The sequence below is a fragment of the Nansenia antarctica genome (genome assembly GCF_963989245.1).
Source record: "Nansenia antarctica genome assembly, chromosome: 2".
NCBI lineage: Eukaryota > Metazoa > Chordata > Actinopteri > Argentiniformes > Microstomatidae > Nansenia > Nansenia antarctica.
This window is the reverse complement of record NC_137675.1, coordinates 44402701-44546879: the sequence shown is the minus strand read 5'-3', so window position 1 is coordinate 44546879 and position 144179 is coordinate 44402701. Positions and strand designations below refer to the sequence as shown.

At 45.0% G+C, this 144179-nt stretch overlaps 3 protein-coding genes across 3 annotated transcripts in view; 1 reads left to right on the top strand and 2 right to left on the bottom strand.

Moving 5' to 3' along the window:
* Positions 1-15598, bottom strand: part of LOC308152047 (uncharacterized protein) — a 17635-nt gene extending 2037 nt beyond the window's left edge. The window contains exons 1-11 of the mRNA XM_080524953.1: positions 15321-15598; positions 14340-14451; positions 13883-13976; positions 12924-12978; positions 12440-12580; positions 9787-9947; positions 9294-9392; positions 7989-8134; positions 3361-3532; positions 1504-1616; positions 1143-1227 (exon numbers count right to left, since the gene is read on the bottom strand). Coding sequence (XP_080381079.1) covers positions 1143-1227; positions 1504-1616; positions 3361-3532; positions 7989-8134; positions 9294-9392; positions 9787-9947; positions 12440-12580; positions 12924-12978; positions 13883-13976; positions 14340-14451; positions 15321-15438 — 1296 coding nt within the window. The 5' untranslated portion in view covers positions 15439-15598. The remainder of the gene's footprint in view (positions 1-1142; positions 1228-1503; positions 1617-3360; positions 3533-7988; positions 8135-9293; positions 9393-9786; positions 9948-12439; positions 12581-12923; positions 12979-13882; positions 13977-14339; positions 14452-15320) is intronic.
* A 64025-nt stretch (positions 15599-79623) lies between these two features.
* nudt9 (nudix (nucleoside diphosphate linked moiety X)-type motif 9) lies at positions 79624-95951 on the bottom strand (the record flags this gene model as incomplete). The annotated part of the gene is made up of 8 exons (XM_080523029.1): positions 79624-80771; positions 81927-82011; positions 90141-90287; positions 90856-90967; positions 92496-92582; positions 93794-93883; positions 94867-95105; positions 95910-95951. The coding sequence occupies 8 exons, from the start codon at positions 95949-95951 to the stop codon at positions 80626-80628; spliced, it is 948 nt and encodes a 315-aa protein (XP_080379155.1). The 3' UTR covers positions 79624-80625.
* Positions 95952-95998: 47 nt separating this feature from the next.
* On the top strand, positions 95999-140834 carry mapk3 (mitogen-activated protein kinase 3). The gene is made up of 9 exons (XM_080524572.1): positions 95999-96341; positions 118187-118369; positions 121748-121937; positions 123134-123250; positions 123662-123776; positions 124997-125128; positions 129670-129779; positions 139131-139257; positions 140714-140834. Exons 1-8 carry the CDS (start codon positions 96139-96141, stop codon positions 139248-139250), a joined length of 1170 nt encoding a protein of 389 aa, XP_080380698.1. The 5' UTR covers positions 95999-96138; the 3' UTR covers positions 139251-139257; positions 140714-140834.
* The last annotated feature ends 3345 nt before the right edge of the window (positions 140835-144179 follow it).

Sequence of the window (144179 nt, the reverse complement as noted above, 5' to 3'; positions counted from 1 at the left end):
GACAGGGACACACAGTGAGGGACAGAGACACACAGAGAGGGACACACAGAGAGGGACAGGGACACACAGAGAGGGACAGGGACAGACAGAGAGGGACAGAGACACACAGAGAGGGACAGGGACAGACAGAGAGGGACAGAGACACAGAGAGAGGGACAGAGACAGACAGAGAGGGACAGAGACACACAGAGAGGGACAGGGACACACAGAGAGGGACAGAGACACACAGAGAGGGACAGAGACAGACAGAGAGGGACAGGGACACACAGAGAGGGACAGAGACAGACAGAGAGGGACAGAGACACACAGAGAGGGACAGGGACACACAGAGAGGGACAGAGACACAGAGAGAGGGACAGAGACAGACAGAGAGGGACAGGGACACACAGAGAGGGACAGAGACACAGAGAGAGGGACAGAGACACATGGTGAGGGACACACAGAGAGGGACAGAGACACAGAGAGAGGGACACACAGTGAGGGACAGAGACACACAGAGAGGGACACACAGAGAGGGACAGGGACACACAGAGAGGGACAGAGACACAGAGAGAGGGACAGAGACAGACAGAGAGGGACAGGGACAGACAGAGAGGGACAGAGGGACAGAGAGGGACAGAGGGACAGAGACAGAGGGACAGGGACACACAGAGAGGGACAGAGACAGACAGAGAGGGACAGGGACACACAGAGAGGGACAGAGACACAGAGAGGGACAGAGACACACAGAGGGACAGAGACACACAGAGGGACAGAGACAGAGGGACAGAGACACAGAGAGGGACAGGGACACACAGAGAGGGACAGAGACACACAGAGAGGGACAGGGACACACAGAGAGGGACAGAGACACAGAGAAAGGGACAGAGACACACAGAGAGGGACAGGGACACATGGTGAGGGACAGGGACACACAGAGAGGGACAGGGACACACAGAGAGGAACAGAGACACACAGAGAGGGACAGAGACACGTGGTGAGGGACACACAGAGAGGGACAGGGACACACAGAGAGGGACAGAGACACACAGAGAGGGACAGAGACAGAGAGAGAGGGACAGACACAGAGAGAGGGACAGAGACACAGAGAGAGGGACAGAGACACACTAAAACATGCACGCACGCACACACACACACAGTACCTTCTTGGTCTTGACCACTTCCTGCACGTACTCCAGCTTCTCCTGCAGCTGTCTCTTCTGTCTGCCAGAGAGAGTGGGCTGAGTCCTGCAGAGAGAGAGACAGAGAGAGAGAGAGGGGAGGGGAGAGGGAGAGAGAGAGAGAGAATCAGAGAGAGAGAGGAGGGGAGAGGGAGGTAGAGAGAGAGAGAGGGGGGGGGAGAGGGAGAGAGAGAGAGAGACAGAGAGAGAGAGAGGGGTGGGGAGAGGGAGAGAGAGAGAGGGAGAGAGGGTGAAGAGAGCATTACACTTTTGTAAGAGAACAAGAGGGGAAAAAGGGGTTTTTAAAAGGCGTGGCGCGGCAGCGGTGAGAAGGTGTCCTGACCTGAAGGAGAAGCGTGCGAGGATGAGGAGGATGAAGGACAGGAACACCAGCCCTCCGCAGCTGTACAGCTGCTGCTCCACAGTCAGGGAGTCAAACACCCTCAGGACAGGAGTCTGGAAGGGAGGGGAGAGAGGGTCACACACACACACACACACACACACACACACACACACACACTGACACACACACACTGACCAGGTAGAGAGAGTCTCTCACACACACACACACACACACACACACACACACACACACACACACACACACACAGAGACTGACCAGGTAGAGGGCCAGGGCGTCGGTGCTAGGGATGGGACGATTATCGTTTTTATCGTTAATCGCGATAAAAACACCCGCGATAACTTAATCGTGGAGAATTTTAATTATTTGAATAATCGTCATAATCGTATGTTATGAATAAACTGTGTTTAACAAATGTCTGGCGCTATTTTTCAGCCTAGTCTACATTACTTTTGCAGTCAAGTTAGCGACTGTTACTGTAATATAATTGCAATTCCTCACATGAGCCGCGCGCACAACGGTACGCTCCCCGCGGCTGCTATCAGACTGGCCGCGGGAGTGAGTGTTGAGGGAGAGAGGAGACGGCAACCCTCGCTCGCCATAGACTGTATCCCTACTCGTCTCTCCTGAGCTCGGTTGTAACGTGAACCGTGGAATACGGGATATGTTAGATGCTTTACAGTAATTCCCCAAATGACCAGAAAAGGAAGTTAGATTTGTCGCTGGTCGCTTTTGACTAATTAAGTCGCCAAGGGGCTCTGGAAGTTGGCAACACTGGGAGTGCGTTCTTTAAACTTCCGTGGGTACGTTAATGAAAGGTGCTGATTGGCCGAAAAGGAATTGCTCTTTCTTAACCCTTAGAGGGCTGGGGCTATTTGAGCCATTTTTGTCATACTTAGGATTTTGACCTCATATACAGGGGTGCACATAACTTTTTGGGGCCAGTGCTCAGAGGAGCACCTAGGGATGCTGCTTGGTGCTCCCCGAGCTCGCGAGTCACGACCCGTCCCACAGGATGGATGAAAAAGGGATACATGGATAACTTATATTAGCAAAACGACATTTATTCATAAATAAAGATGAACGAACAAATGATTGTGTGCAAAACTAAATAAACAAATGCAAAATCAAATGACTGCTCTTTAAGCATGAAAGTCTGTCAGACTCCTTTAAACACAATGAAATCAACTGACATCTCTTTAAGCACTAACTGAATGTCTGTTCTTTAAACACACTGAAATAAACGGACATCTCTTTAAGCACTGCTCTGTTCTGTAAACACTGAAATCAACTTTTCAACAAAAAGTTACAGCCTAAGCATTTATTTATGCTACAAGCTTAATCGTCATCATCACTGCTCTCTTGACTGCTGTAAATTATCACTGTCCTCAATTTCAACCATGGTAGAGGATGTATTTTTTGTGATCAACCTTTTCTTTTTTTTTTTTTTTTTGGGTGCGCAAAAGCGCCTTCATGCGGCTGATCTGCCGCGCAGCATGCATTTTGGCGACGCATGCGCACTGGCGCACCAGTTATGTGCACCCCTGCTCATATACCACATTAAGGACCCGGATTATGGCCAGAGATATGTGCCACTAGAATCTGAATTTGAATTACTGACTTAAAATGTCCTAAAAATACAACAAAATCTAAGTTAAAGTGATTACAGTGTGTTTTATTGGCATTAAAAAAAATAAAAAATCTCGCGATAATATCGTGGATCGGGACTATTTTGCCCACAATAATCGTGACATGACATTTTCTAATCGTCCCACCCCTAGTCGGTGCCCTCCCAGCCCAGGGTGTGGTCCAGACACACAGACAGACAGACAGACTGACCAGGTAGAGGGCCAGCGCCTCGGTGCCCTCCCCCCCCAGGGCCTGGTCCAGCAGCTCTCTGGACAGACTGCCCAGCACCAGCGCCACCATCAGGACCAGCGGCACACTGAAGCCCAGCAGAGCCAGCAGACAGCCCTTACAGCGGGCCCGCCCGTTGGTCACACTCGTCTGCCTGGAGGGGGGGGTGGGGGGGAGAGGTGGAGAGAGGAGAGGGAGGGAGCGTCAGTGGCCCTGTCCAGAAACAACCCCCCAGTCCCCTTCATCTAAGGCCTAGGCTATGCGATCCCCTTCAATCTCTGGCCACAGCGTTTTCTTATTGTCGGAATTTGTCACGTAAAATAATCTCTGGCCACACGGAACCGTATTCAGGTACACTGGGCATGCGCGTACTGGTAGACCCAGAAAATGATTAAAATATAATTGAGACAGTACCGTAAAATAATAGAAATTCATTCATTCATTCGGTAGTATTGTCAATAGTAGAGTATTGTCACTTACATTACGTCTGCATCCAAGATATGGCATGTACACGTTATTCATCTGTGTAAATGTAGGTTGTATAAAAAGAGCTGATGCAAAATAAACCTTATGATAATTGTTATAAGTGCCTCTTGCTAAGATGTTTCTAAGACGATACATAATCAGGGGTGCAAACTGGCGATGGTCCAAAAAGGTGACACGCCCGTAGATGGTTAGCTCTAGCATTAACAGTGGTCTAACAATGATGCGTGTGTAAGTAGCGATGGCCCTGACCTTAACACCCTCATAATTAATGTAAGCAATCTGTTCTCAAAATAATTATGCGGGTTCCTGCAGGTTTCAACAAGTTAAGACCTTTATAAGACAATTTTTAATAGATTTTAAGACCTATTGAGCAAGTAGTGGTATTACACCTCGTTCCAAATTATTATGCAAATTATATTTTTCTCAGATTTTCCTAAATAGTCGATGCAAATGACAATCAGTATAATTTTCAAGTCATCAACCGTTAGAGTATAATTCAAATTTTATTGAACAAACCTCCCAATGATAACAGTATTTTTTTTTTAAATAAAAAACTCAAAATGCACTGTTCCAAATTATTATGCACAACAGAGTTTCAAAACATTTTATAGGTTGTAAAGAACTCAAAATGGTAATTTGATGAATTTAGGGTTAGGAGGTCTTATTAGGAGGTCATATTTACTGAAATCAAAAGCTATTTCAAACAAAAACATCTTAACAGGTCAAGTTACATGTTAACATAGGACCCCTTCTTTGATATCACCTTCACAATTCTTGCATCCATTGAACTTGTGAGTTTTTGGACAGTTTCTGCTTGAATTTCTTTGCAGGATGCCAGAATAGCCTCCCAGAGCTGCTGTTTTGATGTGAACTGCCTCCCACCCTCATATATATTTTGCTTGAGGATGCTCCAAAGGTTCTCAATAGGGTTGAGGTCAGGGGAAATGGGGGCCACACCATGAGTTTCTCTCCTTTTATGCCTATAGCAGCCAATGACACAGAGGTATTCTTTGCAGCATGACAGTGGGCTCAGAAATACATGAAGACTAATTTCCAAACAGTCTTGTTTACTGATGAGTGCCGTGCAACCCTGGATGGTCCAGATGGATGGAGTAGTGGATGGTTGGTGGATGGCCACCATGTCCCAACAAGGCTGCGACGTCAGCAAGGAGGTGGCGGAGTCATGTTTTGGGCCGGAATCATGGGGAGAGAGCTGGTAGGCCCTTTTAAGGTCCCTGAAGGTGTGAAAATGACCTCGGCAAAGTATGTAGAGTTTCTGACTGACCACTTTCTTCCGTGGTACAAAAAGAAGAACCGTGCCTTCCGTAGCAAAATCATCTTCATGCATGACAATGCACCATGTCATGCTGCAAAGAATACCTCTGTGTCATTGGCTGCTATAGGCATAAAAGGAGAGAAACTCATGGTGTGGCCCCCATTTCCCCTGACCTCAACCCTATTGAGAACCTTTGGAGCATCCTCAAGCAAAATATATATGAGGGTGGGAGGCAGTTCACATCAAAACAGCAGCTCTGGGAGGCTATTCTGGCATCCTGCAAAGAAATTCAAGCAGAAACTGTCCAAAAACTCACAAGTTCAATGGATGCAAGAATTGTGAAGGTGATATCAAAGAAGGGGTCCTATGTTAACATGTAACTTGACCTGTTAAGATGTTTTTGTTTGAAATAGCTTTTGATTTCAGTAAATATGACCTCCTAATATGACCTCCTAACCCTAAATTCATCAAATTACCATTTTAAGTTCTTTACAACCTATAAAATGTTTTGAAACTCTGTTGTGCATAATAATTTGGAACAGTGCATTTTGAGTTTTTTATTTTTAAAAAAAATACTATTATCATTGGGAGGTTTGTTCAATAAAATTTGAATTATACTCTAACGGTATATGACTTGAAAATTATACTGATTGTCATTTGCATCGACTATTTAGGAAAATCTGAGAAAAATATAATTTGCATAATAATTTGGAACGAGGTGTAGACTCACATTGGTTGATTCTTTTCATTAGCAATGCTGGGTGATCTGTTCTGTTGCATATAGAACAATGATAATGTAAGTTAGCCTACTCTATCAATTTCTTGATACATTTCCATTGCATCTCAACACATCACTAGATATAATAGCATAAATAACAGAATAAACTCACACACTTACTTACACTCACTTACACTGCATAGCCTACATACTACATATGGCACACACACACACACACACGCTATATTTACTAAAACACACAGACCATTGCTACCACTGCAAGTTTGAAGAAATTCTAACTTCACATGCCTACAGTCGATTCGCCTCCTACGGCAATTATCGTATCGTGGCCTCTTGTCTTATCATTTTACGCAAAATATCGGGGTTTTGGGCGCAGCTTAACCAATGTCACACGAGCAATAAGTGTGCAAGTTTTGTTTTATATGTTGTCTCTCATCCGCACGTGTCGTATTCCCACGCAGTGGGTCTGGCGACAATAATACATTTTCCGGTCTGACTTTTTAAATAAAAATAAAATCGATTCTACGCAAGTCTAAGCACACAGAAGCCATTAAAAAGGTAATTTTTGAAAGTCTCGCCCTGTGTCTGATCCTGATGTTATAGAAGCAGCGTAGCAGCAGGGTAGAAGCGAGGTAAAGGGGGACGCGAGACAGTCTCGGGCAGCGTTCGTAAATTCTCGCTGATAGCGCCGGAGGGCACACTGGGCTCAACGTCATAAAGGGACCAAGTAATTTGATTGGACAAGAGGCATTCCATGACTGCTGATCAGATTTCCAGAGCGAATTTACGAACGCAGCTTAGGGCAAACCACTCGCCGACTCGTTTTTTTCATAACACGAAACTTGAAGTTGTAAAGTACCCACTCGATATAATAAACAACAGTTTAACGATCACTAAATACTTATAAAGATCATCTAATTATGTGTAGTTATGCGTTTCTAGCATGTCGATGTTCTATCAGGTAAATTCGCTAGAACTAACCTCCATACCCTGGTTCAGAAGAAGAAATCAGTCCTTCGTCACTTACATCGTCGTCCTCGATGAAACTTTTAGGTGGATTGGTTACCCTAGCCTAGATGGTCTTCGTGACATTTCACAATCATATATGTACAGAAACTCACTAAAGTATAAAACACCGCTAAAATACCGCTTCTCTTCAAATCACTCCATGACACTCAGGTCAATGCATTAGTTTTTTGGGTGAACTACCGTAATAACCCTAAATGGCTAGAGAGTGCAACTTCTCTGCTTTCAGAAACTGTTGGATTTTTTTCGATTGCACATATAGTTCAAGAATTACGATAGTTTGAACGAACCCTGTAAAATCCTGTTGAGAAGATGTTATTTTATTTTATTACTTCCTATGTTTCTACTTCCATCTTAAGACCTTTTTAAGACGTTTTATTTCAACTGCAGCAGAGTTTAGCAGACAGGAAGATCTTAGCTTGGGCATCATGTGACTTGGATGAGATGAGATGTAGAATTTCGCCGAAAGGTGACAAGTTTGCACCACTGATAATATCACAGCACTGGTTTATCAAGTGTAGGCTATTTATAGTACAAGACTTGCGCTGAATGGTTGGGTCGCACGCAATGCGCACATACATCAATCAAACTTTATTTATACAGCATATGGATGTTACATGCCTAATGCCTAAACCTTTGGTGCGCACACTTGTTACTTGCCGCTTTCATAATCTTATTTAGCCTATATAGAACAAGTCATTGAATGTAACCTCAAGTGCTGAACAGTATTAAGTAAACCACAATACATGTGTGCATCTCCGCGTTACGGAAACACCCTCCCAGAGAAACACCCTCCCAGAGAAACACCCTCCCAGCGTTATCGTCTCAGGTCACAAATTCGGCCGAGTCGTGTAGCTGTGAGGTGCAAACGATACCAAATCTTCACCATTTCAGACAAATCCGGCGCCGTGTAGCCCAGGCCTGAGACACCCACGTCAACCTGGGAGGGGTCTAAGAAGTACGACGACTACGCGCACCCACGTCTTTTTCGAGTCAGTTGAGAGTACAGCTTTTGGTGCAAAATACATGTTGAGTGTGTGTGTGTGTGTGTGTGTGTGTGTGTGTGTGTGTGTGTGTGTATACCGGTCGAGGCTGAGCGTGTCTGCGATGGCCTCGGTGATGAGCTCACAGTCCTTCTCCAGGGAGTTGAGGGTGTTCTGCACCGTCTGGTTGATGGTCTTCTCTATGGTACGACACACCTCCTCTATCTGGTTCACACAGCGACTGGGCTGGGGGGGGAGGGAGGGAGGGAGAGGGGGAGGGAGGGGGGGGGGGGGAGAGAGAGAGAGAGAGAGAGAGAGAGAGAGAGAGAGAGAGCAAGAGAGAGTGGACACACAGAGAGAGAGGACAGAGAGAGAGAGAGACAAAGAGGACACAGAGATAGAGAGAGAGAGAGGGGGGGGGGTAGGGGAGAGAGAGAGAGGGGGGGAGGGTACAGAGAGAGAGAGAGAGAGAGAGAGAGAGAGAGAGAGAGGAGGATTTGGTTCATTATATCAAGAGACCAAAAGAGTTCAAACAGATCACAAGTATCAATTGATACGAACAAATAAACCTTCAGAACATCTGAAGAGTCACTGCTAGGCCCTTTTCATTTGGCGGTTTAACACGGCAGCATTTTCCATCCTGTGACTATGACAGAAGGTCATTTCTCTACTGTCGTCTACTACCGTCTGTGGCGACGTAGCGAGCTGGAATTGAACGACGGCCGAGAGGAAAGTGGATTTCTGTTGGCCATTTGGAACACAAAAGGGACCTCTTCCACACAGAGAGACGGCACAGACTCAGCTGGGCCTGGGGAGGACTCATTAAGAAGTATGTGATGTCTGACAGACTTGGGATTGCTCTACTTTTAAAGACTGTCCGTACTGTTAGCCAACCGCAGAAAGTAGCTTGCCCTGAGTGGGGATCCAATTTCAAAATGGCTGCTGTTAGCTACTGCCTCGAGAGAGAGTTCCACCCTTGTTAGAGAGACCAACAGGCCTTATACAGGGGGGTGACAGTACCTTGGTAGAGAGACCAACAGGCCTCATACAGGGAGGTGACACTTTGGTAGAGAGACCAACAGGCCTTATACAGGGAGGTGACACCTTTGTAGAGAGACCAACAGGCCTTATACAGGGAGGTGACACCTTGTTAGAGAGACCAACAGGCCTCATACAGGGAGGTGACACCTTGTTAGAGACCAAAAGGCCTTATACAGGGAGGTGACAGTACCTTGGTAGAGAGACCAACAGGCCTTATACAGGGAGGTGACACCTTGTTAGAGAGACCAACAGGCCTTATACAGGGAGGTGACACCTTGGTAGAGAGACCAACAGGCCTTATACAGGGAGGTGACAGTACCTTGTTAGAGAAACCAACAGGCCTTATACAGGGAGGTGACAGTACCTTGTTGGGGTTGGGCACGTAGATGGTGGGCATATCGAAGCCACACTTGTTGAGCCCCGGCCTCTTGCACAGCTCCTGGACGATCTGCATCATCACCCTCTGGAAGAGCCGCCAGAGAAGATGGAGAGAAGAAAAACAGACTTTTTTTTTTTTTTCTTTTAAAGCCACCAGCCACCCGTATTTGAGTCAACAGCAGTAGGGCTGTCCCAGGGAGCCATGCTCTCAGAAGCCTGAGGTACTGTGTGTGTCTGTGTGTGGACGTGTCTCATACTTGTTTTTGATCACTATTCTTGGACTCTCTGATCTGGGCGATATGACCTCTGGAATAGTTGCTGTGTGTGTGCTGTGTGTGTGTGCTGTGTGTGTGTGTGCGTGCGTGTACACCTGTCTGCCTTCAGACTCGCCTCCTGTGTTGTACATGTAGTCTGTCCCCCTGCCTGGTATGTGAATGCATGGTGTGCGTGCGTGCGGACGTGTGTGCGTGCGTGTGTACCTGTCTGTCAGACTCGCCCCCCGCCTCGTCAGCCTTGCTGAGGTAGAAGCGTAGGCGGTCCCCGTGCTTCTCGTTCAGCCTCTCCACAATGTTGAGCGTCCGCTTGCACAGTGCCTGGCCCATGGGGTCGAAGAACACCAGGATCAGGTCACACAGCTCCCCTACGGAGGAGAGAGGGAGAGAGGGTTAGGTACCACAGCTCCCCTACAGAGGAGAGAGGGAGAGAGGGTTAGGTACCACAGCTCCCCTACAGAGGAGAGAGGGAGGAGAGGGAGGGTTAGGTACCACAGCTCCCCTACGGAGGAGAGAGGGAGGGTTAGGTACCACAGCTCCCCTATGGAGGAGAGAGGAGAGGGAGGGTTAGGTACCACAGCTCCCCTACGGAGGAGAGAGGGAGGAGAGGGAGGGTTAGGTACCACAGCTCCCCTACGGAGGAGAGAGAGAAGAGAGGGAGGGTTAGGTACCACAGCTCCCCTACGGTGGAGAGAGGGAGGAGAGGGAGTGTTAAGTACCACAGCTCCCCTACGGAGGAGAGAGGGAGGAGAGGGAGGGTTAGGTACCACAGCTCCCCGACGGAGGAGAGAGGGAGGAGAGGGAGGGTTAAGTACCACAGCTCCCCTACGGAGGAGAGAGGGAGGAGAGGGAGGGTTAGGTACCACAGCTCCCCTACGGTGGAGAGAGGGAGGAGAGGGAGGGTTAAGTACCACAGCTCCCCTACGGAGGAGAGAGGGAGGAGAGGGAGGGTTAGGTACCACAGCTCCCCTACGGTGGAGAGAGGGAGGAGAGGGAGGGTTAAGTACCACAGCTCCCCTACGGAGGAGAGAGGGAGGAGAGGGAGGGTTAGGTACCACAGCTCCCCTACGGAGGAGAGGGAGGAGAGAGAGGGTTAGGTACCACAGCTCCCTTACGGAGGAGAGAGAGAGGGAGGGTTAGGTACCACAGCTCCCCTACGGAGGAGAGAGAGAGGAGAGGGAGGAGAGGGAGGGTTAGGTACCACAGCTCCCTTACGGAGGAGAGAGAGAGGGAGGGTTAGGTACCACAGCTCCCCTACGGAGGAGAGAGAGAGGAGAGGGAGGAGAGGGAGGGTTAGGTACCACAGCTCCCTTACGGAGGAGAGAGAGAGGGAGGGTTAGGTACCACAGCTCCCCTACGGAGGAGAGAGGAGAGGGAGGGTTAGGTACCACAGCTCCCCTACGGAGGAGAGAGAGGAGAGGGAGGGTTAGGTACCACAGCTCCCCTACGGAGGAGAGAGGGAGGAGAGGGAGGGTTAGGTACCACATAGGGCTGCAACTAACGATTATTTTGATAATCGATTAATCTGCCGATTATTTTTTCTATTAATCGATTAATCGGATACAAAAAAAACGGGATTTTTATTTATTTTTATTAAAAATGAATTATTTTGCAAATTGTATTTTATGTTTTCTAAATCAGCCAGGCCTATACATATACATGTGCAAAATGAATAAGTATTAATAAAAAATAAAAAATTATATAAATAAAAAAGGCTTTGCTACATCAAATAGGTTTAACAACAGGCCATGGACTATGGCGGTAGATTGTTTCAATAAAGTAGTTGAACTCTAGCTCAATACATGCATTGTTTTAGGTAATAACTTTGCTTAATGTAAAGGTCAGTAACCCAAAGTGCAATATAGGCTACAGACAAGACACTAATGTTTTTATATAACAGATATGCTCCAAAACAATGCAATGTGTCCTCTCACTCCATACAATAGGCTAGGCGACAGTCAGTGCCTCACTCTAACTCACGGGTAGCTTGGTAGGCTACCACTAGCTAGCCTTTAGCTTATCACCTCTGCTCTACCACTGACGTTAGCCAGCTAGCTAAATACACTTGTCATGCAATATTGAATTCATGAATGCGAGCAAACACTCACTGGCTATCGCATTACATTACAGTCATTTAGCTGACGCTTCGCCAGAACTCACACTAACGCATTTGCATGGAGAGCAGGAGACCATGGAAGGGCTGAGCCCAGCAGGACTTATATAATAAAACAATAGGAAGTTAGCTGTAACCCTCCTCTATAGAAACATAGTTAGTGTAACCCTCCTCTATAGAAACATAGTTAGTGTAACCCTCCTCTATAGAAACATAATTAGTGCTCTGGTTCTCAGCACAGCTACGCAGACTACAGCTGTACGAGCAGCGTAGTGACAGTCAGCTAGCGGCAGCAGCGAGCTAACCCTGCTAGCTAACTCACTAGCATGTCCAGACAGCAGACAGCTTCACTCTCAAGGCTTTTGAGTAGCATGATTTAAATGTAGACGCCGCGCCGGTGTAGGTACCGGATTTTCCCACTTTTCCGGTTCCGGTCATAGGTTCTGCCCTTTCGCTATGATTCGCGATGCCTACACCGGCTGCAAGACAGCGTGGCGTGCGTCAACAGGAAGTAGGTTTGTTATGGAAACAAAACCCGGAAAAAAAATAAAAAATAAAAAAATACGACGAATCGATAATGGCATTCGTCGCCAACGAATTTCATTATCGATTTTTATCGATTTAATCGATTCGTTGTTGCAGCCCTAGTACCACAGCTCCCCTACGGTGGAGAGAGGGAGGAGAGGGAGGGGGTTGGAGTGGTCCACATCAAACACACACACACACACACACACACACACCACCCACCCAGCCACATGATGGCCTGGTCCACATCAAAGGGGTACTTCATGTCTCCGTCCACCAGGCCAGGGGAGTCCACGAATGTCACCAGGCTGAAGCGCTTCTGCCTGGACGTGCACACCTCCGTACCCAGGTACTCTGACACCCCTGGGAGGGGGGGGGGGGAGTGGTGGAGGGTTGGAATAATTAAAGAATTAAAGAGGATGGGGGGGAGATGGGGAGGGAAAGATTTAAAAGGAGAGACAGAGAAAGGATTATGGAACAGTCATTTGTATGATTTGTATCCTCTTCCTCCATCCCCAGGGGAGAAGCACAGGTTAGTTATCCCCCTGGTAGCCCCCTGGTATCCCCCTGGTAACCCCCTGGTAACCCCCTGGTTCATCTAGCCACAGGTTAGTTGATAACCCCCTGGTCCATCTAGCCATGTGCTTCCACCATTATTATCATTATTATTATTATCATCATCCCATCATAGATTGACCAATCTCACCTTTGAACTCTTGCAGAGGTTTGAAGTGTGGGTAGAGGTGCAGAGTGGCATTGCCCTAGGCGACAGCAGAACACAAAGGTAAGGATGTCTGACATCCTGGATGGGTGACTCACCGCTAACTGGGCGAGTCATGACATCAACTTTAAACAGGTCTGTGCTGAAACCAATTATACAATCGTTGGTATTTGGAAAGAGCTGGCTCCGTTCTCTATGAAATAGTATTTCGTTTCATTTTCACGCAAACTGGTCTTTCAAAGTACTTCTAATTGCATATAAATCACAAAACGGTCCAAAGATTCATATCAGACCTCCTCTCACCCTATATACAGCAAGGCCCCTTATACAGCTTTCAGTCACTCTGCCACTCTAAACATATTTAAAACTAGGCAAAAAATCTTCATGTTCTGCAGCAGTTATGACTGAACACTAGCACTTTTATCCATGCTTATTAAATCTTACTTATTTATTTTTTTATCACTTTCGTTTCTTACTTATTCTCCTCTTGTTGTACTTTTGTTTATGCTCTATAAAGCACTTTGAGACAGAACTTTCACTGTTGTATGACATGTGCTATACAAATAAACTTGCCTTGCCTTAGTGAAATGAGGCGTGATTACAATGGCTGGTCGTATCTGGTGCTGTATGTCAAGTTACAGTTTTGTGAAAACTGAAAAAAATCAATTTTAATTTAATTTTGCCATTTAGCAGACTCTTTTAATCCAAAGCGACTTACAATTACAGGGACATTCCCCCTGGAGTAACTGAGGGCTAAGTGCTTTACTCAAGGGCACACTAGTAGTGGTGTAGTTTCAGACGGGATTTGAACTCACAACCTTCCGATCACAAGTCCAACTCACTATCCACTAGACCACCACTACCACACATCATGAATATTATCAATTCAGGCCATTGCATTGTCACCACTCTAGAAATCCTAGAGGTTCTCTGGCAATACTCACTGTGAGGGACTCTCTCTTGCGCCCACTAGTGACGAAACTGAAGCCTTGCGTCTCAATGGCCACTCCAGTCCGCTGTATGTGCTCTTCCACATACCTGGGGGAAGGTGAGGTGACAGCAGACATTAAAGAAGGCATCTTTGATTACACTCTGTGGGTTTTTCCCACAGAGCCAACTGGCACAAGGAAGCCCCAAGACAAAGATGCACTTTGAAGAGGAACGTTATGGGGGAAAGTTATCAACAGGGTCAGTGAGCATCTTAGGCTCTGTTCTAGAGTCAGTGGAAAGTTAGAGAAGCCATCACTCATCTCCTAGAGGGGAAGCATGCATGTCCCTCTAGTCTAAGGTTTATGTACCAGAGAGCATAATGTCGACACAGACCCAGTCTGGCTCTGCAAGATCAGGCAGTGCATAGCAGCATACTACTACACACACACATTCCCAACTAGAGTGCTTTACCAGTTGATGAAGGAGCTCTTCCCAGCAGAGTGGTTGCCCATTAACATCACTGTGATCTTCTTCCTGGGAGCAAGGAGCGTCACACCAACAGACTGGGCCACGGAGATCAGGCCTAGAGGACAGACAAGACTCAGCAAGTCAGAATGGCTTTTATTACATCCTACTGTCCACTGGCTCTGGTTCCTCAACATTGACATCGCAGCATTCAGATACAAAAAACACAACAATAATGATAAGTAACATAAGTAGGTAAAAAGGTAACCTGACATTGATAAAGTAATAAAGTGATGACTAGTACAGCAGTGGTTTGCTGGATGACATTCATATAATAATAATAATAATAATAATAATATTATATATATATATATAATATCCATATATATATATATATAAGTTCATGAACTTGTGCATCCAATGAAATATTATGGCTTCTGCACTTGAACCATGACGACCTCGACTACTAAAGCCTGGCTAACAACATAATCTATTCCATTTAAATGTTTATAATCCTCAATTATTGCTAGATGAGACTACACATCACTAGACGATTATTAGTTGTGTATTAGTTGCGAGTTAGGTCAATAAACGGGCACGGTTAGCTTTAAGAGAAACTGACAGTGATAAGAGGTTCACATAAGGACTGACATAGTTCTTAATCTTGGAGGAATGTGAAGTACTTTGGCTGCGTTCGTAAAGACGCTCTGGAAATCTCACCAGCACTCATGGAATGCCTCTCGTCCAATCAAATTACTCGCTCGCTCTATGACGTTGAACCCAGTGTGCGCTCCGGCGCTCTCAGAGTGAGTTTACGAACGCAGCCCCGGTTAGCCAGGATTGCTACAGCTAACGTTAGCTTGAGAGGTCGCTAGCTAGCTAGCTAGCTGAGTTGGCAGCCAGAGACTATAATACTGCCAACAACGTGGTCGATCATCCATTAGCAGTAGCTCACCCAAAGCCTTATCTAGGAGGCGGATAACTCACCACTGTCAGCATCGATGTACAATTGATGACAATCCCGTAAAATGCGCTCGTCGCAGGACACACTGCCAGATATAGAGTCGGCGTTTGCGGCACTTCGGTTCTTGATCTTCCCAGACATTGCGAATCGTTCCAAGCTGACTTGATCAAAATAAATAATGTGGGGTTTTTTCACTTTAAGTTTACGCTATTCATTAGATTCCAGAAAGTCTCGTAGAATAAGAACTGTCGGATAAAATGTTCCCCTGCCAAAGTTTAAATCAACCCGGTCCGTTGTTGAAGCGTCCACGTCCACGTCAACCGATCTCCGCAGGGGCAGATGGGGCATAGAAATAGCGTTTCTAGACCGGCCCGGTTATAGAAAGGTAGACAGGTTGTCTGGTCTTTTACCAGGCTAGACCAGACAGAGTGCGTTAGACTGCATGGACCAGAGTAGAATTTGGCGTTTCAACTATTTAAATGGCCACTCAAACGTTTCTGGATACAAATGAATATGATATATACTCACCGAACATTTTATTAGGAACACTACTAATATTGGGTGGGGCCTCCCTTTGCTCTGATTCTACAAGATGTTGAATCACGCAATACATGCAATCCTGATTTTTCAGGTGCACTTTCAAGCTGTGAATCCCCAGTTCCACCACATCCCAAAGGTGTTCTTTGGGTTTGGGTCCGGTAACTGGGAAGGCCACTGAAGAACACTGAACTCATTGTCATGTTCATGAATATGGGTACATTGTGGCCATGAAGGGATGCACATGGTCAGCAATAATACTCAAATAGGCATTAATGTCAAATGTGGCATTCAAGCGATGATTGACTAGTATAAACAGGCCCAAAGAAAACATTCCCCACACCATTACAGCCGAATGAATGAGAAGGTAGAAGGTGTAAAGGTGCTCCTAATAAAGTGTCCACTAAGTGTGTGTACGTACAGTGCATTCAGAAAGTATTCAGACCCTTTACTCAGTACTTTGAGGCACCTTTGGCAGCGATTACAACCTCAAGTCTTCTTGGGTATGACACTACGGGCCCTATTATGCACTTCATAAGTCTTAAGCAATAAGACGAGGCGGTAGATCTAAACTTAAGACGTGGAGGCGTGGTCAAGGCCACTTTGCTATTATGCGTGCGGTAGTGGGCGCCTAAAACCCGGCGCTAAGCAAAGAAATTAGTCATGGGTGTGTTTTGGGCGTCTTCTCAATCAACCCAATCAGCGTGCCAGGTGCCATTCCCTTTAAGAACCGGCTGCGTTGAGTCTTTAGCGCTATGCTATTATGGAAGTCCTAAGAAGGAGGTCAGCGCGCTTCTCTGCAGAAGAAAGTAACAAGTTCGTGCATGAGCCCTCTGAGCAATAGACGTCTTTTCAACCTCGCGTCTACGCTTGGCCATCATATAAACCAGCTATATTACGGCTATATTTTCTACTTATCTTAAATGCATGAAAACCGTTATTAAACTGAACTGACTAAACTGTCAGAATACGTCCCAGACGTCATGTAGTATGAGATTCATATAGTCTAGCATAGTTATCCTAGCAGAAGTGGTGGTTTAAATTGCGTCTATACGTCGCTGTCCTTTAACCCAGATAAATGCGGTCTGTGTCTAAACCTGTTTTAGTCTAGCAGCACGTTGAGTTTAAATTAATACCCTAAACGCCTGTAGATTGTCCAAATATGTACCAGACCGTCATTTAGTCTGAGATTCCATGTAGTCTATAGTATAGTTATTCATGCAGAAGAGGTGGTTTAAATTGCGTCTATACATCGCTGTCCTTTAACCCAGATAAATGCGGTCTGTGTCTAAACATATTTTCTACTTATCTTAAATGCATTAAAAATGCTTCTGTAAAACAACGATGAGAAAAATAAAGAATGGCATATGGGTGAGATGAACAATGTGTCCATTATGTGGCCTGTGTTTTTTTGCAGTTCAATTAAAATTAGCATTATTACAAAACATTTAAAACACAGTGGACGTGAAAATGGCGGATCATCCACATAACAAAATTATACATTCCACACGATTTATTTGATAGCACATCAGTGATGCAGTGACGTTGAACTACAACAAAGAGGCTGAGAACTACAACGACCGTCTACCTACCCGCGGGCACTCATGGAACTACTACACTGCGCCTGCGCACAGCCAGCAAACGGTCGCGCGCAAGATTTGAATGTTGTTGGCCAGAGATTTTACCGTAATAATATTAATACCTATTTTAATGGATTTTAATGGAACTATGTAGAAAACTATGTCTAACCTGTCGAGGTCAGAATTGGTTTCATCGTCTGAGAGCAATGTGTCAGTTTCTAGTCGAACTAGTAACAGAAGTTTGCGAGTGGAAGAAAGAAGAAAGAACGAGGCCAGGGCCATCATTCACTCTCCACCAGCACAGGGACTCCTTTGATCTGCTCCAAACTGATTTAGCAAACTTGTTCGTATGCTCTCTATCTCAACAGGACCTAAAGACAAATACCCACTCTCAGAAAAAAGTAAGAATTCCAATTGAAGCTATAACATTTCATGTTATTTGACTTCAGTCCTGTTAAGTATGTGAAAATACAAAAGAAGAAGCTCCTTCCATTGCCTCAGTCAGAAATGGTTATAGTTGTGAGATCTTTGCGGTTTGCTTAAGCACGGAATGTTTTCACTTTATTTAACTTCTCCCTAACTGTTAATAAATACTATTATGTTGTATGTAATGTTCCTATTTCATTGTTAATATTTAATATTTAATATTCTTATTTCCTTATTTATATTTCGTATTTACTATTTCCCTAAATAAATACATGTTCCTATTCTTATTTCCTTATTTATATTTACTAATAATTCCCTAACCCTAAATAAATACATGTTCCTATTCATATTTCCTTGTCATAATTTACTTATTACTCATGAAAATTGTATTTGTCTACTTATACTAAGTGTTTAAACGTCTAGGCTATAACAAAGCTAAATTGATGTGAAATTGGAAATTGAAACGTCTGTTTAAACTGCATTTCAACAGCTATATATAGTCTGCCGTTGAAATGCCTATAGAAACAGTCGTTTCAATTTCACCTCCATTAGGCTTTGTTTTAGCCTAGACGTTTAAACACCGGTGTTTCAATGTCTAGGTTATAAATATAATTAAGCTAAATATAGGCTAAATTGGAAATTGAAACAACGTCTATGTTAAGACGTTGAAATACCGTTGAAATATAGACGTTGTTTCCCTTTCTATGTTTCTACTGCATTTCAACGTCTAAATATAGACGTTTTTTAAATTTCCAATTTGGCCTATATTTAGCCTCGATTTGGCCTAGACGTCTACGGGCCATTTAGACGTTGTTTAGACGTCTAATCAACGTAAAATTGCTCACTGGGAGGTCAAGGCTCGTCAGTTCGCAATCTTTGGAACGGCGCAAAATCCTCCCTGAGCCGAGGTGGTGAAACAGGCATTGGTGGCTATGTCATTGCTAACCAAACGACATATGTCAGTTACTGCCTGACGGGTGAAGCGCAGCTCATACAAGCATTGCTGCTCTGTAAACAGAATAAAAGAATATATATAGGCTATATTATACATATTTTAATAATAGGCTATAATATAATTGTAATTGCAATATATTATAGCATTATTAACAGTTGGATCACCAATTGAAAGCGCTAAAATGCTTAGATCACGAATCCAGGATTGATTTGAGATTTGGCCTACCTGTCAGCCCGAGGTAACAAAGTCGTTGCCGGTATATGCGCTCGGCGCGCCGTCTTCGTCTATCATAATTCCTTCCTAGGATATATTCCATTGTTCTCTCTCTCTGGCTTAACATTTGCCAGTAGTGGCATTTATACTGTGACCGTAATTGACGTCTTGCCGTGGAGCCACGTGCGTGTTCATGTGTGCCCACATGCATGCGCAAACCGCGGAGGCGCGCTCGTGTTTCAAAACGTGCATGAAGTCTAAACTTAAGAACTTTTCAAATCACTTCTTAGCGCTAGGAGCAAAGTCAGATCGCATAATAGCAGGGGCGCCTAGTGCACTTCATTAACATATGAACACTCCCACAATGAGTAATATGCACGGGAGTCTTACTTCTTATGTGTGGGCGCCTATCGACACCTGCATAATAGCAGTAGCGCGTATGAAGCGTATAATAAGGGTGGGGGTAGGTCTTAACCTGGCGGTGCGTCTTAATTAACACTTAAGACGGCAAGTTAAGAAGTGCATAATAGGGCCCGTAGTGTACCTCTGTGTCATTGGCTGCTATAGGCATAAAAGGAGAGAAACTCATGGTGTGGCCCCCATTTTCCCCTGACCTCAACCCTATTGAGAACCTTTGGAGCATCCTCAAGCAAAATATATAGAGGGTGGGAGGCAGTTCACATCAAAACAGCAGCTCTGGGAGGCTATTCTGGCATCCTGCAAAGAAATTCAAGCAGAAACTGTCCAAAAACTCACAAGTTCAATGGATGCAAGAATTGTGAAGGTGATATCAAAGAAGGGGTCCTATGTTAACATGTAACTTGACCTGTTAAGATGTTTTTGTTTGAAATAGCTTTTGATTTCAGTAAATATGACCTCCTAACCCTAAATTCATAAAATTACCATTTTTAGTTCTTTACAACCTATACAATGTTTTGAAACTCTGTTGTGCATAATAATTTGGAACAGTGCATTTTGAGTTTTTTATTTAAAAAAAAAATACTGTCATCATTGGGAGGTTTGTTCAATACAATTTGAATTATACTCTAACGGTTGATGACTTGAAAATTATACTGATTGTCATTTGCATCGACTATTTAGGAAAATCTGAGAAAAATATCATTTGCATAATAATTTGGAACGCAGTGTATATATTTCGGGCTAAACTGTGCAGTGTAGCCGGCGTCCTGGTTCCTCCAGCAACCGGACACTTCCATAAATAACAACAAATATGTAATATGTAAATATGTATAATACCACGTTCATTGATACAATGATGCCAGGGATGGAAAGGGGTGAAGGGGGATGATGAAGCGCTGGACTACTGAACGGCAGCACAACGGGGAAATGCGATAAGAATTATGTCCAAATGCAGCACCAACCATCATGCACAGATCAGCCTTAAAACATGTAACGTTAGATATATATCGTTATACAGGGAGCGATGTATTTCTACGGAAAGGCTGATAGATTGTAGAATCTTCTTGTCGGTAAAACGATGGAATCAATCTATTGAGGATTGTGATCTTAAATGCGTTGTCATCTCATGGTGCACAGCAATGACAGCATACACGATTTGACAAGGAAATAGAATGTTCAACACGGGTTGGAATCTCTGTACTTGATTTATTAAGACAGTCAGCGAATGGTTCATCAGCACAGTACCACAGCATCGGCATTCAACGACATCATTATACAGACAGGCTGATAGATACGAGTGCAGCGCTGTCTTGCTGGTGCGGGGCTCTAATCTCCTCGTTTATAGATCGATATAAATAGATCAACATAATGCAGCACTATCATGCACAGATCAGCCTTAAAACATGTAACGTTAGATATATAACGGAGAGATGTATTTCTACGGAAAAGGCTGACTGACGCATTTGAATGGAATTCCGGGGTAGAAATATTCTCTGCCCCCGCTGTCAACTGGACAAGCGGTGCTGCGAGCAGCAGCGGCCGGGTGAACTCCCGGTTCATCGAGTTTACGGTTAAAAGCATAACTTCTCGGGGTGTCAGCGCGGTGGTTAAGGGCTCAAAATGACCGTAGACAGATGGTGAAGTTAGCAAAGGAGTATTGTGTTTGTACCACCTCCACAGCCGGTGTTATTCGCGGACAAAGACGGTGCATAATAGCGATTTTTGTGTTGTGCTTGTTGTAAATAAAAGTTATATGATTCATTGAAATTACATTAAACTAAGATAATACGATGGTCAGCATAATTTTTCGAATCTTTATTAATAAGCTATTACAGAAACGGTAGTGACATTTTCCAAGAGTGAATGTGGGCTTTAAAGATGGGTCTTCGTCGTCATCGCGAATCCTATGGCCGGAAAGGGCAGAACCTATGGGCGGATACTAATTTGCATTGTATTCCATTCCGATGTAGGTGCCATAATACCTACATCGGAATGGAATACAATGCAAATTACATCGGATTTACATGGGATATCAAAAAGCAATGCAAATGAGTACACTGACACTCGAATGGAATACACTCATGACCGAATGGAATACGCTGCGCTCAAATGTAATACACATGCACAATGGAATACACTCGTGACCAAATGGAATACACATGCTGAATGGAATACACTCATGACCGAATGGAATACGCTGCGCTCAAATGTAATACACATTGCTTTTATTTTGGCACAAACATTCCGTATTTTTGCATTGTATTTGGTGTTACACGTGTATTGCATTCCGATGTGTGTATTGCATTCCGATGTGTGTATTGTATTTAAATACGGCATGATACACCCTCCATACAAACAGGTACTATACCCAACAATGCACAATAGGTACTGTGTACACATTCAAAAGTGCATATCTTTTGTTCTGGTGGATCTAGGGGGCTGCCCTTTGGAGAGGCTGGAGCAGATGATGCTTAATAACAACCCACAAAGTATCAGACCCCTGGGAATAGGTGGGGCCGAACGACAGCATGATGAGTAGAAGCGTTTTTATGCACATGATGCCCCTAACTTTGAAAATGCAAAATCCACTATAATAAAGACCTGGGTTTCATAAATCATACTTATCTAGGAAAAATATTAATGAAAGAATGTTTTCATTGCTGTTTATTATTTTGAATTTATATTGTCAATTGACTTTCACATTTATCTAATTATAATCAAAGCTGTAAAGAAAATATAGGTGATGAACAAGAATAGAAATGAAAGAACCAAACTAGCTATGAAATACATCTCTAGCTATGAAATACATCTCTCAAAAATGTCTGCAAATGCTGAATCACAAAACACAAACGGAATGTACACTGTTTTCACTACACAAGATCCGATTTGCTGCGGTTTGATAGATATATAGACTATATCACAATAGTCAATTAGTGGGAATATGAGTTGCATGACAAGTTTTTTTACGAACATTGGGTGAAAAACAGTTACGTGATCGATATAGGGTATTGATTCCAAAATGTACTTTACGCAGGGTATAGTCAATGTGTGATTTGAATGAGAGATTGGAATCAAGCCATACACCAAAATATTTAATTTTGTCAACTTTATGCAGAGTAGTGCCATCATTACAAGATATTACACATGAACCGGGTGTAGATTTGAGTTTCTGTCTAGTTCCAAAGATCATAGTGTAAGATTTTTATTTATTGAGCAGTAATTTGTTCTGTAAGAGCCAATCTTGTAAGATGTTGAAGTCAGACTGAAGAGAAGTTTGAATTTGTAGTATGTCCGGTTTAGATGTGTATATGACAGTGTCGTCAGCATAAAGTTGAGCACAGCAGTTATTGAAGATTTATGGTAAATTATTTACATATATAGAGAAAAGAAGTGGTCCCAATGTAGAGCCCTGAGGCACACCTCTTTGTTGAATTGCGAAATCAGAGACATTTCCAATCAATAACACACAACACACTTTCTGTTATGAAAGTATGAATTATGAATGAATGAATGAATGGTCTTTATTGTCATTGCTATAGTACAGGTACCAAACAACGAAATTTAGGAGGGGTGGCTCCCCCGGTGCTAGGAAAGAAAAAAAACTAAAAAAAACACAAGAAGGGAAGGAGCTGGTTTACATAAATAAATAAAGGCTATGTACACTATCCACTATACTATACTGTACAGATAGACGACTAGGGTTGTCATATTGCACATAGTGTTATTGCACATTCATTTGAAGTGTCGCAGTTTGCAGGCTAGAAATGTACATATTTGTGCCTCAGCACTACACCTGATTTTTTTCAGTCCAGCAGCTGCCATCAATCCGTCCAGACTGTCCAGGGCCCAGAACCTAGGTCTTTGCTGTGTTCAGGGCCTGGATGGCCCTGGGGTAGAAGCTGTTCTTCAGTCTGTTTGTCCTTGCGGCCATGGTCCTGTACCGCCTTTTCGAGGGCAGCCGGGTAAAGTGTTCGTACCCAGGGTGGGTTGGGTCTCTGGAGATCTTGGAGGCCTTCCTGAGACAGCGTGTGTTGTACAGCTCTTCCAGAGAGGGGAGGGGGGCGCCGGTGATCTTCTGGGCTGTTCTCACGACTCTCTGTAGCGCATTTCTCTCCGCAGTTGTGCAGCTGGAGAACCAGTTGCAGATGCCGTAGGTGAGGATGCTCTCCACTGCGCCGCGGTAGAAGGCCACCAGTATCTCCTGCTTGTTGTGTTCCTTCCTGAGGACTCTCAGGATGTAGAGCCGCTGTTGTGCCTTCTTGATGGTGGCTGTTGTGTTGTTCTTCCAGGACAGGTCATCCTGTATGTGCACCCCCAGGAATCGGAGGGTTGAGACTCTCTCCACGCTCTCTCCGTCGATGAGCAGGGGCTGGATCTCGGACTTTTTCCTCCTGAAGTCCACGATGATTTCCTGGGTCTTTGACTTGTTTAGCAGCAGGTTGTTTACCTTGCACAGCTTGCTCAGTTGCTCTACCTCATCCCTGTACGCCGCCTCGTCCCCCCCCGAGATGCAGCCCACCACGGTGGTGTCGTCTGCAAACTTTACGATGGAGTTGCTGGGGTGGACGGGGGTGAAGTCGTAGGTGTAGAGGTTGTAGAGGATGGGGCTTAGCACGCAGCCCTGGGGGGACCCAGTGCTGAGTCTGAGGGCTGTGGAGGTGTGGGAGCCCACCCGCACCCTCTGGGGGCGGTCGGTCAGGAAGTCCTTGATCCATGCACATATAGAGTGTGATAGTCCCAGGTCTAGTAGTTTGGTCACTAGCCTGTCTGGAAGGATGGTGTTGAAGGCGGAGCTGAAGTCCACAAAGAGCAGTCTCGCGTAGCTGTTTCCCCTCTCCAGGTGGGATAGAGTGGCGTGGAGAGTCGTCGCGATGGCGTCCTCTGTGGACCTGTGGGCTCTGTAGGCGAACTGGTATGGATCCAGGTTGGGCGGGAGGCGTGTGAGTATGTGGGCCCGGACTAGTTTCTCGAAGCACTTCATGATGATTGGTGTGAGTGCCACCGGGCGGTAGTCGTTTAGGCAGCTCACCGTGCTTTTCTTCGGGACTGGGATGATAGTTGAGGTTTTCAGGCAGGGTGGGATGGTGGCCTGGGACAGGGACTGGTTGAAGATGTTGGTGAAAACCCCGGCCAGCTGGTCGGCGCAGTCCCTCAGCACCCGTCCCAGGACGCCATCCGGCCCCGAGGCTTTCCTGGGGTCCACCGCCTTCAGCACGCGTCTCACTTCATGCTCTGTGAGGGTGAGGCTGCTGAGAGCTGGAGAGAGTGGTGTTTGTGTTGTGGTTATCTCCGTTCGCCCCTCGTCGAACCGGGCGTAGAAGGAGTTCAGCTTTTCCGCCAGCAGGGGGTCGTCCTCTGCGGCTGTGAGCCTGTTGGCTCTGAAGTTTGTCATGTGCTGAACCCCCTGCCACATCCGCCTGGAGTCGTTGCTCAGGAAGCATTCCTCAATCTTCTCTCTGTGGTCTGCCTTGGCCTCTTTGATGCCGCGCTTTAGGTTAGCCCTGGTGGTGCTGTACAGCAGTGTGCCCTTCCCTGCGAAGAAGGCGTTGTCCCTCTCGTTGATCAGTTTTTGGACCTTCCCAGTCATCCATGGCTTCGTGTTGGGGTAGACCCGGACCCGTTTGTCCACGGTGACTGAGTTGGTGCAGTTCACTATGTGGTTCAGAACCGACGACGTGAACTGTTCCAGGTCCTCATGCTCATATTCCTGCCATGAGGTGTCATTTAGGCAGATCTGCAGTGGAGCGGACCCTTCTGGCCAGGTTCTGACAGTCTTAGTGGTGATGGGAGCACTTTTCCTCATGGTAGTGTATGCTGGGATCAGGAGGATTGACACATGGTCAGACATGCCTAGATGAGCTAGCGGTCTAGCCTTGTAAGCACGTTTGATGTTGGTGTATACCTTATCCAGTGTTTTTTCTCCTCTTGTTGCACATTTAACATGCTGATAGAACTTGGGTAGTACTGCCTTCAGGTCGACATGATTGAAGTCTCCGGCTATAATGTGAACTGCCTGTGGGTCTGCGCTTTGTTGACCACTGATGACGTCATATAGCCGCACCAATGCTAAGCTACCATCTGCATTCGGTGCAATGTAAACGCTTGTAATATACACTGCATTGAATTCCCTCGGTAGGTAAGTGGGTCGGCATTTAACAGTCAAGTATTCCAGGTTTGGGGAACAGTGGCTACTTACAGTTTTCGTGTTTAAGCACCAGCTATCCTTCGTAGATATAATGATCCCACCTCCGCGAGTCTTTCCGCTAAGCAAAGTCCGGTCCGCGCGGTGTAGAGTGCGGCCTTCCAGGCTAATCGCGGAGTCCAGGATAGTGTCATTTAGCCAGGTCTCCGTTAGGATAATCACACAGCTATCTCCCACGATGTTATTTTTGGCAACCTGTAGTCTCAATTCGTCCATCTTATTAGTCAGGGACCTGACGTTGGATAGGAATATACTCGGCAAAGCTGGCTTGTCCGGGCACTTCCTCAGCCTAGCTACCACATTTTTCTTTTAGTACTTATAGGGAACGGTTGTGTAAATAGTACCTACAGCAGGCACGACTTACAAAAATTAAACCACAGGAGTACATTTTCAGAGAGGCCAATAGCATGAAGTTTGTCTAAGAGCAGATAGCGGTCAACAAGATCGAAAGCTTTTGTTAGATCAATGAAGATAGCCCATGTGAGTTCACCGTTATTTGCAGCAGAGAAGACATCATTAGTGAATTTAAGTAGGGCTGTAGTTGTGGAATGATTAGGCCTGAAGCCAGATTGAAATGGTGATGAAATATTATTATTACTAAGATAGTATGCAAGCTGATTATAAATTATTTTTTTGAAAACTTTGGCAGTAGAGCAGATCATGGATATAGGTCTGTAATTGTTGCAATCAAGTACATCTCCACCCTTGTGGAGTGGTGTAATACGAGCACTTTTCCAGATAACGGGTAACTCACAGGTAGCTAGTGAGAGGTTGAATAAATCAGCAAGTGGGTACATAAGAATATTGGAGGCTAGCTTAATAAACATATTTTCGATGCCATCAAGTCCAGGACAACTGTTCACACTTAATTAATTAATGGTGTTCAGAACTTCTGTTGGCAAAACATTTCTAAAAGAAAAGGAACTGCAGCGGGGTAAGATATTATTAAGAGAGCCAGTAGATAGGTAAGACTCAGACAATAAAGTAGAACAGACAGAGGAAAAATGCTGATTGAAAGCTTGGGCGATAGATACAGAGTCATGTAGTATAGTATTGGCAACTCGTATTTGATTGATGGAGCGCTTTTCAGAGGTATTAGTAATGGATTTAATTTTGTTCCAGAATTGCTTGGGGTTCCTGAAATCAGAAGTAAGAGAATCGTTGTAGTAATTGGATTTTGCATTACTGGTTTTAGTCTTGCTCAAATTTCTCAGCTGCCTGTATACTTCCCAGTCAGCATTATCCCTTGTTTTACGGAAAGTTGACCATGCTTTGTCCCTTTGTCTGAAGAGACTGATAAGTTCAGGGCTGACCCAAGGGAGATGTTTACCTTTGACTCTGACAGTTTTCCAAGGTGCATGTTTGTCCACCACATCAGTGAACTCAGTGTAAAGAAAATCCCAGGCATCTTGTACATTTGGTATTAATTGGAATCTGTCCCACTTAATATTGATCAAATCATTAATAAATAATTCTGAATTCAGTTTCTTATATTGTCTGATTTTGATTCGTTTTGGTGGCAGTTTAGGCAATTAGATTTTCCAGACACAGTAGATAACTGAGTGATCACTGAAGCAGTCGGACATAACACCAGCCTTTAGGAATCTATCGGGTGTGAAACAAGTATCCAGTTGGGCAGGGATTGTGTTCGAGATGTGATACGAGTAGGCTCTTTGATTAATTGGGTAAGATTTGGGCTACTAAGTGATTTTTTTTCTTTGGCAGATGACTTATCTAGCCAGTTTTTGTTAAAGTCACCCAATACAATAATTTCGTTTCTGCAGGAAATGGAATTGATAGTGGAGATTAAGCACTTTAATGACTCAGCAGGTGAAGAGGGAGGTCTATATAAGCTACCAATAGTTATACATTTATTTGCATGAAAGATTATCTTCACAAAAACACATTCAAAATGTTGGGGCTCAACTGTGGGTATGATTAATTCAGATGTAAGGTCAGCGGAAACATATATAGCCACACCTCCTCCCCTAGAGCCCCTATCAGATCTACTGTATATGTTGTGAATCCCTCATCGGCTCCGCCCCCTCCTGCCTCGTTGGCGCTCGTTGAGCCTCATCAGGCTCAAGTGGAGACAGCTGGGTCCAGCTATCAACTCAGGAGGAGGCAGCCCTATAAGAAGCCCCAGAGACCTTCCTCCGACGCTTGATTATTTTGACCCATGTGGTTAGTAGTTTGGCTCTCCCTGTGTTCTCTTCTCGTTCAAGTAGTTTCTCTTCAGAGTTTTGTTTGTTTTGTTATTTTTGCTAACCGTAGTTGTTTTCTTTGTTGATCCTCGCTCCCCAAAGGAACCTGCCTCCCCCTGCCTAGACCTCCTGCCTGCCTATCGACTACGTCTCCTGCCTATGTCCCTGCCTGCCTAACGACCACCCCTCCTGCCTATGCCCCTGCCTGCCTACCGCCTACTCCTCCTGCCTAAACCCCTGCCTGCCTGCCGCCTACTCCTCCTGCCTAACCCCCCCCGTCTGCCTGCCTGCCGACTATTCCCCCTCTCTGCTCTGGACTGGTTAGTACACGCACATATTTCAACACTTCACTCATCTACATATCTACACCACACTAGTTTTGCACGCTAGACACACACACCCAGACACATAGAGTACAGTTCCACTCACACCTCATTTACATTATCCAGTTCTCTGGCATCCACACATTCCCCCCACTTAGGCCCCGTTAGAGTAGGGTTATTCTTTTGTCCATCATTTTAATAAATCCTTTTATTATTAATTTGCCTCTTGTGTCCGTCTGTTCTGGGGTTCTGCCACACTTGACTCTTTTGCTAGTGCTACCATAACAGAATAATCAAGCCAAAATGAGTCAAGGCAGCACCTCGGGGCAGACGCCCGCAGTTAAGCCCAACCCAGTGTCCCATTCAGTTGACGAGCTTGTTTCCGCCCACGCGGCCGAGCTCGCGTCCCTCCAGGCGGAGTTGTGTAAGGCTTTCCCCTCCGTTCAGGGTAACATCGCGGAGCTCCAGAAGTCGTCCACCTCCGCCTCAGCTGCTCTCGCCTCCCTTGCTGTCCAGATGGGCACTCTTGTCTCTGCGGTGGCTTCCATCCAGCTGAGGCTGAACACGCTCCCTGGAGGAGCTGCAGTCCCTGCTCCCCCTGCTGATTCACCGGGGGTTCCAGCCCCCCCAGGGCGAGCTCCCGCCCAACCCGAGCCCAACCTGGTTACCCCTCGACCCTTTGGAGGGAACTTTGATCTGGGCAGAGGGTTCCTGACCCAGTGTGAACTTTTTTTTGCTTTCCAACCGTCCAAGTATGGGTCAGAAGAGGCTAAAGTAGCCTTCATTATGTCCCTCCTGGTGGACAAGGCTCTAGACTGGGCCATAGCCGTGGTGGGCAGAGACCCACATCTTGCCCAGGACTACGAGGCGTTCCGCCGGGAGTTTTCCTTTTTGTTTGACCACCCCTCTGACGGCGCGGACGCCGCCTCCAGGATGCTGGAACTCCGGCAAGGCTCCAGGACCGTCGCGGACTACACCTTAGAGTTCCGGATCCTCGCCGCCGACAGCGGGTGGGGAGACATAGCGCTCCTTTGCGCCTACCGGCGGGGTCTGAGTGAGGCGGTGAAGGACCTTATCGTCCGGGACCGCCCAGGCTCCCTTCAAGAACTGGTCACCTTGTCCCTACAAATGGATGAGCGCCTGCGGGAGCGCCGCCAGGAGCGCAGCCAACGCGCCGTGGGGCCCCCTCACTCGGTCCCCAGCCGCACGTCCTCTCTCCCCCGTTTTGCGGCCGCCCACTCGGCCCTGCCCCCTCGGGTTCCCATGCTCTCCCCAGCCCCATCCACCTCTGAGTCAGCGGAGGAGCCCATGCAGGTCGGCCGGTCCCGCCTCTCTCAGGAAGAGAGAGAGCAGAGAATGCGGGGCGGGCTGTGCCTGTATTGCGGAAGACCCGGACACGTCCTCCGAACCTGCCCGGCGCGGCCAAAAGACCCGGCTCGCTAAAAGAGGGGTTTTTGGTGAGCCGTGCCTCGATCCCCCAACCCATCAAGAACCACAACCGGCTGTTCCCAGCCACCCTCTCCTGGGGTGAGGAGTCCATTTCTGCCGGCGCCCTCATTGACTCCGGGGCCGACGAGTGCTTGATGGACATCACCCTCGCTCGTCAGGCCGGCATCCCGCTCGTTCCCCTCGACCATGCCTTGTTCCCCCAAGCCATCGATGGGAGGCCCTTAGGTAGGATCACGCATAGCACTGAATCCCTCACCCTCACCATGTCCGGTAATCACGTCGAGACGGCACGTTTTCTTGTCCTCCACGCCCCCACTGCACCCCTAGTATTAGGTAGGCCGTGGTTGGAGAGACACGATCCCCACATCTCCTGGACCACTGGACGGATTTTGGGCTGGAGCATCCCCTGTCATGCCAACTGCCTACGCTCCGCCCTCTCTCCGTCCAGCGGTCCCAGGCCCGTAGTCTCTCCCCCGGACCTCACTGGTGTCCCCTCTACGTATCTTGACCTGGCCATGGTGTTTAGTAAGGACCGCGCCCTTTCACTTCCTCCTCACCGGCCGTATGATTGTCCCATCAACCTCCTTCCCGGGGCAGCCCTTCCCAAGGGTCGTCTCTACAACCTCTCGGTCCCGGAGAAGGAGGCAATGCGCAATTATATAGCCGAGTCCCTAGCCTCGGGTGTAATTCGACCATCGTCTTCCCCCCTCGCGGCGGGCTTCTTCTTTGTGGCGAAGAAGGATGGTGGCCTGAGGCCCTGTATAGATTTTCGTAGTTTAAACACCATCACTGTTAAGAATAAATACCCACTCCCCCTTATGAGTTCCACTTTCGAGCCACTCACTCACGCCCGGGTGTTCACTAAACTTGACCTCCGCAACGCCTACCATCTGGTTAGGGTCAAGGAGGGGGACGAGTGGAAGACCGGGTTCAACACCCACCTCGGTCACTTCGAGTACCTGGTCATGCCCTTTGGCCTGTCCAATGCCCCCGGAGTCTTCCAGGAGCTGGTCAATGACGTGCTGAGGGACATGATAAATGTTTTCGTGGTTGTTTACCTGGATGATATCCTGATCTTTTCCCCGACCATGGAGGAACACCACCAACACGTGCGCCTGGTCCTACAACGGCTCCTGGAGAATCGTCTCTTCGTCAAGGCGGAGAAATGCGTCTTCCACTCCTCCTCTGTGACGTACCTGGGTAACGTCGTGGAGGAAGGGCAAATGCGCGCCGACCCGGCTAAGATTAAGGCGGTGGCAGAGTGGCCACGACCCACCGACCGAACACAACTCCGGCGCTTCCTCGGGTTCGCCGGGTTTACCCGGCGGTTCATCAAGGGGTTTAGCCAGGTGGCGGCCCCTCTCACTGCTTGTACCTCCACTGTTCGCCCGTTCTCTTGGACCCCTGAGGCTGAGGCGGCCTTCTCCACCCTGAAGGGCCTCTTTACGACCGCGCCGGTGTTGGCCCACCCGGATCCAGCCAGGCAGTTCATCGTGGAGGTAGACGCTTCAGACACGGGCGTCGGGGCCGTTCTCACCCAGCGGTCGGAGGAGGACCAGAAGGTCCACCCTTGTGCCTACTACTCTCGCCGGTTTGACCCTGCCGAGAGGAACTACGATGTGGGCAACAAGGAGTTGCTGGCCATCCACGCTGCCCTCGGAGAGTGGAGGCACTGGCTGGAGGGGGCTAAGCTGCCGTTCCTAGTGTGGTCTGACCACAAGAACTTGACCTATATGAGGACGGCAAAAAGGCTTAACCCTAGACAGGCACGCTGGGCCCTGTTCTTCAGCCGATTCGACTTCACCCTCACCTACCGCCCGGGGTCAAAGAACGTCAGGGCGGACGCCCTCTCCCGGCTGTTCCCGGGGGAGGCCCCGGATATGCCGGTGACCCAAGACACCATCCTCCCCCCTACCCGGGTGGTAGGTGTCGTCACCTGGGCCATCGAGTCGGTGGTCAGACAGGCCCAGCGTGCCGAGCCGGACCCAGGTACCGGACCCCGGCACAGACTTTTTGTTCCCTCCACTGTCCGGCCGCAAGTGCTAGAGTGGGGGCACTCTAGTCACTTTGCCTGCCACCCTGGCTCCCACCGGACAGCGGAGTTTATCAGCCGACGTTTTTGGTGGCCCACACTCCGGGGGGACGTTAAGGAGTTTGTGGGTGCCTGCACCATCTGCTCCCGAAGTAAGGCCTCCCATCGTCCTCCTTCGGGCCTCCTATGTCCCCTCCCTATCCCCGGTCGTCCTTGGTCCCACATCGCGTTAGACTTCGTTACGGGGCTCCCCTTATCCAAGGGTAAGGACACCATCCTAACCATTGTGGACAGGTTTTCCAAGGCTGTCCACTTTGTCGCCCTTCCCAAGCTCCCCTCCGCGGCCGAGACTGCTGACCTCCTCAAGCTCCATGTGGTGAGGCTTCACGGCATTCCCCACAACATTGTGTCCGACCGGGGCCCCCAGTTCATCTCCAAGGTGTGGCAGGCCTTCTGTAAGGGAATTGGGGCCTCGGTCAGCCTCACCTCTGGATACCATCCGCAGTCCAACGGACAGGCCGAGCGGACCAACCAGGCCCTGGAGGCAGCCCTGCGTTGTGTCACCACCAGCAACCCCGCCTCCTGGGCCAAGTACCTACCATGGGTGGAGTATGCCATCAACACCATGGAGAGCTCCGCCACGGGTATGTCCCCGTTTGAATGCTCCTTGGGCTATCAACCTCCTCTCTTTCCCCAACAGGAGCTGGAGGTGGCAGTCCCGTCCACCAGGGTCCACCTCCGCCGGTGTCGGCGCATCTGGAGGACCACCCGGACCGCTCTGCTGCGGGCCACTGAGCGGTCCCGTCGCTGTGCCGACCGGCGGAGGGTGCCAGCCCCGGCCTATCGTCCCGGCCAGAAGGTCTGGCTGTTGGCCCGGGACCTGCCCCTCCAGACCGCCCAGACCTCCTCCCGTAAGCTAAATCCCCGCTATGTTGGGCCCTACACTATTGACCGGATTATTAACCCTGCAGCGGTTCGATTAAACCTTCCCCCTGCTCTCAAGGTCCACCCAGTATTTCACGTGTCCCTCCTCAAGCCTGTTTCCACTAGCCCCCTGTCCCCCCCCGTTCCAGCCCCCCCACCTCCCCGGGTCCTGAAGGATGGCGACCAGGTGGGGACGGTTGACCGCCTACTGGCTGTCCGCCGTAGGGGACGGGGGTTCCAGTATCTGGTGGACTGGGTGGGTTACGGCCCCGAAGACCGGAGCTGGGTGCCCCCGTCCTACCTCGCCGACCCCACACTCCTGGAGGATTTCTATCTGGCCCACCCGGACGCTCCAGGACGGTCGTCAGGTGCCTCCCCTAAGGGGGGGGGTACTGTTGTGAATCCCTCATCGGCTCCGCCCCCTCCTGCCTCGTTGGCGCTCGTTGAGCCTCATCAGGCTCAAGTGGAGACAGCTGGGTCCAGCTATCAACTCAGGAGGAGGCAGCCCTATAAGAAGCCCCAGAGACCTTCCTCCGACGCTTGATTATTTTGACCCATGTGGTTAGTAGTTTGGCTCTCCCTGTGTTCTCTTCTCGTTCAAGTAGTTTCTCTTCAGAGTTTTGTTTGTTTTGTTATTTTGCTAACCGTAGTTGTTTTCTTTGTTGATCCTCGCTCCCCAAAGGAACCTGCCTCCCCCTGCCTAGACCTCCTGCCTGCCTATCGACTACGTCTCCTGCCTATGTCCCTGCCTGCCTAACGACCACCCCTCCTGCCTATGCCCCTGCCTGCCTACCGCCTACTCCTCCTGCCTAAACCCCTGCCTGCCTGCCGCCTACTCCTCCTGCCTAACCCCCCCCGTCTGCCTGCCTGCCGACTATTCCCCCTCTCTGCTCTGGACTGGTTAGTACACGCACATATTTCAACACTTCACTCATCTACATATCTACACCACACTAGTTTTGCACGCTAGACACACACACCCAGACACATAGAGTACAGTTCCACTCACACCTCATTTACATTATCCAGTTCTCTGGCATCCACACATTCCCCCCACTTAGGCCCCGTTAGAGTAGGGTTATTCTTTTGTCCATCATTTTAATAAATCCTTTTATTATTAATTTGCCTCTTGTGTCCGTCTGTTCTGGGGTTCTGCCACACTTGACTCTTTTGCTAGTGCTACCATAACAGTATATAGAACATCATTTATTAGGTTTATTTTGTTATCTGCGATGCTACTGATGAGCCATGTTTCAGATAGGGTGATGATGTTAGGCTTATGTATGGATACCCAAGCACGAAGTAAGTCAATTTTGGGCACCAGACTCCTAATATTCAAATGAGTTATTTTTAATCCTTTAACACAGTGGTCTTCAACCGGGGGTCCGCGACCCCTAGGGGGTCCGCAGAGGTACTGCAGGGGGTCCGCCAAATGTTTTCAGAATAATTTACAATTTTCACCAAAATAATTTGTGACAATTAAAAAATATAACAAAAGTTATATTGAGTAAACTACAAGCATTACTAGGCAATAATAAGCTACTTTTGACAAAAAACTATTTACAATAAAAATGTACTATTTACTATTTGCATTATGGGTAATGACCCGAGGCACTGTTGAAGCTGAGTGTTGATTAAACTGGTTGAGTTAAACGTGCGCAAGTTGTCCGAGTCCAATCATTATATTATAACTTCACATTATTAGTTACTACTATTAATTAGTGAAGCAGGATGGATACATTTGTAACAGTAACGAGACCTCGAGCTCGAGATCCAACGGCTAGGCCTACTCCTTCCACCTCGGCCCCAGCAGCGCCTGCCCCAGGGGCAGATAAACGCAAAAGAGAAAAGTCCCGAAAATATTCAGAAGTGTACCTAAAGTTTGGATTTACTTTCAAAGAAACCGAAGGAGTGGAATTGCCGGTGTGTGTTGTTTGTGCGGCGACGCTCTCAAACGAAAGCATGAAGCCATCAAAGCTGCAACGACACTTGGAGACGAATCATGGCCACTTACAAGATAGAGCACTGGACTACTTTCAGGCTCGTCTGCACTCTCTCCAAGGCCAACAGACAATGATAAGAACATCTGCGAAAGTCGGTGAGCTTGCTTTGAAAGCCTCATATCAAGTTGCTCTTCGCGTTGCCCAGTGTAAAAAGCCATTGCAGAAGATTTGATATTGCCTGCGGCCACTGATATGTGCAAGACCATGTTTGGGAATGATGGATATGCAGAAAAGTTGAAGACTATCCCATTGTCAGACACAACAATTGCTCGGCGAATTGGTGAAATGGCATCGGATGTGAGGGTGCAGTTAATTGAGAAATTACAAACGGCGGAGGCATTTGCACTCCAATTGGATGAATCAGTGGACATCTCCAAAGACGCACAGCTCTTGGCATTTGTGCGTGTAGTATATTTCTACTTAAACACACACAGATGTATGGATTGTATAATAATGGGCCTGTATGTATGCTGTGGGAGAGTGTTGTGGAATGGCTCTTGTGGTCTGTGACCTGCCCCTTGACTTAGGGCCAGGTGACATCATATTGGGCTCTCCCCTTTCACATCTTGACCATCTCTACAGTGAAGGTGATAGGCCATTGCCTGTGACTGTATTTGCATACTGTGTATAAATAAGGGTGTGGGGCCCAAGGGGGGCGCTCTCTGATTCCTGCACCCCTCTCAGCTTGACCAAGCAGCTGCTCTCTGTCTCTCTCTGTCCCCCTCCCCCTCTCTCTTCTCTCTCACCTCTGGAACACGCAGCTCTCTCTGTCTCTCTCTCTCTCTCTCTCTCTCTCTCTCTCAGATTGACCAGGCAGCTTCTTTCTGTCTCTCTCTCTCTCTCTCGCTCTCTCCCTCTCTCTCTCTCTCTCTCTCTCTCTCTCTCTCTCTCTCTCTCTCTCTCTCTCTCTCTCTCTCTCTCTCTCTCTCTCTTTACCAGGCCAGACCAGAATCCAGCTTTGATATCTGTATACTTTTGTATTTTGAATAAATGGTCTTAACCTGCTCAATAACTATTCTTCATTTTAGTAGCCAACAGGTAGGGAAATATACAGCAAGATGGCGAGCCAGCCAGGAGGCCTATAAGAGGAAATCTGAGTTTGAAGAATCCAGCTGGAAACAGGTAAAGGAATAAAAAATTAAAAAGCGCTATTTTCTCTTTAAACCGTGCGCAATAGCTGTGATTTTCAAACATTTCTTTGAGGCTAAAGAATCTTTTAATAAGTAATCTTGTTGGAATAGAAACAAATCTTTCATAATCTTTAATAAAATGGGGTTGGTGAGAGCCGGATTACGAAGTCCGTTTTTGTAAATATAGTCATTTGATGGTAAGGAAATGTGATTTGAGTAGAGTATTATGGAATATCGTGTGTGTGTGTAAAATTGTGTTTATGGAATAAGTATTCCTAATTTGATAAAGTGTAATTGGACTGTGAAGTCTATTTTGTAAGAAAGAGCATTATTGTAGTAGATTAAGAAATCAAATCTTTAAAAACTGTGACCTACAAGTATTTTGAGAATCCATTGTCCATTGTCCTTGAGAAAGGGCACGCGCGGACACACACAGAGGCCTAGACTTCTCTTGGAAGAGAAACAGTGAAAAGCATATGCATTGTAGAGTATTTGAATGAGATTTGGTTTGGTAACTAATAGTTTAACTGCATTGAAAGATAATCGTGAAATTGTTGTGTTGTGGAAAATAACATTATTGTGGAAAGCAAAGTATGGTGTAAAGTTTAAATCTCACAGGCGCGGTTTTCCCCAGAGGACAAAGGCAAAGGAGCCCCCCTCCTTTTTTTTTCTTCTCTCCTCTCCATTTTCAAATAGAGGCGCGTTCACACACACGCACGAGCGTCCGCTCACACACATACTCATTCATTCAAGCTCCGAGAAAAAGGGGAGCTGAATTTGATGGATTTCATTACTCATCTCTTACAGATAAAGATAAATTCATTCACATAGAATACCCATACTTTTAATTTCAACCCCGCCCTGTGATAAGGTTGTGATCGCTGAATCACGAAAGTTTAAGCATTGTTTGTTAGAAGTAAAAGATAGATTGTGAGCTTTTGATAGATTCAAAGGAAAAGAGGCCATTCATGCGTGAGACAGGGCTGCTCTCCCTGAGCAGAGTCACAGCAGTGTCACAGCAGGAGATTTATGACCCCCAATAAAACGGCTCTGTGCCTGCTTGAAGAATGTTGACGAAATAATCCTTTACATTCATAGATTGATGTTTGTAAATGACTGTTGAATATTACATTACTTGTTTAATTACTAATTGGTTAAAATAACAATTCAGATCATTCATTGTCTGTTTCACAAAACAATTGATTGATTCCACAGATTTGATCAATGTCTGTGACTGTCTAATGAAAAACATTCTGAATAACCATTCTTTTGTTTGATATTTTGATAACAGCTTTTGATTAAGGAATAGCAGAATAGTACATATTTGATAGTTGAGCAGTAAAAGGGTTTTTGTAAATCAGTGAATACTTAGGTGTTGACCAGCCTTTGTGGTAAAATAATTGTGTTGACCAGAACTGTAATTAGTATTGAATGAGTAATTAAGTGACATATATTCATAAACAATTAGGAAAAACATTTAAGTATAAAGTACTTACACAGAGATTAGATTTAAGTTAATACTACACTGACATACATAAGAGGCAAATCCGTTGTTCTGAATTGTAGTGTTCTGTGTGGACAGTTGACACAGTTAAATTGGACTAGCATTTGTTTAGCAAACGAGGCAATAAGGAAAGTGGGTTGTAAGAAAAGTACACCTTATCTCATATAGAATATTTTCAGCATATTGAGCAGTAGAAATCAATCAACTTAAGATGGGGGCAGATTCAAGTAAGATGTTAAAGATTATCAGTGAAAATAGTAGCATGCTGTCTGTCTCCCATGGCTATAGTAGAAAAAAATGAATCCTCTTGTTACGGTAATTAGCAGAATATCAAGCAAATGGAATAGTCGTTGGGCAGACATTGAACAGCCGTGGCCGAAAGAGGGCACCTTCGACTTACTAGTTATTGCAACTTTAGAGGTACTTATTAAAACCTATAAAGCAAACCAGAAAAAGGCAAAGAATAGATCAGAAAAACGCAGGTTAGAGTTAGCTATTTTAAAGCTATTTAAGGTAGAGGGGCAGAAAATAGCATTAGCTTGGAATGAGAAAACAGCACAAATGGGAACGGAAAAGAAAAATGAATTTGCCAAAACACTTGAGGAGAAATTGAACATTCCATTCACAAACATGTGTCCAGTCTTCAGTCCCCCTCCATATGCTAAGGCACTGGAGGACAATTCCCAGAAGAAGAAGAAGGAGCCAAGGGGAAAAGGGGAGGACAAGAGTGACAAAGAAGATGACAGCGAAGATGGCAGTGAGGACTCAAGTGATGACGACAATGCAGATGAAGGCTACAACGCTCAGGTCAGGAAGATGATAGCCACAGCCGAAAAGAAAGGTGGGAGGAAACGCCAAGAGAAAGCGGAAAGAGAGGAAGAAAGACACCACAGACGGCTGAAGGAGCAACGGGAAAGGGAGGAAGAGGAAGATTGTCATCGAATGTCATCAAATACATGAAAGAACTGTCCAGTGCTGATTCGGGGTAACAAGATAGAATATCATCCTTGGAATCATACAGATCTATCTGAAGTGATAGAGAAACTCCCCGTTCTGGAGGATGGAGGACACCCGTGGACTACTGAGGTGGACGTGAGACTGACAGGAACGCAAGCAGCGATGGGAGACCTGAAAAGACTCTTAGCTACAATTACAGGATTGGACATCATGCAGGACATATTGATGAAGGCAGGACTTCATAGATATATCAATACATCAGTTTATGATCCAGAGCTCTTCGCAGCAAACAGAGGCAGGCTGTGGAAGGCAATCAGAGAGACTTACCCTACTCACGTTCACCCAGACAATATCATTGTGAAGCCACTAGGGGGGAGATGAGAACCCCAGGGGATTTGTTGCCCGTGTGCACTCTCAATGGAGAAGTGTGACAGGGAAGGACGCTGAAGATAATCCGTTAGAAAAAGCCATGATCAGGGAAAAAGTACAAGAAGGTCTTCCTACCCCAGTTAAGGATAAGCTAGCAGAAGTGGTGGGGCTACGACACATGAACAAGGCTGTTTATATAGACCACGTAGCTCATCAAGTTGAGTTATATCGAAAGAATATTCAGATACAGAAGACACAAGACGAAGAGTCACTCAGAATATTGACTCATGTGCAATTGACTGAAAGCAAGAGGAACATAGAGGGAGTGCAGGCTTTAGCTCTACAGGTCCCATCTCAGCCACAGCAACAGCCACCTGGAGTGCAGACTGCTACTTACCAGTCCTACTCACAGGGGCCACAAGGGGGGTATCCTGCTACTTACCAGCCATACCCACAAGGGCCACCAGGGGTGCAAGCGGTTCCATACCAGCCATACACACAGCCTGGCCAAGGACCACCACCAGTGGGATGGACAGCAGCAGGGAGGAAGATTCTAGGACCATGTTACCAATGCGGCCAGTATGGACATCTAGCCCGTACCTGCTACAACAGGCCCCAAGGGGGCGCAGGGGGGAGCCAAGGAGGAGGATATTGGCCTCCTGCTACACCTGCTCCAGGAGTGATTAACCCTTACGGAGGCCCAGCAGCTGGCCTATAGGGGTGCCCAGAAGATCCGAGTGGGAGGTGCCAGCTGGTGGTGACAAAGAAGCCTGAAGACGCCACGCACCTTCCTATGTCTGGAAAATATGTGAAGACAATCGGATTTGAGGGAATTAAACAGCTGATTCCTACAACTGAGCTTGTAGACTTAGAGTACAAGGGACAGAGAGCAACTCTGTCAATACTTGTGACAGAACACACGCCAACAGGGCTGCTAGGGAGAGATGCTCTATGCCAATTGAACTGTACAGTGAAATGCACACCTGACGGCTGTCAGGTGACGGTGCCATCAGAAAACAGACAGCTGTCTGTCATGATGGACAACAACGCATCCATGGTGTATTGGGTGGGAGGGCTTAGCCCAGACCTAATGGAACCAGCAAGGATGTGGGACAATTACATCCTGGCAAACATGTCAGGGGCCAGAAGGCCTACTGAACCATTGCATTGTACACTCCAGTATTTTAGAAATGCTGCAGACGCAAGCCCAGATGAGTGGCTGAACCATCAGCCAAAACAGGTACAGCTTAGCACAAGTTGTATAATCCTAGGCCCTCAGGGAGTGGCTATGAAAATAAACAGTGACACTTATCTAGATCAGGAGCATAAGGTTGAGGGTAGCATCCCACATGTGACACTTATGATATCTGAACACTATGAGCAGAAGCATTGAGGGGCAATGATGGCAGACTCAGAAAAGGCCAGATTTGTAACAACAAAAGAAAACCCTGCTATCTGGAGGAGCAGTGATGGACAGTTTACAAAACTGATGATCTCTGCTCAAGGAATGGGACATCCACACACTGAGAAGCTAATGAACAAGCCAATCCTTCCTGTACAAGCGGAAAGAGACCTCAGAGAGGAAATTATGCAGAATGTGCCAGCAGACCCGTGGGCAAATCCGTTAAGTAACACACCTCTTCTGCCAGTGAAGAAACCTGATGGTTCATATCGTCTGGTACATGACCTACATGCTGTGAATGAGGTGGTCGTCAGCTACCCAACTGAAGTTCCTCATGTGCTGTTGACTCAGATTCCATCGACAGCCAGAGTGTTTAAGCATAGAACAGACCTACAAGCTTTGCCTTTAAAGGGAGCTGATATAGAATATTGGGTTGATGGGTCTTGTTACCGGGTAGGAGAAACTTTGTGCGCTGGGTATTCCTTAGTTAAAGCACAAAATTCAAAGTTTATTGTGGAACAGGCTGAGGCAGTTCCTCAGCCTTGCTCAGCTCAGTTGGCTGAGTTGATTGCCCTCACAGAAGCATGCAACTTGGGAACCGGACGGAGAGTGACAGTGTACACCGACTCTGCCTATGCACATAATGTGTGTCATTTTAATGGAGCTGTATGGAGGGGGCGGGGTTTTAAGAGAACTGATGGTACGCCTATACAGCACCACGCACAGATCATGAAGCTGTTACAAGCCATGATGAAGCCAAAGGAATTAGCCATAGTGAAGTGTGCCGCACACAGCTCTGACTCATCACATCACGTCACACAAGGTAACAGGGCTGCAGATGATGCAGCCAAAGCTATCACAGGAGCAGACAAGGCAGGTAAAGTTCTTCTGGTCGCACATGAAGTGCAATTACAGGGCATGGTCACACTTGAGGATTTATTGATGTTACAGAGTAGAGCAACTACGTTAGACAAGAACGTTTGGCTAGCAAGGGGGGCAAGTCAGGATGACACAGGTCTATGGAGGAATCATGAGGGGTTGGTTGTAGCACCCTCAGATTTATTAGGCATGTTAGGCTAGGGGGGAGGTAAGACGCAAGATCACCAAGGAATATGGGTTTTGGAGTCCATATTTGATGGAACAGATTGACCATGCTTTAGGTCAATGTGGGGTATGTTGGAGAAACAACATCAGAGTGGGTACACCAGTGGTGTCCGGGCATATCCCTACCCCAATTCGGTCACGGGTGGTGGACAGGGGGGTGGATGTACAGAGTAGGCAGGATGTTGTGTCAACAGGTGCCGAGGTTCCCAGAGAACCTGAGAAGGAGGAGCTACGAGGAGATGCTGTGGTGTTGCCAGAGCCAGTGGCAATGCCAGTGGAATTGCCAGTGGCAATGCCAGAGTTACAGCCAGTGACATTACCGGCAATGCCTGAAACCGAGGGGACAGTGGAAAGCTGTCCAGATGCCAATGAACCAGAAACCAACAAAGCAGAGAGTGTTGACAGTCTGGAGGTCCAGCCTGGGAGTGTCCAAAGCCTGGACACCTGTGCTACTGGGGATGCTGGCGAGTGCCCGCATCATGCTTCAGATGATGCTGAGGGCGACTCCCCAGACCTTGATCAGCGTGGGAGGGGACCAGACGACTGCCTGAACCTGAATGACACTGACGGACGACGACCAGTTAGGAAAAGATTAAAGACTATGCATAGGGTGTCTCTCTCTCTCTCTCTCTCTCTCTCTCTCTCTCTCTCTCTCTCTCTCTCTCTCTCTCTCTCTCTCTCTCTCTCAGATTGACCAGGCAGCTTCTTTCTGTCTCTCTCTCTCGCTCTCTCCCTCTCTCTTTCTCTCTTTACCAGGCCAGACCAGAATCCAGCTTTGATATCTGTATACTTTTGTATTTTGAATAAATGGTCTTAACCTGCTCAATAACTATTCTTCATTTTAGTAGCCAACAGGTAGGGAAATATACAACATGCGCTTTGTTGACCAAGACGAAATGTGTGAAGAGTTCTTGTTTTGTAAGAAGCTTCCTGAACGCACAACAAGTGCTGAAATTTTCAAAGTGATTGATGACTTTTTCGGTGAAAATGACGTACGTTGGGCAAAGTGTGTCGCGGTGTGTACCGACGGTGCGCGCGCTATGACTGGGCAAAAGAGTGGACTGATGGCGCTTGTCAGAAAAGTCGCCCCCAAAGTGATGTGGACTCACTGCATGCTGCACAGAGAATCCCTCGCCGCTAAAGAAATGAGTGCTGAGTTTGCCGATGTTATGGACACTGTTGTAAAGGCTGTACATTTTATTAAGAAGAGTGCCCTACGGTCCGTGTAAATATTGTCAGTTCGATATTCCTTTTGAAAACGAAAACGGATTGACTTATCAGCTCGATATTCCTTTTGAAACCGAAGATGGCGTGAGTATAACAGCAGTTGATTTTCTATTTCCAGAACATAAACAAGAACAGAGATGATCACGTGTATGTTTTGTCATTTCGATTTTCCTTTTGAAAACGAAAACGGATTGACTTGTCAGTGACGTCAGTGGGCGTTGACAAGGAGGGGGTTTGTTCGAGGTGTTAACGTTACTTTGGGTTTTTGGTGTGGATTAATTTAGCTTTATTTCTGCTATGTAAACTACTTCCTTATGAATAAATACGTTAGATTATACGCTATAGTGTTATATGTATTCATAATAGAGGTGTTAACGTTACTTTGGGTGTTTTGGTGTGGATTAATTTAGCTTTATTTCTGCTATGTAAACTACTTCCTTATGAATAAATACGTTAGATTATACGCTATAGTGTTATATGTATTCATAATAGAGGTGTTAACGTTACTTTGGGTGTTTTGGTGTGGATTAATTTAGCTTTATTTCTGCTATGTAAACTACTTCCTTATGAATAAATACGTTAGATTATACGCTATAGTGTTATATGTATTCATAATAGAGGTGTTAACGTTACTTTGGGTGTTTTGGTGTGGATTAATTTAGCTTTATTTCTGCTATGTAAACTACTTCCTTATGAATAAATACGTTAGATTATACGCTATAGTGTTATATGTATTCATAATAGAGGTGTTAACGTTACTTTGGGTGTTTTGGTGTGGATTAATTTAGCTTTAACAAGCACCATGGCTTGGACGCAATGATTAACAATGATAGCTAGAAACCGTATTAACCTTATGTAGGCTCAATATGCCAAGTCAATAACAATAATAATAATAATAATAATAATGCCAAGTCAATAACATTCCAGCTGAACCTTCTAATGTCTTAACGTCTGCCTCTGTGTTGGTCTATATTTTCAGACAACCACCAATTAGGGGTGGGCATCAATGATCGATGATCGATTAATTGATCGATAAGGTCTTGGTCGATCACAAAATATTTTTATCGATAATCATTAATATATATATATTATATATTTTTTTGAATAATAATAATGGAAATTAGTTTGTCCACGTGTCACCAGATTGCGTTCGTCTCTCACCCCTGAACATGTTAACATGATCATCTTTCTGAACAAGAACCAGGAGGCCTGCCGCCTACAGTCTCTCGCTGGAGTTTAAATTTAAGTTAAGCTGGACGCTCTTAAGGACACTAACGTTTTCAGTCATCCTCCTATTTGTGAGTAACTGTTTTTTTACTGCTCCTATGGTGAGTTACTTATTTTCTATATTTTTATTTATAACGTAAAATGTGTTTTTAAGTTAAACAATTTAGGCTACTCACTGCCTTGTTTAAGAGGATTGTTATCTGACTGTAGTGTCTAGTTTGGATGTGAATGAATGAATGTGTGCAATAGCAACACAAATAAAGTTTTTTCCCCAAGGAAAACATGCTTGTTATTTCTGCCCTATTTTTTCCCCCGATTTTTAAATTTATTTAAAATAATATAATTTGATCGTTAATTCGTTACGATTATCGAAAAAAAAATGTTGATCGTTTGCCCAGCCCTACCACCAATCTCTCCTCACTACACTGTCTGACATTTTCATCAAACAGGTGTACTATCAAGCAAAAAGTGCAAGTGATAAAGAGATTTGAATTCCGGCCTAGAATAGGCTTCAAGGTGAAACTCCTACACATCTGCCCAGCTTATAAATAGAAATCAAAAGTTTATTCTTGCCAATAACTAGTGCAGGTACAGGTAAATTGGAATTCTTGTCACTGCTTTGATCAGCACTAATTAGTTCGTCTTTCCAGTTTCCAGTCCAAGGTGCACATCCAAACTGGTGATTTATTATCTGTAGTCTAGCAGTCTCTCAATTTGATCTTGTTCTACTTCCCATCCAATCACAGTGTGTCTGTATGTGTGATATAGGCAGTGCAATTAAATAACATTGAAGTATACAGTTGTGCAGAGTCAGCTGTTATCATATAAGCAAGAGTCAATTGTCATCGTCTATCATATTGACAGGGTGTTCTTCAAGTGTTATCTGGTGTTGGCCCAGGTGATAGAGTGTGCAGTAGTAGTCAGTTGGACTGAATGTACTAAGATGTACTATGTTGTCTGTTTTACTTGTTACAGGTCTGATGCAGGTGCCAACAATGGCATTGTGCTGCCGCAGCCTGGTTGGCTGCCAGGCCTGTGTGAACCAGGCCATGGAAACAAGCCCGCACTGCATAAAATGCAGGTCTGCCATAACCAGTGACAAAATTGTTACAGTTACTGGGCTATCAGAGGTGCTGGAGGTCATCCGGCTCCTCTGAGAGCCCAGTAACTGCAGAGCAGGAAATAATCAAACTGGTTTATTACGGAATAAATAAAATACATTACTCTGTAAAAAAATAAGTGGATTTATTATACATTTACATACATTACTACACACTACTTAGCGTAAGAGTGCACTAGCCATAGCCTAGTGTAGCAGGTTGTCTGAAAAACTGCAGCCTACAAGCTTAAATCAGAATCAGTTTATTGCCATGGTAGTTTATACATACTCTGAATTCCTTTATCTCAATGGTGGAGAATCAAAGAGATTGTGACCAAGGTGAGGGGTCCCATGTAATGTGAATTAAACATGAACTACATTTCCCACACTACAACAGATGAAATTGCAATAAATAAGATTGCAAACAAAATATATTCAAGTAAATGCTGAGTTCAAATGAAAAACGATGTATGAATGCTTTTGTGGTGAGTAATAGTCAAATAAAAGTAATCTGGTGGGAGAGTACAGCTCGATGGAAATTCTTAATATTACATGGTTTGCCCAGTGGGATGTGAACTTCATGATTACTTTCAAAGGCTTATTATTATTATTATTAATTATATAATTATTATAATTATTATTATTATTTCAAAGACTTATTGAGAATAAGAGTAGCCATTCTGCTCTGCTCTGCAAGAGATGGAGGAAGAAGAAGGCTCTCCCTTGGCTGCTGCTGATGATCTACAGCTCTGCTTGTGACTGTTCTTCACCTGAATCCTCTGCACCACATGACCTGCTATTGGGAGCTGTCAGACAAGCAGAGGAGAGAAGCATTGATGATGATTCCCTCCTCAGACTCTTATCTTCATGGAATAGACATTAGTGCTTTACAAATGTAAACATTGTGTATGCAATCATGTGAGTGTGTGTGTGTGTGTGTGTGTGTGTGTGTGTGTGTTTGCCTGTGTGTGTCCATGCCTTTCTCCATGTCTCACCTTTACACAGGACCTTCAGAGTCCACTTGCAGACAGGGTTAGGAGTCTAACCCCTATGATAGATGGGGCCTCAGACAGTGTAGTGAGGAGAGATTGGTGGTTGTCTGAAAATATAGACCACACAGAGGCAGACGTTAAGACATTAGAAGGTTCAGCTGGAATGTTATTGACTTGGCATTATTATTATTATTATTATTATTATTGTTATTGACTTGATATAACACTATAGCGTATAATCTAACGTATTTATTCATAAGGAAGTAGTTTACATAGCAGAAATAAAGCTAAATTAATCCACACAAAAACACCCAAAGTAACGTTAACACCTCGAACAAACCCCCTCCTTGTCAACGCCCACCTACGTCACTGACAAGTCAATCCGTTTTCGTTTTCAAAAGGAAAATGGAATTGACAAAACATACACGTGATCATCTCTGTTCTTGTTTATGTTCTGGAAATAGAAAATCAACTGCTGTTATACTCACGCCGTCTTCGTTTTCAAAAGGAATATCGAGCTGATAAGTCAATCCGTTTTCGTTTTCAAAAGGAATATCGAACTGACAATATTTACACGGACCATGGCTTTCCCGTGGATCAGTATTGGCGCGAGTATTTGAATTACGCACAGCTATCCACGGATTTCTAATTGGCCAAAACCGCGCGGAGCTGGCTGCGCATTTCATCGACAATGCCTGGGTCTTTAAACTGGCATATCTGGCGGACGTTTTCGCAGAGTTGAACCGACTGAACAGTTCTATGCAGGGCCGCAATACACACGCCATTCAGCTGTATGATAAGATGGAAGGCTTACTGAAAAAAACGAAAAGATGGAGAGAGCGCGTCAGGGGAGATAACATCTCCATGTTTCCATCAGTGGAGGAGTTGGCGGATTCCGCGGTGATCTCGCCTGACGTGAAACGCGCAATTGGTAATCACTTGGAGGCACTTGAATGGCAATTCGAAAAATATTTTTCTGAGACTGAGTCCTGGAGAAAGGACAAGACCTGGATACAGTTTCCTGCCTGACCTCCCGCCTGCCTGACGACCCACCTGCCTATTTCCATCAGCCTTGTTACTAGAAATCAGTGGTGTGCCGTCAGGGCCAGCAAGGCCTTCTCTGCTGGCCTAAACATCATCAGAATATACATTTTATTTTAATATATTTTTTCCACAAATATGTATTAATGATTCCCCATAGTCTATTCTCTTCATTTCATAGCTTTCCTCTTGGTTGCGCTGCTTCCAGTCTCCGATTGAGATTTGGAGGGCTGGCCTTTATGTTAGAGCTTTTATCCAATCAAAATGTGTTGCTAGGGGGCTCCAAAATCTGCCCAGCCTGCACGCTAAACGGTGCCGCGGATTCGACCTGTAACTTAACGTTGGAACGAGAAAACCTGTGGCGTTCCTAGTAAACCTACGTAGATGCCAAAATAAACTGGTTAGGCTTCTGCTAGGCCTCAACCCTAGGACACATCTAACCGCTGCTCATTTTTTGAGCCTTGATTGGCTACGAGTAGTTGACAGAGTGCAGCAGCTTGCACTGGGCCTGGTCTTCAAGATACGCTACACCACAAAGACACCCAAGTACCTGTCAACATACTTCCAAAAAGTGAACAACGTCCACACATACAACACCAGAGGAAGCTCCACGAACCACGTTCAACCGCGTTGCACCACAAACAAGGGGTTAAACTCGTTTGCAAACTATGCAGTAAAAATGTGGAACGCCCTTCCTATAATCTTAAAGGAGTGCAAAACACTGCCCACCTTCAAAACCACTCTCAAAAAACATTTACAGGAGGCTGCAATCCGTAACTGGACCCTCTAAATCAAAAATCAGATTAAAAGACCCGAACTACCCACTGTACATACTTTGTGTTTTGTCCCCCGCCCCCACCTGTGGTGTATGTCCCCACCTGTCCTACCCGCTGTACATACCTGATGTTTTGTTGTATTGTATATCTAGTATTGTTCTTCCCATGATGGATGTATTTTTATCTTGTAGATAGTAATAGTTATTTGTCTGTATTATCTTGTAGATAGTACTAGTTTTTTTTTTTTCCTGTCTGTCTTACATGTAACGATGAATTGAAAATCAAGGACCCCAATTGAAATAAGCCAGTGGCTTTCTTGGGTTTTTATCCTTTTAGTTGACCTTGTATGTAATATGTACTTTCATGTACCTACTTCTGCAAATCTTCTAATAACGTTTTCAATCAATCAATCAATGCGAGCAAAAGCAACAACGGCGCTGTCATGCCAAATCGTGTGCACTGCCAAATCGTGTGCACGCGTCACAACCTAACGCGTCACGACCAGCTGGCACGCGTCACGACCAGCTGGCGACTGTGACGCGTCAGTCTAGTGTTTTTGAAACCTCCGTTTAGCGAAAAGCTTTAATTTGGCTCTACAAGTGTTAATATGTCATTTTATGAAGTTTTAATATGTTTTCAGGCGAGAAAGTAACCATATATATTCACAAAATGTATCCGGTTTATCAAAATAACCCTTATATCTATCTGATCTGACGGTTTTTTTCACAACGTTATTACTTGTCACTTTAAGCCCAGGAGGGAGTTAGCGATTAGCGATGTTTAGCTTAGCTTAGTTTAACAGAAGTATCTTCACTTTTAACATGACTTCCCGTGGTCGTAGAGTGCTGGTCGACCGCTTAAAATGACCGTGTAGACCTGTAGACCTTATCCAGCTATAGTCTTGTGTTTCTACCCCGGGCATAGCCGGTGTTATTCACGGACAAACACTCCTGTTAGAGTGGTTCTAGTACACTGGACATAGGTAACACATAGAGAGGCTTCTCCTCTCTCTCTCCATCCTACACTACACTACACTACGCATCCTATACTACACTACACTACGCTAGCTCGCGGTGTTCGGGTGACAGCCAGGGCGCGTTCGTAAATACGCTCTGGAAATCTGATCAGCACTCACGGAATGCCTCTTGTCCAATCAAATGACTTGGTCCCTTTATGACGTTGAACCCAGTGTGCGCTCCGGGGCTCTCAGAGCGAATTTACGAACGCAGCCTCAAGTTCAATACTCGCGACACACACGGACTGGTCCAGTTTCACTAACCACTGTGTAGAGTAGTAGACGCATCATTTCTACTAACACAGTAATATGACTACATGATCACACTAGTCTAGTCGTGTTTAAGCCCACGTTTCACTCTCTACTCCTAGACACACACTGTCCTAGTCACACACACTCCTAGTCACACACACTCCTAGACACACACTGTCCTAGACACACACTGTCCTAGACACACACTCCTAGACACACACACTCTTTTTTACTACAGTAAACATTGTATCCAAGAAAAGAAAAAAAAATCAAAGTAAACATTGTCAACAAGAATGAAGCCCTGCATTTTTATAACTTTATGGGCCAGTTTCACAGACAAGGCTTAAGCCTAATCCTGGACTAAAAAGCATCTTCAATGGAGATTTTACATTGAAAGTGTGATTTAGTCCAGGACTAGGCTTAAGCCTTGTCTGTGAAACCGGCCCGTCATTTGTTTCTCTCTTAGGCAAGTCTAAAGGTTGTGGTGGTGGTGTGTCAATCAATCAATAATCGTTTAGAACGTGTCAGGACCAGGTGGTGACTGTGACGTCATTCTAGTGCGCTGTGTTTAATCCTCCGCACTTTACTCCACCATTTTGCTCTGCTGCCGCACGACGAAACACCTGCTACACGACACACCTGCTACTACAGAGAACTACTAGAACTACTATTAATATATATATATATATACACAATTAGTATACATATCAGATAATAGATATGGCATCCTATACTAGCCACAGTGAAATTTTCTTATATCTGTCCAAAGCCCAGGAGGATATGTCTGCAGAGAAGAAGCGTGCTCTCCGGAGAGCAGCTGAGAATTACATGCTTCAGGGTAAGATTTGTTAAATTAACCCATAAAGCAATAAAGTAGTGTACTACTGTAAAAAAACAACAACAACAAAAAACATTATTTAACAAGTCCTGGTCTCTTTTCTCTAATCCTTTTGATGTTGTAGATGGTCTCATGTATTATCGGCCCAAGAAGGGACAGCCACAAAGGAGGGTCATCATGTCAGACGAGGAAAAGGAGAAAGTGCTGACCGAGGTCCATGCCGGTCACTTCGGAGTGAAGCGCATGATTAACAAGATTAATCTGCGCTTCTTCTGGTTTGGCATTGTGAAGGATGTGAAAGACTGGGCAAGCAAATCTATTATTTCTTTAGTTAGTTTTTATGTTTTACAAACAGTAGCAAGATTATATTTTACACACAGATAATATTCATTCATTCACATTTCATTTCAACTTGCACTTTACTGATTGTTTCAAGGTCCGTACCTGCGTGGCTTGCCAGAGGTTTGAGAAGGTGAAGACTGAAGCCCCTGAGCTGAAGAGCATCAAGCCTGTTTCACCGTGGTACATGATTGGTGAGTTCTACACTTTTATATCCCAATTAATTTTTTGGGGTTTGACTTGTTTCCCACCATGCTTTCTTTCAGTATGCTCTTTTAGTGTGAATGTTTTACTTCCGCTTGTCCAATGTTAGAGTATGCCAACACATTTTTCTTGCTAGGTGTGGACCTCATCGGACCGTTCAAGGCCTCATCCAAGAATAGCAATCGCTACTGCCTCACAGCGACAGATTTCTTCACCAAGTGGGTGGAGGCCATTCCTATCCAGGTGTGTTATATCTGTGTTTAGTGTTGTTTTCTCAAATATAATGATCATGACCATGCTTTTTAAAATACTTGAATGTATTGTACTTGAACAGTTCATCACCATGTATCCCAATTTTCATCTTAAAATTAACATTATAAGTATTAATATAATAGTACCATATCCTGTGTGTATACACTGCTAGGACAAGACGGCAGTGGCAACATCCCAGGCCCTGATAGACATCTTCCACACCCATGGTGCGCCGGAGGTCATCCTGACTGACCAGGGCAAAGAGTTCTGCAACAAGGTCATGTACTTGCTAAAACATATGATCTTGTAACAGTTATGGACATACTTGTATGGACAAAACTAATGACTTCTGTCTTACTTTCTTTTTTAGGTCAACCAGATTTTGTTTGAGAAGTGGGGGATGAAGCACCGGATTACCTCTGCCTACCATCCCCAGACCAACGGACTGGACGAGCGGACCAATCAAACACTCAAGAGGGCTATCGGGAAATCTCTGGATGGGCACCAGGAACGGTGGGAGGACAACCTTAAGTTAATCCTTTTCGCACATAACACCAGCGTCCAGGCCACCACCAAGTACTCGCCCTACCGCCTGATGTACGGTCGGGAGCCACGGCTGTCCTCTGAGGTATGTCAACTCTTGATATTATTGTTCTTATAATATATAATTTGTTTTGCAAATTGATTCTCAATATAAACAAAAATAAAACACTAACTCTATGCAAATGTATGTATTGCGTATCTCTATTTGCCTCTCATTTCAGATCACAGGCGACCGTCCTTTTGTGGAGGTGGACGAGATTGATGAAGACACCGCTGCAGACTATCTCCACGCCAGGGCTGAGAAGGATGAGGAGGTCTTTGACGAGGTGAAAGATATTACACAACTATATACTGAACAACCACCTGAGTGATGCTAAGTAACTGCTAAAGCAATAACAATGCCTCAGCAATATACAGAGCTATACTGCACAACAGAGAATTACAATCTCTGCTGCTTCGCTTTTTCTTCAACGATCAAGGTGCGACTCAACGTGGAGAAGGCCCAGGAGAAACAGCGGGAAAGCTACCGGAAGAGGATCAAGAAGGGAACCAAGCGGTTTGAGATCCTCCCGGGCATGGAGGTCCTGAAGAAGAATGAGAGGAAACGTGGGAGACCTGGTGGCACAATGGACCCAGACTGGCCAACTACGTACCGGTAAATGTTAGACTTTTAAGAATATTCAGAATGAGAGGGTGATGTGTGATGTCCAATTTTGCCATTATTAATACATATTTTCTTCAGGGTGACTGAGGTTGGGGACAACAATTTGGTGCAGTTGGAGACCTTGGATGGCCAACAACTGGGAACCAAAACCCCCTATGCCTCAGTGAAGCCTCTGCGGACGAGTAAGTGTAACATACAGTTCACATTTTAAAGTTAATGTAATGTAATTTTTTTTACCACAAGATGTCATTCTAAAATTGTTTTGTTGATTGACTTAAGGATTCCGAGCCTGCCCGCCCACTCAGAAAGCTGTGTCCCATCCACCGGAGCCAGTGTGTTCTGATGACCCTGAACCGCTAAACTCTGAGCCGGAGTGGGACTCACTTCAGGTACACTTAAAAATCCTAGCTTCATTCATTTTAAATAATCAAAATTCCAATGGCTGAGTACTGTAACATGACAGTCCCTTTAACCCAACATCATTATGTTTTTTAGGCACCATCTCAGCTGCTAGATGTCACCATCACAGATGTTCAGCTGGGGCGGGCCTGTCCAGCTTTACGTAGCGGGTTGGAGGTGCTTAGGCCTTTCGTTCTGACTCCCAATTGTTGGCTGAATGATCTCTCCATTGACAATGCTCAGGCTCTTTTACAGGCTCAACATCCCCATGTAGGAGGCCTCTACGCCACAACGTCCCTCTCCCTCCTCTCCTCCGTGCCTGCATCAACCCAGGGGTTTGTTCAGATTTTAAATGTTTGTTCAAATCACTGGGTTACGGTAAGTAACATCAACTGCGAGGTAGGTACTGTTAACATTTATGACTCCGCTGGTCACGGGTCGACCGAGGAGTTAATTTCTCAAATAACAGGTCTCCTCTCTTTTTCAGGTCCCAAGGTCCTTCTGCAGTGGCCTGATGTCCAGCAGCAGAGAGGCAGCTCAGACTGTGGGCTGTTTGCTATTGCGAACAGTCTCACATGCTGCAGAGGTGAGGACCCAGCAAGCAAGGAATTTGATCAGTCTGATATGCGTGAGCACCTCTTTTCCTGCTTTCAGTATGAGCACCTGAAACCATTCCGCAGCTCCATACGGTGTCCACGCACGGCCCAGTCAGTGTACACTATGGACGTTAGTGTGCACTGCATCTGCAGGAGGACCATCCGACCAGAGCTTCAGGTATCCTGCAGGAGGTGTTTCAAGTTTTTCCATTCGTCTTGTGTGTCAATTAATATTATGTTTCCTAATGAATTTGTTTGTACTGCTTGTAAAGTTGTTTTTTAAGTATTTTCCAGATTGTACACAGATAGCCCTGCTACGTCCTCCGTGAGGGCCCGTTCCCCTGTACATAAGTCCCTGTCCAGCCCTGCTACATCCTCCGTGAGGACCACCTCTACCACATCCTCCGTGAGGACCACCTCTACCACATCCTCAGAGAGGACCACCTCTACCACATCCGTGAGGACCACCTCTACCTCAGGCTACTGCAAGTATGAGCCACAATTACATCATTGTTATTTTTAAATGTTCATATTGATTGTTTCATTACTAATACATTAAATGTATGCTCATTCATTCACACAGCACCAAGATGTTTTGGACAAAATTACATCTGGACAGTTACCTTTCATCCCCATCCACCCAGTACACTGGTAAGTCACATTGAATAGGGATTATTTAGAAATGTGTTTACTCACAAAATGTTATTTTGACTGTACATATCTGTGCTTGTTTGTGTGTTTACACTAACAAGATGGTTATTGCTTACCTCAACAGGAGAGCTGATTGGTGTGATGTTACCTAACCCCCCAGATGTTACCCACCAACCCTCCAGATGTTACCCCCAACCCTCCAGATGTTATCCCCTAACCTCCCAGATGTTACCCCAACCCTCCACCACCACCTCAGACACACCACCACCACCTCAGACACACCACCACCACCACCTCAGACACACCACTACCACCACCACCTCAGACACACCACCACCACCTCAGACACACCACCAGGATGTGGTAGAGGTGGTCCTCACGGAGGATGTAGCAGGGCTGGACAGGGACTTATGTACAGGGGAACGGGCCCTCACGGAGGACGTAGCAGGGCTATCTGTGTATTTATCTGTTCTATTATTGTTGAATTTGTGAATGATATGTTACTCCCTAACTATTATTATATACCTGATTGTAACCTGTACAGTTCTTTTGCAAACGTTAGCCCCCTGAAGTGTTGTGTATTTATATATAAAGTTTATTCTGTTTTCTGAATCAGTGTGGACTCGTGGTGTGTTTGTTCATCGTCTGACATTGGCACGTTTTATTACAATATCAACTACTATACTAGTCCAAAAGTTACATATGACTGTAGTTATCATAACTGTACATGTCCTACTCTAATGGATCTTGAACGAAACGCGCATTTTTAATCAAGTTGAATTGCTGAGTTGCGTTTGCAACTTTATGAGAAAATGATCTGCTGATCAGACCATAACAGGAGTGTTTGTCCGTGAATAACACCGGCTATGCCCGGGGTAGAAACACAAGACTATAGCTGGATAAGGTCTACAGGTCTACACGGTCATTTTAAGCCGTCGACCAGCCCTCTACGACCACGGGAAGTCATGTTAAAAGTGAAGATACTTCTGTTAAACTAAGCTAAGCTAAACATCGCTAATCGCTAACTCCCTCCTGGGCTTAAAGTGACAAGTAATAACGTTGTGAAAAAAACCGTCAGATCAGATAGATATAAGGGTTATTTTGATAAACCGGATACATTTTGTGAATATATATGGTTACTTTCTCGCCTGAAAACATATTAAAACTTCATAAAATGACATATTATCACTTGTAGAGCCAAATTAAAGCTTTTCGCTAAACGGAGGTTTCAAAAACACTAGACTGACGCGTCACAGTCGCCAGCTGGTCGTGACGCGTTAGGTCGTGACGCGTGCACACGATTTGGCAGTGCACACGATTTGGCATGACAGCGCCTGCTGTAAGGCTCAATGATGTCAGCACCCAGCACGTCTTTTGATTGGATACGCACTATTGATACGCACTATTGATATTCACTATTGAGATGCGTAAATATATGCCGGTAGATGTGAAACTTTTGAAAGTGCCAGGGAAACGGAGCGCCACAACGAAAGCTTTCGTTGACTGATCGATAATACTGATCGATTGTGTCCTGTTTTTGGGTAAACAATAACTTTCATTTAGGGGACACGATAAAAGCGCCGAGTCCACAAACAGGAAACTACGTTGAACTTCTTTCTTTTCTGGCTGAAAACAACCCAGATTTACATTACCACCTGTCCACAAACAAAGTGTTTACTGGGACGTCAGGCAAAATACAAAACGATCTGATTTTTGCTATTGCTGAAGTGGGAGAAGAGATCAAAATGGAGATTAAAAAGGCACCCTTTGTCGCTATTATGGTGGACGAGACGACTGACGTGGGTAATGTAGCGATCTTAAAGATGTTAGTTTAACACTCTTCATTGTAAATGCGGATTTATTGATTAAAAATGCTTCGGAAATATTAATATAACTCTGTTGTACTTGTCTGACTATGTTAAGGTGATGCAACGCCCGGTTATACTGTGTTTCTGTCTAGTTTCTAGAGCCATGGCGTCATAACGATGGTATTAAGAGGTAGAATAATTCAGGTAGGAATGTGTCGGACATCACTGAAGGCCTAGGTGTGAAATGCACCGCCCGCCACTGCTAGAAATAAACCTTTATTATTTAACTCTTACCTGTTCACCTGTGTCTGCGTTTGGGTCCTACCTCTGGTCGTGACAAAATAGGTTAATAAGGTGAAGAAAGTTATTATAGGTCTTAAAATGTGACATTTAATTTTTTTATTACATGTGGGGGTCCCTGGTCTGGTTGTCTCTCGTCCAAGGGGTCCTTGGGCTGAAAAGGTTGAAGACCCCTGCTTTAACATCATCCATTCTGGAGACTAGCAGTGACTAGCAGCCAAAATGTCACTAATTAAACATATTTTCACAAGTAGAAGAGACCCAAAAAGGTGGTATATGGTTGTAGAGATTACACAGTTCAATAGTAAATACGGCAGACAAACATTAAACAACAAAACATTAAATAAACACAGAAAAAACTAAAAACACGCCATTCAAGAACGGCCCATCAACCCCAGGAACCATAGCCCAGAGCATTCACGTGAGTGAACAGAACCGTGGAGGTAGATACAAATGTTACACTCAAGACTAAGTCTGTAATAGAATAATGAAAAATTTGAAAAAGAAGCGTAGCTCCCAGAAAAGTCGAACAAAAAACCCCCACATGGGACAGTAGAGAGTATCCTAACAGACTCAGCTAGCCTAACAGGCTCGATAGTATAGTGATGAAACAGTTTTTGTTTGTTTACAAAGGCAAAGTGTAAACAAACAAGAATAACTCAGAGAGCTCATACCTGTTGCATCACCAACTATACACAAAAAAATAGAGTAGATTTCACCAGTATTAGAGGCATCGCATCGCAATCGCGTCTTCATTGACTCCGGAGACGTTGGCGCTGACATAAAGGTGGCTTCAGCAAGTCGGTGACAGCTGAAACGCTGCTGTTTCCCTTCAACAGTAACACACAACGTGCAGGGATACCTGAAAAAGTATTTCATATTGAGATCACGCAGTCTGCGTTTGACTGGATCAAAGCACCGGCGTTTCTTCATCAGCTCAGCACTGAATTCAGGATAGATGGAGATGCGAGATCTGTTGTGTTCCAGCTTGTTCTTCTCCCTGGCAAGGCGTAGGATTTTCACCTTGTCCTGGAAGTTCAGCATCTTGACCAGAATTGCCCTGGGTTTGTCTCTGCTCAAATTACAGTATGCAACATTCAATAACCAAACATTAACCAACTGATAATTTCATCCTCGACAATATGCATCTTTTCCACGATGTACCCATTCACAAAAATAAGTTACATATGCAGTAAGACTATGAGTAACATTTTGCATGATAAGCTGAATTAGGAGCGACTTTCATGCATGTTGCCATAAGAAGAAGTAATAATATGATAACTTTTCAAATGTAAAATGTGCTATAGTTTTTCCATTTTATGTGCTGGAAGCAACTCAAATTGAGGGGCTATTGTTTGCAACAACTTTTTTTTCGTTTCATAAAGCAGCAAGCATCTCCATTGTGAGAGACATTTTCATGACCAATCGTGAATGTTTTCTGCTGCACAGGACCTTTTACTGCCTTATCCTGCTGTGCGGAAGTAACCTTGTCCTCTACACTCCTATAGCCATTATAAACCATCATTGGTTTTATTGGACCAATAGCATCTTCAGTCAGGTTCCATAGACCAATATCTACAGGGAGAAGTCAAACAGCTATCACAAGTATGCAAATTAGATGATAAAGACGTTGGAACTAAAATACATCATCCCAAAAGGCATATCACATGACGTATGGTAGGTCTGCATGGTATATCAGTATTAACTGAATTCTGTGTATAATGAATATCACACACACACACACGCACACACACACACACACACACACACACACACACACACACACACACACATGGAATGAGCTCCCCACGGCTGTCAGAACTGCAGAGTCACTACCCATCTTCCGTCGTAGACTGAAGACCCATCTCTTCAGGTTACACCTTAATTGCTCCTCCTGAGACATCTTCTGCTCCTCAGCACTACATCTCCTAAAGACACCCGCTTTCCCCTCTACTGTGTCCCTAAAAACTTCTACTGCCCCCCTTGTACTGTTTCTCTGTTTCTCCAGTGTAATAAAAAAATAAAAAAAGGTTTTAGAAGAAGGTGATAGGAGAAGGTTTTTCCTTCTATCAATGGCCCCGGGCCTGAGCTGGATTACTCTTCCTGCTACTTCGGCGTATGGGTAGTTGTTTTTCCTCTCCACTCCACCAGGCTCGGGGCCGAGGGGCTACCCTTTTACCACCCCGAGACCTGGTTGAGGGGCTCACCCGGGCTATATTTCTGGACACCCCTCCAGAAGCCACGTCATCGTCTCGTCATCTAATACCGACAGACCATGCATCCCGTTGGGTGGGTGGTACACCGGGCAATCCAGGATAACATGGTCTGCGGTTTGGTCCTCTGCGCCACACTCGCACGACGCATTTGGGGCCAAGCCCCATCTGTGCATTGATGAGCGGAAACGCCCGACGCCAACCAGTCGCCTCATCAACGGCACACGAGCTGTTAACTTCTTGCGCAGTGACTCGAGGTGTCGGCGAAACGTGAGCGTCCTGTCCAATGTCACGCCGAGATCGATTGGCTTAGCGGAACATGGCAGGGGAGTTCCATCTAGGTGTACTCTAAGCTCACGTTTAGCCTCCCTGTTGTTTAAGTGGAAGGCAGCCGACACCGTCTTTGCCTCGCTAAGCTTCAATCTCCATTTCCGGAAGTATGCCACTAGTGTCTGCATGTCCTGGCTCAGAATCCCTTCCACAGACTGCCAATTTCCAGCAGAGTACACCACTGCGAGGCAGGGCTGGACTGGGACAAAAATTAGGCCCTGCCATGTGGCTCAGACCGGCCCAACACAATCGGTCCGACACCGCCGATCAACATGCTGGCAGTCTGTTGAATATACCATTTGTAAAACCCCCTATGTAGCTCAAGCCCCTCTTGCCTATCACCTTCACCACATCCACAACACACTCCAAAACCTGGCGTTTCTTTCTTACTTGCTGCCTATGAGCAGACATCTGACTGCCAGCAAACTTGCTCTGGATATCTACTTTTCTACTTCTTAGAAAATAGGCTTCAGCACACTTTCGGTGTGTAGCACTCTTTTCATGCTCCTCCACATTCTGTTGCGCACGTCACCATCCTGTCATTCCAGTAATACATTTTCTGGGGTCAGTGCTATTGCCAAATGCCATACAGACAAAACAAAACAATGTATGCTGTTCTTCGCAATATGTGAGCCACTTCCTACTGGTGCCATCTGCACATGTGAAATACTTTTGTGCCGCTGTATTTTTGGTTCTCTGCTGAGGGTGGTAATCTAAAAAGTGATCTAGCATGGAAGGCTCAGGACAGGCAAAGTAATTGAAGTCCTGAACGTGGCACTCTGTTTCCTCTGTTTCATCTTTTTCTCTCTCCTTTTCCTCTCTTTCCCTGACACTCTGCTTTTCTGGGGAGGGCAGCAGCAGCTCAACCTGGTTCAACAAGACATGGACAGAGAAGTAAACTAACTGGTTGTCAAAATCAGCAAAGTTCTCATTTACATGTACACACAGGCTGCATGATTGCATTATGTTACACCAGAAGCCCAGTCATTTCAAATGGAAGATTGCAAGACAACATTATTGGGTTGCAGACTGCATGAGTTTTATTTCTCCATGCAATAAAAAGCATTCATTAGTTCTGAACTAGGCTAGTGTAGATTTAAAAAAAAAAAAAATATTTTCAAATAAAAAGTATTATTAACACCCATTGTTGGTATTGCATTTATGTCAGTGACAGTGATACCTCAACTTGCTAGCTAGCAACAAAATAGAAAGTCACAAAATGCAGAACACCCCCATCTAACGTTAGCTATAGAGTCCACAGCCAAGCAGCACTAACGTTACACCACGAGAGAGATCACTGTGTGTGTGCATGAATTCCAGCCAAGTCCTGGTGAAGCGCAATGCAATCATGCTGCCTGTACGGGTTAGCATAAGTCATAAGACATTCTCTGCTGCTGCTCCCTTAATCTGGCCAATGCAAGCGACTAACATAACTTTGCTTTTGTAAAACCAAGTAACAACATTGCTTACCTCTCTAGCTGTGTCCTCTGTCTCCTCCTCAATTGCTAACGGCACATCAGTGCTACTGCTAACGTTAGTTAGCGGTAAAGATTTTGCTGTGGCAGCCGCAGCTGTAGTAGGCCTAGCCCCCACAGTCGATGCAGAGAACATATCTGTCAGTTTCTGACATTTTGAGGCATCCTCTGCTAGCTTCTTACTTTTTTTCTCCCTAGTTTTCTGGGCACCCCCTTTCACTATCTTATCTATGGACATGACACTGTACTTGGGTTGTCGGCCGAGGGATCAGAGTGGGGGAGGGGGCCGATGGACAGCAGGTGTGTGATTGGGCCAGCCCATGTGTTAGAATGAACGGGGGCCGCCGCTTGATTCAGCGCTAGTTGATGCCGCGCTATTTTGGCGCCAAGGCGGCCCGACCGGCCCAAAACTAGCGCGGCCCATCTGCCAGCGGGCAGAAAGATTGTATGGCCAGTCCAGCGGTGCTGCGAGGTCGTCTGCGTAGGCGTACTTCCGCGAGAGTGTGTTGGGCAGGTCATAGGTGTAGATATTATAGAGGAGGGGGGCCAGGACCGATCCCTGTGGGACGCCGTTCTTAAGGCATCGAAGCCTGCTTAGCTGTCTGCGACCAGTGGTGAGGGTAAAGCTGCGGTTACGGATGAGCTCCATGATCATTCTGACCATGTGCCTGTCCGGCAGCAGGCGGAGCAGCTTGCAGGAGAGGCCGCGATGCCATACGGTATCGTAGGCAGCCGTCAGGTCTATAAAGACGGCCCCGGCCTTCTTTTTTGCCGAAAAGCAATCCTCGATGTCTTGAGTCATAAGGGTGACTTCCTGCTACGAATGGTGGACTGAGGATTCACATGCTTAGTATTCAAATGTAATGATTGTAAGTCGCTTTGGAATAAGGCGTCTGCTAAATGCCAAAAATGTAAAAATGTAAACACACACACACTGTTATCATTACTGTATGTTATGTCATTGTGTGTATAACAATGCCACATACACGTTCTTTCCACTAGAGGGTGCTTCTGCTGTACTAAAAGATCGGGTGTGTCTAAAGTAGGCCTATGCTATTCAGTGTCAGAATTTCAGTATGGATGAACTGAATACAATTAGTTTAGTGGCTAAATGGCACCACATTCCACCTTCTTTACCCGCAGGAAAATGGTGAACACTTCCCACTACTAATTTCAAAATAATATAACATGGTTTATACATATGATACAACAAAAAGAAAACCAGGTGTCAGTGTATACGTTTGAAATACTAGGCTATAGCTAGTATAGTAGTTTATTAAATGGTTTGAAAGAGAAAATGATGACTAGCCCAGCCCTGCCAGTTATATAATGAGCAACCAATTCATTTGTAGTCACATCTTTTCAATACAAAATAAAGAATACTAGGATACATCAAAATAGATGTAATCAATTCAGCCTTTAATTGAAATGCAAATGGAGGACAAACAGGAAATAACTAGTCGCTGATATTGTCACTGTCTCTGTCGCTGTCACTGTCACTGTCACTGTCGGTGTCATTGTCTCTGTCTCTGTCTCTGTCGCTGTCACTGTCACTGTCGATGTCATTGTCTCTGTCACTGTCATTTTCCCCAGACCTTCTTTGTCTCTTCTGAGACGTTCCCTCTGATGGGCAGCTGTGTCTTTTTCTTTTCCTAGACACCCTTGGAGCCCGAGGTGCATGCGCCCAGTCGGGCACTCTGGCGCCCTCAGGTAGGGGAACCAGGGACCTTTCCAAAGCTTCTGGCCGCTCTTCATGATATGGGGCTGCAGGGTTTCTCTGTCTCTGTTCCTCAGCCCTTGTGTCGTTATGTTCCTCTCTAACGACAATCCTTATCACATTCCTCGCCACCTCCTCCTCAAGTCCGACCATTGGGCTGACAGGGCGTTGGGTGGGGAGACAAGGTGGTCTCGGTTGAACCGTTGATCTCTGTTGTCCATGTTCAGCATGTGAGGCAGTGCCACCACCTGGATGGCCGCTTGGCCTCAGCATGGGCTCTGTCTCCCTGAGGGTGGCGGGATCCTCCAGGATAGGACCTGTCTCCCACAGGGTTGGTGGACCTGTCTCCCACAGGGTTGGTGGACCTGTCTCCAGAGCCAGTGTGAAGGTTCCAGGTTCCATTAAGTCCAGGCCCAGAGGAGAGCTCATGGAATATGTGAACCACATCCCCCTCCTCCTCCTCCTCCCCCTCCTCCTCCTCTTCCTCTTCCAGATTTATTCCAGTTGAGTTTCAGAAAATTCTGTTGCATCCATGATTTTATGCTGCTGAGGCAGGTAGTGAGAGTGGAGTGGGTGTTAGGGGAGATGGTTTTGGAGGAGAGGTAGAGTTGGGTGTCATCGGCATTGCAGTGGAAGCGGAGGCCGTGGCGGCGGAGGACCTGTCCAAAGGGAAGGATGTACAGGATGAAGAGGAGGGGGCCTAGCACTGAACCCTGGGGGACACCGTGGGTGACTGGAGCAGTGGAGGATTTACAGTTATTTATTGAGATGTATTGATGTCTGTCTGAGAGATCGGAGTTGAACCAGGAGAGTTGCTGAATGTTTTGATTTTCCTTCAACTCAGGTATGACCTTTCAAAATGAGCGTGTTCTTGGCCCCAAAGCCAAATAAGGGGAGGATAAGAGCAAATGTGTGTGTCCTTAAGACCTTCCCTTGCTCTGTGTCAAATTTGGTGCTTTCATCACTAAATGCTCAAAGCTTGGACAGCCTGGCCGGCGGGAGCTGTGTTTGCTGAGCAGCTCGTCCCAACGCCTCTTGTTGTTTGACATCCGATTGGCTGACTTGTAGTGTGTCATGTGACTTGAATGAGGTATTCACCAGTTACTGAGCATTATTATGGACATCTGGATGGATGATTTGATGGTATGTGATTTGAAACGAGGGATTAGTTATGCGAAAGTCCATTTGTCGATATACTGATTTTCTACCTACACATAGGATACTTTTTTGTTTAGCAACACTAGGAGCAGGGGCGACTGTTTTTGAATGTGTTTTTGGTTAAAGCCGCTGAATTTTTTGTTTTGCTTATACTTACACTCGGATAAGTTGGAGCTCACCTTTTAGAAGCCTTCTTTTGTTATAATTGTTCCTTTGATTGTGTACGGTTGGTTTGTGTTTGCCTCCTGTGTTTTCCCTGTTGTGTTTTAAGTCGTTTGTTTTCCCTGTTTTGTTTTAAGTAGTTTTTTCTGAGTGGGGCAGTCCCACTCATATTTTTCATTTCATTGGACAGACAGGGAAGTAAGGAGAAGGGAGAGAGGGCATGGGCCGGATTCTAACCCATGCCAACATGGGCATATGTGACACGTTCTAATGCTTTGGTCCTCATATCGGGATCTGATGTAATGATCTGACTTTTCTTTCGAAAATTGTGAATACATTTCCGCGTTGTTGAAAAACAATGACACACCGCTAGTCAACTAACACAGGTTGTTTAGTGAGCCTGCTAACAATGTAAAGTAGTGTTATAGTTAACTAGGTAGCAGTGGGGATTACTCACCCAATCCATTGCATTGCAGTGCTAGACCACCCCAGGCCACAAATTCCCTGTTAATAAATAACTTTAATTTCACTATCTACATCTGGTTTATGTTGCTTCCCTTTTCCCCCACAAGCTGGGTTTGTAACAGTGTTCATTACACATATCCTGTATGTTCAGCTGATGGCTGTGTTATGTAGTGATTATGTTTTATTGAGGGTTTTATAGCGGTTATGTTGTCACCGCCATGTGTTCAAGCCACGTAATCAGAACTTGGGTGAATGACGGGTCTTGCCATACAGATAGGACTGTAGAATCAGCTTGTCGGTAAAACGATGGAATGGATCAATCTATTGAGGATTGTGATCTTAAATGCGCTGTGTCATCTCAGGATAGATTAGGTGCGCAGCATACACGATTTGACAAGAAAATAGAATGTTCAACACGGTCGGAATCTCTGTACTTGATTTATTAAGACAGTCAGCGAATGGTTCATCAGCACGGTAACCAGCATTCGGCATTCCACGACCATTCCACGACATTCAACGACATCATTATGACATACGGACAGGCTTAAATACTCTCTCGACCACCCTCTGTCTGTGCCCTGGCGCCTAACCCCCAAGGTCTTTAAGATAACAACCTCTCGAGTCTGCATATTGTGGCGTTATTGCTACCCCTGAAGAGCAGGCTGACCTGGAAGGAACAGAATGTGTGTGTCTAAGTGTGTGGGTATGTGTTATGTGTGTGTCTGAGTGACATGAGAATAGAGTGTGTGTGTGTGTATGTGTTATGTGTATGTCTGAGTGACATAAGCATATATGTTTCTAGAAAACCCCATAAGATCTAACAGGACGATGTACCAAATTTCATAAGTCTGTTATGCAGGTAGACAGATAATCCTTCAGGTTGCTTGCTCAAATCCTAGTTAAGAAACTCATCTGTGCATGTCACTGCCCAGCTGTCACAGTCAACACATACAGTGCCCAATAACCACATATAGACAGCTGTCACAGTCAACACATACAGAGCCCAATAACCACATATAGACAGCTGTCACAGTCAACACATACAGAGCCCAATAACCGTATAGACACAAAATAGACTCAGGTGGATGATTGAGTTTATTAAGTCTGTCCATTATGTCTCACTTGTGAATATACAGTAAATGGGGTAAACACAGACACTGATACAGACAGGTGATAAAGGTGACTCAATCTAGTCTAACAGAGGTAAAAGATATTGAGCATCGTCAAGCCAGCCATTTTGATCAGTTTTCTTCAGCCAGGAAACCTCACACATGACTTCAATCAATCACTCTAGCTATTAGGTGTTAAGATAGTACACTCACTGAACACTTTATTAGGAACACCCATACACCTTCTCATTCATTCAGGGTGTGTAATGGTGTGGGGAATGTTTTCTTGGCACACTTTGGGCCTGTTAATACCCATCAATCATTGCTTGAACGCCACAGCCTATTTGAGTATTGTTGCTGTACATGCAGAGGGTTGCAATTCTATTAAATTGGGGATAGTTTAACCAAAATATGCCACGACATCTAGAACTGCCTTATGTGTATCCCACAAAAAGGTTCATTGTTATAAGCTAAAACATTTTGATGAATTTAAGCAAAATTCCCAAAATGAACATCTCACGGAAAGAATCTGGAAATTGACCAGAAAGTTTCCAACCCTTTGCAACCCTATTCCCAGTCACCGGATCTTAACACTAGGAAAGCCGTGAGGTGTCATCGGGCACCAGTGAGTACAAAAACAATTCTACCTTTGCACTCGATCAAATGTCAGGACCCTCCTTTCATGACTTTTCCTAGATATGTGCGTTCTACCACCCAGCATCTTTACATTTTCAAAATCGAGTTAGTATAAAGCGATTTTGCAGTATTTCTGTGTGTGACTGTGTATTTGCCTTGGAATTCGGCTGCAATTCTCTTTTATATCAGCAGAGGTAGCAAGGGGACACACACTGTGCTCAAACTTCAGGCTTTAGTGCTGAATTAGATATAGTGGATAAGACTGATAAGTAGGGATGTCCCGATCCCATTTTTTCACTACCGATACCGATACCTGGACTTCAGGTATCTGCGATACCGATATCAATCCGATATTTGTATTTATTGTTTTACTCCTGAATAATAACAAATACTTCCCCAGTATATAGTCCACAACAACAGTTGGCTATTAAAGACTGCCAGCCTTTATTCAAGCAACAAAAACAGTACTCTGCAGTACTCAGTGACCAACTGGTTTAAAGTTAAAACAATACTAAACTGCAGCATTCAGCATTGTAAAAAAAAAAGAATTACTGTCTGATTTCAAGTTTTAGTGCCTTCATGTTTTTATTCTATTTATCTTCTCTTACAAATGGCAAATCAATTATAGCACCCTTTTTAAAAGTGTAGCCTAGTGACGCTGCTGGTGAGACCAGAAACCAGTCCCAGAATCGAAGGGGTGTCAACAATATCTGCTTTTCGTTTTTTTTCATAACAGGCAACTTGGAAGTTTTAAAGTACCACTCGATATAATATACAACAGTTTAACGATCACTAAATACTTATAATCTGTGGGTTGGATTCACTGTTGCCAGAGGCTACCGGTAAGTGATACCTGGCTTGTAAACATAGTGTAGCAACCCTGTTCATTAATGTTCATTAATGCTTGAGTTCATGTTCATGTTCGCACTGTTACTGTGTTGTGTGCCAATGCACCCCTGTGATTGGTGGAGGTCACGGGGGCGGGGCGGGTGCTGGGTGTGTTGTTGAGACCGTTGGGAGAGAGAGCTCCGGGGCCCATTCCACTAAGGTGGATTATCTTCTAAGCCTCGATAAAGTTCTAAGCCTCGATAATGTTAGCTTGCGTTCGGTTCCATCAATGTGGCTCAAATAATTCGCTGCTTGGTTGAGCTCCTTCTGAGTCAGATATAATTAGCCTGGTCGCGAGCAGGCTAAAAGACTGGCTAAAGTAATACGTGCGTCAAAAAAGGCTCACAGGCGGAAACTACATCCCGAACGACAGTTCCTCAAGTGTCTTTTAGGAAATATTAGTTCCCACTTCACACGAGATAGATAGATTAGATAGTTTGACTGTGTGATAGATAGATAATTTGATAATTTGAAAGTGTGATCGATCGATAGATAGATAGTTTGATTGTGTGATAGATAACCTGATATTTTGAAACTGTGATAGATAGATCGATGGATAAATAAATAAATTAAAAAGTGTAAAAAATTAAAAATAGGTATGTCTATCAACTTGCATTGCTTTTGACACAGCGGTCTGGCTGGCGCAGTGGTTAAGGCAGCCAGCTAGAGTTCTGAAGGTTGCGAGTTCGAGACTTGAGTAAGTTTTTTTTTTTTTTTTTTTTTACATTTAACCGAAGATTTCATGCAAAGGCTTAAACACCATTGTAATCGTGTCAGTTCTTGTAAATTAGCCTGCACCATAATTTTATAGCCTACATACTTTTTTAGATGAGATTTTAGATTAGATTCAGACAACGAAATGCAGTAAAAAGTGTGTCCGAAGAGGGATTCGAACCACCGTCTAAAAATTACGAATAGATACTATGGCAGCGGTAAATACCACTAGGCCATTGTGGTGTTATGACGGTTTGTAGCCTGCTGCTGATATCACCACAGTAGTAAAATTCATTTATTAAAATATGAACATATAACAATAACTGGGGCTAGTATGACCTACGCATTTTCCAGTCAGCAATTTCTTGCCAAACCATTTCCCTCGCCTTGTTAATTGCGGCAGTATTGCACTATTTTACATCTTATTTTCCCGTCTTCATAAAGATCAATAATTCGGAATGCTGCGCAAATGTAGAACCCCTGCAGAGTGGAGTATCTTCATTTCGACAGATCGACTCTTCGGGGCTCTTTATGTCTGCGTGCACGCGCCCATATCGAGGATTTGTAAGCCGGTGTTCTGTGAACACTCATGACACAAGCCTGATCCTCGTTCGAGGAATCACCTGAGGCTTGAATTCCAATCCCGAGTTGCCTGATCGCCTGATTTATTTCAATCGCCGATATACTGATCCACCTTTAGTGGAACGGCCCCCCGGTGAACTAAGAAAGTTGTGTATGAGATAGTTTACAATTAAACATGCAGGATGACCTGTCCTGGAAGGACAACACAACAGCCACCATCAAGAAGGCACAACAGCGGCTCTACATCCTGAGAGTCCTCAGGAAGGAACACAGCAAGCAGGAGATACTGGTGACCTTCTACCGCGGCGCAGTGGAGAGCATCCTCACCTACGGCATCTGCAACTGGTTCTCCAGCTGCACAACCGCGGAGAGAAATGCGCTACAGAGAGTCGTGAGAACAGCCCAGAAGATCACCGGCGCCCCCCTCCCCTCTCTGGAAGAGCTGTACAACACACGCTGTCTCAGGAAGGCCTCCAAGATCTCCAGGGACCCAACCCACCCTGGGTACGAACACTTTACCCGGCTGCCCTCGAAAAGGCGGTACAGGACCATGGCCGCAAGGACAAACAGACTGAAGAACAGCTTCTACCCCAGGGCCATCCAGGCCCTGAACACAGCAAAGACCTAGGTTCTGGGCCCTGGACAGTCTGGACGGATTGATGGCAGCTGCTGGACTGAAAAAATCAGGTGTAGTGCTGAGGCACAAATATGTACATTTCAAGCCTGCAAACTGCGACACTTTAAATGAATGTGCAATAACACTATGTGCAATATGACAACCCTAGTCGTCTATCTGTACAGTATAGTATAGTGGATAGTGTACATAGCCTTTATTTATGTAAACCAGCTCCTTCCCTTCTTGTGTTTTTTTTTTAAGTTTTTTTTTTTTTCTTTCCTAACACCAGGGGAGCCACCCCTCCTAAATGTCATTGTTTGGTACCTGTACTATAGCAATGACAATAAAGACCATTCATTCATTCATTCATTCATAAACGCACAGATTACATGAGAGAAGCTATCTGTCATTATTTCAACCACTGTCCAAGTGAGGAGGTTACAATACTGTACAATACGTTACAGTGGGGACGTTACAATACAAGCAGCGTTTTTAGCAGTCACCATTCTTGAGCAAAACATTGATACAAACAAACATTCAAATACTCGTGTCGTCTTGAATTTTTTTCCGATTTCAATGTAAGACGCATCATTTGAAAGCTTACCATCTGTAGTTTCAGACTATGTAAACAAACGAAAAATTACGTAAGCAAATGGTTTATGATTTCACCAGCTAGCATCATGACATTGTCAGACTCATTACACACAGGTAGCCAGTGGTGTAGTCTATTTTTTTCTAGTGGGTATACTGTGATTTTGCCCTCCCAGTCAGAGCAACACCTGTCCCGTAGCGACACCCCATAAGCACCACCACACTCACTTATGCATACAGTATGCATCTACACCAGTCTTTGCTGCCTTGGGGGGGTGGCATGGACTGTACTTGTACATCAAGCTGCCTCACGCTACAGAAACAGGAGATAGGCTCCTGCCCCTTAAGGGCCGTTAGGCTCGAGAACCATCGGTTCTCAAGGCTACTTATGTGGTCTTGACTACATGTCCACTTTCTCACCTGGTTCTTGCTCTCTCTCTGGTGTGCCGACACCATCCTGCTCCCTCTCATTCTCACCCTCTCTATCCTCCTCTCTCCCTCTTTTGCTGTCAAGCAAAAGGCAAATATAACAACCGGAGTATTTATCATTTAATAAGAGGTATACATTGAATTCATATCAAATCATAACATCATTCTAATTGAATATTGGGTTGCTGTGGGCAATGCAGTCAGATACTGTCTTTACTTACTCTCTCACCTGTAAGAAAATCGTATGTCCAACTACAAAAACCAGACAATTCCAATGAGGGTTTGTTCCAATGCTTCTACTATAATGTGTGTTCCAATGCTTCTATTTATACTGTAAATATACCATTATGGTATTACCATAAAGCCCAATTCTAGCAGAATAAGAAAGATTGTACATCTACTTTAAGTAAAATAATGAAGTGCATCCAGTTAGCTCTTTAGCTGTCATGTGTGCAAGGGCCTTAGCTCATCTAATCACCTCTGAGCTAGCTAGCTCGCTTGCTAGTTCTTTGACACTATTATTCACACCATGAAACTATAATCAGACACTTTCTAGTCACAATAATAACGACTAATTTGAACCAACTTTCTCTGTCAGAACACAGTAATTTATATTTGCTAACGTTTCAACTTGCTTACTTTCTTCTGCAGAGCTTTCACCCTGCAAAAACTCTCTCGCGTCGCACGCGCACACTCACGCAAAAACAAAACAAAAACAAAACATTCTCCAGCGCTGGCACAGCACGAAGCGAAGTGTGGAGGTAGGTCTGGCCCGCCCACCCCAAGGCAATTGTAGGGGAAATACTCAGAGCATTCTGAACGACTGGTTATGCGATAACAAACATGTCCGAAAGTTCGAAGTAAGTGCTTCGTAACACAGACGGGGTGAATTTTATGAATAAAAGTGTGAAAGTTCTGTCACAAAACGCTGTTACGTATCTGTGATATTCTGACGTGTAGCAAGAATATAATGTATAAATGATGAGACACACACTGGATATCAATTGGACTCTTTACTTATTCGACGTGCACGCATTACAGCATCTGCATTGACTGACTCCCGACTGCGCATGACCGGGTCTTGACTCTTGACAGTGTATCGAGTCTACCACCGGGTGGCAGTAGGTGGTCTAAACATTACATCACTCCTTTTTTTTTAATAAATGATAAAGTGCATAACATTCAAACAGTCCATTAACTTGGAACATTGTTAACTCGGAAGAACATGTTAACAGTCCTTTGGTACTCCTGCTCTTTAATCGAAGTCACGCAGGTATGCGGGAGGTTGTCTGTTCTCCCTAACTGGATACCTCGGCGGAGGTGCGGGTGGAGGCGTAGCTGGGCCTACTTCCTCACTGACCTCTGAACTTAAGTCCATTAGAGTGTCTGGGTTGTCTCGGACAATCTTCTTAAAGAATGAACTGTTCCTAGTGGTGGTGTAACCACTTCTTCCAGCTGTTATCATGGAACCTTTGACATCGATTACTGTGAGCGGCTCTGCGTTGTAAGGCGTAGTAAGCTTGTTCTGTTTTGGTTGACGACACAGGACGGTGTCTCCTGGCTTGATGTCAGAAGGCGTAGCGTGTCGTCGAGCATCTGAGAGAGCTTTCATCTTTGCCTTGGCCTCTCTGTCGATTCTGCGTATCTCTTCGTCAGCAGGGATGGTGATTGTGTCTGCTGAGGGTAGCTTGGTGGTCATCTTCCGTTGGAATAGTAACTCGGCAGGTGACGTGTTCGTCGTGCTGTGGGGAGTGGACCTGTACTCACGCAGGAAGACGTGCAGCTGTTGTTTCCATGGCATCCTCTGCATCTGGGCGATTCTGAGTACTTTCCCGACGGTGCGCATGAATCTCTCAGCTGTGGCATTAGCTTGTGGCCATAGAGGTGTTATCTTCCTGTGCTTGAACCCTAGGTAGTTGGCAAACTCAGCGAACTGGTTGCTGTTGAAAGGAGGTCCGTTGTCAGTCTTAACAATTCTTGGGATTCCAAACATGGAGAAGACTTTGTCCATGACTGGTATGACTGTGTTTGCTGAGGTAGATCGAATTGGCTCAACAATTGGGTATCGTGTGTAGTCATCGACTATAACTAACAGGTATTCTCCCGATGGGAGTGGGCCATAAAAGTCAGCACTAACACTGTGCCATGGTGCGTCTGGCAGCTCAGACATTTTGAGTGGTTCGGTCCGGGTAACTGGAGTGTTCACTTGACATGGGAGGCAGGTCTTGGTGATGGTCTCTACCTGTTGGTCTATGGTAGGGAACCATACCTTTTCTCTGAGTAGGGCCTTTGTCTTAGCTACGCCCTGGTGGCTTTCATGAGCAATCTGCAGCGCCCTCTGCTGTAGAGCTGCAGGTATGACAATCCTGGTGCCTCGCAGTATGATGTCGTTACCTGTGGACACTGTGAGTTCATCACTGACGAGCTTGTATGGTTTCAGTGCAGCAGCACCTGGTGAGCGGTCTGTGATTAAACGCCATGAGTTATTTCTGATGTGTGCACTGACCTGTTGCAGGAGTGTGTCTTTCAATGTCTCTCGCTGTATCTCTTGTAGTGTCATCGCCTTGGGTGTTGCTTGAAGTGCTACGAAGTTAACGTACTCCTCTGCAACCTTGGATGCTCTTGTGTTCTGTGACGACTGTACCGGGAGAGGGTGTCTAGACATGTAGTCAGCTGGATTGTCAGCTCCTTTTCTATATTCCACTCTGAAGTTGTACGGCTGTAGTCTGAGGCCCCATCTCTCGATCCGTGCAGGTTGTTTTGATCTCGGGTTATTCCATATCATCTCCAATGGTTTGTGGTCGGTTACCATGGTGAATGGATGTCCATACAGATACAGGTGAAAATGTTCGCAGCTCCAGATGATGGCTAGGGCCTCACGTTCTGTTTGCGAGTATCTCGTTTCTACATCACTGAGTGCGCGGCTGGCGTAGGCTATGATGCGCTTCTCTCCCCCTCCTCCTTTCTGACAGAGGATGGCGCCTAGCCCCACCGGACTTCCATCAACAATGAGCTCCGTCTCCTTCCTGGGATCGAAATATGACATTGTTGTGTCGCTCGTCAGGCTGTCCTTGAGCGTCTGGAGTGCCGTAGCTTGATCACTGCCCCACTGCCACGGAGCGTCCTTCTTCGTGAGCCCACGGAGCGGTGCAGTGATGGTTGAGTAGTCCTTTATGAACCTGGCGCAGTAGTTGGCCATGCCCAGAAGACTTCTGATCTCACCTGGATCTTTGGGGTCGCTGGCGTCGTGAATGGCTGACACCTTCTTTGGATCTGCAGAAATCCCGTCGGCAGAAAAAATGAACCCAAAGCTGCTTGTTGAATTCGCATTTGTTGCGATTGAGTGTCAAACCACTGTCTTTCAGTCTTTTAAACACTGCTCTCAGAGTGTCGTCGTGTGCTTCCTGAGAGACGCCATAGATGATGATGTCATCGCTGAGGTTCTTCACGCCCGGTATACCTTGCAGCGTCTGGCAGATGGCGTTCTGGAACACTTCAGCGGCGGATGATATACCGAAGTTCAGGCGTTTGTATCTTCTTAGCCCGAGGTGTGTTGTGAACGTTGTGATGTAACGACTCTCTGGATGCAGCTCGAGCTGGTGGTAGCCTGCTGTGAGGTCCAACTTCGAGAATACCTTGGCACCGTTCAGCTCGTGTATTACATCGTCCATTGTTGGGGTGATATGTCGTTCTCGCTGAATTGCTGTGTTCGCCTGACGCATATCAACGCAGATTCGGACTTTATCAGGGTCTTTTGGCTTCGGTGGTGTGACGATCGGGGAAACCCAGGGTGTTGGTCCAGATATAGTTTCAATGATACCGTCGTTCTCCAGCTTCTGAAGCTCCGCCTCGACCTTCTGACGGACATGGAAAGGGACCCGTCTGTGCGGCTGGCACGTCGGTTGGATGTCGGGGTCTATATGCAGTTTCACCTGGAAGTCTTTCAGCTTTCCGATTCCGGTGAAAAGCTCTGGGTAGCTCTGCACGAGCTCATCTGCGACAGTACGCCCACTGGGTGGCATCACTGGCGGCGTGTTCACCATATTGATGATCTGGATCAGCCCTAGTTCACTGGCAGTTGCGTAGCTGAGCAGAGATTGTCCGGCGTCGCCTCTGAGAACGTAGAACACACTCTCTGTCCGCTTGTTAGTAGCCTGTACTTTGCATGCAAATTTACCAATGATAGGTAGAGCGTTGTTGGACCCATATGGAAATATTTTGATCATGGCTGTGCTGAGCATAGGCTTTGGGTCAAGTGTGTTTAACACATCTTCATTAATTATGTTGACAGCTGCTCCTGAATCAATCAGTATTTTAACACTGACACCATTCAGCTTGATGTTGGTCTGGGGTTGCTGTATACTTGTGCTGTTGATTACATACACATACCTTTCGTCTCCACTTGATGAGTCTCTTGATTTGGTCTCGGAGCATGCTGTCACCTGGTTCACTTTCTTAGTGCTCCGCTGCTTGTAGTGAGCTGTGTCTTCCTCTTGGCTTTGATGTGCAAATTTCTGACCACGGCAGTGTTTGGCATAGTGGTTAGGCTTTCCACAGGCCCTGCAGTCCTTCCCTCTGGCTGGACAGTCACCCTCGTGTGGATAATTTCCTCCACAGTTTCTACATTGCAAGCTCTTCTCTTTGTGCCTGTATGCTGCATGTTGCTGTTTGGCGCCCTTGAGATGCAGTGCATTGATTGCGGTGACAGCCTTCTCTTCTATGCTTTCTGCCTGTTGTTCAGAGATCTCTAACATTCTCCCTAGGTCTAACATATTAGTCAAAGTCATGTTTGGCTCTCTGAGCGCTCTCCTGCGCAGCCGTGATGAGGTACAGCTCTGTATTATTTGCGCGACTATTTCTCTGTCTGCATCTGCAAATTCACAATCTTTAGCTAGCATCCTCAGTCTGGTATGAAATGTGTCTAAAGACTCACCGGGAAGCTGTATGGCTTGTCTGAACTTGTACACAAGGTAGTGTGTGTTCTTTTTCGGTGAGAAATATCCGTGGAGCTTCGTCTTTGTGTTTTCATAGTCATCACTGTCGTCAGCCAGCGTGTCGTAGATATCATGGACTCTCTCTCCAGCTAAGTGAAGCAGCAGTGCCCTTTTCCTTATTTCTTGAGTAATGTTTGTGGCTACGGTGTAGTTTTCAAATCGGTTGATCCATTTGTTCCATCGCGTTCCAAGCGAACTGGGATCGGTTTCTGTGTCGAATGGCTGTATGGCCATGTGGCCCGAAAATGCCGACTGCATGATACTAGCGTTAGCCTGGGTAGCTTAGCTTAGCTTCTTGCTAGCTAACTACTCACTTCGACTTTTCCGGACGGATTCTTCTTCTTCCTCCTTCAAAAATCGACACTGGTGGCGTTTCCACTTTGAATCCTCGTCGCCATTGTGATATTCTGACGTGTAGCAAGAATATAATGTATAAATGATGAGACACACACTGGATATCAATTGGACTCTTTACTTATTCGACGTGCACGCATTACAGCATCTGCATTGACTGACTCCCGACTGCGCATGACCGGGTCTTGACTCTTGACAGTGTATCGAGTCTACCACCGGGTGGCAGTAGGTGGTCTAAACATTACAGTATCCTCGCGTATTTTTAAGTGGGTATACGCAAATCCTTGTCCTTTCCTAGTGGGTATACGGCGTAGTCCTGCGTATCACGTAGACTACACCACTGCAGGTAGCTACTAGCGACCACTGACTACTACTGTTGTCATCACGTGAGTGACACGCCGGATCGCAAGCCCCAGATCGCTGCCTATTTTTTTTCTGGTGCGATCTGCGATCCAGCATTCAGGACCGATATCGCGGCGATATGCGATATCAATATCGGATCGGGACATCCCTACTGATAAGTATGTTACATAATGTGTTTATATATAGGCTATATATAGCAATAGGGATACATAAGATATGTATATGTACAGACAGTTATGAAAATGTTAAACTGTACAGTTGTCTCCCAATCCCTTCAGATTTGTTGGAGCTGAGTTTTTTTTTTCACCCAAGTTCCATGCAATAGTGATAAGATATTATGATATGTGTAGCCTATGTACAGTTATGAATGATACACTGCACAGTATGTACCTATCAAGTTGTGTGGTGCATGCATAGCTACCACAGCAAAGTAGTTCCTCAACGAATATTATATAACAAACGGATATTTATAATATTGTATATAATGCCTTTTTTGTATATCACTGTAGACCACGGTGCTAGACCACTGGACCACCTCAGGCCACCATAATTGTGCATAACTATTTACAATTAGTAGTCTCCTAATCTCGCTACAGTTTGAGCGAGACTGTAACTGTCATTGTTTCAGCCCATTCTTGCCTATAGACCAGGGGTCTTCAACCTTTTTCAACCCAAGGACCCCTTGGATGAGAGACAAACAGAACAGGGACCCCCACATGTAATATATATATATATATATATACTTTAATATTTACTTCATTCACCTTTTATTTCACCATATTAACCTATTTATATACTGGGTTATTAGCCTATATGTGTTTATGATTGATAAAACGTTCATGCATAATTATGATTGGTTATTATTATTATTGTTGTTTTTGTTGTTGTTGTTGTTCTTGATGAGGCTTATATTTTCTATTATTATTATTTTTCAACAATGAAACTTTTAGCTTCAGGAAGCAAGGTATGCCTACCTCCTGGGTGGAGGTTGTCAGGCAGAGCATCATGTCATCCTCAGGCTGCAGTCTGGAACTGTATTTGCTCTTCAGGTAGGTGAGGGAGGAGAATCCTCTTTCACAAAGATAAGTTGTTGCAAAAGGCAAGAGGCTCACCATGGCCTTTGCTGTCAGTTGGGGGAAGTATTTCTGGCAATGGATCCAGAACTGGGTGAGAGGCTGTGACTCGTACACATTCTTGTGTGTACTGTCTGTGGTTAGGTCGATCAGCTGATCTTCCTCAGCGGCTGTCAGGTTTGAGCCGTCGGATGCATTGTCTTTGAATGATAACCGTATCCATGTCTTGTGCTTTCTCCAAGACTCAGTCTCAGAAAAGTACTTCTCAAATTGACTTTCGAGTGCCTCCAAGTGATCAACAATTGCGCATTTCACATCAGGCGAGGGCGCATTGAAATGAGCAGCCAGCTCTGCGCGGTTTTGGCCAACCAGAATCTCGAGGATAGCTGTGCGTAATTCAAAGACGCGCGCCAATACTGATCCACGGGAAAGCCATCTGACCTCGGAATGGTAAAGGAGCGCGTTGTGTTCCTCTCCTATAGCGGCGCATAGAGAAGCAAAGAGGCGGGTTTGTTATTATCAAACTAGTAACTAAATTAGTAACGTTATGCTAGTTATTAATTAACGTTAATTTCGCAATGAAGACCGAACTGCAGCGTTTTAGCCAACACCTAGCTTGCTAGACAGGTGTGTTTTTTTTCTCCAGCTGACGTTATGTTAGACTCTAGAATCATGGGCATCATTTATTTTGTAAATTGTTTTTGTCAAAAGTAGCTTATTATTGCCTATTAATGCTTGTACCTTACTCAATATCATTTTTGTTATATTTTTTAATTCTCACTGATTATTTTGGTGAAAGTTGTCAATTATTATGACAGAAATCCTGCAGTACCTCTGCGGACCCCTATAGGGGTCGCGGACCCCCGGTTGAAGACCACTGCTATAGACAACTGTACAATCATTCATATTGAGTTTATTCACCCAATAAAGTAAAGATGAATAATACTGCCCTTCACCTTATTATCAGATGTTCAGTTATGATTAGACCTGTGTCGGCAATGATAATAATACACAACAGGCAAGACGGTTGTAGCCTATATACGCAGATTAATATTTGTAGATTCGTTTTCGAACATTAGATAGTTGATTTTGGCAACATTGTAGTAGCCAATTGCAGAGTGTATTAATTATTTTGTTTGTTTGAATCCTCACTGTGTTCATGTTGTGCAGTGAACAAACAATTGTTGGGTGAATAAACTGTCTCTTGCCGTGAAATGTGTACATCAAATAAAATGATGTCGGCGATGATTATGCCTGTAATCATCAACGATATAACGAACGGATATTTCTGAGTGGGGCAGTCCCAGATATAGTGAAGACAGACAGGAAAGTAAGGAGAAGAAGGGAGAGAGTATATTGACAATTGATAATAAGATATTGATAATGTATTTCGCTGTCGACCAAAATCGTTTGAAATTACGTGCTTGTGCATTGAATGACACTATGTCCAGCGCTGTCAATTTTCAAATAATGCAATAGGCTATAGATATGAATGTTCAGTTATGATATGAAGTAGCCAACAATTCTCATGTCGACCTATGATAATAATAGGCTACAACAAGGTTGTACATAGATATACGCAGATTCATATTTGGATAGTTGATGTTGGCACCATTGTATAGTAGTCAACGGGATGGCAGATTGCAAACATATTCAATGGGATGTAATTAGTAGGCAATTGTTTATCACAGATGAATCCTGACAATTGAATGTCATTGAGATTGATACTCGGTAGCCTAATAGTGATAATGACTTCTATTTGAATACAGTTATGGCCTCATTATTTTGCATTCCTTGTTTTGTGGTAAACGACTCTCTTTCTGATCGTCCCGTTCACAAAAACCGAAGGTGATAAGTGACGTAATAATGGCGAAATAAATGTTCGTTCAGACAATACAGCCAAAGGCGGAACAACACTGATGTTCTCATAATGTAATTATAGAAATAGCTAAATTAGACTGTAGACTGCTATGGAGGTATATTGCAAAATATGATGATAAATAGGCTACGGGATGGCAGATTGCAAACATATTCAATGGGATGTAATTAGTAGGCAATTGTTTATCACAGATGAATCCTGACAATTGAATGTCATTGAGATTGATACTCGGTAGCCTAATAGTGATAATGACTTCTATTTTAATACAGTTATGGCCTCATTATTTTGCATACCTTGTTTTGTGGTAAACGAATCTCTTTCTGATCGTCCCGTTCACAAAAACCGAAGGTGATAAGTGACGTAATAATGGCGAAATAAATGTTCGTTCAGACAATACAGCCAAAGGCGGAACAACACTGATGTTCTCATAATGTAATTATAGAAATAGCTCAATTAGACTGTAGACTGCTATGGAGGTATATTGAAAAATATGATGATAAATAGGCTACGGGATGGCAGATTGCAAACATATTCAATGGGATGTAATTAGTAGGCAATTGTTTATCACAGATGAATCCTGACAATTGAATGTCATTGAGATTGATACTCGGTAGCCTAATAGTGATAATGACTTCTATTTTAATACAGTTATGGCCTCATTATTTTGCATTCCTTGTTTTGTGGTAAACGACTCTCTTTCTGATCGTCCCGTTCACAAAAACCGAAGGTGATAAGCTGACAGAGCAGCTGACTCTCTGCTCTGTCCCCGTTTCTCTGGAACATTTTTAGAGGTAGTGTCTTGTCAAACAATTGTTGGGTGAATAAACTGTCTCGCCACAAATCGGAATTCTCTTGCCGTGAAATGTGTACATCAAATAAAATGATGTCGGCGATCTACTAGAACTGGAGCGGGACGGGCGCGTGCGACTGCAATGTACCATATATATCTCATATATATCTCGTTCCAGCTAGTCAACTCGTGTTCCAAATACAGATGACTCAATAAGACATAGCCCGCAGCGCAGAGGGCGATATTTATAATATTGTATTGTATTTTTTGTATATAATGTTGTTGTATAATGTTTTTTTCTGAGTGGGGCAGTCCCACTCATATAGTTTTCATTTTATTGAACTGATATAGTGAAGACAGACAGGAAAGTAAGGAGAAGAAGGGTATAAGTCTAGCGCGCCTGTCTCGTTCCAGCGAGGCAACTTTTGACAAATAAACGTGTAGGCTAAGAACTAGTTTCTAAAGTGAGTTACAATCACTTAATGTAATGGTTGATGCATGGGGGAGGGTCATCTTATTCTCAATGATCTCTTTTTGATCGTTTCCGATCACCACACAAAGGATGCCAATTCATCCAACAAGCCCTTCAAACCACCCCCCACCAGAAAGGTTGTACTCAGTTGTACTCAACTCTCTCAACTCTCACAGCAGTAGTAATGAAAGTCATTGCAGTAGCCTACATTTGATTATGTAATCATCAACGAATATTATATAACGAACGGATATTTATAATAGACCTACAGTATATAATAATAATAATAATAATTAATTAAATTTATATAGCGCTTTTCCAATGCTCAAAGACGCTGACAATATAGGATACACATATATGGGAGACACAAAAACAACAAGTAACAACAACGAGTAACATGGAACACAGAGTCAGCGAACGGGGAGGGGGGGGGGGTGGTATAGAGTCCGGTGTTGGTGTTGCTGGGAGCCTCGATGGATGTGGCGGCGGCAGAGTGTAGGTGAGACGAGAGAAGGGCAGGGGGAGGTGGGGGCAGGTGGGATGGCCGGGAGTCCAGGGCAAAACGACAGGCGGTGCCGCCGTTGCCGTTGTCGTCAGTATTGCCAGCCTGGGACCGAACCCGCGCGGCCGGCCAGCCTAGCCGTGCCATGCCAGCGACCAAATCGCGCAGCAGTGAGTGAAGGCTGGGAAGGACCGACACTCACCTGCGGAGATGGCAACCCCCGAACCGGGGAGGGAGCGGTGGCTACCTCCCGGGACGAGGGTAGTAGCACAGCACGGCCGGGCCAGCGATGTCTGAGAGCGGCGCGCAGCGGGTCGGTCGGCAACACAGAGCCGGGGGACAGGAACGGTGAGGCGGTGAGTACTGCAGTCCGGTAGTGAAGGCGGTGAGTACTGCAGTCCAGTAGTGAAGGCGGTGAGAGGCAGGAGATGGCGGGGTGGAAGGCAGCGGAGGTCGGCGGGACAGGATACAAAAAGGATAAGACAGGATACAAAAAGACAGGATACAAAAAGAGACAGGACAGGATACAAAAAGACAGGATACAAAAAGACAGGAGACAGGACCGGGAACAGAAGCGGCAGTCCCAACGCGGGTATGTATTGTATTTGTATTGTAATGTATTTATTACTATTATTTGTTTTATTATAATAATCAACCATCATTCATTAGTAGCCTAATGAAAACTCCTGCAGTCCCGATCAATCTCCTCTCCACTTTACCGTGCATGCACGCGCTCCTGTGAGATCATTCAAGTTTCAAGTTTATTTGTCATTATACCAAATACAATTTGGTATACATATAATTACATATAATGTAATCAAAATAAAAAGAATGAACATATTCAGCCATTCCATATAATAACATATAATATAGCAGTTGCAGGGGCTGACAGGCTGACGTTACCGGCGAATTTCACGACAAATAAACAGACTTTATCACTGTGAAGCTCATAATTATGATAACACAATATTGCAATATTTATTACTATTCTTTTTTAATAATGATAATCAACTTTCATTCATTAGTAAAGCTCCCGCAGTCACAATCAATCTCCTCTCCATGTATATCATTTAATTTGTAGTTTGTTTTCAGCTGACTCAAGCTTCATATCAGATTGTGCTAATAATTTCCCCACTTCTCTGCTTCTCTGCGCATAGGAACTTTATATGCATTTTTAGAGGTAGCCTAGTGATCTTGTCATTTTCTCTTCTTGTGTGACATCGCCATCCAGCGATTTTTGTGCGTCAGTACACACTCCCCCATTGTGAAGAGTGGTCGTGTGATTCGACACCTCGTCGCGCTAAAAGTAGGTAAAAAAACGTCGCTGTTCTAGTGTTAATCTAATCGAACACCTTTGGGATGTGGTAGAACAGGAGATTCACAGCTTGAAAGTGCACCTGAAAAATCTGTGAAAGAATTGTGTGATGCAATCATGTCATCATGGACCAGAATCTCAAAGGAACGTTTCCAACATCTTGTGAAATCAATGCCACGAAGAATTGAGGCTGTTGAGAGTAAAGGGAGGCCCTACCCAGTATTAGTAGAGTGTTCCTAATAGTGTTGGGTGAGTGTATATATTCCTTCATATAAATACAAAATGAACGAGTGCAGTACTAGCAATACTTCTTTCTTCATTATTAACCCTAACCCTTCATTTATCTCCAAAACTAATTTCCACAATTATTTCCAATTTAGGGAAATCAAGCAAACAATATTCTCAGTGCCATAAAACAGATTACCTACAATGAGGTAGTCCTTTGCATACATAGTAGTAGTTACTGATGAGGTCTGACACACTGCCAACTTAACCTTGAGTCAACGTAAAGTGTTAATCATCTTCATCTTCCTGTCCAGACGGGTCACCAATGGGCCTGTCTTTCCTTGGCGACCACCTCCAGGAAGTGGGAGTGGCTTGCATAGAGGGAAAGGGCGGAGTCAAGGTCAATCCAGTGGACTTGCCCTGCATCATCACCGGCTTGCAATGGCAGCTCACTCACACTGTTACCTAGGCAACACAGAAAAATCTTCAGTTGTGAGAGAGCCTTATCCAAAGCTGAACATTCTACTATAGACAGCAAGAGCAGGTTGCTGATACAATACACACTTAATCTGCTAGCAATGTTCTTTGTCTTTCCAGACATAGAGTCCAGGGAAAATTGTTGCCCTCTTTCCAGACATAGACATTTTTAAATTTAAAAATAAATAAACAAGCTCAAAGGTCAAACGAGGAAGGGTTTCGCGTTGGTTTCAATTGAGCACTTCCACTGGAAAGATGTTAGTAAATGAATGGCCCAGATTTCCTGCTAGCTTTTAGAAACCCGCTTTCACCGCATGTAAGAAAATCTGGGCCATTCATTTACTAACATCTTTCCAGTGGAAGTGCTCACCTGTTTTAATTAAATGTCATCTTAATATTAGAGGGCCAGTGGCAACTTCAACAATGTTAGCGGATGGCTAGGTTTAGCGTTGCTGACCTGAGACCTGAAGTAGCGTCACCGTAGCCCAAACCAAAGCCTAGGTTCTGGTAGGATAGCGGTTAATTCGTTAGCGCTTTAGTACGTTGCGCACAACGGACGGACCATGTTAAATTGGTGCCGTGACCTGGAACACATTCATTTGATTTGTGTGTTCTCTTATCTTTCCCATATTGATGTATGGGAATATGGCCTCTGTGTCACCTCTGACACGTTCTAATGCTTTGGTCCTCATATCAGCAACCAATCAAACATTTTCAGACTTTTCTTTTGAAACACGGAACTATGTTTCAACGTTGTTGAGAATCACAACACAAACTCACTAGTCAAGCCAAAACACTGCAACGCAATGGATTCGGTGAGTAATCCCCCACTGCTAGCTAGTTAACTAGAACACTACTTTACATTGTTACCTAGTTAACTAGAACACTACTTTACATTGTTAGCACTCACAAAGCAAGCTGTGTTAGTTGACTAGCGATATGTCATTGATTTTCAACACATTGTATTCACATTTTTCGAAAGAAAAGTCTGATCATTACATTGGAACCCGATATGAGGACCAAAGCATTAGAACGTGTCACATATTTATACCCCAGTGAAACAGGAAGTCATGGATTACAGCTTGAAAGATCCTAAACACTCTGATCAACTTAAAGTATAAATACAAGTATTAATTTATAAACCTGTTTCATCATGGAAGTTGACAGCAACAGTTTCCATCCAAGAATTGTCAGTATTTCTTGGGTCATCGACATAGCCCTTATAGACCTGAGAAGCATGAGGGAGTGAGAGAACAAGACAGATAGACTTATTTTGGCTCCATACTCCAAAAACAAAACAGTTCCTAGTATAGATTCTCAGCTTGTATTTTCGGGTATTTGTATACGTATTGTTTTTTCCATTTCACACATTTTTTATAAATAGTCCCCATTTTTTATGGCACCAAAAATATGTGTTTAGTCAGGTGTGTTCTGGCACATCATCTGTGCAGTCTTGATTCTAGGCTTTGCGTTTGCCTTGGGAGTCTGCTATGTGTCTGCTATACGTGTATGTCAACATGAGGACCACAACGGGGCGCCACTGAACGTCAATGAAGCCATTTTGAGGCTGAAAAACGTAAATAATCAATCAAAACCACAGCCAAAACCGCAGGCTTACCAAAACTAACATCTGAACATCATTCAAAGAGAAAGAAAGCACTGGTGAGCTCAGCAATCACATATGGCCTGGTGGGCCATGGAAGACCTCTGCAGTGGATCACTGCTCATCAGAATTAAGAAGAATCCCCAAAGAACTGTCTGACAGATCAGGAACACTCTCCGAGAGGTAGGCATGCATGTGTCAGACTACCATCCACAGAAGATTTAACCAGCAGAATTAGAGAGGCTACGCTGAAAGGTACCAACCCTACTGGGCCTCTACTAGCCAACTGCTAGCCTAGAGGTTAGAGAGGCCGGCTAGCAAACGGAAGGGCGCTGGTTCGATCCCCGCCTCAGGAGGGAGCCAGATGCCAGCTGGTGACTGGAGAGTTGCCGGCATTATATCTAAGGTGCCTACCACTACCGTTGTGCCCTTGAGCAAGGCATTTAACCCCTAATTGCGGACCCTGTGCCTTGAGCAAAAAATACATTTCGTTTTACTGTCCAATAACAAAGGTTGAATCTAATCTAATCTAATCTAAAAACAACAAAAAACAGGATTGCCAGGTTAGTTTGCAAAAACCTTAAAAACCTGCAGAGTTCAGGAAAAAAGTATTGTGGACAGGCAAGTCGAATATGATCATGTACTAGAGTGAATATGATCATGTACTAGAGTGAATATGATCATGTACTAGAGGAATATGATCATGTACTAGAGTGACGAAAAAGCAGCACCTGGTCTTCCAGGTTGGGGGTTGGGCGTGGGGCCAACAACCCCATCCCGTAGAAAACAATCTGTTACAAAAACGTTGACAACAGAACAGACCTCAGCCTTGGAAGAAGAAGGATCCTCAATGAGAGGAAACATGACGCTGTGTGATGAAAGCTGTCAAGTCACAGAAGTCACAGAGCCGAAACCCCTTCTGTCAACCAGAGACATACGAATTGGAACATGGAACGTCAGGACCTTGTATGAGACCGGAAAAACCATATAAGTAGCAGCAGAAATGAAGAGGTACAAACTAGACCTTTTAGGAATTAGTGAGTCACGATGGACACAATCTGGACAACAAAGACTGCAGACAGGAGAGCTGCTACTCTACTCTGGGCACGAAGAAGACAAAGCCCCTCACACTGAGGGGGTTGGCCTTTTGCTATCAACAACAGCAAAGAAAGCACTGATTGGATGGGAGGCACATGGATCAAGAATTATAACAGCCACCTTCAGAACCAAGAAAAGGAAAATCAAGTTGAACGTGATACAATGCTATGCACCAACCAATGACAGCGACGATGGAAAAAAGGATGATTTCTACAACAGACTGCAGAGCATCCTGGATCAACAAAAAGGAAAAGACATCAACATTCTCATGGGGGACTTCAATGCAAAGATTGGCAGAGACAACACAGGCTTCGAAAAAGTGATGGGAAAGCATGGCCTAGGAGAAATTAATGAGAATGGAGAGAGATTTGTGGACACCTGTGCCCTGAACAACCTGGTTATCGGAGGAAGCGTCTTCCCACAAAAGAGGATCCACAAGGCAACCTGGGTATCACCGGATGGAGTGACCGAGAACCAGATAGACCACTTCTGCATAACCAGCAAGTTCAGGAAATCACTACAGGACCTGCCAGTAAGGCGAGGAGCAGACATAGCATCAGACCACCACCTACTAAGCGCTACGCTCAAGTTGAAACTGAAGAAGCACTGGATGGAAACATCAAAGAAACAGAAATTCAATGTCCACCTCTTAAAAGACACAGACAAGAGAAGTGTTCACACTGAAGCTGAAGAACAGATATCAAGCCTTGCAAGATCTAAGCAGTGACGAAGGAGACCAGCAAGACCAATGGGAAAGGATAAGGGAAACCCTCATAACAACATGTAAGGAAGTGATTGGAATAAAGAAGAGAAACCATAAAGAGTGGATATCAGCAGAAACACTACTCAACATAGAAGAAAGGAGACAGAAAAAGACAGAAGTTAACAACAGCCGAACAAGGGCAACCAAGGCAAAAGCCCAAAGAGAGTACACTGAGGCAAACAGAAAGGTAAAAAGAAATGCCAAGAAGGACAAGCGAAACTACATCGACAACCTGGCTAAAGAAGCAGAAGAGGCAGCAGCAAAAGGAAACATGAAGGAACTGTATGACACCACCAAGAAACTGTCCGGAAAGTTCAGCAGACCAGAACGACCAATCAAAAACAAGGAAGGAAAGACCATCACAAGACTGGACCAACAGCAAGAGGGATGGGCAGAGTATTTTGAAGAACTCCTGAATAGACCGACACCACCTAACCCCCCGGACATTCAACCTGCGGAGACTGACATAGTCATCAACTGTGGAAAGCCCAGCAAGCAGGAAATCCAACAGGCCATTGCACAACTAAAGAATAGTAAGGCAGCAGGACCAGACAACATCCCTGCCGAGGCACTGAAGGCAGACATAGACACCTCGGTAGAGATGCTACACCCCCTGTTCGAGAAGACCTGGGAGGAAGAGGAAGGGCCAACAGATTGGAAAGAAGGCTACTTGGTCAAAATACCTAAGAAAGGAGACCTCAGCCAATGCCACAACTACAGAGGAATCATGCTTTTATCAGTGCCAGGAAAAATCTTCAACAGAATCCTCCTCGAACGAATAAAGAAAGCGGTGGATCCGCAGCTAAGAGACCAGCAGGCAGGCTTCCGGTCCAATAGATCATGTGTGGACTAGGGATGGACGGTTTCCAATTATTGAAACCGAAAAAACGTCAGAGAGTAAAACCGCGGTTTTCCGGTTAACCGAAAAATACATTAAAAAATGTAAAAAAAAAAAAAGAAAAAAAAAAAAGAGAGCGCCAATTTCAAATAATTGAGCCCTACTGCTACAATACACTCATGTCGAACACCATTAAAACACCGTAAGCACAGTCGCAACACATTTAGGCTACTTAGTTTCACAAATATAAGTGGAAAGGCAGACTTTTGTAAGCTACACCATACATGAAAACACATGAACACTTAACACACCAGCTCCGCTGATCCAGGGTGCACGCCTGCACGGAAGATCATCTCTTGGAACAGCGTCTTCATTGAATGAACTGCTTTCTCAATATCTTGGTTCTTAGACAAAGTTTCAGCTGCTGCTCAATGTATTTAAATATCTGAATACTGCTCAATAATCACTGAAATATTAGACTTAGAATTATGCAGTGAACATACTTAAAGCTTTTCATAAAAACCACATGCCGCGAGACTGACTCGTCCTGAACTGTCCTAAGTCAATCAACAAAGAATGCCCCATCAAAATAAAAGTGCCCATGGTAGAGCTGTCAAAATATAGCTTTCAAAATAAATGTACTAATACAGATAGAGATAAATACAGAACTACCTTTGCGTCACTAAGTGACCGCGTATCTTCTGAGACATGCGTTCTGTCATCACTTTCAGTAGCGCCTTCACACACAGTGGCGCTGTGCACAAACACTCTTGATCCGTATAGCTCTTGTTTTATTATATTGTGGTTTAGTAAATACTGCACTTGGAGTTACATTCAATGCATGATTTGTGCTATAGAACATAAATAAAGTTTGATTGATTGATTGATATCAAATCAAATCACATTTTATTTCTATAGCGCATTTCTCACAAAAGTGACCCAATGCGCTTTACAGAGAGCAGCGAAAATGATCTTATTAAATGTAAGCGAGTAATTGTAAAAAAACCTTTCCTATCTACCAATAACTGAAGGCAACTATCTTTCCCATAGAGTGATTCGTTACCCTTAAATATAATCCCAATTAGATATTAATCCTCAGTTATTCTTCACAACTGACCAAACCTCTCACTCATTGCGCGGCAGATTCAGACTGTATCATTGTTATTTTCACACACGACAAACATGTGACATGTTCCAGTTTTATTCTTATTCTATTTTATTCTTAAAATTTTTTTTTTTTTTTTTTTTTAAAAATCCGGTTTCAGACGGTTTTGATAAAAAAACGTTTCTATTTTTATAAACCCCGGTTTTCGGTTTAACCGAAAAACCGTCCATCCCTAGTGTGGACCAGATTGCAACCCTCCGAATCATAGTCGAGCAATCATTGGAATGGAACTCTCCACTATACATCAAGTTTGTAGACTACGAGAAGGCATTTGACAGTCTCCACAGAAACACCCTCTGGAAATTGCTTCGACACTACGGCATACCAGAAAAGCTTGTCAACATCATGAGGAACTCCTATGAAGGAATGACCTGCAGAGTCATACACAGCGGGCAGCTCACACAAAGCTTCCAAGTGAAGACCGGAGTAAGGCAAGACGGTATACTGTCCCCCTTCCTCTTCCTCCTGGCCATCGACTGGATATTGAAGACCACAACGGCACAGAGGAGAAACGGGATCCAGTGGACACTCACAACACAACTGGACGACCTAGACTTCGCAGACGACCTTGCCCTACTATCCCACAGTCGACAACAGATGCAGGAGAAGACGAACATCCTGGCAGACACCTCAACACAACTAGGCCTCAACATCCACCAAGCAAAGACCAAAATACTAAAAATCAACACAAACAACGAAGACCCAGTAAACCTGGAGGGAACAGCACTCGAGGAAGTAGAATCCTTCACCTACCTAGGTAGCATCATAGACAAGAAGGGTGGCACGGAGGCAGATGTCAGAGCAAGAATCAGCAAGGCAAGGGCCTCATACATCCAACTAAAGAACATCTGTAGCTCCAAGGTAATCAGTCAGCGGACAAAGATCAGACTCTTCAAATCCAACATCAAGCCAGTACTCCTATACGGATCAGAGACGTGGAGGACAACCAAGATCACAATGACTAGAGTGCAGTCATTCATCAACAGATGCCTGAGGCGGATCCTGAACATCCACTGGCCAGATACCATCAGTAACAACGATCTCTGGCAGAGAACAGGCGAACAACCAGTGGAAGAACAAATCAAGAGAAGAAGGTGGGGATGGATCGGCCACACACTACGCAAACCAAACACCAGCACCACCAGACAGGCCCTTAGATGGAACCCCCAAGGCAAAAGGAAGAGAGGCCGGCCCAAGAACACCTGGCGCAGGGACATCACACAGAGTGGACTGACATGGAAACAGCTGGAAAGCAAAGCACAGGACAGAGGACCCTGGCGAACTATTGTCGACGGCCTATACTCCTCCAAAAGGAGCGATAGGCGTAAGTAAGTAAGTACTAGAGTGAATATGATCATGTACTAGAGTGAATATGATCATGTAGTAGAGTGAATATGATCATGTACTAGAGGAATATGATCATGTACTAGAGGAATATGATCATGTACTAGAGGAATATGATCATGTACTAGAGTGAATATGATCATGTACTAGAGTGAATATGATCATGTACTAGAGGAATATGATCATGTACTAGAGGAATATGATCATGTACTAGAGTGAATATGATCATGTACTAGAGTGAATATGATAATGTACTAGAGTGAATATGATCATGTACTAGAGTGAATATGATCATGTACTAGAGTGAATAATGATCATGTACTAGAGTGAATATGATCATGTACTAGAGTGAATATGGTCATGTACTAGAGTGAATATGATCATGTACTAGAGTGAATATGGTCATGTACTAGAGTGAATATAATCATGTACTAGAGTGATTGCAAGAGGAAAGCTTGAAGAGAAAAGGAATTGCCCAAGACCCACTGCATTCCATCAACTGTGAATCATGGTGGAGGTGATGGTTTGGGCATGTATAGCTGCCACTAGAACTGGTTAACTTGTCTCAATTGATGATGTAAGCGCTGACGGTAACAGCAGAATCTATTCTGAAGTGTACAGAAACATCTTGTCTGTTGGAGTACAAGTACATTTCTCCAAGCTCATTGGACGATGCTTCATCATACAGGAAGACAAGGAGCCCAAACATCCTGCCATAGCAACTAGGGAGTTTTCAGGGCCAAACGGGGGAGTTCTTGACTGGCCAAGACAATATTCAGATTTAAATCCAATTGAAAATGCATTTTAATTTCCTGAAGATAAGATTTTAGGCAAACATACATAAAAACAAACAATACCTGAAGATACCCACTAACTGGTAGGGTCAATGGGTCATAGTCTTCAGGCAGTTTTTTGCATGCAAAGTATATGCGACCAAATACTAAATACTAAAAATCAACACAAACAACGAAGACCCAGTAAACCTGGAGGGAACAGCACTCGAGGAAGTAGAATCCTTCACCTACCTAGGTAGCATCATAGACAAGAAGGGTGGCACGGAGGCAGATGTCAGAGCAAGAATCAGCAAGGCAAGGGCCTCATACATCCAACTAAAGAACATCTGTAGCTCCAAGGTAATCAGTCAGCGGACAAAGATCAGACTCTTCAAATCCAACATCAAGCCAGTACTCCTATACGGATCAGAGACGTGGAGGACAACCAAGATCACAATGACTAGAGTGCAGTCATTCATCAACAGATGCCTGAGGCGGATCCTGAACATCCACTGGCCAGATACCATCAGTAACAACGATCTCTGGCAGAGAACAGGCGAACAACCAGTGGAAGAACAAATCAAGAGAAGAAGGTGGGGATGGATCGGCCACACACTACGCAAACCAAACACCAGCACCACCAGACAGGCCCTTAGATGGAACCCCCAAGGCAAAAGGAAGAGAGGCCGGCCCAAGAACACCTGGCGCAGGGACATCACACAGAGTGGACTGACATGGACATGAATATGGTCATGTACTAGAGTGAATATAATCATGTACTAGAGTGAATATGGTCATGTACTAGAGTGAATATGATCATGTACTAGAGTGATTGCAAGAGGAAAGCTTGAAGAGAAAAGGAATTGCCCAAGACCCACTGCATTCCATCAACTGTGAATCATGGTGGAGGTGATGGTTTGGGCATGTATAGCTGCCACTAGAACTGGTTAACTTGTCTCAATTGATGATGTAAGCGCTGACGGTAACAGCAGAATCTATTCTGAAGTGTACAGAAACATCTTGTCTGTTGGAGTACAAGTACATTTCTCCAAGCTCATTGGACGATGCTTCATCATACAGGAAGACAAGGAGCCCAAACATCCTGCCATAGCAACTAGGGAGTTTTCAGGGCCAAACGGGGGAGTTCTTGACTGGCCAAGACAATATTCAGATTTAAATCCAATTGAAAATGCATTTTAATTTCCTGAAGATAAGATTTTAGGCAAACATACATAAAAACAAACAATACCTGAAGATACCCACTAACTGGTAGGGTCAATGGGTCATAGTCTTCAGGCAGTTTTTTGCATGCAAAGTATATGCGACCAAATACTAAATATGAATCTGTTCAAATACTTTTGGTGCCATGAAAATAGGGGGACTATGTATAAAAAGTGCTGCGGGGAAACCCAATATGTAAAAAAATCTGGGTTGCCACACCTTCTGAAACATCAAATTTAAGCACCTTTCAAGCACCTTTCAAGGGCTTTCAAGACTCAATTCCCTCAAATTCAAGGACCCAACACGGCACAGTTTGAGACAGAACTAGTTGACTAAGTAAAACATTTTTTAATATATATTATCTTTTTAGAGAGAGAAAGAGAGAGGGGAATTCAAGCACTTTCAATGACCCATGTCTATTTTCAAAAACTTTGAAGACCTTGATTTCTTTTTCTCAAATTCACAAACTTTCAAGGATTTCAAGGACCCGTGGGAACCCTGAAGAATGAAGTGAATGAAATGAACCAGGATGAGTCTGAGGAGGAGTCGGACCTGCAGGGCTGGGGAGGAGAAAAGCTCGGTGATGCGCTGGTGGATCGTGTCTCTCTCCTGAGGCGGGGCGGCCAGACTGTTCAGAGCCTCCTCAGAGAACTCACGCTGCAGGGTGAGAGACACCAGCTCCCCCGGGTCTACCATACCCTGCCAGGACACACACACACACACACACACACACACACACACACATATTCATACACACATACGCACACACACACACACACGCACACACATTCATACACACACACACACACACACACACGCACACACATTCATACACACACACACACACACACACACAAACACATTCATACACACACACACGCACGCACACATATTCATACACACACACACATACGCACACACACACGCGCACACACATACACACACACACACACATTCATACACACACATAAACACACACATTCATACACACATACGCACACACACACGCACACACAAGCGCTTTGAGTTGCATTTCATGTACGAAAGGCGCTATATAAATAAAGCTTTACTTACTTACATACGCACACACACACATGCACACGCACGCGCACGCGCACACGCACACGCACACACACACATTCATACACACACATACGCACACACACGCAGTTCTAAAAGACAGCAAATACTCAGAAAGACAGTGGTCACAGAACACAGCCAAGAGAAAGGGAGAAGAAAGGGAAGGCGTTAAAGAAGTCTCACTGACCCCTGGGATGGCCCACTCCCCACAGTCTCTCCTCTTGATGGACACAAACTGCAGAACGGGCCGCTTGGACACTGGATGGGACACTTGCTTCCCAGCAGGGTCCCTCTTCCACCTGGAGCGCAGTGAAACACACTGTTAGGCCAGGCAGCAGGGTGAGGAGCAGCTTCAGGAGAGTTGGAATGGCCTCTAATTCAGTCCATGAAGTGCAATTTGGATGAAAACAACTTCCAGGATGCAGAATTATCATCAACCCATCTAAAGTATCCAACATAAGAGTGTATTTTACAGCCACCTCCAATTGAGTGTTCTTTTTGAGAGAACGTCACTGGCCTTCCCTTCTCCACATCAGCTCTCTTCACTTCCTCTTCTTCAGCGTGCTTTTAATTTACGTACAAACCAGGTTTAATGAATGACCAGATCAGAATATGAAGTTCTTTTGAACTAGGGCTGTCCCAAACGACTATTTTCCTAACGATTAATCTAGCGATTATTTTTCCGATTAGTCGGTTAGTCTAACGACTAATTTGTCGATTAGCCTAACGATATTTTTTTTTACTGTTCGATAAAAAAATATTTTAAAAAATCTTATCATGTGTAGGCCCCTTCATTTCCACCTCACTGCTATGTTTAGCCAACTTGAATGCCAACATGGCCATTTAGAAGTCTGTCCATCACCACAACACATAGCTAGCTAGTAGCTACATAGCTAGCTAACGTTACTCTCGCTGCTATGTTATGATTAGCTAAATTGATGCTAACGTAGCATGCGAGCTACGAGCTAGATAACGTACAGTAGGTGCGAGCACCACAATGACAATAGGCTACCGTAGCTAGCCAGCTACATAGCTAACGTTACTAACACCAGAAGACAAGACATACAAACTGTGGTGAGCTACATTGCTTGTGTAACATTAGCTAGTAGCTATCCATTTTTCACTCATACACGGCCGGAAAAGTGAACAGAAATACAACGCTGACTTACGGTGCTATCTTGCGGCTGTCTTCACAAAGAGCTCCAGGATGCTTTCGCTTGAGGTGCTCGTTCATTGCAGACGTACTGCTGTGATAGGCCATTTCATTTCTGCACAATTTACAGACCACCAAATTGTTTTCTTTTTTTGTAAAGTACTCCAACACCTTAGCTGCTCTGCCTCCTCCATGTTTGCACTGGTCGCAGCCATGTTGTTTATTTACGACGCACCGACGCACATTACGCAAGTCGACGTATTGACGTAGTCGATTACGTCGACGACGTCGACGAATCGTCCCAGCCCTATTTTGAACCCCATCTCCATTTGGAGTCTCATCAGGCTTTGAGGACGAGGCTCGGAATCATCAACATTATTTTCCGATCATATGATATGACGCCAGCAACCCTCCAGTCACCAGCTCACATGCAGCTCCCTCCTGAGGCCGGGGGATCGAACCAGCGACTGTTAGCAGGCCTCTCCAACCTCTAGGCTACCTGCTGCCCCCGACGCATGTAATGGAAGGAGGTTTGACATGGAATATAAACCAATGAAAATGAGGTGTGCGAGATTAAGGCTACGGTTGATCTGGCTGAGGGGACTGTGTCGATAAGGGTTACATCATTGGAAAGGTGGCTCAGGGCACACGGTAAAGATAAAGTGGAGCGTTACCTGGTAACAACAGGATCTGCTGCGTGATTGGGTCCCCAGCGTCCCAGCAGCCCTCTCCCAGTTAAACCAGTGCGTCCGTGTGGGTTTCTAGAGGGGGCGCAAGAGTGTTTTCAGCTCATAAACACATGAATCATCCATCTGTTACTTCACTTTGAAATGAGGTCTCCATCACTCATCCACTCCTTTGTCTGTTTGTTGTGTCATGGTCATCAGTAACCGAGTTAGTGAGGTCACAGTGTTGGATGAGGGGTCAGAGTGTTGGATGAGAAATCAATGAAAGGTCAGAGTGTTGGATGAGGGGTCAGAGTGTTGGATGAGGGGTCAGAGTGTTGGATGAGGGATCAGAGTGTTGGATGAGGGGTCAGAGTGTTGGATGAGGGGTCACAGTGTTGGATGAGGGGTCAGAGTGTTGGATGAGAGGTCACAGTGTTGGATGAGGGGTCAGAGTGTTGGATGAGGGGTCAGAGTGTTGGATGAGAGGTCAGAGTGTAGGATGAGAGGTCAGAGTGTTGGATGAGAGGTCAGAGTGTTGGATGAGGGGTCAGAGTGTTGGATGAGGGGTCAGAGTGTTGGATGAGGGATCAGAGTGTTGGATGAGGGGTCAGAGTGTTGGATGAGGGATCAGAGTGTTGGATGAGGGGTCAGAGTGTTGGATGAGGGGTCACAGTGTTGGATGAGGGGTCAGAGTGTTGGATGAGGGGTCACAGTGTTGGATGAGAGGTCACAGTGTTGGATGAGAGGTCACAGTGTTGGATGAGAGGTCAGAGTGTTGGATGAGAGGTCAGAGTGTTGGATGAGGGGTCACAGTGTTGGATGAGGGGTCAGAGTGTTGGATGAGGGGTCACAGTGTTGGATGAGAGGTCACAGTGTTGGATGAGAGGTCACAGTGTTGGATGAGAGGTCAGAGTGTTGGATGAGAGGTCAGAGTGTTGGATGAGGGGTCAGAGTGTTGGATGAGAGGTCAGAGTGTAGGATGAGAGGTCAGAGTGTTGGATGAGAGGTCAGAGTGTAGGATGAGAGGTCAGAGTGTTGGATGAGAGGTCAGAGTGTTGGATGAGAGGTCAGAGTGTTGGATGAGAGGTCAGAGTGTAGGATGAGAGGTCAGAGTGTTGGATGAGAGGTCAGAGTGTAGGATGAGAGGTCAGAGTGTAGGATGAGAGGTCACAGTGTTGGATGAGGGGTCAGAGTGTTGGATGAGAGGTCAGAGTGTTGGATGAGGGGTCAGAGTGTTGGATGAGAGGTCACAGTGTTGGATGAGAGGTCAGAGTATAGGATCAGCTTGTTGGATGGAGGCTCACAGTGGCTTGCCCTGCTCCACCCGGTAGTCTCCACCATGGCTCCTCCGGTCCACAGCCCCGTCCAGAGAGTTGAACAGCGGGGAGAAAGACCTGTGGAATAAGAAAACAACGAAGCCGTCTTCGACACCTACTCAATCAATCAATCAATCAAATTGTATTGATATAGCACAGTTAAAATAAGGCACATGCAGTATGGTAAAGTGTGAAGTCTTATACACATACAAATACAGAGCAAAGAAATATGTTTGGACTGAGAATAGTGGACTAATAGTTGACACTATCACGTGATCATGGTGGACTGAGACACTGATGCAACAACACACAATTCATTCAAATGGAGACAGAACAAGACACAATGTTTCTGAGGGGGAAATATCCACACTTTCTGCTGCCTCAGATCATCTGGTAGGCTGTTCTAGTGGTACCAGAGGACCAGAGGGTTCTATTAGGTGTGACAGACCAGTACCAGAGGACCAGAGGCTTCTATTAGGTGTGACAGACCAGTACCAGAGGACCAGAGGGTTCTATTAGGTGAGACAGACCAGTACCAGAGGACCAGAGGGTTCTATTAGGTGAGACAGACCAGTACTAGAGGACCAGAGGGTTCTATTAGGTGAGACAGACCAGTACCAGAGGACCAGATGGTTCTATTAGGTGTGACAGACCAGTACCAGAGGACCAGAGGCTTCTATTAGGTGTGACAGACCAGTACTAGAGGGTTCTATTAGGTGTGACAGACCAGTACTAGAGGACCAGAGGGTTCTATTAGGTGTGACAGACCAGTACCAGAGGGTTCTATTAGCTGTGACAGACCAGTACCAGAGGACCAGAGGTTAGAACATCAGTTCTAAAACCAACAGGTAACAAATGTGAAGATTTTAAACCTGGGGTAATGACGTAGCCAACTCGTAGGACAGCGTGGGCAGTCAATATCTTGAAAGCTGAAAACTGTCAGCAGATTGATATCTAAATAGTTGAAAATAACTCCTCAGAATGAGAATCAATGAGTAAATCAATGGAACAGAAAATAGACCCAGATCTCTTGATTTGTAGCACTTTGTCCCTTCGCTCACCCGATGTCAGGATCTGCCCAGGCGGGCCCGTTGAGCACCGCGGGGGCTGTGTAGCTCACTGGGGTGTACAGGGGCCAGTCACTCTTCCAGTCCACCTTGTCATCCGGTACTGAGAAGCGCAGCACCTCTGAGCCTGAGTACTGCAGGCATCTAGACTTGCTGTGAGGGGCTGAAGAGGTCATGGTGGAGGCACCAGACACACACAGACCACAGCTACTACTGACGCTTCTGAAGGCAAACTGGGCAGGAGAGGAGCACAAGAGAGGAGGCCTGAGAGAGAGAGAGAGAGAGAGAGAGAGAGAGAGAGAGAGAGAGAGAGAGAGAGAGAGAGAGAGAGAGAGAGAGAGAGAGAGAGAGAGAGACTATTTATCAAATAGTTGAGATTTAAGTGTATGGTGTCAAATGAATTAAATCAAATGACAAGTGTTTGTTAAGTTAGAACATACACAACTATAGTGAATAAGCCTTTAATGACAAACAGATCCTAAGAGATGTTGACTTAAGGAGAACCGCCTATAAATGCTAACTACATACCTGATTCCTTGGGAGCAAACAGTGTATGGGAATCCTAGGATTGTAATTGCGATACGAATCGTCCCAACCCAGTTACGCCCTACTCGTACCATTCCTGTCCCAAACAGCTTGCAACATGCAGATGGTAGTAACCAGGAAGTACGCGCTAAGGTGCAGTTTTTCTCTCCAGTGACGTCACATATGCGCCGAGATCAAATGTTTTGTCCAACACAAAAAATACGTTTTAGCTGGGATTTTTTTTTTATGTCCTTTGGTTTCCGTGAAATTGGAATCAAATAATCTCTGTAAAGGCTTTTGCAATCTGTTGTGCTCTTTTTTAAGAGATATTTAAAAACAGACACAGTCATCAAATGATAAAGACATACGGAACATAATCGTTGCTACATTTAACATGTCATAGCAAGTCAGGATTATTTCCTACCTTGACACTTGTTGGGTATAATAATTCATAAACAGCAGATCGTCTCTGTGTTGTCGGTCTGGCCGTGCACGCGCACACACGCCCCAACTTGAGCTAGATCCGCGGCCGCGCGCTCTCGCACGGAATCCATTTCCACACTGAAGGAAGGAGAAGGGGGCCGCGCTCGACTCTGCTTCATCCGTCAGCGAGACCCAAACTGTGCAAAGAAACCTCTTTAGCTGACCTCCCAGTCCACCTGACATCCATCTGAGGTTTGCGCCAGGCCCCTTTCCCCCAGATCTTAACCGAGGTTAGTCCGTGTAGACCCAGACTGAAGCATGGCGGACTCTAGCAGCAGCAGCAGCAGTAGCAGCGGGGCAGCAGCAGCCCTGGCAGGCTCGACTAGCGGCCCTAACCCTAACCCTGCTACTGGGGCCTCGGGGCCCAAGATGCCAGAGACCGTGAAGGGACAGATCTTTGACGTCGGCCCTCGCTACACCAACCTCACTTACATCGGAGAGGGGGCCTACGGGATGGTCTGGTAAGAGAAGCCGTGATGTTGATCAACCTGAAACAACCAACCAGCCAGCCAGCCAGCCAGCCAGCCAGCTAGCTAGCTAGCAGACATGAAGCTCGGACCAAACCAAGGTGTTGGCTAGCTGTCTTAGCTCGCTCGGCTAACCCGCTCTCTGGTTCAGACAGTCATGACAAACGTTATGTAAAACCGCGCAAGATTCTGATCTCCATCTACGTGATCCATTTGGCTACTGAGATTTGAACACTTAGATGAGCTAGCTGCACTTTAGACAGACAGCGAGCCTTTGGCATTACCCGAAAAACGAGCCAGATGGACGTTATCACTTGTTCATTCATCTGTTGCGATTACAATTGATAACATGTTGGAACATCGGTTGGTTTTATATGAGGTGTTTCTCTCAGGTCAGACTCTGAATATTATGGAGTTTGCGCAAGAAACTGGTGATGGTGTTGTTGGCGAGAGCTAGTTTGCAAACTTAACTAGCTAGTAGTGGGATGCCTGACTACAACCTGACACAATCCAAACACAACCTGGCTTTGGGACTGGCTAAGCTCTGACAATTGCAATGTGTTAGCTACTACAGTAGTGGTAGTGGTTTTAGGTGTGGTGGTGAGAAATACGTTTTTTCAATCCAGGAAATGGGAGTGCTTGCGCAGGTCTTTGCATTCTGGATCTTTGAGCGCAGTCTGACGAACAAGTCGATACACTCTGGCTCCTCCACCCTCCTCTGTCTTATCCTCTCTTATGACCACCCTGCCTCCTCCATCCTCCTCTGTTATGACCACCCTGCCTCCTCCATCCTCCTCTGTTATGACCACTCTGCCTCCTCTGTTAGGACCACCCTGCCTCCTCCACCCTCCTCTGTCTTATCCTCTGTTATGACCATCCTGCCTCCTCCATCCTCCTCTGTTATGACCACCCTGCCTCCTCCACCCTCCTCTGTTAGGACCACCCTGCCTCCTCCACCCTCCTCTGTCTTATCCTCTGTTATGACCACCTGCTCCTCCATCCTCCTCTGTTATGACCACCCTGCCTCCTCCATCCTCCTCTGTTATGACCACCCTGCCTCCTCCACCCTCCTCTGTTATGACCACCCTGCCTCCTCCACCCTCCTCTGTCTTATCCTCTGTTATGACCACCTGCTCCTCCATCCTCCTCTGTTATGACCACCCTGCCTCCTCCACCCTCTGTTATGACCACCCTGCCTCCTCCACCCTCCTCTGTCTTATCCTCTGTTATGACCACCTGCTCCTCCATCCTCCTCTGTTATGACCACCCTGCCTCCTCCATCCTCCTCTGTCTTATCCTCTGTTATGACCACCTGCTCCTCCACCCTCCTCTGTTATGACCACCCTGCCTCCTCCACCCTCCTCTGTCTTATCCTCTGTTATGACCACCCTGCCTCCTCCATCCTCCTCTGTTAGGACCACCCTGCCTCCTCCTCCACCCTCCTCTGTCTTATCCTCTGTTATGACCACCCTGCCTCCTCCATCCTCCTCTGTTGACCACCCTGCCTCCTCCATCCTCCTCTGTTATGACCACCCTGCCTCCTCCACCCTCCTCTGTCTTATCCTCTTATGACCACCCTGCCTCCTCCATCCTCCTCTGTTATGACCACCCTGCCTCCTCCATCCTCCTCTGTTATGACCACCCTGCCTCCTCCACCCTCCTCTGTCTTATCCTCTGTTATGACCACCCTGCCTCCTCCATCCTCCTCTGTTATGACCACCCTGCCTCCTCCATCCTTCTCTGTTATGACCACCCTGCCTCCTCCATCCTCCTCTGTTATGACCACCCTGCCTCCTCCACCCTCCTCTGTCTTATCCTCTGTTATGACCACCCTGCCTCCTCCATCCTCCTCTGTTATGACCACCCTGCCTCCTCCACCCTCCTCTGTTAGGACCACCCTGCCTCCTCCATCCTCATCTGTTATGACCACCCTGCCTCCTCCACCCTCCTCTGTCTTATCCTCTGTTATGACCACCCTGCCTCCTCCATCCTCCTCTGTTATGACCATCCTGCCTCCTCCACCCTCCTCTGTTAGGACCACCCTGCCTCCTCCACCCTCCTCTGTCTTATCCTCTGTTATGACCACCTGCTCCTCCATCCTCCTCTGTTATGACCACCCTGCCTCCTCCATCCTCCTCTGTTATGACCACCCTGCCTCCTCCACCCTCCTCTGTTAGGACCACCCTGCCTCCTCCACCCTCCTCTGTCTTATCCTCTGTTATGACCACCTGCTCCTCCATCCTCCTCTGTTATAATAATAATAATAATAATTCATTACATTTATATAGCGCTTTTCCGAGGCTCAAAGACGCTGACAGTACAGGAGATACGGAAAACACAAAAACAACAAGCAACATGGACACATGGAACACAGAATCAGCGAACGGGGAGGGGGGGGGTGGTAGGGGGGGAGGGGGGGGGTTAGGGGTAGGGGAGGTTGTATGCGTGTCCAGGGGGGGGGGGGGGGGGGTGGCCGGGATGGGGGAGATGGCTAGGGGTAGGGGAGGCTGTAGGCATGGGAGAACAGGTAGGTTTTGAGGTGGGATTTAAAAGTGAGGAGTGAGGGTGAGTCTCTGAGTGGTTGAGGTAGAGAGCCTATGATATCAGCTTATGACCACCCTGCCTCCTCCACCCTCCTCTGTTATGACCACCCTGCCTCCTCCACCCTCCTCTGTCTTATCCTCTGTTATGACCAATGACTGCCAGTACCAAGAGTGAATATTATTGTATATTTGATTATTTAGGCTATATTTGTTGTAGTTACCCTGTTAGTCGATGTTACCATTGATGGCATCTGGTCCATAGTGTTTAAAGATGTAGGCCTAGTGATTGTAAACATCAATTATGTGTCACAACTAACGGTCATCATTTGTTACTTACACATGTTTCATTATCATTTAACACAAAACAGACACTTCTATAATAACTTCTACTCAGGTTACATGAGACATGAGACTTATGATTCTCAAATAGTGGTCATTTTGTAAAAAATAAATAAATAATAATAAAAAGAAACCCACATTTTGGAATTTGCCCAAAATATGTTGATACTCAATATTTACACCTGACATACTTATAATCTAATATTTGTTTCAAGTTGGGGGATTTGTATTGTAGAAACCCTATAGGTTAAGAAGAGAATTTTCATCAACTCATTGCTGACAAAATGCGTAATATCCTGAAAAGGCAGGAAAGTTTAGATAGCTAAACTCGTTTCATATGGCTAGGGTTTAATTAACGTCTGTATTAAAGGGGGGGAAAATCACAGCAAAGAGTTGACTTTTCCATGGTGCTTTTCCACTACAGTGCCAGCCCGGGTCGACCCGGGTCAGCCCTGTTCTTTGGCGCTTTTCCATTGAGCGGCCCGTGTCAGCACGGCACGGCACGCTAAAATAGTTCTTGTTCGGGATGGGTAGCGAAAGTTGGGGAAGAGTACTTTTTTGCCAGGCTACGTGTGACGCTGCACACCGTTGATTGGTCAATGGAAATCGTCATCCCATGTTCATAGATTTCATCACTAACCGCCATTTTTAAATACCACAACAGATTTCGCTCTAGGAAAATGTCACTTACTGTTTCTGTAATAACGTATTAATAAAGATTTGAAAAAATATGATAACCATCGTATTATCTTAGTTTAATGTCATTTCAATGCATCATAGAACTTTTATTTACAACAAGCTAAGGCTGCCACGATTAGTCGACTAGTCACGACGACGTCGACTACCAAAATCGTCGCCGACATATTTGGTAATCGCCGTAGTCGCATGTTTTTTTGGAGCTGAAATAAGCGTTTTTTTTTTTTTTTTTTTTTTTTTTTGCCTAGCACCAGGGGAGCCCCCCCTCCCAAATTTCGTTGTTTGGTACCTGTACTATATCAGGGCTCTACGCTAACCTTTTTCACTAGGAGCACATGTGCTCCTAAATGAAAAATGTTAGGGGCACACAAAGAAATTTAGGAGCACAGTGAAAAATGTAATTATAACACATTTTTATTAGTGATTTTGCAATTTTTGCACCAAAATCACACATTGGCCCATGCCTACAGCCCTACTAGACGCAGAGTTGATGGCATTGTATTATGGTAACTAGCTGTGTCAAGTTCTCCTGGTTAGCAGCATGTTCATTCATTCATCCATGTCATGCCTGTCAGCTAGCAGCTAGCAGCCCAGCCAGGCTTTAGGGCTAGGTCTGTCAGCTAGCAGCCTAGCCAGGCCATGCAGAGGTCTGTCTCCATGCTGCCCACCTCCCTGCTGCTGGGTCAGGCTACATCAGTCACACACGGTGGCCAGACAACTCCACATCTAGGGGTATTAAACTACCCCACATCCAGATGACCAGTCCCCAGCCCCATGCTGCCCGGGGTGGTGACATGTGGAGGTGGCCAGCCCAGCACGGTGCCTCTGCGGCGGCTAGCTGTTAGCACACCACCATCCCCGGGGGTCCCACCTCTCTGCCACACTCAAGTACAACATGTTGCATTTTCATGCCATTAGGCAACTTGCTTCCTAGGGTTTCCTAGGATTAGAGATGCATTTGGACTTCTGGAGTACCTCCACTACTTTCCCTGGTTGTAACCTTGGGTTCAAATCTGGAGTGTGTGGGACCAAATCTGTAGATGTGGTGAGCTAATGAAGCTAATGAAGCTTGAGATGAGAAAAGGGCGCTTGTCTCTTTAAGGCCCAAAAGGGAGTTAGCGATTAGCGATGTTAGCTTAGCGCCAGTTTAACAGAAGTAACTTCACTTTTAACATGACTTCCCGTGGTCGTAGCGGGCGGGCTGACGGCTTAAAATGTGGCCACACGGTTCGCGCAGATTTATTTTTAGAATTTAAAAAAAAAAAAAAAAAAAAAATATCTGTACTCGCACGTGTGCTCGTGAATTTATTTCTCTAGTCGCACAGATGTATTTTTAGTCGCAAATGCGAGTGAAATGGTCGCACTGTAGAGCCCTGTATATCAATGACAATAAAGACCATTCATTTCATTCGATAAGCATTCGTTTTTCTTCCCTGAAGCTGCCACTGGCTAGCGTCTCCCAGTGTCTTTGATGTACATGCGCAGTGTCGGTCATCCGGGGCACACGTGACTTCCCCGGAAAAACAAACAGAGAAATGTCTTCCTGTCCTCGTACCTCTAAAGTGTGGGAGCATTTCAACCACAACGTTGAAAAAAAGAATGTAAAATGTAAAATTTGCAAAGCTGAACTCGCTTATCATGGCAGCACGTCTATGATGCGCGAGCATCTAAAAAGGAAGCACGTTGTGGCAGATGACGAGGAAGACGATGGCTCGTCTCGGTAAGCTAGTTAGCTTGTTATTGGCTAACGATATCGTTACGTTAAAAGCCTTCTTACATTATTTTACGTTGTCATCAAAGCGATACTTATCAAATAGCTAAAAAATTTGTCTTAACGTTACAGTGCTAAGAAGGTGCGTTCTACTATGAGATGAGTGAAGCAAAGCAAAACTTTTGTACTCTGTACAAGTATTTATATTTGTTTTTGTATTCTTTTGGTTGCCTAGTGCCTAGCCTACCTCATTTTACTCAGCAGTTTGCACCCTCTACTACTCTTTACATTACATTACCGGTACATGCAAGTGATGCCAGAAATAAATCTGCAAAGTTCATTAAAATATCTATTTTTGAGTGAACAATCATTTTAATTGTCTTTATTTTTAGTTAGCACATGCCTACAACAACAACTAACAACTTCAAGCTAAATTTAGAAGCTGATTTAGAAGATGATAGCTAAATAAGAGCGATTGAGTAATTGTGCGATAAGCTGTAATTTATGATCCGATTAGTCGACTAATCGTTAAAATAATCGGTGACTAGTCGACTATGAAAATAATCGTTTGTGGCAGCCCTACAACAAGCATAACAAAAAATCGCTATTATGGCGATGTCCTGTGCCTATGCTGTTCCTCAGTCCAGCGGCAGTCAAATGCCGGTAGATTCGCGTCTTGCTCTCTTTAACACAATGTCGGCGCTGTTTCCCTGGTTGCGAGATCTAAACTACTAGAACTGAAAGCGGCAGGTAACAGGCAGGTAACATCCATATGCTGTATATATAAATAATGTCGGTGTCGACCGTGATATGAGTGTCGTATCGACACCATTCAAATGGTTTCAGATTCCCTGTCCTCTCCCCTATCCGGACACGTTTGAATTGTTATCCTAACCCACGGTAAACCACAGTTATTAACCCGCAAAGGGTGCCTCCGGGCAGGCCCGGGGTGGCTAATCGGGAGGATCTGGAGTTTTCCCGGTGGGCCGGCCTGGTTTTGGGCCGGTCTGGGCCGGTTTTCAGTCATGGTAGTACTTGCAAACCGATACCGTTCTGGGCGGCTGGGCCGGTACCATTCTGGGCGGATACCATATAAATAGGGTGACCAGATGTCCCCCTTTGCGCGGCCACGGGGCCAGTGTCCATCTAAGCGCCACAACAAAGCGCCGCAACCAAGCGCTGACATGTTCAGTTGCAGCAGAACGTCCAGATTCTACGGAATGTCTTCAGCCTATCAGGAAACAGCATTCATGTTCCCATGGCAACGGCCCCACGTGGATATAGGGAGCTGGCTGCATGTGCGAACCACCCGCTGACTCAAAGGGCTCGTAAAGTGAAACTTATTGTGTCAACAATATCTAGTATCAAGTACCCACTCGATATAACAAACAACAGTTTAACGATCACTAAATACTTATAATTTGTGGATTGGATTCACTGTTCTCGTTTGCCGTAGGCTACTTGTAAGTGACCACTTTACTTGTAAACATACTTTTGTTTTAGGATGTGTTCAAAATCAAGGACTGTGTGTTCATCTGTAAATGTGTTTTTAGCATGTTCATGTTCCCTCAGCATGTTGTGTGATGTTATAAAAACGTAGTTAGACGTTCGTAGCGATGTACCACTGTTACCCGCTAGCTGTTAACAGCGTTTGTTGCTGCAGCAGAGTGATTTTTCTCCCAGTCTCTGTCTGAGGTGCACCAACATTCAAATACTTGTGTCGTCCTAAAAAAAAATCTGATTTCAAAAGCATTTGAAAGCTTACAATCTGTAGTTTCAGGCTATGTAAAACACTGAAAAATGACTAGGGCAATTGGTTTATCCTTAACCAGCTGTTATCACTGTCATTGTCTGAATGAGTGCAGAGTTGTGTTTTATGTTTTCGTCTAGTGTGTGCGCGCGTTAGCCTTGACAGCTACAGTACAGGCCAAAAGTTTGGACACACCTTCTCATTCAATGTGTTTCCTTTATTTTCATGACTATTTACATTGTAGATTCTCACTGAAGGCATCAAAACTATGAATGAACACATGTGGAATGATGTACTTAACAAAAAAGTGTGAAATAACTCTAAATATGTCTTAGATTTTAGATTCCGCAAAGTAGCCACCCTTTGCTTTTTTGTTGTTAATAAAATAAAAATTTGTTGTTGTTAATAAAATATATAATAATAATATTAAATATATATACAGTATATAATAACATATTATTATTAACACATATTATATTTAATATTATTATTATATATTTTATTAACAACAAAAAAGCAAAGGGTGGCAACTTTGAGGAATCTAAAATATAAGACATATTTACACAGTTATTTCACACTTTATTGTTAAATACATAATTCCTATGTGTTCATTCATAGTTTTGATGCCTTCAGTGAGAATCTACAATGTACCAAATAGTCATGAAAATAAAGGAAACGCATTGAATGAGAAGGTGTGTCCAAACGTTTGGCCTGTACTGTATGTCAATGCATTTGTGTTGCAAATGGGAGGCAAGTTAGCCTATACTCAATCATCTACAGGTCTAACACTGTCAGGCTACTTTTCTTTATTAATATACTAGCCTAAATTGATACTGCACTTTGACTTCACTTTCTGCTCCATACAGATACTTTATTGTGAGGTTCACATTCAAATAAAATATATTTGTTATATATTTGTTAAGTTTTTATCTGCATAGTCTATTATTGGATGCTACTGAATAAACCAAACAGAATAGGAAACAGAATGGAAATGCATATATATTTTAAAAATTGGATAGACATAGCTCTCAACTCGGCCAGGGGAAGCGGATGCTACTAGGGTCACCTAAAGTTCGGTCCGGGCCTGTTGAGAGGGTGTCCCACATTGTCCCACACAAACATACTCCTTGTCCCACATTTGGTTTGTTGGGACCTGGTTACCATAGTGGTGTCCAGCAAGGGATTGCTGCTATCACAGTAGAAGGCACAGGTGAGCTGTTGTACCAGTGTGGGAACAATGAAGCAAACCCATGACATAGCATCCTGTAAATGTAGAGAAGACTGTAGAGAACAGTGAGTCCGCTATTACAGACTAAAATACCAAGGTTGTAATTACATGATTGTAATATACTGTAATCGGTTGTGAACTAAAGTGTCTGAGGCATGAAACTCCAGAGCTGAAAATGAGTCCCACTCCGACCCTGCCTCCGGGCACCGTCTTTGCCCGTGAATAACACCGGCTATGAAGGTGGTACAAACACAATACTCCTTTGCTAACTTCACCATCGGTATACGGTCATTTTGAGCCCTTAACCACCGCGCTGACACCCCGAGAAGATATGCTTTTAACTGTAAACTCAATGAACCGGGAGTTCACCAGCTGCTGCCTGCAGCACCGCGCCTGCTGGTTGAAACTCCCGTTGACAGCAGGGGGAGAGAAAAGTTCTACCACCGTGGTGCCACCCCGAGAAATGAACCGGGAGTAAACTCAATGAACCAGGAGTTCAACATGCGTCAATTGCTTATATTCACTACGAGCAGTGTCGACATCGATCAGGCAGTAGCCATCTCATATGCTCAACATAAAAATTATACTACAGTTCATAAAGCAGACAAGTGAAGGCAGTGGTTTTAAGGGTTAAAAAAACATGACTTTATTATGAGTACATAGCTTCCTCTCTCTCTTTCTCTTTCTCTCCAAAAAACCACGGTTAATAATATACCACATGCCGAGGAAAAAGTATACGATAGCTTCAAGTTCCTCCATGTTCCTCCATGTTGCTATTGTTGTGACTGTGTTGTGTCTCGTGAAAATATACGTCACCACCATGGCGCGCTTTTATGACGCGTAACTCCGCCTACTATCTCCTACTCCTCCTACTCGTTCCTGGTCTCTTGTGTATAGTGGAAAAGCGCCAATACTCAGAACTGTTCAAAAGCGTGCCGAGCCGAGCCGGGCCCGATAGTGGAAAAGCGCCATAATTGCATTGAGCTAGAAAACTATGTTTTTCATAGAAATTCTTTCAATGTAGTCTTTTGGTATCTGTAACTTTTGAATATTTTGACTTTTGAAACTTTTGAATTATGTTGACAGTATCAAGTGAATATAACATTTCAGGTTTATTTTGACCAATTATGCTCTACAATTCCAACTCGTGTAAAGTAATGAGAATATAACTCCCATACCATAACATGTAAACCTGAGGTTTGTCTACCCCCCGCCGTGTTCATCTGTCCGCTACATTCGAAGGGAAACCTGGATTGTTTCCATTTCAATGGTTTTTGATTCCTTGTTTTGTGGGGAACACAAGGGGATATTTGGCAGAGGTGTGAGTAAGTCACACATGTGCAAGTCTCAACTCTTAACCTGCAAGTCCCAAGTTACTGAATGAATGAATGGACTTTATTGTCATTGCTACAGTACAGGTACCAAACAACGAAATTTAGGCGGGGTGGCTTACTGTGGTGAGAATCAAGCAAGTCAAGTCATTGCTCAGGTCATGCAAGTCACAAGTCAAGTCATATGAAATCAGAATCAGAATGACTTTATTCGCCAAGTAGGTTTTCACATACAAGCAATTTGCAGTGGTAGATTGGTGCAAGTAGGCAACATAAGAATAAGAAGAATTAAAAAACAAGTAGTGCAAAAAAACCGTAAAGGAGCATAGATATAAAATCAAGTAAGATATGAATGAATTAATATTTACAATATATAGCAAGGCTCGACATTAAGGCTTGTCCGCTTGTCCGGGACAAGTACATTTTATGTTCGGACAAGTGGACTTCCTCCTGCAGTTGTCCGATGGACAAGTCAAAACAAAAAAACAAATCAATATGTATTAATATCTGCAAACATTAATTCCTCCTTCCGATCTGAATAGTAAAAAAAAATAGCAAGCAAAGCGATGCCGCGCCTCATTCTGGCTATTTCAGTCTCTCGTAGTTCGTTATCGTCATAGTTCGTAAATTCGCTCAGAGCGCACACTGCGTTCAACGTCATAAAGAGACCAAGTAATTTGATTGGACAAAAGGCATTCCATGAGTGCTGATCAGATTCCAGAGCGAGTTTACGAACCCAGCCATAGTGTTGTGGGTCTCCTGTCACTAGTGCCATTCACGTGAACATGCGCATATTCGCTGCTTCTCAATGCCGCTTATTTTCATGTAGTTCGATGCGATCGTATATTTTAGGTTTGAAGTTTTAAGACCAGCACATCGCAATACGAACTTCAGAATGACACTAATGATAGATTTCTCAATTTGAATATAGGATAGCCTACTATCCAAAGGCTAGCAAATAAGATTGCTTCCATTGGGGAGGGACTGTAGTTACAAAATTTTTTTGTAAATATTCCTAGATATTCATCCCTTTTGTGGCCAATCTTAATCTAAAAGGGTTAGGGTTAGGGTAATCACTGTTTACCCCTACGTTTTGAAATAATTACAAAATATTGTTTAATGAATACATTTGAAAATTAAGGATACATCATTATCAAATCAATAGTAGTCAAATGTGTTATTTGCATACACATACACTCACTGGCCACTTCATTAGGCACACCTTGGGGTTGGACCCCCTCTTTTGCCTTCAGAACTGCCTTAATTCTTCGTGGCATAGATTCAACAAGGTGCTGGAAACATTCCTCAGAGATTTTGGTCCATATTGACACTATAATATCACGCAACAGCCCGTCTGGCACCAACAACCATGCCAGGTTCAAAGTCACTTAAATCACCTTTATTTCCCATTCTGATGCTGGTTTGAACTTCAGCAGATCGTCTTGACCATGTCTACATGCCTAAATGCATTGAGTTGCTGCCACATGATTGGCTGATTAGGTATTTGCGTTAACAAGCAGTTGAAAAGGTGTACCTAATGAAGTGGCCGGTGAGAGTATAATATATTATTATTCATATTATTGCTTTTTCAAAATCTTTGGATTTGGACAAGTAACTTGAGCTCTAGGACAAGTAAAAGATAAGTTCACTTGTCCGAAAGACAAGTACCTGAAAAAGCTTAATGTCAAGCCCTGTATAGTGTCTATGGGGGCGGGGTAAGAGACTGTGTCAGTGAGGGTCCCGGGCCTTGTTGATGAGGCTGACTGCAGATGGATTCACATGGAAATTCTGATCTATCTAGTTTTCACATTTAAATTGGTTAGACAGTGGTCATGAAAAGTTTAGTTTTATTTTCAACATTAACAAAACATTTTGACATCAATAACAAGCCTCCTAAATGAACAACCAGAATAGTGTATAAAAACAATTATCTAAAAATAAATGTATATAGGCTATATAGCCTAAAAGGTGAACATTACATAAAACTATTCAAGTAGAATGGTTTTAGTATGCCATTCAATTGAAAGGTAAAGTGTGTCCAAACTTTTGACTGGTACTGTATTCAAACTATTCAAGTATAATGATGACTAATGTCAAGCATGAACTGACTTTTATGGGAAATGTCATTCATCTTATTTTGTGCTCTCCATATCCACACTAGCTAGTGGCAAGCTGCCTAGAAACATAAAATGAATAGCCACTTTACAATGTGCTGTAGGGATGTAACAATACATCGTGATGCAATTATTTATCGATACTAATATGTGACGATTCAAATCAGTGAGATTAAAAATGTATTGCGATATTTGTTTCGAGCAATGCGAGGAATATGGACGTTGCAGTGAGAGAGGGCGGGCTAGAACCACATAATATCATCATACCCACGTCAGCCGCTGGCTGGGTCAGATGAGGTGGGCTGCAGCCTTCTGCCATCGAGGCTCCACAGCAAATATCCTAGAATGCTTTTTGTGAATGTCTTGTAGCTAATAGCATTGTGTAATTTAAAACATGCAGAACTACATTTTTTGTGTTTTGAACCCATGACACTTGATTGCAGATTACATGCAAGACTAGCTAGCTCGTTCTAATAAAGTTGGATGTGTCTGTCGTTTTGACAGGTGGAGGCCACGAAGCTGTCATGCTTGTGTTAACTTGGAGTGAAAGTCATGTAGCTAGGCTAACTAGCTAGCATGCTGGTTATCTATCCATGTTGTTGGGCTTTAAGGTTAAACTGTTATTGCTGAAACTCGATGCACTTGTCTTGCAATGCTGTTGTCGAAGTGTGCATTGTTGTTGGTGTGTTATTGTAACTAGCTAGCTACATGGATACTGGGAATGCAGTTGAAGTGATTCTGCATGTAGGGTCACCATGTAAACTAAGGGGAAAATGCGTTTTAACATGCAAATAGATAATTTCTATGACCAAACTTTAGTGCTGTCCCAAACGACTATTTTTCTAACGATTAATCTAGCGATTATTTTATCGATTATTCGATTAGTCTAACGACTAATTTATCGATAAGTCTAACGATAATTTTTGTACTGTAAAAAAAAAACAAAAAAAAAAACTTATTTGTCTCCACCTCACTGCTATGTTTAGCCAACTTGAATGCCAACATGGCCATTTAGAAGTCTGTCCATCACCACAACACATAGCTAGCTAACGTTACTCTCGCTGCTATGTTATGATTAGCTAAATTGATGCTAACGTAGCATGCGAGCTACGAGCTAGATAACGTACAGTAGGTGCTCGCACCACAATGACAATAGGCTACCGTAGCTAGCCAGCTACATAGCTAACGTTACTAACACCAGAAGACAAGACATACGAACTGTGGTGAGCTACATTGCTTGTGTAACATTAGCTAGTAGCTATCCATTTTTCACTCATACACTTAATTGTCTCGCCTGGTAAAATAAAGGTTTAAAAAAAAAAAAAAAAAAAAATCGCCATTTTGTTTATTTACGACTAACCGACGCATATTACGCTAACCGACGTATTGACGTAGTCGATGACGTCGACGACGTCGAATAATCGTCACAGCCCTACCAAACTTCAGTTGTGCTTAACGTAACGTTAGCTTTCTAGCTAACATTTGACCAGCCAATAAGTTAGCTAAAAAGACACATTCAAGTAGCTACCTTTCCTTGTGGGTTTTGTAGTGACGGATGCAGTTGGATGTTGTGGTGATCATGTCACTGATTTTTGAGCTGCAGACTTTGCATACCGCTGTTCTCCTCTTACTACCGTCATCTGCAAAATAATCCTTGAATCCAAATGTAATTATTTTTGGTCCATTAGCCTCTACTGGTTGGCCGCCTAGGTTGCCAGGTAACTGGTTACGTACAGTAGGTTGCCAGGTAACAGGTTACGTCCAGTAGGTTGCCAGGTAACAGGTTACGCCCAGTAGGTTGCCAGGTAACAGGTTACGCCCTGTAGGTTGCCAGGTAACAGGTTACGTCCAGTAGGTTGCCAGGTAACAGGCTACGTCCAGTAGGTTGCCAGGTAACAAGTTACGTCCAGTAGGTTCCCAGGTAACAAGTTACGTCCAGTAGGTTGCCAGGTGACAGGTTACGTCCAGTAGGTTGCCAGGTAACAAGTTACGTCCAGTAGTTTGCCAGGTAACAAGTTACGTCCAGTAGGTTGCCAGGTAACAGGTTACGTCCAGTAGGTTGCTATCGCTGATAGAAGATGAGATCAGAATGTTCTTGGAGGAGGAAGGGAACAAACTTGCCAGACAAGTTTAATGATTAAGACCTCATGAAATTGGCCTACCTAAGCGACATGTTTGAGAAGCTCAATGAATTGAATCTACAGTTTCAGGGCAACAACACACACCTTCCACATCTGGCAGACATGAGACATCCTTCACACGGAAACTGGACATGTGGGGCAGGAGACTTGAACAGGGGGACATCGACTCATCGACTCATTTGGGAATCTGAAGGCATTCATCTAGACCAGTGGTCACCAACCTTTTTAAGCCCAAGATCCCTGACCTCGGCCTTGGTGAAGGCAAGATCTACCTATTGAAGCGTTGAGAGAAAAAGACAGCCAAGATAGTACTTTAAACTTAATGATGTTTATTTGCCTGTATTTTAATTAGATGCAATGCATTGGTCCAACATTAAAATTGATGCAACAACAAAAAAAAGACTATCAAGCATATCAGGCAGCTGTCTTGCTTTAAGAATTGTACATAACTGAAACGTTAACAAATTGACATTCTTGACATTTTGACACTTGACAAACATATTTACAATTAGCGTTTTATAAAGTAGAACTGTAATAATAATAATAATAATTCATTAGATTTATATAGCGCTTTTCCGAGGCTCAAAGACGCTGGTAATGTGTACTTTCTCAGTCAGTGCTAAGTGCAGTCATCTTATGCAGCATCACTTTTCACATCAAAACAAAAGTAAAACTAATGTGTACTTTCTCATATTAACATTGACAAACATATTTACAATTATAGCATTTTATAAAGTAGAACTGTAATGTGTACTTGTGTCTCAGTCAGTGCTAAGTGCAGTCATCTTATGCAGCATTACTTTTCACATCGAAACAGTCATGTTACTCACTCAAGTCAGTGTGATGGTTGTGACTGGATACTGTCTACAAGTGCTTTGTAGTTTGGCTCATAGCTACTGCCTGCCAGTCTGAGACAGTCTGTGAGGTGTCTGTCAGTAAGGCGGCTCCTGTACTTTGATTTGATTATTTTCATCTGTGAAAATGACATTTCACAGAGATACGTGGATCCAAAGTAGGCACTCACTCTTAGTGCACATGCAGTGGGAAGAGGAAACTTCTCTCTGCTGACAAGTCCCCAAAAGTCACTGTCCCTTGACCTGGCTTTCAGCTCTGTCATTTTGTAAATCAACCATCTCCATGTCAACTCCACTTGGCAAAGTAAATACTTGCTGGAATTTGGCTGCTACCTGCTCTATATCAATGGGCACAAATGGGTTTGAGACAAATGCAGCAATATCTCCCATGACATCTAACTCACCAAAACGCCGATTGAACTCTGTTGCCAGTTTGTCCAAGGGAGCACAGTACTGCTCAGGGTGAAAAGCATCATCGTCTTCCAAGGCCTGTGCCATTTTCTCCAGGTTGGGAAAGTGTGTCAGCCTCCCATTCTTTAGGTGTGTGGTCCAAACACCGAGCTTGGCCTTGAACCCATTTACTGCGCTTATCATGTGGGGGAGGTGTCTGTCTTTTCCCTGCAGCTCGTAGTTGAGTGCGTTCAGTTTTGCGGTTATGTCTGTCAGGAACCCCAGGTCCAGTAGCCACGCATCGTCTGACAGTTCCTTGTGCTCCTCGTTCCTTGTAAGTAAGTAAGTAAGTAAAGCTTTATTTATATAGCACCTTTCATACAAGAAATGCAGCTCAAAGTGCTTTACAACAGGAATAAGAACATTAAGTGAATAAAAACATATATAAAAACATATACATGCATAGAATGAATATAAAAGCAGGGGAAAACACTAAAAAGAAAAGGTAAAGACCTGACTTTCCACACCAATTTAAGTCATTTGCCTATGAAAATATTTACTACCACTTGCCTTTAGGGCTGCAACGATTAGTCGACATAATCGACGACGTCGATCATAAAAACTCGTCGACATGGAATTTTAGTGTCGACTAATCGTATAAAAAAAAAGAAAAAACGTATTTTTATTTTTTATTTTTTGGGGGGGACGGGAGCCATGCAAGAATCAGCTGGGTAAGTTTTAGCTAACGTTGTTAGCCAACTGGCTAACGTTATATTGTTATGGTCATAATGTTTATGTTAGCTTTACTGTTACATGTTGGAAAACAACGTCTCATGGACAGTAGGGGTGCAACGGTTCTCGGTTTTTTTACGGACGGTACGGTTTGCGTTCCACGGCTCAATTCACTAGTGAACCGTGACGGTTTTCGGTTTATGCTGCGATTTGGCTGCGTTCGTAAATTAGCTCTGAGAGCGCCGCAACAGTTTGAGGAAGCCCCGGATTCCTACAAGTCTGCGGTGTGGGGTCAATTCGCTTTTCCCGTTGAATACGACAATAAGGGGGGGAAAACAGTGGACAGAAATATTACTGTCTGCAAGCTCTGCTTAAAGCGTGTGCCATATGCAAATGGTTGCACCTCTAACATGAACCAGCATATTCGCCGCTACCACTCAACGATAACACTGACTGGGAGCAGGAAAGCCAGTCAGGTAGCGTCAGTGAGCAGACAGCAGTCTCTCTCTGATGCGTTCGGACAGACGTACACTACCACTTCAGAGAAACACAAAAAAATAACCAATGCAGTGGGGATGTTCATTGCAAAGGATTTGCAGCCCTTTTCGGTGGTTGGAGATTTGGGTTTTCGAAATCTGATAAAAACTCTCGAGCCCCGTTACAGTGTCCCCTCCCGTACATCATTCAGCACCAAAATAATCCCCGGTATTTACCAAACAACGCGCAGAGGCATTGAAGACGATTTGGCAAAAACACAGAGCTTTGCACTGACTACGGAGGGTTGGACCTCCCGGGCAACGGAGAGTTACCTCACTGTCACGGTCCACTACATGTCACCGGATTGGGAGATGCAGAGCGCAGTACTGCAAACTCGTCCACTATACGAAAGCCATACCAGCGCGCACCTGGCAGAGGAACTAACAAATGCAGTGACTGAGTGGAAGTTGGAGAGGCCAAACATAACAATTCCCGTAACAACAGACAACGCAGCAAATATCGTAAATGCGATCCATGAAGCTGGTGGACTGGGGCCACAGATCGGCTGCTTTGCGCACGTCGTAAATCTCGCCGCCAAGAAGGCAGTGGCAATAACCCCGGTGTCCCGCCTCCTGGGTAAGATCAGACATGCAGTCACTTTCTTCAACAAAAGCACCACAGCCCACCATATTCTGACAATTAAACAAGATATGTTAGACTTACCAAAACACAAATTAATCCACGATGTCGCAACTCGTTGGAATACAACACATGACATGTTGGAACGCTATGTGGAAAGTGTTACTTTTGTAGTGTGAATTTGTTTTCCTCCTGTTTGTATACGGGCTACCAGCTGTCAAGGCTAAAGTGCACTTTTACTTTCGAAAGTGTTTATTTATTTTTGGACATTTGAAAGTGTTTTTTGTTTATATACAATTATATATACATTATATACATAACATATACATGTGTATGTTAAAGTTCCATATTATGTATAAGCAAAATAAAGTAAAGTAACAGTTTGTAAATAAATAGTAGCATTTGTTTCTGAACCGAACCGTACCGAAAACCGTGACCCAAAATACCGAACCGTACCGAACCGTGGGCCAACTGAACCGTTGCACCCCTAATGGACAGGGCTGTACATGCTATGAGCGTTTGTGCTATTAATTTATTTGCCCTGTGGCACGCGTGTGACAGACAGAGGCGCTTGTATGTAACGTTACGTAGCAGGGGTTTTCCATGTTGAAGCCAGGAGAACGCGAGATGAAATGAAGTGAGGGGTGGTCGCTATTAAAATACCAGGTAGTCATGGTGGATGATCATGAATGATGCTTGATAAGTGAATGCTATTTCAATTATGTTGAGTCCACCAGCGAGCTGTCTGTAAGATAAACAGCGCCAAGCGTAGCCTACTAACGTGAGCTGTCTGTAGTCTAGCCAGCAATGCTAGCTAGCCAATCAACTAGCTCTGTGAGCAGCTGTAGCTTGGCGTAACGTTAGGTTAGATAGCTAGTTAAGCCGGATTTATGCTTCTGCGTCGACTAATCGCGACTAATCGAAAAAATAATCGACAGATTCGTCGACTACCAAAATAATCGTTAGTTGCAGCCCTACTTGCCTTGTCGACAGGAACGTCTTGATCTCGGGCAGCAAGTCGACAAATCGCTGCAGCACTTTGCCGCGACTCAACCACCGCACATCAGCATGGAGAAGCAGGTCTCCGTAAGCAGCGTCGAGCTCGTCCAATAACGCTTTGAATAAGCGGTGCTGAAGCGCTTTCGCTCGAATCGAGTTGACTAGTTTCACCACCAGTGTCATTACATGGGAAAAGCCCCGTCAGTAGTAATCGCCACTAGTTTATGAATGGGTGTCATTTTCACCGACATATTTTTTGAACTCATTGTAAATATCCACACCCCTCGTTTTCTCCTTTAAGTGCAAAAGAGTGAGGAAATCCTCCTTTGTTGTAGAATCCTGGAAAACCATTTTGACAAATGCAACAAGCTGAGCTGTGTCCATTACATCCACGGATTCATCGAACTGTAATGAGAAATATTCACAGTGTGCCAAATCCGTTAACACTTGTCTGTCCACGTCCTCTGACAGTGACTCGACCCTCCTTGTCACTGTTGCAGGGCCCAGAGGTACACCACGTAGTGCGGTTTTGATCTCTTCTTTGTTTTTGAAGTCACTGAAAACAGTCTCCGCGGTAATGGCTATTGCTTCCTTGACTAATTCTCCATCTGTAAAGGGCTTCTTGTGTTTAGCCAAAAGGTAACTTATCCGAAACGACGCTTCACTAGCAGCCTTATTTTGATAAGCAGGTTTGGTGAAAAGGGATTGCTGGACCTTCAACCCTGATTTCAGCTCGTTAAGTTTCCTTGCACGGATTGTGCTCTTTGGCGGGTAGCTGTCTTTGAATTTCTGGTGGTTGGTGTTGTTTCCGCCATGCTAGCTATTTCACCAACTGTCGTCGATAGTTTTTTTGCGAGTCACGTGGCAGTACTATTGTCTTATCTGATTGGTCACTTTCATGCAGCATTTGCAGAGAGAGAGAGAGAGAAGAGAGAGAAGAGAGAGAGAGAGAGAGAGAGGAGAGAGAGGAGAGAGAGGAGAGAGAGGAGAGAGAGGAGAGAGAGGAGAGAGAGGAGAGAGAGGAGAGAGAGAGAGAGAGAGAGAGAGAGAGAGAGAGAGAGAGAGAGAGAGAGAGAGAGAGAGAGAGAGAGAGAGAGAGAGAGAGAGAGAGAGAGAGAGAGAGAGAGAGAGAGAGAGAGAGAGAGAGAGAGAGAGAGAGAGAGAGAGAGAGAGAGAGAGAGAGAGAGAGAGAGAGAGAGAGAGAGAGAGAGAGAGAGAGAGAGAGAGAGAGAGAGAGATCCAGCGGCATTGTCAGGGTTTATCCCGAATGTCATTCTCCTCTCATTCGAGACTCAATCATTTGCTACTTAAGCCCTTTAGAGGGCAGCGATTTGCTTGCACTTGCACGATTTATTCGTCTCATTTTCTATTATTTTTTGGGACAGGGAAAGTCTCAGACGGGTTGGTGACCACTAATCTAGACCAATGAGCCGCAGAACTCAGTGGTTACATGTATGAGAAAGCACACCTCAGCCCTGAAACAAAGCTTCCAAAAACACGTCTCTGTGGATGACCGTGCCAAATACGACTGGTTTAGAGATCCATTTGTTGCACCACCACCTGCCAGGTTCAGCACTGCGGAAGAGGACCTGGCTTCTGAGTCAACCATGAGGCTGCAGTTCACATCCAAGACCGTGGCTGAGGAGAAGGATTGGAGTGGAGAAGCACTACCCTCTCATTGATCAGAAAGCTGTGGGAATGCTGCTGCCTTATGCAATATCCTGCCTGTGTGAGATGGGCTTTTCTGCAGCATCCTACCTGTGTAAGATGGGCTTTTCTGCAGCACCCTACCTGTGTGAGATGGGCTTTTCTGCAGCACCCTACCTGTGTGAGATGGGCTTTTCTGCAGCACCCTACCTGTGTGAGATGGGCTTTTCATCCTACCTGTGTGAGAGAGGCTTTTCTGCTGTTGCTGCCATCAAACGCAAAAACAGATCGAAGTTGAACATTGAGAATGAACTGAGAGTAGCGACAACCCCGCTTTGAGAGGATTTGCAAGGCAAAGCAAACACACACAAGTCACTAATCGTATTGTGATAGGAATGTGTGGAATAAGAATAGTGATGCAGTAGAAATTAGTTAATATTGATCAATATTATTTTAATAAATTAAGTAGGCCTACTAGGCTACTGCTACATTTTCAATTAGGCCTAATTATTTCACAGTGGCACAGGATCATTTGCCAAGCACTTTTGTTCCCTTTCAACCCATAATAAAATATAAAACTATAGTTGGATATGTGTGTCTGTATTATTAGTAGAGAAAATGTAATGTTTGTACAACTAGGCCTATATACAGTTAATTATATCAATCTAGGCGGGGACCGGGTTAGCGGGGGCTCGAAAATGTTTCCAATTACCCAAGGGGGGCCTGATTGAATTAGTTTGGGAACCACTGCCTTAAGTCAAGTCTCAAGTAATGAATACCAAGTTAAAGTCGGGTCTTATCAATGTTAGTCAAGTCTCAAGTCCTCAAATTTGCGACTTGAGTCCAACTCGAGACGAATCAAGCCATTTGACTGGAGTCCCCCACACAGCCAATACGCAGAAAATGCTGCTGATTTCCTGACCCCAGAGTGACCAATGCAACCATGTTGGCTGACTTGCGGCAAATCCTGGTTGAGGAATGGGGTGCCACCCCACAGCAGTGTGTGACCAGGCTGGTGACCAGCATGAGGAGGAGTTGCGAAGCTGTTGTGACTGCATATGGATCTTCCACACGCTACTGAGGTCCCTGACAGTGTCTGTAAGTGAATAACGTGTAAAAATGGCCAACATGTGTTGTTTTTTCCTTATTACTGTGGGAGAGTGCAATCATCCAATCCACCAAGCAACTTAAAACTAGAGTGAATACCAACCAATACCATTTTGGCAAATGTTTTTGGGCCATTACCCACACGTTTAGCTGTGTTGCTCATTCCACGAATGCATGATCCTTACAAGTTGTACCTTGTTGTAAAGGTGACTAATCAGGCTTTCCAACAATATAAAATACAATACCAATTGGTATTATTAAAGGGGAGGAATAATCGACCGAAATAATGTTTCCGAACTTTTTTGAGGTGTTTATATGACACAGATTTTCTCCATTCTGGAGTCAAAAACAAAAGCTAAAAGGTCCCTCATAACCCATTATGATGTAATTGGGGGTTAACTTTTCTTTCTTTTTTGGGGGTGATTTTCAGAAACTACATAGTGTTTCCAGACAGTTTAGTGGCTGTAGTTTGATGTATAAACTCAATCATATTTAGAAAAACGAATGCTGTTCTTTTGGAATCTAATTCCTTGAGCACAACAGATTGGTCAGACATTTGGTGATATTGGCATGTTTAAGTGTGTTGTACATTTTTTCTTTAGAGTAATTCATTGGGTTGTCTGTATATTTCTACAGGAAGGAAACTACTAATAAAGTAATTTGTTTACTTCCTACATGCTGAACTAGTGTCAAACTTTTACCAAATGATCCCAAAATGAGCTCCTGTCTCCAATTGGTTTCTCCTGGCTTGCCGCTTATGGAATTATGCTTAAGCTCAGGTGTCAGTCATGGAACCATGCCTCTATAGAGAGTATCTAAGATGGTGGTCTTATGTGCTATGTGTAACTCTCCATAGACAACATGACAGGGTCTCATGTGCTATGTGACAACATGACAGGTCTCATGTGCTATGTGACAACATGACAGGGTCTCATGTGCTATGTGACAACATGACAGGTCTCATGTGCTATGTGACAACATGACAGGTCTCATGTGCTATGTGACAACATGACAGGTCTCATGTGCTATGTGACAACATGACAGGTCTCATGTGCTATGTGACAACATGACAGGTCTCATGTGCTATGTGACAACATGACAGGGTCTCATGTGCTATGTGTACCTCTCTCTCCTCTCCCAGCTCGGCCATGGACAACATGACGGGGTCGCGTGTGGCCATTAAGAAGATCAGCCCGTTCGAGCACCAGACGTACTGCCAGCGCACGCTGAGGGAGATCAAGATCCTGCTGCGCTTCCACCACGAGAACATCATCGGCATCAACGACATCCTGAGAGCCCGCCGCATAGAGTGCATGAGGGACGTGTATCCTTTCACCGTCTGTCTGTCTGTCTGTCTGTCTGTGTTAGGGGTGCAACGGTTCAGTTGGCCCACGGTTCGGTATGAACCTCGTTTTTTGAGTCACCGGTTTGGTTTCGGTATGTGTTTTGTGTGTAAGGAGAAAAAAAGATGCTACTATTTATTTACAAACTTTTACTTTACTTTATTTTGCTTATACTTATGGAACTTAAATATTCAGACACATTCCAGAATATCACTGGTGTATTGTATAATATAAAACATCTAAATATATATATAAACAAAAACTACTTTGAAATGTAAAAAAAGTGCCTAGACAGCTGGTAGCCTATATACGCATTATGCGCATATTCGACGCGTGAAGCAATGCTCGCGGTAACATTTCTGTTTTCGTTTCTTCATCATTGTATTCAATGCCAAAACCGAAATGACCCCACAACGCAGATTTGTAGCAATCCGGGGCTTCCTCAAACTGCCATGTTCTCAACTCCGCTCAACTCTCGCCATGAACAAACATTTGAACAAGAAGCAACTGCGTTCCAGACAAACTCCACCTCCGACTTTCAATGGAACGCAACATAAACCGACAAACCGAAAATTCACTAGTGCGTATTGAACCGTGTATGGAGAACCATACGGTTCAATATAAAACCGTGTGTGTGTGTGTGTGTGTGTGTGTGTGGTAGTTGCGTTACCAATCGGTGTGTGGTAGGTTAATAGCTCAGTTCTAAGCTTAAATTCAAAACCACAAACCCAACGAATACCGTTGCTTGTGGAATACCGTTGCTTTGTGGAATACCGTTCCGAAAGATGACCTACAAGTTCGGCATCGCCTTGCAAACTTGGTTTGGAAGGGAGGTGAGCCGTGATATTAACTGACACTACCAAAAACCAGTCCGTCTATGATGTCTGACGCCCGGTTGTCAAGGTGTAATGGTAGAAGCAGGGTTTGGTGTGTCTGAGCCCAGGACGGGCCTCACCTGCTATCAGACACAGATGCTTATCAGAGAAAACCACACAGGAAAACATGGTTTAAGATGCAGGAAATTAACCACGTGAACTTCCTACGACACACACACACACTCTCACACACACACACATACTCTCTCACACACACACACATACTCTCTCACACACACACACACACACACACACACACACACACTCTCACACACATACACACACGCACTCACACACATACACACCAGGGTTTCCGTTAACCGGTAATTCCCGGACTTTGTCCGGTAAAAGTTGTTGAAGTCCGACAAATTGAAAACTCGTCGGACATAAATGTCCGGTGAAAATAATTCCCTCTAAGCACAATTTGAATACAATTCGCTAAAGTTCACATTCTGATTCCTTCTATTTTAAAAAAGACGAATATATAGGCTATGTATTTATTTTATTATGATATGATTTGACACCGGCATGATGATGACTCCTAATGTGTAGGCTGCCTATGCGAAACAGCGGTTGTTTCCGGTGTGCGCTATAACTCGTGCACAATCGAGTCGAGGCAGAGAGGAGGATAGCGATGTTTCTCTCTGTGATAGTGTGATTATGCAAGCCTTTTCTGAAAGGGATGAGAACCCGATTGTTTCAGCTTCTCCCAGGGAGAAAGTGGTAGAGTTACCATCCTCCCCGAGTCCTACCATACCATCCGCTGACAGCCTATCTCTGCCTGTAACCGGCGAGCGATTGCGTGTCGCTCAAGTAGCTGATCAGTCATTAAACAAATGTTTTTACATGCAGCTAGTGAGGAATCTGAAATAGGGGGCAACGTAGTTTATTTCCTTAACGATGGGATATTAATGCGTAAATGGTCTCCTCCTAATGCAAATGGTTGTGAGTGGAATACTGTAAAACAAGTGGTTGTGCCTGTGGGTTATAGACAACAGGTGTTATCTGTAGCACATGAGAGCCAGTGGTCAGGACATTTAGGTATAACTAAAACTTATCAGCTGATATTGAAACATTTCTTTTGGCCCGGACTGAAGGCGGATGTTGCCAAGCACTGCCGCTGTTGCCATACTTGTCAGATGGCGGGTAAGCCTAATCAATCCATTCCACCCGCACCATTGCATCCCATTCCTGCTATAGGGGAGCCATTTGAACGTGTAATAATTGATTGTGTTGGACCTTTGCCTAGGACTAAAAGTGGAAGTCAGTATTTGCTTACTATTATGTGCGCTGCTACTCGTTTTCCCGAAGCTGTTCCGTTGCGTAACATATCAGCCAGCTCAGTGGTGAAAGCTTTAACAACGTTTTTTTCCACATTCGGTCTTCCTCTTGTTATACAATCTGACCAGGGCACTAACTTTCAGTCTAAGCTTTTCAAACAAGCCCTAAGAACGTTAGGGGTACGATGTCACGCCAGAAGCCTACATGCTTGCACTGTTCAATAAAATGTTATACATCTAGACATTGTGGTATTTCTTTATATACGTATCCCAGCCTGCCTATTGTTTCTCAATAAACAGTTATGTTCTCCTCATTGACATACTCCCGAGTCCGATTAAGTATGATTTGACAGGCAGCTAAACGAAATGCCTTCCCAACCAACCTGGTTATAGAAATGACGTTGTTTTATTGATAAAAAAAAGGGTAAAACTGGAAAGAGAAAATAGAAAACTCACATTAATCCCAAACAATTTAACAAACTTCAGTTAACGTAATGTGGAGTCTGTTCATTGATCGATGCTGTCTGTTCAGTTCCCAGTGAGGCGCCCGTTCAGCGCTGGACATAATGGCATAGCGCGCATGCGAATCATGTTATATTATTATATATTATATAGCTCGCATCTAATCGTATCGGATGAGAAATAGACATTAAATGGCATATATAGGCCGCTACACAACAGTAATCACCGCGACAAACAGCTATATTAGATTATTTTTTTATTTTTTTTTTATTTTATTTTTTATATTTTAATATGATGACCGGAATATATCACGTTTGTCCGGTAAATCGAAATCTTCCCGGACACGATGTCCGGCGGCAATTTTTTCTAACGGAAACCCTGATACACACTCACCCATACACACACTCTCTCACACACACACACACACACACACACACACTCGCATTCGCACATACACACACATACTCTCTCACACACACATACACTCACACACATACACACTCACACACTCTCACCCATACACACACTCTCACACACACTCACACACTCTCACACACACAGACTCACACATACACACACTCACACACACACACACACACACACACACTCTCACACACACACACACACACACACACACACTCACACATACACACACACACACTCACTCACACACACACTCTCACGCCCCTGGTGTAGGCAGTCTCCCCCGTGGCCGGTGGTCTCCTTGACCTCCCTCCCCCAGCTACATCGTTCAGACCCTGATGGAGACGGACCTCTACAAGCTGCTGAAGACCCAGAAGCTGAGCAACGACCACATCTGCTACTTCCTGTACCAGATCCTGCGGGGGCTAAAGTACATCCACTCTGCCAACGTGCTGCACCGAGACCTGAAGCCCTCCAACCTGCTCATCAACACCACCTGCGACCTCAAGGTGAGCCCAGCAGACGCCACCTCATCCACCTGGGACCACCATGTAGATGATTCTACCAGTGTTATAGTATGATTAGTATTAGATGTTTCATCTATATACCAGGCATGATAATCGCTCACCTTTTGGCGAAATTAGCTGTTTTGAATCCAAAATAGGTGACTTGCCTGAATCATATAGATCCGCCGAGTTTTTTCTTGGGGGGGGGAGCGGCCCTTTAGTCTGGAAGGCACGTTGAACGTTCAAACGATTAGATTTTGATGGGCCGTTGATGGCCCGGGCTACAGAAAAGCGAAGCAACGTAGCGAACAGGTGCGCAGGCGTGAAGGGCTGAAACTGTAATGTGCGCGTGAAACTCCTTGGTGAAGAAATTGGTGACAGAACGTCAGCCGCGTTTTTTTTATGCTGAGAGAAGACAAGGACTGAAGTCGCAAATACTGAGATAAGAATGTAACGTTAACAAAACACAAATTGCTAGCTAACGATAGATGGCTAACTTTGGTACTAACATTTGGTACTAACATTACTAAGTGCAGTACAGATACAGTACAGATAACTACTAACGTTAGCGTTGTCAGCCTATTTTGCAAGCTGTTAGCCCCTTTCACACATAGTTCCCTGTAAATTAAATGGAATCGCAACCCAGGTCCGCCAGTGATTTTCGCCGTTTAATGAGCTAAATGCCCGAAAAATATGATGATGAATACATATAAAACTGAGGTATGATATATGGCAGATATATATGGCAGTCTCAGGCTCCTGTCACGTCTCCAGTAGCTACATTAGAACTTTGCATCCTTTGATACATATAAGGATCTTGTAACTTCGCAAACAATGGCAAAATTTAAATAGTTTACTCTATGTTCAACTGGAAAAGGTAGTGAGAGAAGATTTTCGTGTTTTGATTTCGCTGGGAGTTCGTTAAAAATGCCTTTCCACCAAAGAACCGTGGAGCCGCGCCGTGTGACCGTGTGATATACATATAGAATCACTAGTGTTGAGTATCTGTACCACTCGATGGCGTTTCAAACAGCGGACAACACCTGGCGATGTGGTGACATGTCTTCTTCCTCCTCCACTTCCTCCTCCTGTTCCTCCACCTCCTCTTCCTCCTCCTCCCCCCCTCCTCTTCCTCCTCCTCCTCTTCCTCCTCCCCCTCCTCCTTCCTCCTCCTCCTCCTCCTCCTCCTCCTCTGTCAGATCTGTGACTTTGGGCTGGCCAGGATAGCCGACCCGGAGCACGACCACACAGGGTTCCTGACTGAGTACGTGGCTACGCGCTGGTACAGAGCCCCCGAGATCATGCTCAACTCCAAGGTGGGTGTGTGTGCATGTGCACGCATGCCTGTGTGTGTGTGTGTGTGTGTGTGTGTGTGTGTGTGTGTGTGTGTGTGTGTGTCTGTGTCTGTGTCTGTGTCTGTGTGTGTGTGTGTGTGTGTGTGTGTGTGTGTGTGTGTGTGTGTGTGTGCAGTTAGTATGTGATATCTCCATCTCTCTGTGTCTGGGCTACACCCACCTGGCTCACTGCTCTGTGTGAGTGTGTGTGTGAGTGGGTGTGTGTGTAGGCGTACAGCACGGCTGTTTGGACCAACTCTCTCTCTCTCTCTCTCTCTCTCTATCTCTCTCTCTCTCTCTCTCTCTCTCTCTCTCTCTCTCTCTCTCTCTCTCTCTCTCTCTCTCTCTCTCTCTCTCTCTCTCTCTCTCTCTCTCTCTCTCTCTCTCCTCCAGGGCTACTCCAAGTCTATTGACATCTGGTCAGTGGGCTGTATCCTGGCTGAGATGCTGTCCAACAGGCCCATCTTCCCTGGGAAACACTACCTGGACCAGCTCAACCACATACTGGGTGAGAGATACCTCCTGTTCTACCCACACCATCATGTTTCCCCAAAGAACTCTTAACACATAATCAGCCATGGGGGGGGTAATTTGACCCTGTGAGATTATTATTATTTTGGCGCATTATCTTTGCACTCGATGAAATTTTAGGACCCTCCTTTCATGACTTTCCCTAGATATGTGCGTTCTACCACCCCAGTATCCTTACATTTTCAAAATCAGGATAAGCTAGTATAAAGCTATTTGGCGTTTTTCTGTGTAGGAAGCTGGCTAATTTACAAGCGGACCAACTAGTGGTCGTTGTGTGTAAATAGCAGCTTGAGCATTGTAAAGAGTCCCCCGAGGCGGCTCTTTTAGTGGGTAAAAAAGGCTGGGCTGTTAATAAGTTAATACGTTATTATTATTAATAAGTTAATAAGTGTTAATAAGCTTGATGTCCCTCAGAGAAGCCAGAGTTCTCTGCAGGTTAGCCAGGCGCTGGGCACCTTTGTTAGAAGAAAACTGTTTTGTTTTTTCGGCGGTTTTCTCTCTCTTTGTAACGTTTGCTTTGCTCTGGGCTGTGGTTTAGTTGAGAGACGGTTGGGCAAATTGTCGAAATAATTAATGAGAATGGCGTTGGTCTTTCTCAACGTTCAAGCTAGAGAGTGTCACTGGAACAGATAAAGCAGGGATGTGAACACAGTGTTTCCTCTGGAAACAAATGGCGTCTTTAGCGGGCGCTGGCAGTCAACGTTACTAATTTATAAGACGTGTTTTGGCGTCTTTGGCAGTCAATGAGTTAATAATTTAATACGTTATTATTATTAATATTATTATTAATAAGTTAATAAGTGTTAATAAGCTTGATGTCCCTCAGAGAAGCCAGAGTTCTCTGCAGGTTAGCCAGGCGCTGGGCACCTTTGTTAGAAGAAAACTGTTTTGTTTTTTTCGGGGGTTTTCTCTCTCTTTGTAACGTTTGCTTTGCTCTGGGCTGTGGTTTAGTTGAGAGACGGTTGGGCAAATTGTCGAAATAATTAATGAGAATGGCGTTGGTGTTTCTCAACGTTCAAGCTAGAGAGTGTCACTGGAACAGATAAAGCAGGGATGTGAACACAGTGTTTCCTCTGGGCCCAGGCTTTCCATTGACATTGTGTGTGTGTTTGCGTGTGCGTGTGTGTTTGCATGTGTGTTTTTGTGTCGTGTGTGTGTGTGCGTGCGTGCGTGTGTGTGTGTGTTCCTTCACCATAGGCATCCTGGGCTCTCCCACCCCTGACGACCTGAACTGCATCATCAACATGAAGGCCCGGAACTACCTGCAGTCTCTGCCTGAGAAGCCCAAGATCCCCTGGGACAAGCTGTTCCCCAAGGCCGACAGCAAAGGTAGGCTGCTGCCCCCTACTGGACCAAAGGTAGGCTGCTGCCCCCTACTGGACCAAAGGTAGGCTGCTGCCCCCTAGAGGACCAAAGGTAGGCTGCTGCCCCCTAGAGGACCAAAGGTAGGCTGCTGCCCCCTACTGGACCAAAGGTAGGCTGCTGCCCCCTACTGGACCAAAGGTAGGCTGCTGCCCCCTACTGGACCAAAGGTAGGCTGCTGTCCTCTACTGGACCAAAGGTAGGCTGCTGCCCCCTCTTGAGCCAACTCCTCCTGCCCAGGTCGGTGCGAGCGTGTGATCGGCATGCGTACACACACACAGATGCACACACACACACACACGCACACACACACACACACACACACACTCTCTCTCTCTCCCCATCTAGACGTACAGTGGGGAGAACAAGTATTTGATACACTGCTGATTTTGCAGGTTTTCCCACTTAGAAAGAATGTAGAGGTCTGTAATTTTTATCATAGGTACACTTCAACTGTGAGAGACGGAATCTAAAACAAAATCCAGAAAATCACATTGTATGACTTTTAAATAATTAATTTGCATTTTATTGTATGAAATAAGTATTTGATCACCTACCAACCAGTAATAATTCCGGCTCTCACAGACCTGTTAGTTTTTCTTTAAGAAGCCCTCCTATTCTCCACTCATTACCTGTATTAACTGCACCTGTTTGAACTCTTTACCTTTATAAAAGACACCTCTCCACACACTCAATCAATCAGACCCCAACCTCTCCACAATGGGCAAGACCAAAGAGCTTTCTAAGGACATCAGGGACAAAATTGTAGACCTGCACAAGGCTGGGATGGGCTACAGGACAATAGGGAAGCAGCTTGGTGAGAAGGCAACAACTGTTGGCGCAATTATTAGAAAATGGAAGAAATTTAAGATGACGGTCAATCTCCCTCGGTCTGGGGCTCCATGCAAGATCTCACCTCGTGGGGCATCAATGATCATAAGAAAGGTGAGGGATCAGCCCAGAACTACACGGCAGGACCTGGTCAATGACCTGAAGAGAGCTGGGACCACAGTCTCAAAGAAAACTATCAGTAACACACTACGCCGTCAGGGATTAAAATCCTGTAGCGCACGCAAGGTCCCCCTGCTCAAGCCAGCGCATGTCCAGGCCCGTCTGAGGTTTGCCAATGATCATCTGGATGATCCAGAGGAGGAATGGGAGAAGGTCATGTGGTCTGATGAGACCAAAATAGAGCTTTTTGGCATAAACTCCACTCTGCGTGTTTGGAGGAAGAAGAAGGATGAGTACAACCCCAAGAACACCATCCCAACCGTGAAGCATGGAGGTGGAAACATCATTCTTTGGGGATGCTTTTCTGCAAAGGGGACAGGACGAATGCACCGTATTGAGGGGAGGATGGATGGGGCCAAGTATCGCGAGATCTTGGCCAATAACCTCCTTCCCTCAGTAAGAGCATTGAAGATGGGTCGTGGCTGGGTCTTCCAGCATGACAACGACCCGAAACACACAGCCAGGGCAACTAAGGAGTGGCTCCGTAAGAAGCATCTCAAGGTCCTGGAGTGGCCTAGCCAGTCTCCAGACCTGAACCCAATAGAAAATCTTTGGAGGGAGCTGAAAGTCTGTGTTGCCCAGCGACAGCCCCGAAACCTGAAGGATCTGGAGAAGATCTGTATGGAGGAGTGGGCCCAAATCCCTGCTGCAGTGTGTGCAAACCTGGTCAAGAACTACAGGAAACGTCTGATCTCTGTAATTGCAAACAAAGGTTTCTTTACCAAATATTAAGTTCTGTTTTTCTGATGTATCAAATACTTATTTCATGCAATAAAATGTAAATTAATTACTTTAAAATCATGCAATTTGATTTTCTGGATTTTTTTCAAATACTTGTTCTCCCCACTGTACATACACACTGAAACACTTCACCTCTAGCAAGCCTCGCACTTGGAACAAGGTCAACAGCCAGTCACGTTCAGTATATGTTCAATGCCACACACACACATTTTTTTTTCCTAATCGAAATATAAACACTGAACAAGCTACTTCTTGGACCTGGAACAGTTCACGTCGTTGGTTCTGAACCACATAGTGAACTGCACCAACTCAGTCACCGTGGACAAACGGGTCCGGGTCTACCCCAACACGAAGCCATGGATGACTGGGAAAGTCCAAAAACTGATCAACGAGAGGGACAACGCCTTCTTCGCAGGGAAGGGCACACCGCTGTACAGCACCACCAGGGCTAACCTAAAGCGCGGCATCAAAGAGGCCAAGGCAGACCACAGAGAGAAGATTGAGGAATGCTTCCTGAGCAACGACTCCAGGCGGATGTGGCAGGGGGTTCAGCACATGACAAACTTCAGAGCCAACAGGCTCACAGCCGCAGAGGACGACCCCCTGCTGGCGGAAAAGCTGAACTCCTTCTACGCCCGGTTCGACGAGGGGCGAACGGAGGTAACCACAACACAAACACCACTCTCTCCAGCTCTCAGCAGCCTCACCCTCACAGAGCATGAAGTGAGATGCGTGCTGAAGGCGGTGGACCACAGGAAAGCCTCGGGGCCGGATGGCGTCCTGGGACGGGTGCTGAGGGACTGCGCCGACCAGCTGGCCGGGGTTTTCACCAACATCTTCAACCAGTCCATGTCCCAGGCCACCATCCCACCCTGCCTGAAAACCTCAACTATCATCCCAGTCCCGAAGAAAAGCACGGTGAGCTGCCTAAACGACTACCGCCCGGTGGCACTCACACCAATCATCATGAAGTGCTTCGAGAAACTAGTCCGGGCCCACATACTCACACGCCTCCCGCCCAACCTGGATCCATACCAGTTGGCCTACAGAGCCCACAGGTCCACAGAGGACGCCATCGCGACGACTCTCCACGCCACTCTATCCCACCTGGAGAGGGGAAACAGCTACGTGAGACTGCTCTTTGTGGACTTCAGCTCCGCCTTCAACACCATCCTTCCAAACAGGCTAGTGACCAAACTACTAGACCTGGGTCTATCACACTCTATATGTGCATGGATCAAGGACTTCCTGACCGACCGCCCCCAGAGGGTGCTGGTGGGCCCCCACACCTCCACAGCCCTCAGACTCAGCACTGGGTCCCCCCAGGGCTGCGTGCTAAGCCCCATCCTCTACAACCTCTACACCTACGACTTCACCCCCGTCCACCCCAGCAACTCCATCGTAAAGTTTGCAGACGACACCACCGTGGTGGGATGCATCTCGGGGGGGGACGAGGCGGCGTACAGGGATGAGGTAGAGCAACTGAGCAAGCTGTGCAAGGTTAACAACCTGCTGCTGAACAAGTCAAAGACCCAGGAAATCATCGTAGACTTCAGGAGGAAAAAGTCCGAGATCCAGCCCCTGCTCATCGACGGAGAGAGCGTGGAGAGAGTCTCAACCCTCCGATTCCTGGGGGTGCACATGCAGGATGACCTGTCCTGGAAGGACAACACAAAAGCCACCATCAAGAAGGCACAACAGCGGCTATACATCCTGAGAGTCCTCAGGAAGGAACACAGCAAGCAGGAGATACTGGTGACCTTCTACCGCGGCGCAGTGGAGAGCATCCTCACCTACGGCATCTGCAACTGGTTCTCCAGCTGCACAACCGCGGAGAGAAATGCGCTACAGAGAGTCGTGAGAACAGCCCAGAAGATCACCGGCGCCCCCCTCCCCTCTCTGGAAGAGCTGTACAACACACGCTGTCTCAGGAAGGCCTCCAAGATCTCCAGGGACCCAACCCACCCTGGGTACGAACACTTTACCCGGCTGCCCTTGAAAAGGCGGTTCAGGACCATGGCCGCAAGGACAAACAGACTGAAGAACAGCTTCTACCCCAGGGCCGTCCAGGCCCTGAACACAGCAAAGACCTAGGTTCTGGGCCCTGGACAGTCTGGACGGATTGATGGCAGCTGCTGGACTGAAAAAATCAGGTGTAGTGCTGAGGCACAAATATGTACTTTTCAAGCCTGCAAACTGCGACACTTTAAATAAATGTGCAATAACACTATGTGCAATATGACAACCCTAGTCGTCTATCTGTACAGTATAGTATAGTGGATAGTGTACATAGCCTTTATTTATGTAAACCAGCTCCTTCCCTTCTTTTTTTTTTTCTTTCCTAACAGCAGGGGAGCCACCCCTCCTAAATTTCGTTGTTCGGTACCTGTACTATAGCAATGACAATAAAGACCATGCATTCATTCTCCCTCCCAGACGGTCAACTCTGGAGTGGACAGAGATGGGACATCTTGGCTTCACCACCAGGGGGCACTGTTCTCACTGTTCTCCCATTTAACCACCAGGGGCCACTGTTCTCCCATTTAACCACCAGGGTTCACTGTTCTCCCATTTAACCACCAGAGGCCACTGTTCTCTCATTTAACCTCCAGGGATCACTGTTCTCCCATTTAGTGGGGGTGTTCAACTGGCAGTTGAATAGAGTAGAGGAGGGTTTGGGTGGGGTAGAGGAGGACTTGACTGTCACTTGAAGCTGTTTTAACCCTCCTCCTCTTCCTCTTCCTCCTCCTCCTCAGCTCTGGACCTGCTGGGCCGCATGTTGACCTTCAACCCCATCAAGCGCATCAGCGTGGAGGAGGCCCTGGCCCACCCCTACCTGGAGCAGTACTACGACCCCACTGACGAGGTACGCAGCACGCCTCCTTACCCCCTACCCCCCCACAGACCAGGTACACAGCCTCCTTAACCCCTACCCCCCCACTGACCAGGTACACAGCCTCCTTAACCCCTACCCCCCCACTGACCAGGTACACAGCCTCCTTAACCCCTACCCCCCCACAGACCAGGTACACAGCCTCCTTAACCCCTACCCCCCCCCCACTGACCAGGTACACAGCCTCCTTAACCCCTACCCCCCCACTGACCAGGTACACAGCCTCCTTAACCCCTACCCCCCCACTGACCAGGTACACAGCCTCCTTAACCCCTACCCCCCCCCCCCCACTGACCAGGTACACAGCACGCGTCTTTCCTTTCCTCAGAGGGGCGAGAGGAACACCTGGGGTAAAAGAAGACCCTTGGCGTTTAAAAAGTAGTTAGAGAAGGGCTTCCTGTTTTACTTTTCATGCTTAAGTGCGACAGGTATCCAAAGATGCCTTCTTCAGTCACATCAGGACAATAAGTTGGTCACTTCACATCTACTTGTCCAATCCCTCAGTGGTCAGCGGTGGTTCCATTAGGGTAGAAGGGATGTGGTTTATTAAAGGGAACAGAAGGTGTAGGTAATATGTAACGGGTCAATAATGAACATTACCATGGCTGTGTCACACAGAATTAGGATCTACTGTTATTTCCTGTTCCTTCTATAGCATTGACATTCTATATATATATGTTACGGTACATGTGGGAAAATTAGGGTTAGGTGCTAGGGTGACTTGGTACATGCTGGCATGTCTAACCCTAACCGTAGCACCCTAGCACCTAACCCTAACCCTAACCCTAGTTAGTATTCAGTAGTGTTAGTAGTAGTATACCGTATTTTCCGGACTATAAGTCGCTCCGGAGTATAAGTCGCATCAGTCAAAAAATGCGACATTGACTGCCAAAGACGCCAATTGGCGTCTTATAGAATAGTAACGTTGACTGCCAAAGACGCCAATTGGCGTCTTATAGAAAAAAAAAAAAATTTCGCGGGGATCGCGTTATTGACATGTTCTACACCTAGCGATTGAATTTCAGACTTGGGTGTAATGTATTTCGGTCCCAGATGGGGCAGTAGTTCGATAAAAGCCTGGAGAAGGAAGTGGCTTGCTGTGGGTTGTAGTAATGGCGAAACGGATCAGGGTATGTGCCAAACGCGGCGCGGAGCATTGCGGAGCATCGCGGAGCAGCGCGGCCATCGCCCGACTCTTCAAACAGTTCAGAGTCGGATGATACAGAAAAAGTGCAGATTTTTTTTTTTTTTTTTAAGTTCTGCAGAAAAAGCTCGTTTTCTCTGTTTATTGGTCAAAATCAGGTGTTTTTGCTGAAACCACCCTATGTTCTACGGCCGATTTCTAAACACTCAAAGAGGCTAGAAACAAACTTTCTTTTTCTGATGAAAGAAGAGAGTCTAAAGTTTTGGTAGATATGTTCAATGTTTATGTAGTCCAAAAAGTCAATATTTGGTGGGTCTTCAAAGTTCAGCGAAAATGCCCCAAAAGTCTGGCAGTGTGGAGCTCTCCGCTCTGAACATGGCTGGCAGTCAAAGAGTTAAGAGGAAAAAAACACATAAGTCACACTGGACTATAAGTCGCATTTATTTAGAAATATATTTCACAAAATCCAAGACCAAGAACAGACATTTAATCTGGAAAGGCAAGTTTATTCAACTACACAATAGCACACAGAACAACAGGCTGAATAGAAGTCTGGTATGTTAACATAACACATTAACAGTTATTCAGCTACACAATAGCATAAAGAACATACCTGGGAGGCTGAATAGGCTAAATTAACATAACAAGCCAGCGAGTCCAACAAGCATGTTACCAGTAAGCAAGTTCACCATGCTACCGTTTGCTTAGCTTCAACAAGCTAATGTTTTAGATAGTTCTACAGGGCTTTAGGAGCAGCATATAGTTGTCACAAGCCCAGAGCGGCCCAGAGCGCCCTCTGTCGGCTGTAGACGGTAATGTTTACTCCTTGGTTCATGTCAGTCAGTATGAAATTATATATATATTGATATATAAGTCGCACCTGACTATAAGTCGCAGGACTAGCCAAACTATGAAAAAAAGCGTGACTTATAGTCCGGAAAATACGGTACATATTCCCACATGTACCGTAACATATTATATATCAACAACAGAATGGTGCTGAAGAGAAAACGCCCCCTAGTGACTCGGGGTAGCACAGCACGGGGCTCTGCAAACATTCAAATTAGAGGCTCTGCAAAAACACACTGGCGGTGTAAAAGAAAATCGAGAAAACTCCCCCCGAAGTGATCTCACTTGATCTCTGCCGTGGTAACTCCAGTCTGTCTGCCCTGGTGTTCTGAGCCAGCGTCTGTGTCTCCCAGGGCAACGTGCCACTGCGCAGCGGTCCCCACCGCCGCAAGATTACCCTCCCCGTGCATCAACCATTACATCAAGTGATTGTAACTCACTTAAGAAACTAGTTCTTAGCCTACACGTTTATTTGTCAAATACATGCTCTGCATGTTTCTCTAAAATGCATAAAATTCCTATGAGCAGAGAAGCAGAGAAGTGGGGAAATTATTAGAGCAATCTGATATGAAGCTTGAGTCAGCTGAGAACGAACTATGGAACAGATTAAATGCTATATATGGAGAGGAGATTGATTGAGACTGCGGGAGCTTTACTAATGAATGAAAGTTGATTATCATTATTAAAAAAGAATAGTATTAAATATTGCAATATTGTGTTATCATAGTTATGAGCTTCACAGTGATAAAGTCTGTTTATTTGTCGTGAACTTCACGCCGGCCGTAACATCAGCCCGGCGACTGCTGTAAGCTTGTAAGCTTTGAAACCCGCTTGGCAGCTTTGAAACCCGCTTGGCTCCCTCATGAATTGGCAGCTATTGTTTGCTGATGGGAAACGATCAAGAAACAATTAGAGAATAAGATTACCCTCCCCCGTGCATCAACCATTACATCAAGTGATTGTAACTCACTTTAGAAACTAGTTCTTAGCCTACACGTTTATTTGTCAAATACATGCTCTGCATGTTTCTCTAAAAATGCATAAAGTTCCTATGAGCAGAGAAGTGGGGAAATGATTAGAGCAATCTGATATGAAGCTTGAATCAGCTGAAAACGAACTATGGAACAGATGAAATGCTATATATGGAGGGGAGATTGATTGAGACTGCGGGAGCTTTACTAATGAATGAAAGTTGATTATCATTATTAAAAAAGAATAGTAACAAATATTGCAATATTGTGTTATCATAGTTATGAGCTTCACAGTGATAGTCTGTTTATTTGTCGTGAACTTCGCCGGTAACGTCAGCGTGCCCCTGCAACTGCTCACATGTGATTATATGGAATGGCTGAATATGTTCATTCTTGTTATTTTGATTACATTATATAATTGTATTTGGTATAATGACAGATAAACTTGAAACTTGAATGATCTCACAGGAGCGCGTAGCCTACCTGCACGGAGCGTTCATGTGCCGCAACCTGTTATAGTTAGTTACACCTAAAAGAGCTGAAAGCAAATACATGAAAGAAAGGAGAGAAAGAGTAGCCTACAGAATGATAAATCATTCAGAATGTTATTGGTTTTAATATTCAGTGTTTCCTCCAGGATTTTTTACATTAGTGGCGGGGGGGTCCTCTTTCGCGCGCGCAGCCCGCACGATTTTTTTTCTTCGCGTGCACGATTTTTTTCCCGCGTGCACGCGCATAAAACGCGCACTGCCGCTCAAAACAAAGACGTAATTTCACTTTACCCACGCAATACCCACTTAAACATGTGTGAGGATACGTAACGGCGTTTAGTGACAGAACTTTCACTTTCATTCATGAAATTCACCCCGTCTGTGTTACGAAGCACTTGACTTTTGGACCATTGGGACTGACTATAGCGTCATGTGCCATCAACGGGGGGAGATGCGACAAGAAATATGTCAGAATGCAGCACTATCATGCACAGATCAGCCTTATAACATGTAATGTTAGATATATATATAATGTTAGACAGGGAGCGCAGATGCAGTGTTTCCTCCAGGCACGCGCGCTCAAAACAACGACTTAATTTCAACCAAAACTAGAGGGGATGGCAAAAAAAAATAAAAAAATATACTTGTGATACCGGTTTCCATCCATCAGCTCTGAAGGTTTACGTTACTCACGGATCCAATGTCCTTCCAAACGAGCAGTCTTGGCTCCGTCTCAAACACAACTGGAAAAGTATGTCCAACTTGGCGAAAGTTTCCCAGTGTTTCCAACTTGCGCGAGTTCTTCAATTTGCGACAGTTTTTCAGCAGGGATGGTTGAGTCTGCACGGTTCTCATGCCGGTTCACATTTAGACCAATCAGGAGTAGCCCTTGTGTCACGTCGTCAACTGAATGTTTAATGTCATTAATCTGATTTTGGATCAGCGGTTAGAGAGAGATGGGCGTGGATTTAGGTGCACTTATAGTCAACATCCATTATAGCGCTGATCTAGGATCAGATATATTTTAATCAGCTAAAATGTTCAGAGGTGGATTTATTTATTTTTTATTTTATTTTTTGTGGACTGAATCAATTTGTGCCGGAGGAAATTCATTCGTGGCGGCCCGCCACCAATAAATGCATATAGAGGAAACACTGATATTTCACAATCTGCCAGAATAAGCACGCTCCCTCGCACACCCAGCCCATCATTTTTGATGCCGCTAATGTGTGTAATGAAAAGTGTGACAATGTTGAAAGACATGATGTCATAATCAAAATATAAAACTGGTTGGATAAAATAAGATTCTGTTGTGATTGTGTTGACATTGTTGTGATGTCAAAAGAGATCTTGGTTATGTAATGTGTAAAGTGGAGAGGAGATTGATCGGGACTGCGGGAGTTCTCATTACTAACGAATGATGGTTGATTATTATTATACAAAAATAATAGTAATAAATATTGCAATATTGTGTTATCATAATTATTAGGGGTGTAACGATACATTGATTCACATCGATGCATCGATTCATTGACTAACGATCTGATTACATCGACGCAATGTAAAAACATCGATCTATATCGTCATCTTATGCGCGCAGAGAGAGAGAGAGACTTGAAAAAGATACGAATGTTTTTCATTTTTGATGAGACAGTAAGTACATTTTGGAACATCTCTCTGAACCAGGGAAGTGAACATACTCGCGTTCGCAATGAGTTCGCATTCACCGTGTGTGACTGTCTACTGGCTCGGCTCCACTTCTCGGCTCCTCCTCCTCTCGCATTCGGCAATCTCCGGTGATCTTCGGAAATGTTCGGCTTGTGTGAGTGCGTCTAATGAGAGTGCGTCTAACGGGAGTCTAATGGGCGAATACATTGACCGTTTTGGACACCAAAGATATTTTTTAACATCTACTCTTCGAGGCGAATCCAGTCAGACCAATATCAGACCTGCTGGACGTGTGTGACACGTGTGTGGACGTGTGTGTGTGTGTGTGTGCGTGTGTGACTGGATGTCTCTCTGAACCTGTGTGTGTGTGTGTGTGTGTGTGTGTATGTTAATGAGCTGTATGTTAATTACCACTTATTACAATTGATAATTGTGTTAGATTGGCATATGATATCGCGTCATATCGATCATATCGTCATATCGATCTTGAATCGAATCGAAATCGTATCGTGACTGACATTGTGATATCGTCAAACATTGTATCGTCATACAAACAAATCGATATAATATCGTATCGTGATGAAGCTGGTGATTTACACCCCTAATAATTAGGGATGCACCGAAATGAACATTCTTGGCCGAAGCCGAATTTAAGGAAACACTTGGCCGAATACCGAATGTGTATCGGCAGTTTTTAATTTTATCATTGCATAAACTAAATACATTTAGCTTTTTATTCATGCTTCTCAAAGAAAGAAATTGAGATTGAAAAAAAATAACTTTTATTGAACATTCCAGCAGACATCAGTCTATACCAACAAAGCACAATAAATAAAATAAATCAGTCAAATTAAATATTTTTGTTTTCCCTGAATAGCTGCTGAAAGAAAATCTTTGTAGGCCTACAACAAAAAAGTGCATTGGGATAAAAGTGCTTTGAGCCTACTTTTTACTAGGCTACTTCTTTTCGTAAAAGACCATATTTAACATTAGTTATATTATATATAACCATTTGCTTCAACACTGACGAAATTGTGACGTCAGCCTATGTGCTACAGTACAGGCTGCAATGTGGAACGGAAGGGTGCGTTCGTAAATTCGCTTTGGAAATCTGATCAGCACTCATGGAAGGCCTCTTGTCCAATCAAATTACTTGGTCCCTTTATGACGTCGAACCCAGTGTGCGCTCCGGCGCTCTCGGGGCGAATTTACGAACGCAGCCAAAATGAGAAAGCGCGTGTCCGCTTTTATTCCGAAGTCAATTGTAGCCTATGCTATAGCACACAAGGGAAGAGGTCGGTAATAACGATTGTGGGTAAACACACACATATATATATATATATAATACATAGTGGCCACTGGCAAGGCTGTCATAATTATAAGATGTAGCAGCATGCAGTCAATGCTCGTCTCATTCGCTGAGCAGCATGGGATGCTTACACTGTTTGATTGCGTCATCAAAACACGCCCACTATTCGGTGGTAAACATTCGGTGTTTTCACACATTCGGCCGAATACCGAATGTGCTTTATTTTGCGATATTCGGCCGAATACATTCGGTGGCCGAATGTTCGGTGCATCCCTACTAATAATTATGAGCTTCACAGAGATGCACAAACCTGTCGTGTTTATTTGTCGTGAACTTCACGCCGGCCGTAACATCAGCCCGGCGACTGCTGTAAGCTTGTAAGCATTGTAAGCGTGTAATACACGCTCTTGCGTGTTTCCATTCATGATGATGTGTTTCTGTAAATTCATATATATATCCTATTGCAATATTTGAAAATTGACAGCGCTGTAGGCTAAATAGTGTCATTCAATGCACAACACACGTCGTTTCACACGATTTTGATTGACTTTCTGCGGCAGCGAAATACATGATCAATATCTTATTATCAATTATCAATATACTGGTGGCCTAACATGGTCCAGTGGTCTAGCACCGTGGTCGTGCACACATATGTCGGCCCTTCTTCTCCTTACTTTCCTGTCTGTCTTCACTATATCAGTCCAATAACATGAAAACTATGAGTGGGACTGCCCCACTCAGAAAAAAACATTATACAATAACATTATATACAAAAAAAACATTATATACAATATTATAAATATCCGTTTGTTATATAATATTCGTTGATGAGTACAGGCATAATCAAACGTAGGTTACTCCAATTACTTTGCTGCAGTAGCTATGCATGCACCACACAACTTGATAGGTACATACTGTGCAGTGCATCATTCATAACTGTACATAGGCTACACATATCATAATATCTTATCACTATTGCATGGAACTTGGGTAAACCCGCTGTGAAAAAAAAAACTCAGCTCCAACAAATCTGAAGGGATTGGGAGACATACTGTACAGTTTATCATTTTCATAACTGTCTGTACATATACATATCTTATGTATCACTATTGCTATATATAGCCTATATATAAACACATTATGTTACAAATATCAGTCTTATCCACTGTATCTAATTCAGCACTGAAGCCTGAAGGTTGAGCACAGTGTGTGCCCCCTTGCTACCTCTGCTGATATAAAAGAGAATTGCAGCCTTGGAGAAAAAGATGGCAGCCGAATCCCAAGGCAAATACACAGGCACACACAGAAATACTGCAAAATCGCTTTATACTAACTCGATTTTGAAAATGTAAAGATGCTGGGTGGTAGAACGCACATATCTAGGAAAAGTCATGAAAGGAGGGTCCTGACATTTGATCGAGTGCAATGGTAGAATTTTTTTTGTACTCACTGGTGCCCGATGACACCTCACAGCTTTCCTAGTGTTAAGCCGCCTCACGCTACGGAAACAGGAGATAGGCTCCTGCCCTATGGGCCATTAGGCTCCAGAACCATCGGTTCTCAAGGCTACTTACTTATGTGGTCTTGACTACCTGTCCACTTTCTCACCTGGTTCTTGCTCTCTCTCTCTCTGGTGTGCCGACACCATACCGCTCTCTCTCCTTCTCTCCCTCCCTACCCTCCTCTCTCCCTTTTGCTGTCAACCAAAAGGTAAACAAAACAGCCAGAGTATTTATAATCTAATAAGAGGCATAAATTGATCCATATCAATTTATAACATAATTATAATTGAATATTGGATTGCTGTGGGCAATCCAGTCAGATAATCATGTCATTTTGACTTTACTCTCTCACCTGAAAAAAAATCTTATGTCCAACTATAAAAAACAGACATTTCCAATGCTTCAATCAACTGTCCATGTACTGTAAATATGCCATTATGGTATTACCATGAAGCCCAACTCTAGCAGAATAAGAAAGATAGTATATCTACTTTAAGTAAAATAATAAAGTGCCTCCAGTTAGCTCTTTAGCTGGCAAGTGTGCAAGGAGACTAGCTCATCTCATCACCTCTGAGCTAGCTAGCTTGCTAGTTCTTTGACACTATTTACACTATGGAACTAAAGTCAGACACTTTCTAGTCACGATAATAACGACCAATTTTAACCAACTTTCTCTGTCAGAACACTCAGCAATTATATTTGCTAACATTTGAACTTGCTTACTTTCAATCTGCAGACATCACAGCCGGCAAAAACTCTCGCGTCTCGCGCGCACACTTGCGCAAAATCTTGTATTATTCTCCAGCGCTGGCACAGCGCGAAGTGTGGAGATAGGTCTGGCTATGTGAAGTGTGGAGATAGGTCTGGCTATGCGAGACTACGGCGGACTAACGTTACCAACGAGCCTATGGGCTTGCCACTCGCCAGATTCGGGTTGGGTGCGTTTAAAAAACGCGGATATTTTAGCCTGCTTGTCAGATGTTTGGTGTCTACGTCCGTAATAATTCCTCTTTCTTGGGGGGGCGGGGGGTTCCGTTGGGAGGGCGGCCCGCCCCCCCAAGGCAATGGTAGGGGAAACACTGTATAAATACAAATAGTAGCATACTGTGTGCTTTGTAAAATAAGTAATAAGACTTATAATAATTTATCCCCATTTCTGATATAGAAACATGTTTGACTGAGGCACCTTCTATTTTTTCGGCTATTCTGCTCGTCTTCGCTGTATGGTGAGACTGTTTAAGGGTGATTTGTGTTTGTATGTATTTGCTTTTCTGATGTGTGTGTGGGTGTCTGTCTCTGTCTGGCTGTCTCTCTGTCTGTCTCTCTCTCTGTCTGTCTGTCTGTCTCTCTCTGTCTGTCTGTCTCTCTCTGTCTGTCTGTCTGTCTCCAGCCCGTGGCGGAGGAGCCCTTCACCTTCACCATGGAGCTGGACGACCTGCCCAAGGAGAAGCTGAAGGAGCTGATCTACGAGGAGACGGCCCGCTTCCAGGCCACCTACCAGGGCTCCTGAGACTGAGGTACACACACACACACCTACCAGGGCTCCTGAGACTGAGGTACACACACACACACACACACCTACCAGGGCTCCTGAGACTGAGGTACACACACACACACACACACACACACACACACACCTACCAGGGCTCCTGAGACTGAGGTACACACACACACACACACCTACCAGGGCTCCTGAGACTGAGGTACACACACACACACACACACACACACTCACACCTACCAGGGCTCCTGAGACTGAGGTACGCACACACACACACACACACACACACACCTACCAGGGCTCCTGAGACTGAGGTACGCACACACACACACACACACCTACCAGGGCTCCTGAGACTGAGGTACACACACACACACACACACACACACACACACCTACCAGGGCTCCTGAGACTGAGGTACGCACACACACACACACACACCTACCAGGGCTCCTGAGACTGAGGTACACACACACACACACACACACACACACACCTACCAGGGCTCCTGAGACTGAGGTACACACACACACACACCTACCAGGGCTCCTGAGACTGAGGTACACACACACACACACACACACCTACCAGGGCTCCTGAGACTGAGGTACACACACACACACACACACACACACACACACACACACACACACACACACCTACCAGGGCTCCTGAGACTGAGGTACACACACACACACACACACCTACCAGGGCTCCTGAGACTGAGGTACACACACACACACACACACACACACACACACACACACACCTACCAGGGCTCCTGAGACTGAGGTACACACACACACACACACACCTACCAGGGCTCCTGAGACTGAGGTACACACACACACACACACACACCTACCAGGGCTCCTGAGACTGAGGTACACACACACACACACACACACCTACCAGGGCTCCTGAGACTGAGGTACACACACACACACACACACACACACCTACCAGGGCTCCTGAGACTGAGGTACACACACACACACACCTACCAGGGCTCCTGAGACTGAGGTACACACACACACACACACACACACACACCTACCAGGGCTCCTGAGACTGAGGTACACACACACACACACACACCTACCAGGGCTCCTGAGACTGAGGTACACACACACACACACCTACCAGGGCTCCTGAGACTGAGGTACGCACACACACACACACACACACACACCTACCAGGGCTCCTGAGACAGAGAGGTACACACACACACACTTACCAGGGCTCCTGAGACAGAGAGGTACACACACACACACCTACCAGGGTTCCTGAGAGGAGAGGTACGCACGCACACAGGCTACACAGCCTACACACACACACACACACACACACACACACGTTCCTCAATCTTGTGTTGGTGTGTGTTGGTGTTCATGTGACTCTTGTGTTGGTGTGTGTTGGTGTTCCTCATGTGACTCTTGTGTTGGTGTGTGTTTGTGTGTTTGTGTTCCAGCTGTAAAGAAGAGTGACAAAGCCACGGGGATGGAACCAGAAGACCACCAGATACAACACCATATATTATACAGCATAAAAAAACTAAAAAAACAACATAAACATGTACATTTAAAACTGCTTTTTTTCCATTGCTATTACGGAAAAGCTGTTTGGTTTTTTTTGTTTGGTTTTTTAAGGAGTGGGGGGGGGGCTTCTTGTCGACTTAAATACTACTGCAGTAACTGAACTACAAACCGGGACACACTCCTCCCTCTCCCTCACTTCTGGAGCTCTGTACTGTTTAACAATCCCACTGTTCATCTACCCCCTTTTGACCAAATCTCCTCCTCTCTTCCCTTCTATTCGGGAGTCTATAATATTCTCTCACTCTTTCTGTATCTCTCTCTCTCTCGCTCTCTCTCTCTCTCTCTCCATCTCTCGCGCTCTTTGTTTCTCTCTAGCCACAGTACGCATAATTCTACTGTATTAACCAACACCTTAACTGTGTGTCTTTCTTGCGCCATGACGTGTAGTTGGTGACAGGGTGAGAGGCCTGAGAAGGGCAGGGCAGGGTTAGGTATGTGTGTACATAGAAATGGTTGTTTTGTTGTTTTCCTCTGAGTGCCCTCGTCACGGTTTGGCTTGAGCACCGTTAACTGAATGTTTATGATCAGCTACAGAGTCATCAGAGTCGTATTTGTATGTTTTGGGGTTTATATTTGCGAATGATTTTTGAACACTTTTGATTTTTTTCAAGACATTCTTCAACTTGCGACAAACAAACGTTTGATGTTTCTTCAGGCATGTTGGTAGGTTTGTATTTCGATGTTTCGTTTTTTAATTATTATTATTATTATTATTATTATTATTATTATTATGATTGTATGTGTATGATGTTCATCTGAATGCATGCATTCTTGAAATTTACCAAAGTGGCAGAGAGAGAGAGAGAGAGAGAAGAGGGGAGAGTGCAATGGTCACAGAGCATTAAGATAGAAATTCATCATTCATCATGATTCCCCGGTCATGTAGAACAGGAAAAATCGTGTCTCTTCTACTCTATCTGCGTTGTTTTGTGCGTCATGTGACCCTCACGTTAGACCTGCCGTCTCGCCGGTTGGCCGTGGAGTGGCACCGACCTTTAAACTGACGACTGAGAGCCACTGTGTTCACCTCCCTGTTATTCGGTCGCCTCTTATCCCTTTTCAAATTACTTAACCAGTAGCAAAATAGTCTCTGGAGTCAACCTACCATCTCTCTTACAATTAAGAAATATTTCTCTCTCTCTGCCTGTTTCTCCTTCCCTCTTCTTGGTCCCACCTACATTCCCTCCCTCCCTCCATCTGTCTGTCATTCTGTTTGTTTCAGGGAGGCTAGTGGATCTGTATATATTTGGGGGGGTGGGGTTCAATCAAAATGGATGATCTATTTAGTTTAATATATGGTTGAGAACAGTTGTCACGGTTACCGTGTAGGGCGACGGAGAGGCGTGGCTAATCACTCCGGCTGACGACGCCTCTCGCCTGTTTGTTTGTTTGTGCGTGCGTGTGCACTCTCGCTCGAGTGTCGCATCTCCCCGTCACACACACACACACACTCACACTCATCTCTCCAGCGCAATCCGACACGAGGCACCCCTCCCCCTGTCGCCTTGCTGCGGAGGGCGGCTCTACGGACGGGGAAAATCTATCCATCCTCGTCATTCGTCGAGTTCCTTTCGTCGTTCACCGGTCAAGAACCAATCATCGGCCTTACCCCCCCACCTCCAACAGTCAAACCCCCTTGATTGGTTCACGTCTGAGCGGCTGCAGAGGAGAGGATGTGACTGCTCCATGAGCCGTAGCACTTAGAGGTCAGCTCCTCAGCAGCCACACGCCTACATTCGTTCAAGGTTACTGTAGAGTAGAGTCCAAACCTCTCCTATACGTGGGAAACGTTGGGAACCAGAACTGACTTCAGATCCTGTGGTGGACCCATCTCACACCCCCACTCTCTATCATTACACACACCCCCCCCTCTCTCTATCATTACCCACCGTGCTTTTCTCTAGCTAAGGGCTTTCCTCCTTCCTACATCCTCCTAGATCTTTCAGCTTTGTCTAATCTGATTGGCCAGCGTGGTCCTGGCCCCGCCCCCCCCGGGCTGTGCGTCTGAGGCTCCTCCTCTCTTCTTGTCTTGTCTTGACCGCGCCTCCCAGGGCATTCCTCCCATTGGTCAGATAGACTTTTTTTTTCTTCTGCCAAACCATGGATATATAATAATGAAGTCAGAGGACCGTCATGTGAGTGACAGGTGTCAGTCTTTGGGGGGGGGGGGGGTTGGGAGTTGGGGGAGGGGTTAATTGTGTCAATCATGTGACTCAATCAGCGCACCTGCACTTTGCCACTCCGACCAAACTTTGTCCCCTCCCGTTCCCCCCCCCCCCCCCCCCCCCCCCCGTTCTTTTTGCTGAGACAACGTTTCCTGGGATCTCTCTGGCCACACACCATCACACCATCAGTGTTTTTCTACGTCGGCAATCTAGCAATCTACCACCAGGCTTTTTGAGTGTGAGTGCAGGTCGGTGGTGTGTTCTGTCAACCACTTCCCTGTCTCCTGACGTGTGTGTGTGTGTGTGTGTGTGTTTCTGTGTTCTCTTAACACACTGCAGCCCCCCCCCCCCCCCTGCATGTTTGAATCTCTGTGACTGTATCTTTTTCTGACCAAAAGCTGCTTTAACATCCCCTCCCAACTCTGTACCCCTCCGGCACACCAAGACCAAACACACCCAACCGTCTCACTCAACCACCGTGTGGAGGAACCAACGAGGACCATGTTTGCAGTCCTCAATCTCACACAAACACGCTCTCGCCTCTGCATGCGCGCGCGCACACACACACATACATACACACACACACACACACACACACCACTTCTGATGCTAGACAAATTTGGTAACACTGTCACACCAGTAGAGAGCTGAGGTAATGAGGGCATATGTCAGATGTATCACACTGCACTGGTTCTCTGAAGAAGACTGCTACAGAACACTGGCCCTCTACAGCCACCGTACCATGGTAACCATGGTAACATCCACCTACCGCAGAGAGGCATGCTGGAGACGGAACCTTTCAGCAGTCTGAACTGTATATGAATCAAATGTCAGGCCTGTTTCAAAAATAATGTCCTTTTTAATGGCTATTCTTATTATTGCTATTGTTGTTGTATTGGTGGTCGTCGTAATTTCTTTTTTTTTTTTTTACATAAAAGGGAGTTCAGGTTGTATCTTTTTTTGTTTTTGTTTTGTAGTACATTTTATTTGACTGTTTTTCTCTTCGGGGTGTGACATAATTGGCAGTCTACTTTTTCTGGAACTTTTTTCTTTCCCAAGATCTTATAAGGAATAATTATTTTAAAAGAAGATGATATGAGTAGATTGTCAGAGATATGAGCTATGGGGGGGTTATAGTCTGTGTATATTCTATGGGTATTATGAATTAAACAAT

What these genes read in the sequence shown, in the direction of transcription:
- mapk3 (XM_080524572.1), top strand. Translation starts at nt 96,139, where the DNA reads ATGGCGGACTCTAGCAGCAGCAGCAGCAGTAGCAGCGGGGCAGCAGCA. An exon ending in CCAGCTCAACCACATACTGG is followed by an intron (nt 123,777 to 124,996) that starts GTGAGAGATACC and finishes CCTTCACCATAG; the next exon opens with GCATCCTGGGCTCTCCCACC. An exon ending in ACTACGACCCCACTGACGAG is followed by an intron (nt 129,780 to 139,130) that starts GTACGCAGCACG and finishes GTCTGTCTCCAG; the next exon opens with CCCGTGGCGGAGGAGCCCTT.